Below are 144,179 nucleotides of genomic sequence, written 5' to 3'. Positions count from 1 at the left end.
GCCATTCTGAAAAGCAGCCTGGTGTTTCTTAGGCCAATTAAGGACACACATGCTAGAAACCAACAATTCTGTTTCTGGATATTTATTTGAAAAATCTCACACAGGTCTATGAGGGCACATGACAAGGATGATGGGACGTTAGAAACAATATGGGCATTAGTACTGGGAGAGTGGATGGAGAAAGTGCGGTGGATTTGCTCCATGGAGGACTGCAGCAGGAGGAAACACATAGGAAGGACATATAAGAAGGACAGATCTTTGGGGCTCAGTTGGTTGAGTGTCCAACTCTTGATTTTGGCTCAGATCATGATCCCTCCATTGTGAGACAGAGTCTTGCATCGGGCTCCACACTCAGTGTGGAGTCTGCTTTAGATTCTCTCTGTCCCTCTGCTCCTCTCCCCTGCTCACACACTCTCTCTTTCTCTAATTAAAAAAGGAAAAGGGACAGGTCTTAAAAACATAGTTCTAAGGGAAATAAGATAATACATGGAATTTGATTTATGGGGTGCCTGAGTGGCTCAGTCGGTTAAGCGTCCGACTTTGGCTCAGGTCATTATCTCATGGTTCAGTGGTTCAAGCCCTGTGTTGGGCTCTGTGCTGACAGCTCAGAGCCTGGAGCCTGCTTTGGATTCTGTGTCTCCCTCTCTCTCTGCCCCTCCCCCGTGCATGCTGTGTCTTTCAAAGATAAATAAAACATTAAAAAAATAATAAAAATAAATGGAATTTGACTTAAAACAATACTATTTATGTAAATTAAAAATACATTAGGGGCACCTGGGTGGCTCCATTGGTTAAGCAGCTGACTCTTGATTTCCTCTCAGGTCAGGATCTCATGATTTGTGAATTCGAGCTCTGCGTTGACAATGCAGATGCCTACTTGGAATTCTCTCTCCCTCTTTCTCTGCCCCTCCCACCTCCCAAGTTAATAAATAAACTTAAAAAAATACATTAATATATTTTTCAGTCATACATAGAAACAAAAAGAAACTTTAAACAGTAGTTTTCTCTGTGGAGTGAAGGGATGTTCAGGAAATGAGGATAAAAGAGAACAAGGGAGGGAAAGTTTTGATATTTTTGAATGTAGAAGATTGCCTGGGCCTGGATGGGGGAACGGACAGAAGGAGGTTGTTGTGGCAAAAAGTAATCAAAGATATCTCGAGACCGTCCTGCCTGAGTGACTATTGGAGGACCCTGCCATCTTCACAGGAACAGGCAGCCGGGGGCAGGGGTGGGGGTGGGGGTGCTGCTGAGGGGTTCACGTCAAGCCAAGCTGGGTCAGAGCTGTCACCAGGCAGTGGCAAGTGGCTGTGTCCTTCAGGCAGCTGGGAATGTAGATCTGGAGGTAGGTCTAGAGACCCAGCTGGATTCTCTCATCTGCCCTTAGGAGCTAGAGAAACACTTGGGAGTTCCTGGGAAGAGCTTCCAAAGAGATGGCCCGAAGGACAGGCCTCTTAGGAACATCTATACCAATGAGGGATCTGGTAGGAAATGGAAGCTGGCATAAAGTTTTGTCTCGAAACCAGAGGAAAAATATAATGAGAAAATTAGACCAGATGAGGTCCTTTCCATCATCCACATGGAATGGTTTCATTAAATGAATATGGCAAATGTATTCAAAGATCCTATTATTTGCGATTTGAAAATTTTAAACAAATATTTTAGTAAGATTCAGGAGCACCAGAATGTATCAGAGAATGCCAAGTTATTCAAGCAGCTTAAACATCAGTTTCTTGCTTTGAAAAATAAAGGTATTATTGACTTTGTGGGGTTGTTCTGAAGATTTGAAATGGTACATAGTAGGTATTCAATAGATGGGAACTATTATGCATTCTTTTATTTAAAAATTCAAATCAGGGGCGCCTGGGTGGCTCAGTCGGTTAAGCATCTGACTTCATCTCAGGTCATGATCTCAAGACTCATGAGTTCGAGTCCCGCGTCGGGCTCTGTGTGGACAGCTCGGAGCCTGGAGCCTGTTTCGAATTGTGTGTCTCCCACTCTCTGCTCCTCCCCCACTCACAATCTGTCTTTCTTAACTTCGAAAATAAACAAACATGAAAAAAAAAAGGTTTTTTAATTCAAATCAAACAGAAGTATCTCAATTTAACCCAAATGCCCACGTCAAATTTAAGGGAACCAGGGGCTTCTGTGCCTCTTGTTCTCACCATCTCTTTTTCCGATCTTCCCCAGTCCTGCTGCCACCATTCTTGGCCAGTGTCTCCATAGCTTACAACAGCCTCCTAACTGGTTTCAGTTTCTCATTCTCTGCTCCCTGCAATCCAGCTTACACCCAAGAGTTCACCCTCAACTGCTCAGAATCAACACAGATCTGCAAGCTTTATTCCATTGGGTCTAATCTCTGCCTGGTCTCAAGGTTCTCCAAGAGTCAGCTCTTTAGGGTATGCTTAGTTGTGGTATTGTGATGTATAATAAAAAATATATATTTGGTCTTTGTCCCAATTAATCTCTCTCTTTCTTTCTATATTATATATATATATATATATATATATATATATACTCCTGTATCAATCTGCCTCATTTTTATTAAAGGATGCACAGTTTTTCATTTAATGGATGTTTCTTTAAGTGTATTTTTTTTTTTTTTTTTAGAGAGAGCACCAGCAGGGGAGAGGGGCAGAAAGTGAGTGAGAGAGAGTATCCCAAGTAGGCTCCGCACTGATGAGGGGCTCGATCCCATAAACCGTGAGATCATGACCTGAGTGGAAATCAAGAGTCACTTAACCGACTGAGCCACCCAGGTGCCCCCATTTAATGGATGCTTTTTAATTTATTTACTCGGACTCATGTTAATGGATATTTAGGTGTTTTCCAGATTTTTACCACCAGAAACACAACTGCAATTTATTATCCTTGTGCATATAACTTGGGGGTACATTTTTCAGTAATTTTGATGGCTATTGCTAAATTGTCTTCCAAAAGTTTTGGTACAGCCGGCTTCGGACATCAGCAAACTTAAATTTGGCCAGGTTGTTATTTGGGTCTGACTCTCATAGTCCTTCTCAAACATCAGGATGAGAACAAAGTTAGATGCTTCCTGATCTTGCAAACTTTCTTTCTTAAAGTAGCAGGTCCTCTCCAGCCCACCAGGGCTAACCTGTGAACTTATGAGTAAGTTTTCCTCGGCCAGGTTTTGATTTTGGGTTTCTGTTTCTTTCGTTGAGAATCTTTTTCCTTTCTGCTCTTTCTTTGCTACTTTGTTTTTGTGTCTAATGTTTGAGACGTTATTACTATATTTGGTCTTATTGCATTGTGAAGCAGTGGAAAATGAAGGATGTCAACAGGATGTCCTCCTCGGCCCTTTCTCACCCCATTCCAGGTGGGTCCTTGGCTCTGTAGGCTCAGAAATTTCATTTTCTTGTTAGCCTGGGTAGGTGGGCTCTGAGGACCTAGATCCCACTGACAAGACTCTCAAGGGACAAATGCATAAACCCTAATAATAATTATTAATAGGTAGTAGCATTTATTGAGTCAAAGTGCTGCTTTATAAATATGAATACATGTTATCCACATAAAACCCTCACACAGTAGGTGTTCTTTTCCTCTTAAATGCTACCGAGAAAGAAAATGAGCTTCAGAGATTAAGGGATTTCCCACGGTTTCACTGTTAGTAAATGGTGAAGTTCAGATCCTACCCTGAATTGTCTGGCTCTGGAAATCATGCTCTTAATCTCCAACAAGAAACATGATTCATTCCTTAGCTCCCTGCAGGCAAACCTATACCAAAACCCAAACTACGGCCAAGAAGTTGGGGAAGATCGTGGAGACAGATGAGCTCAGTGGCTGCCATTACTCAGCCAGGATACTGTCTCACTGTAAAGGCTGCCTTGTTGCAGGAACTGGATGGATATGCTCGCTAGAGTCAGGTTACCACCTGCCCTGGAGGGTACCTGGATGGTCCCAACCCCACGGTTGTGTCTCCTCCCACCCCCCTTGTTTCCAATCTGCCTCCAATCAGCCCTTTTCCGTAATATAGTTGTGGTAAGAAATTGCTTTGCCATAATCATGGCTTCCTACTCTACTACCAGACAAGCAATCCCAGAGGTCACTGAACAGAAAGCCTCATAGGCCAAATGAAGACAAATATATCAAACCACACAGACAATTGAAACTAACAGATAAAACGAGGGGGAAAGTGATGGAGGAGGTTAACACGCTTAGAAGAGGGTGCAGTGATGGCGGAAACACCACTTGGCGTCCAACCCGGGACTTACACAATCTTCTGTCGTGCCTCTGTCTGCAGCACCAGCCTTCTGTACTGGGGCTACACTTAAAAGGTTGACAGCTGAGGACGGGCAAGGAGGCTTACCGGATGGAAGGTGCCTGAAGCTAATTTATGCTCCCAAGATCAGTGAGATAAGGGGCAAGTATGCCTGGCCATAGTTGTGATTCACCAATAACCTGCAGAATAGCTATGGATTTCTCTGTGTGTATGCATGCAGAGGACACATTGGGCCATATCAGGTATTACCAACAGATGGCTGATTTAAGGTTTGAATACTGGGTACCTCATGTACCTCATGAATATTCAACATGGTGTGTATTAGGTCCTTCTACTCCTTCCTATATCTATGTTTACCACACATGCTCTACTTATGTATTTAGTGAAAGATAAAATGGGAACAAGGATCACTATTAAAATCACTGTAAAGAAGGTGCGTAGTTAACAGGTAAAGGATACCTTAGAGAAACTTAAGAAAAAAACATCCATTGGTTACAAAATTCAGTGTTAAAAACGCAAACCAATAATATTTAGGAAAACAAGCTGACTAGTTTTCGTTCATATATCTTCTATGTTTGCCTCAAATGCTTTGAAGAAATAAGCTGGTTTACTTTTTTCCTCCTGTAATATTTTGTACTACAGAAAATTTGCTAGGCTCATTCACCTAGTGTTTTTCTTTTCCCCTTCAAAGAAAGCAAAATGTAACATTTTGGGAAACAATTTAATTAGGGCCATATCTACTCAGATTTAAATACTTTAGTTTCATTTAAAGAAACTATGTTATGTAGACCAATGGTTCTCAAACTATCATACTCACCTGAAGGATTTGTTAAAACACAAATTGCTATATCTTACCCCCTAGAATTTTTCACTGAATAGATCTGGGGTGGATCCAAGATTTTGCATTTCTAACAAGAAAAAGACACACCTGAATTAACTGTTTCTTGAAGACTTGCTTCCATGATGTTATGGTTTGATCAGCTTTTGTAGAAGCTGACATCTGTATTTTTGCAATGTTTTCACTGAAAGACAGTTGTCTTCCCCCATCCTTGACTCAAACTGTCCCTTGAATATAGCATTGAAAAAAAAGTACCCTCAGCAGATAATACGCCAAACTTGCTTTTAGAAACTGCAGTAGTGATCTCATCTGTTCTAATAACCTGGATTTCTCTTGATTTTAAGTGCTCTTGCACCTTTTGAAGTGAGAATTCAGACTACAAAACATCGTCCGTTGCGAAGAGGGCCCTTCAGCCATCTAGCCCACACCCTCTTGTAGAGGTAGGAAGTGAAACCCAAAATAGAGAATTGAGACTCAACACCACCGGGGGGCCCAACGGACACCTCTAGATTGCAAACCATTGGGCTGCCCGCTCTCCCACTTCTCCGAAGCAAATGTGAGCTAGATAGCTAGTTCTTACCTTCCGCAGCCCAGCCCACCGATCACAATACAGCGCACCCAAAAGCAAACAGAAACATTGCTTAGATCTGGAGTACAAGACCTTTTAAAATGAATCAAAAAACGGAGCAAGCACACGAAAGGCAGTTTTTGGTGAACGACTTGGGTTTTTAAATTTTTTTTTAACGTTTATTCATTTTTGAGACAGAGAGAGACAGAGCATGAACGGGGGAGGGGCAGAGAGAGAAAGAGACACAGAATTTGAAACAGGGTCCAGGCTCCGAGCTGTCAGCACAGGGCTCGATGCGGGGCTCGAACTCACAGACCGCGAGATCATGATCTGAGCCGAAGTCGGCCGCCCAACCGACTGAGCCACCCAGGCGCCCCATGACTTGGGTTTTCAGGGCTGTTAACACTTTAGGAATGCCTACCTCTCACGAACTTCCCAAAACCCGACTCTAGCCCAACTCCCAAAAACAAAGTCACCAAAGTTCTACCCGAGTGCCCAGCTCTTCCGAAGACCAGATGGTTGGCCCTAAAAAGGGCCGTTGGCAGGATGGATGCAGAAATGAAGCTGCAGCTTAGCCTCCGAAACCATACAGGGTGCGTCCCTGGCGCTTCAGGGCATACACTACGTCCATAGCCGTGACCGTCTTGCGCTTGGCGTGCTCAGTGTAGGTGACTGCATCCCGAATGACGTTTTCCAGGAAAACCTTCAGCACGCCCCGGGTCTCCTCGTAGATGAGGCCGGAGATCCGCTTGACTCCTCCACGCCGGGCAAGGCGCCGAATTGCCGGCTTGGTGATGCCTTGGATGTTGTCTCTCAAAACTTTGCGGTGGCGCTTGGCACCCCCCTTGCCCAAGCCTTTGCCGCCCTTTCCTCTCCCAGACATGGCGAGAATCAAGCTGGAGACACAACTTTCGGGGAGAGTAGGGCGGCTTTACCCCCTAATATAACAGAGCACCGGACCAGATTGAGAACAGAAGGCGAGAGGCGGGAAGCCCGCCCTAAATTGTCCCCGCCCCCTCCGCATTGCGTCATTTCTTCTCTGCTAATTTCCTATCCGTCCTTCTGCCCGCTGCACGGCTCCCTCTAATGGCAAGTGGACTCTTAGTTTTTAAAAAAATCTCCCGGCCATAGTCCTTGGGAGAATACAGATCCATCCAACGTGAGGCGTCCGGATGCCGCAGCCGTTTTCGCTTCTCCCTCCGTTTGTGGATTCCCCCAGGGCGTAAAATTTAGGCTAAGGGGAAAGGTCTTTCTGGCGTGAGAAGACCAGAGAAAGACCAAATGGAGTCCAGAGACGGGAAGGAGAAGACGGCGCCAGCGCCTGGTCTAATCCCGACTAGAGGGTCACAGGCTTGTGAGGCATGGTTACATAAAACAGCAACAAAAGCAGTTCCGATCATTTGGCGCACCTGGAAGGTGATGTCAAGAGCAGCCGCTCCTGGGCTGTATGTGGAGGGGGGAAGAGGGAGATCGCCGTAATTTCGGAGTCTAGTCTGTTTTGTTGATACGGGGCATGGAATTTCACCTCACCCAGGTCAGATCCTAGGAGAATCGGTCTTAGAACACTTGCAAGCCTTCTCAAGGAAGTCAGTGAGTGCAACGCACTGTCATTCAAAGCTCTGGCGAAAGAAGCAATATATACAGAAAGAAGACTCCGTTTCCACAGATCGTCTGAAATCAACCCTTGCTTTCAGCCAGAAATCAGTGACCCAACTGTGTCCCTCTTGAGGAGCCAGCAAAGTTGGCCGAATTGGTTTTCTCAAGGGGAAATCTCCTTTTTGAAAGTCCTTACCAGAAACTGCCCTATGAAATTGACAGGGGTCCTTTACTGAAGGCATGTTCGTTACTTTACCAGGGCCTTCTTTTGGAGAATCTATCAGAAGATGTGGTTTCTGCATCAGAAAGAACTGTCTTTTTTTTTCTAAAGGATGTTTATTATCTTAAGAAGTGTTTATTTTTTTCAGTTTATTTTGAGAGAGGGAGTGCGCAAGCGCCAGCGGTGCACGGGCAGAGAGAGGGAGAGGGAGAATCCCAAACGGGCTTAGCATTGTCAGCGCAGAGCTGGAAGGGGTATTCCATCTCATCAATCTGGAGATCATGACCTGAGCCAAGATGACTGAGCCACCCAGGCACCCCTATCTTAGGAAATCTTATATATATGCCCCTTTTTCTCTCTCTTCTGGCTCCAACTACCTTCTACATGCTAATGAATCCCGGTACTGTATCTTTATCAGACTTCTAGGCCCAAGGCATATAGATCCTCCTGGTTGTTCTTTAGTCATTTAAACTCAGAAATCTCAAAATGATTAAACTTCAAAGCTCAAAGGTGTGACTCTAATGCGGACTGAGGGAATTCATTCTCCTTCTTCTCCAGCCATACACTTTGTTCTCTGCTCATTGAATGGGTTCACCAGGCATCGCTTGTCTAAACCAACACCCTGGGATTCACAATAGATGTTGGTTACAAAAATGAAAGGAATGTTGAGAAAGAAGATACATTTTTAAAATAGCCTTTTTTTCTTTATTTTTTTACAGACAGGCTGTATATTAGTTGAGTTGTGAGCATTCAATTCTAATTTTCCCCATAAATCAAGGATAGCGTCATGCTAACATCTGCAGCCTGAACATTAAAAAGAAACAAAACAGGGGCGCTTGGGTGGCTCAGTGGATTAACCGTCCGACTTCGGCTCAGGTCATGATCCCGTGCATAGTTCGTGAGTTTGAGCCCGACATCAGGCTCTGTGCTGACATCTCAGAGCCTGGAGCCTGCTTCGGATTCTGTATCTACCTCTTTCTGCCCCTCCCTTGCTCGTGCTGTCTTTCTCTCAAACATAAAATAAAACATTAAAAAAGTTTTTTTAAAAATAAAAACAAAACAAGTCATTTCTGTTGAAAATAAATAAATATAACCTTTAAAATTCTTGCACTATGTAGCTTAAATCTCATGAGACTGGTTAATGGAATAAAAATACTTTTCATCTGTATAGCTTTAGAATACTGTGAACATTCCTTGAATCTACTGCATTCCATTGGGATGTGTTGCATTGGAAAAACCAGACATGGTATAAACTTCCTTCTCCCTCTTAGAGTCTGTGGCTGGACTAGGAATTAAGCTCATGTAAGACTGACCAAAAAGGAAAAAAAAGCATACGGATTTTAATATTTTTATGTGTACACAGGAGTCTTCAGAAGGAAAATGAAGACCCAAAAAGGCTGTGAGGCCCAGAAGGTTATACATGCTTCTAAAAACAAGGAACAATAAAATCTGGGAATATGACCAGACAGAGGGGCTTGGGCTACAGATAGTAAGTTGTGGGACAGTGACTGGGAAATATATGGCAGAAACTAATGGTATCTTCTGAACCGCTTCAAACTGAAATCTGCTGTAGAGGAGGCAAAATTTACCTCTTCCCTCTTAGAGTTTTTGGCTGGGCCTGATGATTGACGGAAGACAGATTAACAGGAGAAAAGCATACAAACATATTTACTGTAAGTTTTACTTGACATGGGAGCTCTCATGAGGAAATGAAGATCCAAAGAAGCAGTTAGAGTTGACTGCTTGTATATTGAATTGGACAGAGAGTAGTAAATCATGAAAATGTCACAAGGTGAAAGCGCTTTGGCTAGGGCAGTTCATGGAGGAAAAAGAACGAGGAAGATCAGGGTTAGTTTAACAAGGTTTGTTTGTGCAGATTTCTCTTGGCTTCAACTCCCTGTCCTTGGTGAAAACAATGTTGTTTTCCTCCTGGTGTATGGAAGACCTCGTCCATGGGGGCGGTGGGGGGTGGGGTGGGGGGAATCTCCTGTTTTCAGGAAGGAAATGGAGGTCAGAGGACTTCTTGCACCTGCTGTTTTTCAAGTGCCTTCAGCTCAAAATAATCCTCATGCCAAAGTGACATAATTTAGGGGTGGCATATTCTGTCGCTGATGGGGTTCGGGACATGCTGCCCCAAAACATGGCACATTAATATTGAATATTTTAAGTCAGAGAAATTTTGAGAAAAGGACATAAGCAGGAAGGTCACTCTGACCCTTCCCCAAAGCCTTCTTCCCTAAAACAGGTCATAAAAGCCTCTTGTGTCTTCTCTATATGATTAGAGGGATAGATAAGGAAGAAAGGAGCATCTTTATCTCTAAAGACAAAGGGACATACAGAAGAATCTTAACAAACAGGCCTTGCTGCTTCCCCTGGTGTATTAAACTTATCTCACACTCTGTAACCTACTGTATTTCTACATGAGTGCCCACAGTTCATCACACCTAGCATAAAAATATTCAGGTCTGTTTCTTTGGGTCTTCATTTCCTTATGTAGTTTCCTGTGTCACATAAAACCTACGTTAAATAAAACTGTGTGTTCTTCTCCTGTTATTCTGTATTTGTTGGTTTGACTTTCAGACTCAGCCAGGGACCCTAAGAGGACAAGGAAAACTTTTTCCTCCCCTATGCTACCCTTCACTGTATAGTATAAGCAGTAGTATTAAGGTAAAAAGGGGAAGTGATATTTTTTTCATGTTTATTTTTTTTAATTTTTAAAAAATGTTTATATATTTTTGAGATAGAGACAGAGTATGAGCGGGGAGGGGCAGAGAGAGAGGGAGACACAGAATCGGAAGCAGGCTCCAGGCTCCAGGCTCCAGGCTCCAAGCTGTCAGCACAGTGCCCGACGAGGGGCTGAACTCATGGACAATGAGATCATGACCTGAGCCAAAAAGTCAGATGCTCAACCAACTGAGCCACCCAGGCGCCCCAAAAAAGGGTGGGGGGAGTTTTTATCCAATGAGCAAGATGTTGAAGGAATGAGTTTATCTCAGAATGGGATAAGGAAAGAAGCTCAAAATCCCGTGGCTTCTGAATTTGGTCCAGGGCTACTGACCTCTTAAGATGAAAGAAAATCATTTCACTCATATGTGGAATTTAAAAAACAAGCAAACGTACAAAGAGGGGCACCTGGGTGGCTCAGTCGGGTAAGCGCCGACTCTTGGTTTCAGCTCAGGTCATGATCTCACTGTTCATGGGTTTGAGCCTCAAACCAGGCTCCACGCTGCTGGTGTGGGGCCTGCTTGTGATTCTCCCTCTCCCTCTCTCTCTCTGCCCCTTGCCTGCTCTCATGCGCACGCGAGCACACACACACCACTCACTCTCTCTCAGAATAAACTTTAAAAAAAGATGTACAAAGAGAAAAAAAACAGACAAACCAAAAACAGACCCCTACCTATTTCCTGGAAATCAGAACATACTGTTGGTTTCCAGAGAGGAGGTGGGTGAGGGGTGGGTGATAGGTGAGAGGGATTGAGTACATTTGTCTTGATAAGCACTGAGTAATATATGGAATTGTTGAATCACTATATTGTGTACCTGAAGCTAATATAACATTGTATGTTAAGTACACTGGACTTAAAATTAAAAACTAAAAATCAGGGGCGCCTGGGTGGCTCAGTCAGTTGAGCGTCTAACTTCTGCTCAGGTGGTGATCTGGCGGTTTGTGGGTTTGAGCTCTCCACTGTCAGCCTGTCAGCACAGAGCCTGCTTTGGGTCCTCTGTCCCCCTCTCTCTCTGCCCCTCCCCCACTTGTGCTTGCTTTCAAATTAAATAAATAAAATAAAATAAAAAATTGTTAAAAAGATGAAAGGAAATCAGGCACATGGCCTACCCAACCCACAAACCAAAGATTCAGTCTCATCTTGGGGGTATTTGAACCCGTGGGGGTACTTGTAGTCAAAGACTAAACACAAACTGTCTTCCCAGAACATGTAGTTAAAAATTTTTTTTAAATGTTTCTTTATTTTTGAGAGAGAAACAGAGCTCAAGCAGGGGAGGGGCAGAGAGAGAGGGAGACACAGAATCAGAAGCAGGTTCCAGGCTCTGAGCTGTGAGCACAGAGCCCGATGCGAGTCTGGAACTCAGGAACAGTGAGATCATGACCTGAGCCGAAGTTGGACACTTAACTGACTGAGCCACCCAGACGCCCCAGGAACGTGTATTTTAATTTAGTCCATTACTTTTGTACTAAAAACAAACACATGCACACACAAAACGTTACATTTTTCTTTTACATGTTTATTTCCTGTGGCAAATTTTAGGCTTCTTATGCTATTTCCCTTCTCTCAGTACTACATAATGAAACTTCAGGGCTCAATCTGGAAACTGCAGATTCTTATTATTTCTAGTGAAAGAAACTTCAGAGATATCAGTAGGAGAAAAAGAATCCCCATTTCCCCACAGCTGCAGCAAAGCCCGGGTTCTTCTGGCTCGTCAATTTACTTCTGATACAGTAGTGTGTTGAGAACACTCACAGCAATCACCCCTGCAAGGTACTTCTACCCAGACCTACCTTCTACTCTGACATGAGACAGATTAACAGAGAAAATAAAATTTAATTTGGTATGTACAGGGAAGTCACGCAGACCATCTATGATGGTAGCTCTCATCCTGAAGCAGGCCTTCCATCTAAATTCTCAGGGGCATCTGCGTGGCTCAGGCAGTTAAGCCTCCAGACTTCAGCTCAGGTCATGATCTCAGGGTTTGTGAGTTTGAGCCCCACGTCAGGGAGAGCCTGCTTGGGGTTCTCTCTCTTTCTCTCTCTCTGCCCTGCCCCCCCCCCCCACCCTCTGCCACTTCCCCTTCTCCCTCTCAAAACTAAGCACTTTTTTAATTAAAAAAAAAATTGTTTTAAAGAAATTCTTTTCAGGTAAACAGTTTTTCCTGAAAATGCTGGGTTTTGATCACTTTTTAACTTGAAATAATCTTCATGCCAAAGTGGCCCATCTTGGAGTGGTCTGCCTTTGGCATCTGTAAATAACAGATTGTTCTATTCTGAGAAAACGCCAGAGGAAGAGGTTTGGAATTTTCTGATTCTCTGTATTATAAAGAGAAAATACACCCCATGACTATTGGATTCTATATGAATATACATTGTAGGGGAGCAAAATTTTGCTACCTCCAAATATGTTTCTTTGGTATGTGGATTATTTTAGGCCGATTATTTTTAAGAAGCAGAAGACTCAAGAAGTTTTTCTTTTTGCCTCCCTCCTAACTGCATAAGAGAATTTAGATAGAGGACCTGCTCTAGGAGGGGAACTATCACCATAGAGAACTACTGTATAATACGAACGAGGTGTGACAGACAGGGAGGAATTTAGCAAAGCCTAGTTGCTAAAATCCCTTTCTATGCTCCATTGTTTCTATCTGGCCCAGCAAACATTTGTTTACCAAACTTTTACTCATGTTCATCTTCTTGTAATTGTCTTCCTTCTGTTTGCAGTCCCAGACCTCAACCCCTTTGTTAGCTATCGATGGCACATAAGCCTGAACTGCCTGGGGGGCCTCATATTCTTCTATAGTTTTCTCCTGTTAATCGGTCTCATGTCAATTTAATTCTTAGACCAGCCAAAAAACCTTGAGGGGTAGGGCAAAGTTTTTCCTCCCTAACAACAGCTTGAGAATCTTTTTCTTATTTAAATGAACACCAGGGCCAAGAGTACATAGATTGAAAAAGAACACTGCAAAGAAATGTTGACACTTGTGTAGGCTGCTTTGGGCTGTCATCCAAGACTCCCCCCCCCCCCTCCCCCCTTGGTAGTTTCCTCTTCTGATGGGAATAGTTCAGTGGAGAAGTTTGAGAAACATTGAGTCATTTGATTGCATGATGGGAAAATTCTTCATTGCTTTAAAATGTACCCCAAGGCTGATGAAACTGGAAATCCACTATAATTCCATTCTTTTCCTTTAGAATATTATGCAGGCCTTGTTACTTGTCCAGGACAAGCCATAATTTCTCTGAGACTCAGTTTCCTTATCTGTAAAATGAGGAAAGTAACATTTACTCCACAGAGTTGGGATTAAATGAAGCAGTGTATGCAGAAGAATTTTTAAGTACCAAGTAGTGCTCTCTCTGTGTTAGTCATTATCACAAACTGGCCACAGGAAGGGGTAACAGTTGTTCACATCAGTTAACACTTTTGCAAGACATCTTAGGTCTCGCTAGAGCAGATTGTGCTGCTGATGGGAACTCTTGTAGATACAAAGTTTCTAAGTTATTTAGTGTTCAGGAAATCGCCTCAAAATCACTTGCCCCTAGCAGGAAGATGGTAATTCATATTGACACCATAAAGTAAGTTTTAAGCTTCTTGGGCTTGATTTTGTTCACAGGTGTGAGTTACTAAAGGTTTGGATGCAAGGCTTTTTCAATAGAATAAACATACGATTAAAATTTTTATGTTAAGTATTCACCAATTTAAGCATTGGTAACCTTACATCACTTGTTTCATGACATGCAGTTTTCCAAGCAATGCTACAAAGCATATGAAACAACTGAAAAGCAGAGGATCTTCGATTTCTCTATAGAGAATAAAAAAGATGAAACTTTCAGGTGAAACTTTTAGATGAAACTACTTAATTGAAGAAAATATGCTGGTAATTCCGTAATCAACAAGTAATTTGTTTACTTTGAAACTTTATTTTAGCTTTTAATCTGACCGACCAGCAAATTGACTATTTAGAAACTATTCACCATTATAAAGGAGAAAATAACGTTTCTCGTCTTACATTCCCTGATTTAGACGCGTTTCGTCTCTTGGACCTAATTGGCCATTGAGGGGAGGGAGGCGCGTTCCAAGGTGAAAAGGTAAAGAAAGGGGGAAGGCTCAAGGCTCTACACTGCAAGTCGGTGGTGATCAGCACAGGGCTTCGGCGTAGTTCCGAAGTTGGGTAAAGGTAAATTCAGTGTTTGGTTCTTTCAACTGCATATTGTTTTGTTGAGTCCCAGTCATACTGTAATGCAACTAACGCGCTTAGCAGAGGGTGAGGCGCAAAATGTTAGCTGTGGTATTGGAGTTACAGTAACTCAACTAGAAATGTAGACTGAAACCTAGTTCATGGGAAGGCACGCTTTTATTTCGAAGGAACCTGAATCCCAAGCTTGCAAAAACACTTTCAAAACTGCTCTTACAAAAGTGACATCAATTTAAAGGAAAGGCCTAAAAAAAAAAAAAATCTGTGACCGATAAAATTACAGAAAAGTACAGAAAGATGAAGTAATAAGGGAAAGAGATTAGCATTATAATCTACCCGAGTAAAAAAAGGATTGAAATCTAGCCAATGAGATCACAAGTCTGAAAGTTCTTAACCGTTCTGGTCCAATCAAGAGGAGGCTACGTCTATAAATATGACTGCCTAGTACTTCTTGAATAAAGCCAGTAAGGCATCATGGCCCGTACAAAGCAGACCGCCCGCAAGTCGACCGGCGGCAAGGCCCCGCGGAAGCAGCTGGCCACCAAGGCGGCCCGCAAGAGCGCGCCCGCCACGGGCGGCGTGAAGAAGCCGCACCGCTACCGGCCGGGCACCGTGGCCCTGCGGGAGATCCGGCGCTACCAGAAGTCCACCGAGCTGCTGATCCGCAAGCTGCCGTTCCAGCGGCTGGTGCGCGAGATCGCGCAGGACTTCAAGACGGACCTGCGCTTCCAGAGCTCGGCCGTGATGGCGCTGCAGGAGGCGAGCGAGGCCTACCTGGTGGGGCTGTTCGAGGACACGAACCTGTGCGCTATCCACGCCAAGCGCGTCACTATCATGCCCAAGGACATCCAGCTGGCTCGCCGTATCCGCGGGGAGCGGGCTTAAGGCCTGTGCTTTTAAGTGGACCACCTAACGGCTCTTTTCAGAGCCACCCATGTTTTCACGAGGAGTAGCTGTGTCGCCTATCTCACCTGGCGTGGGTGTACTGTTGTGCACTGGTGCTCTGGGTAAAGGGATGAGGGGAAACTCGCACATGGTGGGTAGGAAGATCACAATGTCTGAACTTTGGTCGGCTGACAGGCACTAGAGGGAACAGCTGAAGCTGGGCTTAGATCGCTTTTGCCTAAGCTTTTACATATGTTGAGTTACAGTCTACAGCGTCAGCCTTACTAGTTTGAGGAAAAACTTGCAAGGGGGTGGACTCTGCTCTACTAGTCGTTTGTAACGTTAACACGCTACTCGTACAAAGCGTTAGCACGAATCGATATAGAAACGAAGCGGGAAGGAGGTCGTGTGGGTTTGTGATAACTGCCGGGTTGGGGATTTGGGTTTTCAACTAGATTTTACGGTTAAGACTAAGCTGGATGTAAATCCTGGTTTGCAAATGGGAGCCTTTTTCCTGGTTTATGTGCCTTAAGAGTTGTATGGATCTAATATCTAATACCCTATTGCATAAGACAGGCAGCGCAAACACGAATAGGAATTTGAGGGAAATTCCTGATGGGTTGGGTTTGTTTTTTTTGTTTTGTTTTTTTTTTTGAGATGTTTGTTACTGCTCCGAAACCCAAAGGCAAAACAAACTTCCACAAAGTGTAGGAAGTAAAGTGATGCAAAAATAGAAATGGGCACTTCGGATCTTTTCCGTATGCAAGTACAACTGAAAAGTAATAACCATCCCCAAACACCCCAAACAGGTGAACTATACTTTTACGTAACTTATTGGTTGGTCTGAAACGGAACATTTCAATTGGCTAAGAAGACGTTTGCTCTGATAGCCATTAAGGAAGCGCTAGCAGAAGCTATTATTTGCATAGACTCCACCCCTGTATGACGACCTTGTTGGAAATTAACCAATAAAAATGCAGTCCTATGCGAGCCTTCATTTGCATACGGGCTCTATAAGTAGCGCGTAACGAAGCCGCTTGAATGTAGTCCGGATCCTTTCGGCTGTGTGGCGTTTCTTCTAGCAAAAATGCCTGATCCAGCGAAGTCGGCTCCCGCTCCCAAGAAGGGCTCTAAGAAAGCTGTTACGAAAGTGCAGAAGAAGGACGGCAAGAAGCGCAAGCGTAGTCGTAAGGAGAGCTATTCCGTCTATGTGTATAAGGTGTTGAAACAGGTTCACCCGGACACCGGCATCTCGTCCAAGGCCATGGGCATCATGAACTCGTTCGTCAACGACATCTTCGAGCGCATCGCCGGTGAAGCCTCTCGCCTGGCGCATTACAACAAGCGCTCGACCATCACGTCCCGGGAGATCCAGACGGCCGTGCGTCTGCTGCTGCCCGGCGAGCTGGCCAAGCATGCCGTGTCCGAGGGCACCAAGGCTGTCACCAAATACACCAGCTCGAAGTAAGGGCGTGCAAAGGACGCAATAGAACAGCTACTTTTACCCCAACGGCTCTTCTCAGAGCCACTTAACTTGTCACAGGAAGCGGCTGTCCACACTTGTTAAACGCTTGGGTGGCTTTTAGGTTGGGTGGATTGTGGTCTCAAATATTTGGGCATCGGGTTAGGTTACGACTGATCAAGCTTGCCCTGGTTAAGACCTGGAATCTCCTATAGTGCGGTGGTGTCCCCCTAGTGGCACGACTCTTTCTGGTAACAAAACTCGTCCTCAAGATGGTCTCTGCCTACTTCTAGAGGAAACTGAGGTACAGGTAACAGTAAGCAAAGTTGATGCAGTTCTGGGTTTTTTGATTTCTGGCGGTGGGGTGCTGTTCTACTTTATTAACGCTGTATGTCAACACGAAACTTAGGCCAGCTGACGTTTGTTTTCCTTAGTATACAGACAGCTCTCTGTTCCCACTGTTTCTTAATGTTCCAATCTGTAACAAACGCTTCTAGGCGTTTGTCACAAATGGTTTCCAATAAAGTCTGCTTTAGTCTGTTGCCCTTTGTAGTTCTGATCTAGCAATCCTCCCCTCGTTTCCTTCTAGCCCCATACCTCAATCAGGTACAAATTTTTGCCCCCATCCTGTGGGATATGGGATATTTTGTAATACCTACAGACAAATCCTCTCTTGGGAGGAATGCTAACGCATTTAGTGGGTAAGGGCCAGGGATGCCGGGAAACCTAACCTAATGTACAGGACTGTGCCTACAGCCAAGACTTCGCCTGGCCTGTAACCTCAGTCCTCCTGTGGTATTTGGTAGACCAAGCGCCCAGACTTCCCTTCCATCAGGATTTAATTCTCATTTGGGTCAAACCTTCCCTCAGCCCCACCACCTAGCGCATGTTCTTGCTCTTGGTGAAAGCTGAGAAGAACACAGATTTGCTGTGGTTGCTTACACTCCTCTACAGGAAAACAATCTTCTCCAGGGCAAGGACCTCGTCTTCTGTAACAATTTCCTAGCTATAAAAGCCACTTTGCTGCTTGCTAAGCCCTCCCAGGTGCCTCTCCTTGAATTTCCTGATAGGTTGGAGGTGGGAACTTGGGGAAGTGGTTTTTGGTGTTCTCAGGTGCATTTATTTAAAAAAAAAAAATGCATGATGTGCAAATGGCCACAGTTAGCATATAAAATGGCTTTCTAAAGATCCTTTAGTTCAAAACTTGCATAACCTGGCCAATCTGGCCAGGCTGGTGAATGTTTGCCCAGTAAAACCTACCCTAAGGGAAAAATCTTAGTTTCAGATTCATTTGTCAAGATTTGAAATTAGGCCATTATTGATAAACTTTAAGGAATTGACAAGTTTGCACTTAAAATGAATTTTATAATGTAAGAGTTCAAATTTACATCCCATTAAAGTTACATAAAATGGGCTATATAGGATTTCTTTCTTTCACTGGGAAATGAAGATTTTCTGAGTCATTTTCCCTGGCGAGAGGAATGACTCACTGAGAATTATAATTTCCCAGTGAAAGAAAGGAAATCATTATGCAGCACATTTTATGGTAGGAAAAGTTAAATGAAAAGGCCAGGGTGGTGTGCCTTCTACTCAAACCATCAGAGACCCTATCTGGTCTCCTCCCCTAGGATCCTGAAGTCCCAGAGGACTAGTGACCATGTTTTTCATAGTCTTTTGAAGTTGTTAAAGCATTATCAGTTGGCTCACCTGATCAGAAGCTATCATGAGTCACTCAGGACTAAAGGATTAAGCCCCAACTCCTTATTCTGAAACTAAAGGCTTTCTGCCATCTGGCCCAAACTTCCCTTCTTCAGCTGTTCATTTTCCTCAGCTTTCTAGCATAGCCCAAATGCTGTACGCACTGTCCTATAGTGCCTCTTAAGGTCCTCTTTGTGCTTTTGTTATGTGGTCCTTCTAAACTGTGGTACTCCGTTGCCCTCTCAACTACTCAAAGCCTGTCAACCTGGCAGTTCTTTAAACTTTTTAATTTTTAAAAGTATTTTTGAGAGAGTGTGTGTGTGAATCCCCACTCATACACAGGGAAACACAGAATCGGAAGCAGGTTCCAGGCTCTGAGCTGTCAGCACAGAACCCGACGTGGGGCTCGAACCCACGGAACGCAAGATCATGGCCTGAGCTGAAGTCAGATGCTTAACTAACTGAACCACCCAGGTTTTCCACAGTTCTTTAAAATCTTCCTCAAATCTCACTCCTTGAAGCTTTTCCATCCCATTATAGCTCACAGGAAGTCTTTCTCCTTTCAGTGCTTAAGGCTTTATTCCTTGCACAATGAATTTGCAATTAACTGTAACTTTGTGAACTGTGGAGCCCTGTTCCTTACTTTCTTTTTCGTTGTTTTTACATTTTCTTGTGTTTGTCTTCTATGAGAAGACAGGGTCTACTTTCTTTAAAAAGTCCTTCTTGGGATCTTTGACAAAAGCTGTTCCAGTGCCCATTATAAAATAGCATCTTGATGAACATTTGTTGACTGATTGCTCAGACCACAGAACACCAGAAAATGGACCTGAAGGTGGTAAGTTCATGTACTCCAATAAGGGGCATAAAGTGGGAGTTATCAAAGAATGTCAATCTTTTTTTTTTTTTTAACCTTTACACCCCACGTGGGGCTCAAACTCACGAGATCAAGAGTCTTATGCTCTTCTGAGCCAGCCAGACATCTCCAAAGAATGTCAATCTTTAGCAAGGAAGGAACAAGACTGGGGAATTACTAGATATTATTGAAGATTGTTTCCACATTTCGTAACTATTGTTGAGCCACTATATGATTTGGCAAAAATAGAAAACTTGGTAAAATATCCTAGAGCCCATACTGTCAACATCAACAAACTTCTGAAAAGTAAAAGCAGGGTCGTGTTTTCTTTTTGTGTGTGATCAAATCTCCATATCGAACATCTCAGCAAAGCAGTGAGATGGGTAACAAGATGTAAATACATCTGCTAGAGGGAATTACACTAGTATACAGATAATTATATATTGCTTCTCGGCCTTTTGGCTAAGATCAAGTGTAGTATCTCTTCTTATCAGTATACAGATAATTATAATTCAAGGCAAAATGTGTTTTTCCCAAAAGAGGGGGAAGAAGGTAATGTTCTCAGTTAAGGAGAATGATAGGTTGCATCTGACTGGAGGGCTCAGGAAAGCTCCATGAGGATCATTTCCATCACCTGTGTAGGTGATGGGGCTCTATAGGTGCCCTCCTTCCCAAGTACATGAGGTTCAGCTGGAATATTGTTTGCAACCAATATATTAAGTATCCTCTGGGATTTTTTTTTTAAGTTTCAGCTTTATTCAATTTTCACTGCAACCTCTTTCAATTAATCGTCTGATTTTGGTAGATGAAATTCTCCATCATTCTATATTCTGTGACTAGAGGTCATTAATTGTGCACCTCTCATCCAGGTTGTAACATTTTCCTTTCACCTTTAATGTATCTCTTAAATTTTTTTTTTTTATTTTCACAGACTATTTTATGTCCTTATATTGAAAAGTTCTGGCTTCTCCTCCTGCTTACAAAACCTTTCAAGTCACATTGTTCTTGGCTCCTAACCCTTCAAGCCTGCTGAAGCTTTGTTCACCACAGTGTGGCTTGAGAGAAATTTGACTTTCTTGTTCCCTGTGAGATTAATTTTCTCTTTCTGGGGGTGATGATAATAGGGTGAGTGAATAACAAACCTTTTCTCAATCACCCATGATTTATCATAAAATATCGTTAACTCAAAATGTGTCAAGTCTCCAACCACACCTCGACACTTGTGCCACTGCCCCATGCCCTAAGCCACCGCCACCTCCCCAGGTGCCCAGGGTGGTTGCAACAGCCTTCTGCCTAGTCTCCTTGCTTTTGCCATCTACCCTCTCTGTTTTCCACAAAACAGCCGGTGTAAACTTCTTGAAACGTGAATTAGATCCTGTTACTCCCACGCTCTCCTCCCCATCTGAACACCACCCCCTACCACCCTCCCCACCACCCCCTGCACCAACCATGGCTTCGGAGTGAAGGTGGCATCCTTATGATGGCCCACCTACCATGTCTTCCTGCTCTCCCTTTTGTCTGCTCCACTGCACTCCCTGGTCTCTTTGTTCTTACTTGAATACACCCAGGCCGCCTATCTCCGGGCCCTTCACTTGCCATTTCCTCTTCTGGGAAGGCTGTCCCCCCCCAGATACTTAGGCGACTGGCTTCCTCATGTCTTTTGGGTTTCTTCTCAAAGGGTCCCTTACCGTCTTACCAGTGAGGACTTCCTTGACCAGCTTATGTAAGATAAACCCACCTCCTCCTCCAACTTCATAATACTCTCTATTCCCCTACCTTGCTTAATTTTCCTCTATGTCTCATCTGAATAATGTGTTTGTTTATTACTGACTCAGAGTCTACTACTCATAAAAACTGTTCTTTGCTTTTTAAAATGTTTATATTTTGGGAGAGCACAAGCAGGGGAGGGGGGTAAGAGAGAGGAGGACAGAGGATCTAAAACAGGCTGTGTGCTGACAGGCTGACAGCAGTAAGCCCGACGTGTGGCTCAAACTCACAGACTGCAAGGCCATGACCTGAGCCAAAGTCAGATGCTCAACCAACTGAGCCACCCAGGTGCTCCCTTCATAAAAACTATTCTTACCTGCTTACTGTAACTCCGTGCTTTCTGAGTGCATGGCTTCTCAGTTAAAGGTTAATTTACCAGCTTCTCTTGTATCTAGGTTTGTCCATAAGACAACGTTCTGGGCCAATGAGGGGTGAACGGGCACTCCTGTTCTATATTATTTCAAGTTTGTGCCCTAAGAAGGAATAGGTATGTGCCGCCCTTACCTTTTTTCCCTCTCCTCTGGCTTGGTTGCAAAGATGACGGCAGGCACTGTGACAACCACCTTGGACCCTGAAACAGAAATCTTGTGATAAGGATGACTGAACTACGCTACTAGCTCTGGACTATGACATGAGAGATGAACTTGTATCTTCTTTAAGCCACTGTTTTTGTTTTTGTTTTTTAAAGATTTGTTACAGTAATTTAGGCTGTGCTCTGACCCATTGTCTGACTCTCCTCTTACCTTCCTAGAGTAAGTCCTACGAAGGCAGGTCTTTTTCTTTCTTTCCCTATCCCCATCACTTAGAACTGTATCTGGAATATAGTGGGTGCTCGGTAAATATTTATGGGATGAGCGGATTGATGAGAGAGAAGGGTTGAAAGGGATGGCAGAGCTCCCAGCCTTGGATGTAACAAAAAATGAGTTTGAAATTTTTTCTCTCTGAATCGGGAACAGCACAACACAGAGTGAAGGTCTAGGGGAGGTTGTTAACAACCATGGTCCACAAAGCAGTTTAGAAGTTTCCCAGTGTAAATTGTTGGTTATTTATACTAACCTATACTAGTTCAGAAGCAGTAAGAGGGTGGAAGAAAACTTCCATTTCCTCTACTCTCAATACTTTTGGCCCCCAAATGTGTGGGTTTTCCACACCAAGCAATTCTACCTGGATTTAGCACAGATACCACAGATTATGGGCTCAGTCCCATAAGGCTGCCCCCCACTTCAGACACCAATCACAGTAGTGGGTTCCCAGGTTACTCACACTTCTGTCAGTTTTGGTTACAAATCAGGCGTTCCCACCCCCTCATCACATTTGATAAGTTGTTGCAATGACTCTCAGAACTCGGGGAAACATATTTACCAGTTTATTGTAAGGGATCTAGGAAAGGATACAGATGATCAGCTAGATGAAGACAGGGCAAGATCTAGAAGGGTCCCGAGTGCCAGAGTGTCTGTGGAGTTGTGTCCACTCTCTTGAAATGTGGTTTCTGAACCCTACAGTTTAGGGATTTTTACGGAGGCTTTATCAAGTAGACACGATGGGATCATCAGCTCAATCTCCACACCTTCCTCCCCTCGAGGATGGGGGGTGGGGGAGGCTAAACGTTCCCAGCTTCTAATCAAAGTTTAGCCTTTCTGGTGACCAGCCTCCATCCTGAAGCTACCTAGGAGCCCACCAAAAACCATCTCATGAGACAAAAGACACTCCCCATTACCTAGGAAATGCCAAGAGATTTAGGAGCTCTGTGTCAAGAACCCGGGTCAAAGACCAAATACAAGAAAAGATGTTCTTGACACCCTTATTACCCAGAAAATTACAAGAGTTTTAGGAGCTCTGTATCAGGAATCCTGTCACAGTCCACTCTCTTGTCTCTAGCCATGGACCCCTTACAGCAAACGGATTATAATAAAGTCAAAGATACTAGCTGAAAAGGCAGCTTCCTGTAGTGATGAGCATTAGCAGTGAGTCCCAGTCCCCCCCTCCCCCCAAGAACTATATGACCTTGGGAAAGTTTCTTTCCTCCTCTGAACCTCAACTTCTTCCTCTGGGAAATGAGAAAAATAATGGAACCTACCTTCTAGGCTTGTCATGAAGACTGAATGAGATTATGTATTGTATGCACTTAGTAAGGGGGCTGGAACATGGTGAATATTTGATCAGTGTTTCCCTCACTGTGAGTATGGGTAGGAAGGCACTTCCTGCATAAGTACCATTGTACCCCCAAAGCACATTTCCCTTCCTAACAAGCACCACTTTAAGAGATTCCTAGGGATTTGAGAGTCCCTTCCCTAAGGATCTTGCATTGGAGCAATAAGAACTTCTTTTTCTTTCTTTCTTTCTTTCTTTCTTTTTTTTTTTTTTAAAGTTTACTTCTTTATTTTGAGAGAGAGAGGGAGAGAATCCCAAGCAGTGAGATCATGACCTTAGCCAAAACCAAGAGTTGGATACTTAACCAACTGAGCCACCCAGGAGCCCCAAGAACTCCTTTTTCTAGGAGTTCTAAACCATTACCCAAGAAGGCAATTCAACAATTTACTTGTTGGGCCTTTGATTCTGTAGAACCTTCAAGTGTCTGCTGTGTCCTGATAGGAAAAAAAAAGCATGCATTAGAAAACAAAAGACCTTATTTATAGTGTCTGTTACTAGTGCTCTATAAAGACCTAAGTTATCTGACAAATATCTTTTTTTTTTTTTAATCAGATGATGTTTACAATACCTCCCCTCAATGCTCTCAGGAAAAATGGAATACTTTCATTAAATACTCCCTTGCTATTTCTGATTTCTGAGTTGAAACCTTTGGATTTTGAGAATTTAACATAGGAGTAAGCCAAGTGAATAAAAATGATGTAGGGTACACTATTAGGTAGCACAGAGAAGGACACACCTTATAAACAGAAAGGAGAATTGCAAATATTTGGGAAAATTTTTTAATGTTTTTATTTAGTTTTGAGGGGATGAGGGGCAGAGAGAGGGAGACACAGAATCTGAAGCAGGCTCCGGGCTGTCAGCACAGAGACCAATGCGGGGCTTGAACTCCCGAACCACAAGATCATGACCTGAGCCAAAGCTGGGCGCTCAACCAACTGAGTCACCCAGGCGCCCCAGGAAAAGTTTAAGTTAGAAATTTTAAAATGAGCTTGTGGAACCAGGTTGATGACTTAGGAGTTGATCATTTCTGCTTGTTTAAAGTATTTCACATTTTTCCTCTCAGTATTTTCAAGACGAAACTCTTGTTTTTGCCACCTATTCAGGAACCAAAGTTTTCCCAAGAATATAAGGAAGACTTTCTTATTTTTATTTTAGAGAGAGAGCATGGGTGGGGAGGGGCAGAAGGAGAGAGAGAATCTTAAGCAGGCTCCATGCCCAGTGAGAAGCCGGCCACGGGGGTTCCTGGGATCCGATGACCCTGGGATCATGACCTGAACTGAAATCAAGAGTCAGACACTCAACCTACAGAGCTACCCAGGTGCCACGGAAGACTGTCCTACTTAACTACAGTCCAAGAAATAGTGAACAAGGCAGATGATAGTTCTGAGATCTCAAGGTTTCTTTTCTTTGGCCAACAACACATTATGTAATAGGTGATTTATTTCAGATGATTGTACTAAAATGAGGTACAAGAATCTAGAGAGAATCTCACTATCAACCAATCCAAGGAACTTTGCTTAGATGGCCAAAGCCAGAAACAGAGAGCAGAGGAGGGAACTAATAGGGCTGAAGCGGTTCTCCAGTACTTGACTTTTGAGGATGAAACTTAGATGCTGGCCCACTGTCTCAAGGTAGTAAAGAGGTAGTGGCTTGGGATTGGTCGAGTATTTTGAGAGAGAGATGGAGAGAGTTGGAGATTATCTTGGGACTTGAACAGTCCCAGGCCTCCAGAAGAAGGAATCTTGTGGCAAAAAATGGAGAATGCAAATTAGTGAAATGAAGTAAAATAAGGAGCAAATTATCTCTGTTACTTCACATGATCAAGTGCAGTAATCATAAACTACCAGAAGGTGATTATGGGGGAAATCCATATCGCTCTTTTGACATCCAGGTTTTTAACATTCAGGAGAACAGAATATACCTAAAGACATCCGCTTCATTTTTGTTTTGTTGAAGGCAATGATGTTTGAGCATTGTGTAAGTCTTAGTTTCTAGCTGGTGAAATTCTAATTTTTTTTAATGTTTATTTATTTTTGAGACAGAGACAGAGCGTGAGCAGAGGAGGCGCAGAGAGACAGAGAGGGAGACACAGAATCTGAAGCAGGCTCCAGGCTCCGAGCTGTCAGCACAGAGCCCAACGTGGGGCTAGAACTCACGGGCTGCCGAGATCATGACCTGAGCTGAAGTTGGACACTGAACCGACTAAGCCACCCAGGCACCCCTCCTCTGATATCTTTTTAAGTGTTTGAATTATCTTGTTCAAAATTTTCTTCACATTACTGTCAAGAGGCTGGGCAATAGAAATTATTCCTAAATGAATATCTTTTTTTCAGAAACAGCAAGTATGTGTAGAGAACACAGTTGTGGGATTAGCAGGAAAGTTAACCGAGGTAACATTTGAATTTCAATTCTTGGCCTAGAGAAAAAAAGGTAAGAAAACTTTTTATTTTCTGAGGAAAATAAATGTCTTTCATGGTATCATGACCGGGGGGTGTATTTAGGCGGGAAAGGGGCATAACAGATAAATCTTTGGACTAATATATGCAAATCATTTATAATGGGAAAAAGCAGTCTCCAGAATTGGCATATCAAGTGGGCTAAAACTTGTTGAGGATATAGAGGATTTGAAGAACATGATTAACACAATTAGTCAGGGCTATACTTACACCCACCCCATCTTGTACCCAAAGTAGAAAATGTACATTTTGAAGCCACATAAATACTGATAAAAACTGACCACATGTGAGAAGACATAACCTTAATGAGTGTTGAAAAAGTTGAAACCATAGGGGACACATACACTAATCATTTGCAAAGATATAACTAAAAATATTCTCCTTGATCTATACTTTTGGGAAAAGCACATGGGCTAAGGAGGATATAAAAATAAAAATGATATAATTTTTAGCATCCAATTATAATAACAAAGAGAGCACGCTATATTAAAACCTATAACAAGAGGACAGAGGAAAATTCAGAGCTTTAAAATGCATTTATGAGAAAAGGAGCACTATTAGAAATAACAAAGCAAGATTTTACCTTAAAAGCTAATAAAGGGACAACAAAAGTTGAGTAGGGGAATAAGTTAGGCTCAAAGCAGAAATGAGCAGGGGCACCTGGGTGGCTCAGTTGGTTGAGCAGATGCCTGGTGTGGTCTTGTTGTTCCTGAGTTTGAGTCCTGTGTCAGGCTGTGTGATGACAGCTCAGAACCTGGAGCCTGTTTCAGATTCTGAGTCTGCCCCTCTCCCACTCATGCTCTGTTTTTCTCTCTCTCTCAAAAACAGAAAAAAACATTAAAAAAATTTTTTTAAGTAGCAGAAATGAATCGAATCAACCATACTTCCTCACTCCCCAAAATAGGATTCATCAATAAAACCAAAATCTGGTTCTTTGAAGGAAAATTAAAGGGTTAACCCTTTGATAATTTAACATTGAAAGAGAAAAAGTACACCAATATGTCAGCAACATTAGATGCAGAAGATATTCTAAGTGCTATGTGTATTTTGATACATATATTTGCAGATGCAGACAAAATATTAGATTTTTAATACAAGTGATCAAAGTTGCCCTAAGAAAGGTAGAATGACTGAATAAAAATAGCTGTAGGAGAAACGGAAAAGAGGGGCAACGATGTACTCTTAAAAACAACTCCAGGTCCAGAGAGTTTTACCAGACCCTGAGGGAAGAGACGATATTTATGCAAATTGATCAAGATAATGGAAAAAAATGAAAAGCCAGCTGCTAATATTATGAGGCAGTGACGGAAACAGATACTATTAAGATTAAGTGAAATAACCTGTACAAAGCAAATTTTAAAAAAAGAGTATTTGGTAAATAAAGTTAACCCATAAAAGTTAGATACTATGAGGCCACAATATAGATTTCACAGTGGAATGAAACGTAATTGGGATAAGAAATTGCAGTTCAAGGAGCTAACCTTGCAGGGTTAAGATTTGAATTCTAGTTTATCAGGCCCAAAGCATGTGAAATGTCAAGATGTGATTGAATTCAAGTTAGGAAATGATTATTTTCTAAAATAAATACGGAACCTATAAACCCATTGCCAATAAAGCCATTTCTTCCCTTTCAGAAGAAATGGTCTTCAGTCACAGCCAGACCCCAGGGCTGTTTCACTGGAGATTATGCCACAGCTTCCTCAAGAGGATATTCTCAGAACCACATTTGGGGAGCTTATTTCTCTGGAATGTATAGACCGATTGGCCTTCCTTAGAGATTTTCTGTCTCCATTAACTCACTTAGGTTTGGGAAACTCTCCCTTTAACACATGCTCCCTGTCCACAATTTCTTCTTCTTCTTTTTTTTTTTTTAATTTTTTAATGTTTATTTATTTTTGACAGAGAGAGAGAGAGAGAGAGAGAGAGAGAGAGAGACTCTCTCTGATTGGGGGAGGAGAAGAGAGAGAGGGAGACACAGAATCCGAAGCAGGCTCCAGGCTCCAAGCTGTCAGCACAGAGCCCGACTTGGGGCTTGAACTCAAGAACTGTGAGATCATGACCTGAGCCAAAACCGAGTCAGAAGCTTAACCAGCTGAGCCACCCAGGCACCCTGGTAAAGTCAGTATTGTAATGATGCCAGTATCTCTCCCTCACCCTCACTCCCCAAATCTACATATTTATTGCAATCCCACTCCAAATCCGATAATAGTCTTAGGAGAATTTGACATAGTTTAACACTCTTTCTTTCTTGAGACACTTTCTTCTCTGTTTTCCTCTTATCTCATTAGCTATTCCTTGTCAATATCCTCTGCTGCCAAGCCTTCTACATGTTTAAGATTTGGTACATCCCAGGGTTCAGCCTTAGACTCTTTTCTATCTGTACTTTCTGCTTACATTGTCTTTTCTAATCCCATGACTCCAAATACAACATATATATGATGATTCTCAAATTTTTAGCTCTATCCCAGGATTGTTCTCTGAGCACCATTCATATTCCATTGGTTTTTCAAGTTACACTTAAATGTCAAACAGGAATATTAATATGTCCAATACAAAACTTTTGCTTCTTGCTACTCCTCTCTCCTCTATTACAACTTGCTGTTTCCCAGTTAATGGAATCAGTTTATTGCTCAGGCCCAAATCTAGTTTTTCTGACTCCTCTTTTTCCCCACATTCCCCACATTTAATCAATCATAAAGCTGTGGGTGGGGGGCACTTCCTACAAAATATATTCCAAATGTGACCACTTCTCAACACCTCCACTGCTCCCTGTAAATCCAAACTACCATTATCTCCCACCTAAATTCCTAACTGGTTTCCTTGCTTCCACTATTGTGCCGTCCTTACTGTCCCTGGGGTCTGTGTCTAACTGGCCTGGTGGCATTCAGGACTATTGAACACCTTCCAGCCAATTGCCAGCTGTGACTCCATTCCATCTGGTTTTCGGGCAGGTCTGGCTACCTTGGACTTCTGGGATGAAGGTTGGGGAGATTCCTAAATCCAGAAGGCTCTAGGGTTTCTCCCCAGTGTGGTAGCAAGTGATGTGGAAGTGTTGGGGTTCAGAGCAAAAGGTCAAGAAAGAATTCTTGAGACATCTTCAGTGCCAAAAGATAGTTTTATTAAAGCACAGGGACAGGACCCATGTGCATAAAAAGCCGTGCTTGGGGTTGTGAAGATTATACACTCTCAAGTTGGGAGAGGGCTAGGGATAGCATAAGTCTTAAGGAATTTTGGAAGCAAGGATTCCAGGACCTATGGTTAGGAAAAGGCCATTTATTACTTTCAATAAAATCTTAGTCATGAGCCCCTTCAGATGTAGATCAGGGGGCCATATGCTTTGAGGATGATTGCTAACATATATCTGGGTGGGGGTGGCGTGGGGGCAGAGATACAGGGAGTTTCTGAAGGAATTTTTATATGTTAAGGTAGACCTGCAGGATCCTGGAGGGTGGGATAATGTTAGGCCAAGATTGCCTTTTGCTCTTAGCAAAGTATTAACATAGAGGCAGTTGAGTTCCTAGAGGAAGGTCACTCTGCCTGTCTCAAGGACTTGCCAATGGACTGTAAGTTATATGGAAATTTTCTTCTTTTGCCTCTGTTTCTCACATCAGCCAGGAAAGACATAGAATGGCCCCAACTGTTCCTGTTTTACCTCAAACCAGTCGTCCACTTTAGGGATTCCTCTCAAGCTAGGAACACTGAGTGTTCTGGAATGGGCCTGAACTCCTGTAGAAGCTCAAATAAGTTTAGGGCTTTCCTTATGGAACCTGGAAGATGAAAAACGACCTCCAACTGACCCACCCTCCTCACAACCAGTTAGTTGCCTGCTCTGCTCCATAACTGTCTCCTCTGGGGTGTCCTACTTAGCTCTGTAAACCCCGGGGATCATAGGATGTGCCCCAGAGTTTCTTGGATGGAAGACTTGGAAGGTCCAGCAGACCCTTGGGTATTGTCCCTGGTGAGTCTGAGATGGATGAAAGAACACCTTCCCTCCCTTCCCCAACACCTGCCACCCTCCTCCCTGCCGGCTGCATCAATCTCCTCCAGTGTTCTCCGTCCTGGAAGCTCTAGTGATCCAGGACAGAAAAGGCCTTTGGGTGAAGCCCCGTGGTTGCCGAATGCATTTCAGAGGAGCCCTTGAAGAACCTGGGGGCTCACTGCCCACCGCCCAGCGGGTTCTGCCAGCCCAGGCCCCCTTCCTGGCTCTGCTGGGAAAGTCATCTGTGTTTGACTGAAGGGCGGTCATTCATTGGCTCCCCACCTGCTCCTTCCCGGTAGCCATCTGCTCCAGCCACCTGGATTCTTGGGTCTCCGGGCAGGTCAACGCCCGCCCCTTCCCGCGGTCTCCCAAGTCCTCCTGTCCGCGGGGTGGCGCCACGCCAAGTCCGTGAGCGGGCGGGTCGCCGCGGCCCCGGAGGAATTTTTCAGCTACGCAGTTCCAGGAAGCCGCCCCGCAACCCCCGCCGTCTGGTGTGCCGCCGTACTTCCTGCCGCTGACGACCGGGCCCAGGCGGGAATCCGGTTCTTGCAGGTACCAGCCCAGAGCAAACAAGTACTTGGCCTTTGGGGGACCGCCCACGAGTTGGGTGCTCTTCTGGGTACCGGGACGAATCGGACACGCGCGACTCCGTGCTCTCCGCCACCTGTTCGCCGCCGCTGCCGCCGACCCACTCGAGAGCTCATTTCTTGCCCCTGTCGGCTCTGGGGAAGCCTTGAGGTCTCTTACCAGGTCTGGCAGGTTGTGGAAAGCGAACGACGAGCCAAAGTAGCAATGTGCACAGGCGGCCACAGGGTGGAGCGAGCGGCCCATACCGCAACTACTGCCTTGGTCTGTCCATTCAGGAACCGGTTCTAGCCATTAACTGAATGTAGAGCTTTAAGTAGTATATTCGTGGGGCGCCTGAGTGGTTCAGCTGGTTAAGCCTCCCACTTCGGCTCAGGTCGTGATCTCACAGTTTGTGAATTCGAGCACCCCCCCCCCCCCCCCCCCCCCCCCCCCCCCCCCCCCCCCCCCCCCCCCCCCCCCCCCCCCCCCCCCCCCCCCCCCCCCCGTGAGGCTTTGTGCTGACAGCTCAGAGCCTGGAGCCTGCTTCAGATTCTGTGTCGTCCTCTCTCTCTGCCCCTCCCCTGCTCATGCTCTGTGTCTCTCTCTCCATCAAAAGTAAACACTTAAAAAAAAAAAAAGTGTATTCGGGACCTTTAAGATGCTGCTTTACAGTAGAATCTACTAACACATGCCAGTTAGGAACAGGAAATGACTGATGAGTGACAGAAGCAGGTTTGCAACCGAGTGAAAATGTGAACACAGATATACAGTGTGCAGTACTTTTTTTTTTTTTTGTAAAAATTAACGAAAAAAAATTCTAAATTGTTCAAGAAAATGTAAAACCAACTTTCTAGGAGCTGTAATGTGATGGGTTAGAGGTAAAAGGTTTCAGCTCTTTTGAAATCAGGCAGAATATGAAACAGAAACACTAAATTGGGTGAATGAACTATTCCCCCTCTCCCTTTACTTAGAATACTGAAAATGCAGGGGGACTGCTCTTTAAAGCTGGTTGACAATTCCCAGAGTGTTTTTATGTATCTTAACTCTATGCGCTAGCGTCTGTGCTGTTTGCACAGTATTTCCAGCTTCTGTAGAATTTTACATCCTCTTTGTGGTTGAATGGAGCTGAGTAACTAGTGCTGACCAGTGAGGTGGAAGTGTCTGAGTCACTTCTGGGCTGGAGCATTGCATTCCTGGTTTGGGATGCTCCATGCTCTCAGCTTCCACACAACTGCTGACAGTGTTCCTGCGAGCCACCTCCCCCCCCCCCCCCTCCCATCAGCCTCCTGGTTTGACCTTGGTGTGGCATGAATAAATGACCAAACCCTGTTGGCTTCAGGTGCTCAGATTAAGGAATTGTTACCTGAACGTCTGCCAGCCTATTACACAGCCTGATGCACAGATGAGTAAATCAGGTATAGGGCTGCGCATGAGTTTGTTGCCTAGATGACATAAGGTGCACTATTTCCTACACTCTTTGCCTTGCTCTCAGGACTCTCCTTCCAGAGCTAAACCTTTTTTTTTTTTTTAATATATGAAATTTATTGTCAAATTGGTTTCCATACAACACCCAGTGCTCATTCCAAAAGATGCCCTCTTCAATGCCCATCACCTACCCTTCCCTCCCTCCCACCCCCCATCAACCCTCAGTTCTCAGTTTTTAAGAGTCTCTTATGCTTTGGCTCTCTCCCACTCTAACCTCTTTTTTTTTTTTTCTTCCCCTCCCCCATGGGTTTCTGTTAAGTTTCTCAGGATCCACATAAGAGTGAAAACATATGGTATCTGTCTTTCTCTGTATGGCTTATTTCACTTAGCATCACACTCCAGTTCCATCCACGTTGCTACAAAAGGTCATATTTCATTCTTTCCCATTGCCACATAGTACTCCATTGTGTATATAAACCACAATTTCTTTATCCATTCATCAGTTGATGGACATTTAGGCTCTTTCCACAATTTGGCTATTGTTGAGAGTGCTGCTATAAACATTGGGGTACAAGTGCCCCTATGCATCAGTACTCCTGTATCCCTTGGGTAAATTCCTAGTAGTGCTACGGCTGAGTCATAGGGTAGGTCTATTTTTAATTTTTTGAGGAACCTCCACACTGTTTTCCAGAGTGGCTGTACCAGTTTGCATTCCCACCAACAGTGCAACAGGGTTCCCATTTCTCCACATCCTCTCCAGCATCTATAGTCTCCTGATTTGTTCGTTTTGGCCACTCTGACTGGCACGAGGTGATATCTGAGTGTGGTTTTGATTTGTATTTCCCTGATGAGGAGCGACATTGAGCATCTTTTCATGTGCCTGTTGGCCATCTGGATGTCTTCTTTAGAGAAGTGTCTATTCGTGTTTTCTGCCCATTTCTTCACTGGATTATTTGTTTTTTGGGGTGTGGAGTTTGGTGAGCTCTTTATAGATTTTGGGTACTAGCCCTTTGTCCGATATGTCATTTGCAAATATCTTTTCCCATTCCGTTGGTTGCCTTTTAGTTTTGTTGATTGTTTCCTTTGCTGTGCAGAAGCTTTTTATCTTGATAAGGTCCCAGTAGTTCATTTTTGCTTTTAATTCCCTTGCCTTTGGGGATGTGTCAAGTAAGAAATTGCTGTGGCTGAGGTCAGAGAGGTCTTTTCCTGCTTTCTTCTCTAGTGTTTTGATGGTTTCCTGTCTCACATTCAGGTCCTTTATCCATTTTATTTTTGTGAATGGTGTAAGAAAGTGGTCTAGTTTCATTTTTCTGTTTTTTTTTTTTTTTAATAATAAAGAAGAGGCAAGGTCTTTGCGTGAAAAGTGTCATCAATTCTGCTTTACCTCTTACGATACACCAAGATTCAGAACATCTCAACATGGGCCAACATATTTATCTCTAATACCTAGCTTTGTCCTTAATACTCATAAGTATAAGAGAGACACAAAAACCTACCACTGGTCTATAGTGCCTCTGTCTCTGGTAAAGAGTTTTTTTTTTTTTTTTTTATCCCCAAGGCAATGAATCGTGATTTGGGATGGGTGTGAAAGATACCTTTCTTTTGCAAACTGGGTGAAGGATGTGTGGGAAAGAGTATGTGGAAAAGCAGAAGTAGCTTCACACACTTACAGAGGGCATGTCCTTAGGCAGCACAATACAATGGAAGCCCCTGCGTGGAAGTTGACAGTTGGGAGCTTGATTCCCTTAAAGCTGTCATCGCCAACGTACCTGCGAGAACACCAGCTATCCCCGTGGGTGCACACACTCCAGAAAGGCGCTGGTCAGTGAGTAAAGCAATCCATATGTAGGACAGTAGGGGGTGGTGGAGACTCTAGAACAAAGTGCTGCGTGTTTCTTGTTTCATCATTATTGAGTAAAATTCTATTGACCCATTTATTTATTTATTTGTTTGTTTGTTTTTTTACATTTATTTATTTTTTGAGAGACAGCCTGAGCAGGGGAGGGGCAGAAAGACAGGGAGACACAGAATCTGAAGCAGGCTCCAGGCTCTGAGCTGTCAGCACAGAGCCTGATGCGGGGCTCAAACTCAGGAGCTGCGAGATCATGACCTGAGCGGAAGTTGGACACTCAACTGACTGAGTCACCCAGATGCCCCTCTATGGATCCATTTCTTGATTTCTGCAACTACAATTTTTAGCAGGCTTGTGTTTTGCTTCTAATGTGAACTAGTGAAATTCCAAAGCCTGACCTTAAAATGGAAGTCTTCATTATTCATAAAAGTACATCTAGAATCACTGAAGATGTTCCCTCTCCTTTACAGGTAGAGGGAGAGAGAACATTTTGCATCATAAACAGCTCAGTTTGATACGGTGTTAAAGGACATTCGCAGGAATATCAAGCTCGTTCTCTTGTCAAAATGGAGACGTGTGCATATTTTTACTGTTACCAACTTGTTTTGTTCTCCATTAACTATGTCCCAAGGGTGCCTGGGTAGCTTAGTTGGTTAAGTGTCTAGCTCTTGATTTCTGCTCAGGTCATGATCTCAAGGTTCATGAGTTTGAGTCCCACATCAGGCTCCACGCTGACAGCGAGAAGCCTGCTTGAGATTCTCTCTCTCCCTGTCTCTCTGCCCCTCCCCTGCTTGTACTCATAAATAAATAAGTAAATACATACATACATACATACATACATAGTCCTTAGAAGTGTTATTGGGACAAATGGGTCTTTTAAGACTCCAAAGACTATAAATTTTGCAATGGCATACAAAATACTCAGACTGGACTCTGGGAACAGATGCTGGACAGAGTTTGGGGTGCAAGATGTTTATTAAGGATGAGCTCCTGTGAAAGGAAGAATGAAGCGGCAGGACTGGGCAGAGGAAGAAATCAGACTGCAATGAAAGCTTGATAGAGCCTAGACCAACCCACTGAGGAGCTCTGGAATAAGTACTGCTCACAAGCCTGTCCTGCTTTGGGCTGAAATGGCCTGTTTTGTTCAGGCAGGAGATGCTGGATGTTCCAGGAAGGGTAGGACTTTGGGGGGGGTCTCAATAGGGGACAATTTGCCTTCTGCTGGGTTTTACATTCATTTCCCTTCTCTGCCTTTGGGCCCCTCTCCCCAGTTGGATCCAATATTTTCTGTGTGTTTCCAGCACTGGATGGAATAAAAATAGAGTGAGCCCCTAGATAGGGGCAAGTGCTAGGGTCAGGGCACCCAACCCCCATAGGGAAATTGGAGACCTGGGCACCCACCTGGAGAAAGTATTGGGTGGTATCAGGCCTTGACCAGACCCAGCACTATGGCTTGGGGAACAGACAGGTAGGTGTCAATTTGGAGCACCCCAAGAACTATTCCTGTCATAGCTATTGACCAGAAATAAGGATAGACTGAAGTGCAAATTGTTCAAATGTTAGACTAGGCAGTTAGGTTCTAACAGGATACCTGGAGGCCAGCAAAGAGGAAGTCATGGTCAGCGTTTGGGAAGGCCAGAGGCCTGTCCTCACAGCACTCCTTAAGAAGCCAGATTAAACCAGACAGGCCCAACAAGGCAGGTGCCAAGACAGGAAACCCCTGGCCAAATAAGGAAGAAGAGAGAAAACCTACCAATTCCACTCCAAATAATGAATAAACCACACCCTTGTTAATAGCTGTTGATAAAAATAGAAACCTGAACCGTGGGAAGTTCTCTCTCTCCCTCCCACTCTCACCTCAAGAGTCTACTTTTGTTCAGGTTTAGGAGTGAATGGTCAAAGAATCCTTGAGACATCTTTGGTGCATAAAGGTGGTTTTATTATGGTACAGGGACAGGGCCCATGGCAGAAAGAGCTGCACTGGGGTCGTGAGGAGTTGCTTTCAAGTTGGGAGAGGGTTAGGGATAGCATAAATCTCTGAGGAATTTGGAAGCAAAGTTTCCAGGACCTTAAGGGCTAGCTGCTGTTAAGAAAAGGTCATTTATTACTGTCTAGTAAAAACTCAGTCATGAGACCCTTCAGATGTGTATCAGGGAGCCATATGCTTGGAGGATGATTGCTAACATATGTCTTGGGGGGCGGGGGGCAGAGAGAAAGGAAATTTCCAAAGGAATTTTTATAGGACCCTGGAGGTCGGACTAACATCAGGCTAAGGTTGCCCTTTGTCTCTAGCAAAGTATTAACATCAAGGCAGCTAAGCTCCTTGAGGAAGGTCACTCTGCCTGTCTCAAGTACTTGTCAATGAGCTGTAAGTTGCAAGAAAGTTTAATTTTTTTTTCTTTTGCCTTGTTCTCTACATCACTTTTACTTTAATAAACTTTCCTGCTTGTATTGCTCATTCACTGTGATGTGTCTGTCCTCGAATTCTTTCTTGAGACAACCTTTGGTGACATCTTTGGGAGAGGCTGGGTCAAGGCCTCAGGATCCAGGGTTCTCCCCAGCTCACCCAGCAACACAAGAAATTAACTTAATCAAACCAATTATTTAAGCAGTACAAGCGATTAAAAATTGTGACAAAGACACAAGCATGGAAAAATCTGGAGAGGAAGCACAAAAGAGGAGAGTGGGGAAGGACAAGGCTCTTCGTGATGCTTTACTAATGACTATCCCCATTCCAACTTCACCCCAGGCCTTAGCGTCTTTCTGCCATCTTCTTCCCCTAGGGAGCTCTTTCCCTGAAGTTCTATCCACCCTGTGAGGGCTGGCAGAGAGCTCTCTCTGTGAATGTCACTTCTACTTCACTTCCCAATTCCTGAGGCTAGAGTGTCCTACAGGTGGTCCCAGAGGGTCTTTGGGTCTCTTCCCTATGGGATCATTTCCTCGTTTCTGTTTTCTCAGTCCAAGACACCAAATGATATGTGCAAACTCCTACTGTTATATATGACCATTTCTTTTAATACAAACGTTGGGAGTTGTTGCACATCTATTGAGATGATCATTATCATACCTTGTTCTGAAAGGGAAAACCTTCTCATTGTCCACAGACTAGGGAAGCAGTGGGCTAAGGTGCTCTTCTGTCTAGTCTACTTCATGTGCTGAATTGCAGAAGAGTGCTTCTGAGGTTGTGGCTGGTAAAGGTGAGCCCTGCCTTGTTGAGCCAGGACAGAGGCTAGGCAGGGGTGTGTCCTTGTCTGGCAGATAAACTACATTAAAAACAAAAACAAAAAAATCTAGGATTTGTTGCTAGGTTTGTTTATAGCCCTTTCGTTTTTTTTCAAACCTTTAGTAAAGTCTTTTCACATGTTCTAGCTTTATTTCAGAGTAGTGGGAAAATATTTTGCCTCCAAACGAGAGCCCGAGTGGGAGAGTAGCATATCTTGAAGCTAGGTAGTAATCAGCCAGAAAATCAGAAGGGGAGAGTACAACTCTGGCAGAGAGAGCTGGGCCTTTCCAATGTCAGCGCCCCTCCCCACCTGCAGCCCCTCCTTGCAGTGCCTAGCTGGGAGGTCTGGTTGAATTTATTAAGGAAAGCCTCTGTTAACAGTTCTTCTGTCTTCCTGTGGGGTGGGGACTGGGACAGGCAGGCAGGGCCCCGGTGTCTCTGGGCAGAGAGGTTATGAGAAAGCCTCATAGGAAAGGACAAAAATAATGTACCCATCTCTCCTGGGGAGGAACGGCCCTGTGGCTCTGCCAGCTGTGTGGGTGCGTCCCCTGCTAGTGTGCTGAAGAGAAAAGCCACCAAACAACCACGCTGATTCCAGGGAGGTGTGAGCGCTCCTGCCATAGTCTCTCAGGATCCATCTGTGAGTTATATTCCCTTCTTTGAGATCTATGCCCTTTTCTCTTCCTGAGATCCATTCTCTCTTTTTCTGCCTCCTTCTCCCTCTCATTCTGTCTTTCTCTGTCTTAATCTCTTGTATACATGTACACACCTTTTCACCCTGTCCCTAGAAATATATTATTGCTCAAGCCAGCTAGTAGGATAAGCAGGTTAGACTGCATTTGCAAGTTTTTCAGGATTTCTTTAGAGTAGGGTTCACCTCAAATCATCCCTGATTACCCAGATTCCAAGTTAATTTCCACTGAAGTCCATTCATTTGTTTGCTTTATTTGAGTGAGTCAGATTACCATGGGACTCACAGTTCAGTGTCTAAAGTTCCAGCTGTTTGTGCCCCAGTGCTTGCCCGGATAAGAAGAGGGAGGAGCTGTCTAGATCCGTGGGCACCCACTGGGCCGCTACTGCTGCCCTCCCGCTAGGGACTTCTGGTGTATCCTTTTTTGCAGCTGTTCTGGTTCCTGACATTTCAGCTCTAAATGTCTTCTAAGTATCTATCTTCTTGAAGGTAGGAAGTTACATTTTTCTTAGGACCAGAGCCCAAAGAGATTTCTAAATTCCACTGTTTCTGTTTTTGAAGTTCCTTATGTATAATCATACAGAGAATGGTGTCCACCAAAAATACCATTCCCACTGACAGATAGAAAAGGACGTGAAACCAAACAGGAGTTGGTGTCTGGAGGCCTGAAAAAGAAAATGACAAAGAGAAGAAATGCTACTTAGAACCCAGAGGAATCTGGCTGAGAGTTCTGCTTGGGGGAGAAAGCTAGCTGACACCTGATATACCTGTCCCCAGTGGAGGACTGGTCATTTCAGGGGGCAGAGAGGTGCTCTACCTGGGTTATGTGGTGTAACAGACCGTGGGCAGCCTCCTCATTACAGCTTAACTGCTAGGGCCCTGTCAGTGGACTTCCTAGTTTCTGACATAAATGCTATTTCTATGCCATTTAATGCTTGAAATAAATTTGGGTTGAAGATAAACTTTTTTCCCCAGAGTCTTTGTTTTGGAGCTCACAGTTTCTGCACCCCAGCCAGATAGAGACACTTGGGCAAGTATTATGTGCAATCCACAAAATCCCCATCTCTCCAATTTACTATGTGAGCTCCTGGAAATAAGAATTGCACCCCAGTGTCTTCATATCCCCATACCATGACAATAGATGGGAAGAACTCAATATATTGCTGATCAGACTTTTGGGGTTGAGGGCAGGAATGAGGGGGAAGGAAGGAGAGAGGAGAGAAAATAGAAAATAAAGAAGGAAAGAAGGAAATAAGTGAAGAAAGGAAAGGAAAAGAAATGAAGTTTATGAGAATAGGGAAGTTATGAATCAAGAGTGGAGGGGTGCCTGGGTGGCTCAATCAGTTAAGTGTCTGACTTCGGCTCAGGGCATGATCTCACAGTCTGTGAGTTCGAGCCCCACCTCAGGCTCTGTGCTCACAGCTCAGAGCCTGGAGTCTGCTTCGGATTCTGTGTCTTCCTCTCTCTCTGCCTGTCCCCTGCTCACACTCTGTCTCTCAAAAATAAACAAACGTTAAAAAGAGAGAGAGAGAGAGTGGAAAGGCCTGTTCATGGATTTTTCTTGAGTGGGCCATGAAATCCCTTTAAACAGACCTCAGCCCCAAAGGAGAAAAGGGCACATCTTCCTCTGTGCCTAGAAATTCCCCTTATTCTCACTCACCAAGCACTTGAAGTTCCAACTCAGGGCTGCGCTTGACAATATTGCCATCTTCTGTGGTAGCCTCACACCAGTATAGCCCTGAATCTTCTCTTTTCGCAGTTAGTATCTGGTATCCAGAGGATGTGTTCCTGCTCATCAGGGTCTTGCTGCCCGTGTAGAAGGAGAAGTAAAGTTGCAAACCAGGTCTCTGTAGGAGCAACTTTGTTTCACAGCTCAGGTTGACCAGATGCCCCTCCAGGAGTGGTAATGACAAGGATGCTTTTAGCACTGGGGCCAGAAATAGCTCTAAAGAAAAAGTTGATGAGGACAGGGTTGCCTGCTTCAGTGTCAAGGTTCTTTTTACAGAAGGTATACCCCCTTTCTTCTCAGGAACCCTGCTCCTGGAGAACGCATCCATGGACAATTTGTCCCACTTCCAGCAGAAAGGCATTCTTGGGGCTTCCTCATAGATATACTTACAGTTACCAGCTTCCTCATTTCCTACTGGGGAGAATACTGTCACACGGTCCATGCTTCCCTGAATAGCCGTGTTACTGATTATATGACCGTGCCCTTTTGGTAATGGTTGCCCAGGAGTGGACACTGACCCCCACACTAGCCAGTTCAGTGACTCGTTGCTTGTGTTACTGCCTCAAAAGATAATCTGGGAAAATCCTCTCTTTCCCATAGGAATGAATTATTTTTCAGACAGAAAACAGTTGCTAGTAGTTAAATGTACTAACATGAAAGAGTTACCATGAAGGCCATGTGCAAGCTGGAACAGAGGAAACTGCTTAGTTAGCAGATAGATGTTCAGAGAGAAGTAAAACCAGAGAGGCTTCAGTGCCCCTGCCAGATAGAAAATGTAATCAAGTCCTAATGTCTTCATGGCTTCCATTTCTTTTTTTTTTTTTTTTTAACGTTCCTTTGTTTTTGACAGAGAGACAGAGCATGAGCAGGGGAGGGGCAGAGAGAGAGGGGGACACAGAATCCGAAGGAGGCTCCAGGCTCTAAGCTGTCAGCACAGAGCCGGACGTGGGGTTCAAACTCACAGACCGCAAGATCATGACCTGAGCTGAAGTCGGACGCTCAACCGACTGAGCCACCCAGGCGCCCCATTCATGGCTTCCATTTCTTTTTTCTTTTTTTTTTTTTTTTTTAACATTTATTTATTTTTGATACAGAGAGAGACAGAGCATGAACAGGGGAGGGTCGGAGAGAGGGAGACACAGAATCTGAAACAGGCTCCAGGCTCTGAGCTGTCAGCACAGAGCCCGACACGGGGCTCGAACTCACAGACCGTGAGATCATGACCTGAGCCGAAGTCGGACACTTAACCGACTGAGCCACCCAGGCGCCCCATCATGGCTTCCATTTCTATGGAGATTTTGTGAGATTGCTTTGAGTTATTTTCTAATAACTCTCCCACCCATCTGGAGTGAGTCTCTATTCCTTGCACCTGAAACAAAATTGATGAAATAGATCCTTACTATGCCCTGGCCTTCACTTTAGCTCCTGGGATTATGGATGGGGCGCTGTGGTTTACTGGAAAGAGCAACACACAGACCTAGGAGACTTCAGTTCTGGTCCCGGCCCAGCCACTGGTCATTGCATGGCCTTCAGCGAGGCAGTTGCCTCTCTGGAACTTAGTCTCTTCACTCACAAACTGAAGTGATGATTTATGATGGCCCTTAAAACTACAGCTCTATGACTATTCAGACACATACCTTTCACAGTGATAGAGACTCCTGGTGATGTGTAGCGATGCCTTCCCATGCCTGAGCAGTGATAGATGCCATTGTGACTCAGGCTGGTTTTCAGAATGGTGAATTCAGAATTCTGAGGAGAAAACTTAAAGGCCTTGTCATTTTGGTAGAAAACCACATTGTATACCAGCTTATTCTTCCATCCATGACACCTTAAGGTCAGAGGTTCCCCTTCTGTGAAGACTCTGCTTTGGACCTGGAGTAGTAGCCAATCTGGAAAGTGTAGACCCAAAATGTATGTATACAGTGGCAGAGGTACAAGGAGGCTTTCTTATCTTTTTCTCTTTATAACATTCCAACCTTGTAACTCTGTTGAATTTGAGGCCTGTTGCCCATTCCTCAACTATCTTTAGCTTTGCTGGGAAGAAAAGTCTTTTCCAGCAGTTGTGCACACAGCCCCTTTTATATTCCCTTTCCAGATTTCATAAGTTGGTTGGGACAAAAATAACTTACTCTATGTGGTAAGCAGAATTCTAAGATGAGTCTTAGGATGAGTCATACTCTTGTGTAACTCCCTTGAGTGTGGATAGAACCTGTGACTTTCAACAGAACATAACAAAGGTTGTGGGGAGTCTCTTCCATGATGATGTTGCATTTTATGACTCTGTCTTAGCTGACTGGACCGAGAAGGTCTCCCACTGGCCTTAAAGAAGAGAGCTGCCATGTTGGGAGAGGGCCATAAGGGCAGGGGCCTGCCTCCAGAGCTGAGATCGGCCTCCACCTGACAGCCAGCAAAAAGATGGGGACATCATGTCTACCACATAAGGAACTGAATTCTGCCAATGACCATGTGAGCTTGGAAGAGTTGCAGGAAGGAACACCCCAGTCAATACCCTGACTGCAGCCTCTGCAGACCACCCAACCAAGCTGTGCTGGGAGCCCTGACCCATGGAAAGATAATAAATGTATGCTGTTTTAAGCTGCTGTGTTTGCGGTAATTTGTTACACAGCAATGAAAAACTAATACACTCCAAGTCCTGAGCAAGTTATTAATGGGATCCCAGGTGCTAAGACAAACACACAGAACAGCAAACATATCCAGATGAATATATGCTTCTAAACTGATAGAGGACACATACATCTGTGCAGATCAGTGATAGAGCCGGTAAAAACAAGCCCCACATCCAAGGAGCCTTCCCTTGTGATGCACACCTCTACACACAACTAAAGATGCTTCCTTTTTCTTTCCCTGGGGTAGGTGGTGTGGCTAAATGAGGATGAGGTTCTTAAAGGACAAAAGAGAAGGGACAGTAGTGCTTTTTCCCCCTCCAGAACTTACCTAAGAATGAAAGGCAAACACTCCAGTGCTATATGTAGCATGTTTTTATAGTTTTGGATGCTGCCACAGGGTTTCTAAATATAATCAATACTCTTCCCTCCCTTATTCCCGTTCCCGGCAAAATGGTGCTCAAAGACTATACTGCCCAAACACACCGACCCTTTTGCTTTATACAGATTTTAATATACCTCCATCAGAAACGACCCTTTTGCTTTATACAGATTTTAATATACCTCCATCAGAAACTGTCAAAAATACTAGTAATGATATAAAATATTCGAATGACACAATTAATAGAGTTGACTTTGTGGATTTATATAGAATGCTATAGCTTAGAGAAAATTCATGTACTTTCCAAACACACATGCAACAGGTGCAAGCATGGACCACATATTAGGCCACAAGCAACTTTCAACAAATACTAAATACCTGATATCATATTTAACATAAATTCTAACCAAAATGCCATAAAGTTAGAAAACGATAACAGAAGCCACCCCCCTAAAACACTTGTAAATAATTCATAAAGAAAAAGAAAAAAGAATACATGCATACTAATGAAAATTAAAAATATTTAGCCTTAAATGATCATGGGAATATTATATATCAAAATTTGTAGGATGCAGCTTTTGGCAGACATTACCAATTTCCTACTCAGAAGACATTCTCTCCATCCTCATCGCCTTGGAGCAGGTTGGGGACACTCATTCTAAGCCATAGAATTAGGATGTAGGTCCTCGGCCAGCTGTATTTTTGTGATCTCACACACAGATTTAAATGAAGTGACTGCGAGCTAGGGTGACTGCAGTTGAGTCCTCCACTGCTGATTAACTGTGGCAAAACATTTTTTTAATGTTTATTATTTAAAATTTTTTTTTTCAACGTTTATTTATTTTTGGGACAGAGAGAGACAGAGCATGAACGGGGGAGGGGCAGAGAGAGAGGGAGACACAGAATCGGAAACAGGCTCCAGGCTCTGAGCCATAAGCCCAGAGCCCGATGCAGGGCTCAAACTCACGGACCGCGAGATCGTGACCTGGCTGAAGTCAGACGCTTAACCGACTGCGCCACCCAGGCGCCCCTTTAATGTTAATTATTTATTTTTGAGAAAGAGGGACAGAGCGGGCACGAGTGGGGGAGGGGCAGAGAGAGGGAGACAGAGAATCCCAAGCAGGCTCCACGCTGCCAGCTGGAACCCAGGAACCATAAGGTCCAGACCTGAGCCGAAATTAAGAGCCGGATGCTTAACCGACTGAGCCACCCAGGTGCCCCTGTGGCAAAACATTTTTAAATAGGGTGTAGTGAGCACTAACCCAAAACCCTGATGTATTGTACTACAGGAAATGTAAGAACTTTTTTCACTGAAAAAAGAAAACAACATAGATAGTGAAAGGACAAGCCATAGAGTGGAAGATATTTGCAACACTTGAAAAAGGATTCATATCCAAAATACAGAGCTCCTACAAGTCCATAAGGAAAGACAACAATAAGGAAAAACTGGCAAAAAACCTTGACAGGTACTTTACAAAAGAGGACATCCAAACAGGCAATAAACATGAAGAATGCTCAGTATCATGAGTCATTAGTTTTAATGCAAATTAAAACTATGTGGTAACTGCTGCACATGCAATAGAATGGCTAAAATACACTGAATGTTGATGAGGAGGAGGAGCAACCAGAACTCTCATGCACTGGTGGGGGTGTAATATGCTATAACCACTTTTGAATACTAAAGCTGAATGAATATATGCACATTTTGTGACCTAGCAATTCCACATACGTGTACATATGTGCACCAAAAAACATGCATAAAAATGTTCACAGTGAAGGCATCTGGCTGGCTCAGTCAGTGGAGAGTGCAACTCTTGACCTCAGGGTTGTACGTTTGAGCCTCATGTTGATGTAGAGATTACTTAAAAAAATAAATAAAATCTTTACTCCAAAAATGCCCACGGTGGTACTATTTATAAGAAGCCCAAACTGGAAACAACCCAAGAATGCATCAATAGCATGAATTAATATGGAATATTGAATAGTAATGAGAACAAATGAATTGCAACTTTACAACATGTATGAATCTCACAATGAACATGAGAAAAAGCAGCCAAACACAAGAGTACATACCCTACCATATCGTTTTCATTTATACGAAGAAGTTAAAGGACAGGCGAAAACCTATGGTGTTAGAAGTCATCATTGGGGGTAGTGACTAGAAATGGGCAAGAGGGGGTCTTGGGCTCAGTAGGTTAGGCGACCAACTTCAGCTCAGGTCATGATCTCGCAGCTCCTGAGTTTGAGCCCCGCATCGGGCTCTGTGCTGACAGCTCAGAGCCTGGAGCCTGCTTCAGATTCTGTGTCTCCCTCTCTCTGACCCTCCCCCGTTCATGCGCCGTCTCTGTCTCAAAAATAAACACTAAAAAAAATTTTAAAGAAATGGGCAAGAGGGAGTTTCTATGATTTTGGAAATGTTTTATTGTTCTGTGTGCTGTTTATTTGGTGAAAAGTCACTGAGGCGTACACTTAAGGTTTGTCGTAGGTGTGTTATACTTCAATAAAAATTTACATTAAAATGTAAGAGATCCATAATATAATAATATATAATACAATGTTAAAAATGTAAAAGCTATTATTCTCAAGAAGTCACCAATGCTGGGGTTTCTGGAGTCTGTGCAGAGGTAAAGAAAAATGGCCTCTTCCCAGCCCTGCTTCATTTTTTGTCACTTGAACCACGAAACACCACTGCTTCTGCTTGAACTACACACAAAGTCTCTTGCTAAAACAGTTCTGTCGGCTTGCCTCACACCTGTAGCCTGGGATCTGATTCCCAGAGTCCAAAAAGACTCATGAGGAACACCTAGCATTTCCTCTCACATTCCCAGTATTTTAAAACACATTTCCTCCAAAGGCAACCTAGTCCACATTAATCTAATTCTGCCCCCAGCATAAAGTTTTACATTATCAATTACACAGAAGTTTTACCCTAATGGCTTTGATTAACGAAAAAACACATTTGAATGATCTGTATTGACAATGAAACATTTTGCCCTAGACAGTATTGCGGTTTCCATTTCTTAACAAATAGAAACCTTTTACAGATTTAAGTGGGTAGTGGGGGTTTTTTTCTCCCTTCTTCTATCCATCGTTGTTTAAAATGCTTCAAGTCTTGCAGTAATTTCATGCCCAGAATAATATCTTACAGATATTCTATGAAATGTGTCCCAGACTATATGTATAGAGATGTGTATTGCAACATTGCTTGTAAAAACAAAAAACTGTAAACACAGAAGTTTAGTAAAATGGAGAATGGCTAAATCAGTTACAGCACAGCCATACTGGCAGACATTTGAAAGTTCGTGGCAGATTTCTATTGATTTAAACAGACCTCCAAGGTATTTTAAGTGATGAAAGCAAGTGATAGGACAGTATATAGAGTAGTCTACCAACCACTTTTTTTTAAGTTTATATATATTAACAGTTTTGTTTCTACAGAAGGTGACTGTGGGAATAGGAGTTTGGGATGGGAAAGAGACTTCACTGTTCATCATTGTTCATTTCTCTGAATTCTTATTTACTATGTGCAGGCATAACTTTTTCAACAAAGTTACATAATTTTAAATAATAAAACCTTACAGTCTAGGTTTTACTGGAGACACCCTGCTCACAGCTGTCCCAGTTAGTGTGCTGTTGGGGCACAGTTTAAGGACCCTAATGTGATTTTCTGATGTCTTGACTTAATTTCACCTGGTGGGCGCATAGACCTGAGACTCATACATACTCCAATAAATCAAACACATACATGTGGCATCCAGAAAGAAGAAAACACAAAGGAAGACCTTGTGATTTCCAGCTCTCCTGCTCCATGCCATACTTACCTCTGTGGATTTCCAGCCGTACTGGGTCACTTGGCACTGAGAGACCTGTCTGGCACCTGTATTCACCAGTGTCACTGACACTGGCAGCAGCGATTCTGTATCTGGGGGTCAAGGTCTGAAAGGCTGTGCCATTGAGAAACCACCGTGTAGAGCTGTTCCCAGGCAAATGGGGTCCCTCACACCATAAGGTTATGTTTTCCTCTTGAAATACACTGACCCATGGAGGCTGCAAGGTGACCACTGCCTTTGTAAGGTCTGCTTGGGGATAAACAACAACAACAACAAACAAGTGGAACAAAAGGAAAGTCTGAACAAGTGGTAAGGTTTTATGGATAGCACAAGGACAAAATATGTATTTAGATGAGATGGAAAAATAAGCAAGTGGGATCCTATAAAAGCCAGCCATTGCAAGTGTCCAGACCCCATGCAGAGAGCTCTGTTCATGTTATTAAATCTGCATCTGGCTGTTGGAGATTTGGGGTTCCTGAGAAATAAATGACTAATTTATTAGTAAACTAAGGCAAGCTGATTGGGGCTGGTTCTCTTATACTCTGGGCTATACTGTCTCTGAGGGTTAATCTCAGGCCTTAATTAGCATCTGCATCAGAAACCAAGGCTCAAACTCCTCATTTCAAAGTCATTGGTACCTGTTTGGTTCTCTCTGAGAAGAAACCAAGCACTCAGCTTTTTCCTAAAAGGGACTGGTTTGGGAAAAACCCAGCAGAGCTACTTCTATGTTTTTGCAATTCTGGCCTTTTCCTGTTATTATGTACACACGTAGGCAATTCAGTTCAGAGGTCAAAGCTTTTGCAGAAAATCGTAGAAACCTTAAAACCCAGCATTTTATCAAAATCATACCCTAAATATAGGGGATTTTACATAATTTGTAATTCCCTCTTCTTTCTATCCTCTCCTGATACTCTCTTCTTCAGGATAACAAAACCCATGTGCAGGGATGTGGCAGAGGAAGAGACATTGATTTTAAGATTACTCACCCACTTGTGCACCAGCTGGAACTGTAAGAGACCAAAGAACAGGGACATAAATTGGTCAGCGGGAGATGACAAGGAAGGGAGAATCAAGGAGACAAAACTAACGTAGACTCTGAGGGGCCAGGTTAAGTCTCTTGAGTCTTTCTCTATTCCCTTTCCCCAAATCAGGTGCTAGTGGCATTGAACAGCCTATAGATGGTTATTAATGAGGCTTTATTTTGACATGATGCTTCCAGGCCTAATGTTACCTCAAAGTCTCTCTTCCCATCCTTTTGATATAATAAGTATGAATAAACCATGGAAGCACAAATACGCTTGTCCCCATACTTATGAGTTCTAGCCTATGATACCAAAGGAAGACAAAAAGTCTTGAGTCCCCAAAGCCAGAGCCAGTACCCTTCTAGCTATCCCCTGTAAGCCCAACTTACCCCAAAGAAGCAGAGCCGTCAAGAGCCACATGTTATTTCCAAGCTGATGGGAACAGTGAAGTCTGTAACATGCAAGACATTGAAGAGTTTCTGCTGGAGGCTCTGAAGCCAAGATTAGAAAAGAGGAAGGAAACTGCTTCTTCTGACCACTTTCATCACACTCCTTTTCTGGGAAATACATCTTTAATTCTTGAGTCATTCTCTCCTTGTTCTCAAACTTCTTAGCCTATCTCCCTTAGTTTGAAACTCTGGGTTTGGGGTTTATGAAACTCTCGGAATTCAAGGGAAAGACTAAAGTTTTTATTTATTGATATTCTATTTTGATATTTTATTTATTGATATTCTATTCTGACTGTATTCTCCCTTTACTGAGTCTAAAATATGGCAAATCCTCATTTCTATTTTTATAAATCTTTATTTTTGAGAGAGAGAGAGAGAGAGAGAGAGGCAGAGTGCGATCAGGGGAGGGTCAGAGAGAGAGGGAGACACAGAATCCCAAGCAGGCTCCAGGCTCTGAGCTGTCAGCACAGAGCCCAATGCAGGGCCCAAACTCAAGAACCATGAGATCAAGACCTGAGCCGAAGTCAGATGCTCAACCGACTGAGCCATCCAGGCACCCCAGCAAACCCTCATTTCTAAAATTGCTCCAAAGACTGGCCAGTGCCTCTAAAACTTTATCATTTGAATCCAGATTATTCTATATCGACCTGTATGTGACCCGTGATGAGTAACTCATTTATTTATAAGAGCTCCCCTACTACAATCCAGCCTCTATTCCTCTGGGAATACGTGCAGGATCAATGTCCCATTTTTATTTTTTTAAAGCCACTCCCTGAGAGACATTATGAATTTGGAGTGTTTATCTTGGCTACATCAAAGAAAATTAACTGTTTAATGTAAATGCTGTAGAGAAGAAAAATAACTCACATACATGAATGCAAATGTCCCTAACAGGGGAGCTTCAGAGTATGGGGAGAAGCTCTATGCTATCAAAATGAGTTGGTTCCTAAGGCAGAGTTGTTTAGATATAGAGGGATTTTTAGGTATTCTATTCAGAAAGAAAGAAAACTAAACAGAAACTAGAATGCGTCCAATGAGTGCAAACACGGACTTGGGTAGCAATCTCACCAACAGAGAATTAAAATGATGACAAATAATGCTGTAGATTCAATTACTGGCCCCAATTTCTCCCCCTTCCTCAATCAGCACTGCCTCCACAGCCCCATGAGAGGCTAAGGATACTTCTTTGACCTTTGACTTTGGCTCATCCACATGACTTTCGGTGCCTAATGAAATGTGGATAGAAACAGCATTGTGCTCATTCTGAAACCCCCTGTGCTTCTGTGATTGTCACAACGAGAACACATTCTGACTAGCCAGCTATGTTGTGAGGCAGAGCCGTCCTGGCCATCATAGCCTGAAGTAGAGTTGCCCAAACTGGCCTGCAAACTTTGAAAAATAAAGGCATACTATTATTTGCCACTGATTTTTTGAGATTATTATAGAGCAATAGCTGACTGACACAATTAAAAGCAAGGAAGAAAGGTCTAGGAAGGACTCAGGGGGTCCCAGTTCACTGAAACTTACATCCAAAGCCTATATTCATAATTATTACACTATTTTATCTCCAGTTTTCCACTGTGTAGATGTTTCATAATTTCACCACCTCTCTTAATGGGCATGGAGGTTATTTCCAATGTTTTACTGTTATCACCAGCACTGCAATGAATAGTCTAGTACCTATCTTTTATTATTTTCAGAGGACACATTCCTAGAACCAACATTGCTCAGTCCAAAGAAAAGTACATTTTTTTCTTTAGATAGATGTTGTCTGATTATCTGCTATCATTATCATCATCATTGCATATATTTATACTGTTTATTATGTGCCAGCCAAATATGCTTGCTATATCTTTTCTTATTTAGCCCTCACAATAAACTATGAGTAGATACTCTCATCTCCATTTTGCAAGTGAGGAAACTAGGGGTACTTGGGTGGCTCTGTCAGTTAAGCCTCTGACTCTGGCTCAGGTCCTGATCTCACAGCTCATGAGCCAAAGCCCCATGTTGGGCTCTGTGCTGACAACTCAGAGCCTGGAGCCGGCTTCAGATTCTGTGTCTCTCTTTCTGTTCCTCCTCTACTCACACGGTCTCTTTATTAAAATATATCTCAAAATAAATAAACATTTTTTTAATGAGGAAACTAATCAAATTCTTTTGTGTCTTTTTTATAGATATTCATATGATCTTCTAATGTTTATTTCTTCCTTTCTGATCCTTATATGGTTATGTTTCCATAGGATTTGAGTATATATATATTTTTCATGAAATAATGCTTTATTTCTTAGTTTGCTAAATCACAAATGGATGTTAAATTTTATTGAATGCTTTTACTCTATAAATTGAGATAATGTGCTTTTTCTCCTTAAATTTGCTAATGTGGCTAATTATATTTATAGATTTACTATTGTTAAAAATACTCTTATATTCCTGGAATGCCTGGGTGGCTCAGTTGGTTGAGCTTCTGACTTTGGCTCAGGTCATAATCTCATGGCTGGTGGGTTTGAGCCCCCTGTCGGGCTCTGTGCCGACAGCTCGGAGCCTGGAGCCTGCCTTGAATTCTGTGTCTCCCTCTCTCTCTGCCCCACCACCCACTTGCACTCTGTCTCTGTCTCTCAAAAATAAATAAACGTTAAAAAAATACTCTTACATTCCTGAGTAAATCTATTCAGCATGATTTATTCTATATTTTTAGATATTAATGAATTTGGTTGCCAGTGATTTGTACTTGAGATTTCTGCATTTACATTCATCATAAATTGCACCAGAAGTTTGTCAACACTATTAGTCTTTTCAAAGAACCAACTTGAGATTTTGTAAATTTACTTATTGTATCTTGATTTTTCTATTTTAATTATTTTTCATTTGTTTGTTTGTTTATTTATTTATTTATTTATTTTTGAGAGAGAGAGAGAGAGAGAGAGAGAGAGAGAGAGAGAATGTGCATGTGTGCGCAAGTGGGAGCAGGGGAGTAACAGAGAGAGAGGAAGAGAGAATCTCAAGCAGGCCCCATGCCCAGTATGGACCCAACACAGGGCTTGGCTCAGTCTCAGGGCTGTGAGATCATGACCTGAGCTGAAACCAAGAGGCAGGCTTAACTGACTGAGCCACCCAGGCACCCCTGCTCTTATCTTTATTATCTTCTTTCTCCTCCTTTCTTTGGGTTTATTTTGTCCTTTTACTAATTTTAAGTCTCATGCTAAAGCTATTAATTTCAGCCCTCACTTTTTTTATAATTTATTTTTTAATTTTACATCCAAGTTAGTTAGCATATAGTGCAACAATGATTTTAGGAGCAGATTCCTTAATGCCCCTTACCCATTTAGCCCATCCCCCCTTCCCACAACCCCTCCAGTAACCCTCTGTTTGTTCTTTATATTTAAGAGTCTGTTTTAGTCCCCCTCCCTGTGTTTATATTATTTTTGTTTCCCTTACCTTATATTCATCTGTTTTGTTTCTTAAAGTCCTTATATGAGTGAAGCCATATGATATTTGTCTTTCTCTAATTTTGCTTAGCATAATACCCTCTAGTTCCATCCATGTAGTTGCAAAAGGCAAGATTTCATTCTTTTTGACTGCCAAAATATATATACCACATTGTATATATATACCACATCTTCTTTATCCATTCATCCATCGATGGACATTTGGGCTCTTTCCATACTTTGGCTATTGTTGATAGTGCTGCTACAAACATTGGGGTGCATGCGTCCCTTTGAAACAGTATGCCTGCATCCCTTGGATAAATACCTAGTAGTGCAATTGCTGGGTTGTAGGGTAGTTCTGTTTTTTAACTTTTTGAGGAACCTCCATACTGTTTTCCAGAGTGGCTGCACCAGTTTGCATTCCCACCAGCAGTGCAAAAGAGATCCTCTTTCTCTGCATCCTCGCCAACATCTGTTGTTGCATGAACTGTTCATTTTAGCCATTCTGACAGGTATGAAGTGGTATCTCAGTGTGGTTTTAATTTGTATTTCCCTGATGATGAGTGATGTGGAGAATTTTTTCATGGGTCAGTTGGCCATCTAGATGTCTTCTTTGGAGAAGTGTCTATTCATGTCTTTTGCCCATTTCTTCACTGGATTATTTGTTTTCTGGGTGTTGAGTTTGATAAGTTCTTTATAGATTTTGGATGCTAACCCTTTATCTGATATGTCATTTGCAAATATCTTCTCCCATTCTGTCGGTTGCCTTTTAGTTTTGCTGATTGTTTCCTTTGCTGTGCAGAAGCTTTTATTTTGATGAGGTCCCAATAGTTCATTTTTGCTTTCATTTCCCTTGCCTCTGGAGACATGTTGAGTAAGAAGCTGTTGCAGCTGAGGTCAAAGAGATTTTTGCCTGCTTTCTCCTCGAGGATTTTGATGGCTTCCTGTCTTACATTTAGGTCTTTCATCCATTTTGAGTTTGTTTTTGTGTATGGTATAAGAAAGTGGTCCAGGTTCATTTTTCTGCACATCTCTGTCCAGTTTCCCAACACCATTTGCTGAAGAGACTATCTTTATTTCATTGGATATTCTTTCCTGCTTTGTCAAAGATTAGTTGGCCATACATTTTTGGGTCCATCTGTGGGTTCTCTACTCTGTTCCATTGATCTGAGTGTCTGCTTTTGTGCCAGTACCATACTGTCTTGATGATTACAACTTTGTAATACAGCTTGAAGTCTGGGATTGTGATGCCTCCAGCTTTGGTTTTCTTTTTAAGATTGCTTTGGCTATTCAGGGTCTTTTCTGGTTCCATGAAAATTTTAGGGTTGTTTGTTCTAGCTCTGTGAAGAATGCTGGAGTTAGTTTGATAGGGATTGCTAGCCTCACACTTAATATAAGAGTTTCTTTTTATTGTAATTACTGCTATTTTTGCTGCATTTCATAAGTTTGGACTCATGATATTTTCATTACCAATTGCTGATAAATTTTAAAATTTCCTTGACTTTTTATATGGAGTTTTTTCTTCTATATGCCGTTTTTCTTTTTCCATTTCCCTCTTCTCATGGTTTAGAATTTTTACATGCTATTTCTATTCTTTACTGATTCTCCTAAAAGTATATCATGCATATTTTATATAAGAAATTATAAAGATCATCACCAGGATGAAAACTTAAAGAAAAATCCTTTCACCAACTTCATGCTCTAGGCAGTAGCAAAAACATATTACCAAAACTCATTGTTATGGAATTCTAATGTATAGAACGTTTCCTATAGAAGCTTCCTATAGGAGCTTCCTATAGGAGCTTTATTGTATCACTTTTTCCCTCAGACTATTTCAACTTAATGCAAATCTAAGATGTTATCTGCATACTATCAAAACTTTCAACATTCTATGCAAAAGAAATGACCTCCTTAATGACAACAGAATCCAGAATTTCTCAGAACTTTACTATTGGTGATACTATTGGTGGTGGTGATTCCTTAATATTCTGAGGAATTAGTGATGAATGACGGTGATATTTTCCTTGCAGTAAGTAACCTATGAGAGGAGACAGACTGGAGTAGTGGTAAGGAACTACAAGTGAAATTGATGTCTGAAGATCATTTTATGATGCAATACTACTTCAGCTATGCTTTGAGCCAGAGCAAATTTATGTTTCATTTTGGTAGCTCTATTGCTGGAGGCTCTCTGCGGTCTATGGGTCAAGTAAGGCAAGAATTTCCCTCCTACACAGGACATGAGGGGTGAATGGCATAATTTCAGTTGTTCTATCAATTTCTCTATCTCCTAAGAGAACAATCCTCCTTTCCTGATTCCCAATCCATATACTTAATTGTGTCTGATGTCTCTGGAGACTACTTTCCACCTAAATATTGAGACTACAATCCTAAAGTCAGCTAGATATAGATATAGATACCTATATATAGATCTATCTATATAGATAGGTAGATATCTATAGATATAGATATATATAGATACAGATACATAGATATATATCTATAGACAGATATATAGATAGATATCTATACAGATACAGATATATATTTGGGGGATATCATTTTTGAAGCAGGAAATGAGATGACCATTCAAATAGGAAAGAATGGTAATGACCATTCCCAGATTCAACATTAAATCATGGACAGACCTGTTATATGGGCTTTGTCATGGTCAGGAGTGCCAGAAATTAGGTTTCTTGGGTCCTCTCAGTCTAATATATTCTTACAGTTGGAAAGGATCCCAGGATTATCCTGCTGTAGGGTCATCACCAAAAGCATCTCTAGGATAAAAACCAGTGGAGAATTTTTCTGTTGCTTGCCTGAAATCCTAAGTCGATCCTATACTTTTATAGTCATTTGAAAGCAAAACCACTTTCTTGTACTGATTCAGCTTCTGTTTATTTAAATCTTTACTCCTGTCACTTGTAGGCACTTGATGGAACAAGTGCTATGACATGGGGAAGCTGTAGATAGGTGGGAAAGGGGGTCCTATATAGTTGGTTAGGAGGGCATATTTGGCTTTCTCTGGTTGGTCTCATTGGAAGCATGAACAAAAACTAGGGAAGCTGTCTTATTAATCAAATCTCACAATTGGGGCCAATTGTTACCGGGGTTATTGTTTGACTTCTTGAACTGTTTGCTGGAGACAACATTTTGACTTTCTACAACTATGACTTGTAGACTGACTATGACTTGTAGGTTGACTTCCTGGGCTAGTTAGTATAAATAACAGATTGGTCTCCAGGGCTGGCTGTTGCAGATTGTGGCTCAGAATTCTATTTTTATATATGGTCTGGCCATTGTCCCACTTACATATTCAGTCTCTCATCTAGCATTTACTATAATCATACCTTTCTTCCCATCACTTTCCTGAAACTGCTCTTGTCAAGGCTGCCAAAAATTAATTTTGCTAAACCCAATGGTCAACTCTGACCCTCATTTAATCTAATCTATCAACATTTTACAGTTGATCCTTTCCCTTCCTGGAAACATTTTCTTCCCTTGGCAAGGGAAAAAAAGAAATTCTGAAATGAAATAAAAATAGCTAAAATTAAGAACTCAGTTGAAGAGTTCACAGCTGAAGAGAGAAATCACAGCTGAGGAGAAAATTAGTAAGGCAGAATACGGGGAAGGAGAAAAATTCAAAATGTAGGGCAAGAAAAAAAATGTAACATTAAACACACAAACAAAAAATAGGAAAAACAGAGTGAGAAAGTATACCTTGAATTTTGGTTAGAGCCTTGGAAGGAGAAGAGACAGAAAACAAGGCAAAGGCAATATTTGAAGAAGCAATGTTTGAGAGTTTTCCAGACAATGTGAAAGACACAAATCAGCAGATTCCAGAAGGCCAACCAATCCCATGCAAGGTGAGTAAAGGGACACCAGTACTAGAGAAATCAAAGTAAAACTGAAGAAAATTTTTAAAAAGACAAAAATTGTTTTATATATATATACATATATATATATACATATATATATATATAAATATAAATATATAGATAGATAGAGATACACACACACACACACACACACACACACATTACATTCAAAACAGCAGAAGTCAGACCATTGACTGACTTCTGAAAAACAAAAATCAAATGCAAATATCCTTTATGTTCTGAAAGACAGTTAACTGCCTTCTAGACTTACATACTTAATAAAAATAGTCTTCAGTAATTAAAGTAAAATAAACACAGAAGAAAAAAAAACCTGAAATAGTTCTTCACAAGCAGACTAACACAAAAGAAATTTCTAAATGATGTTTCTCAGGCAGAAGAAAAATTATTCCACATGGAAAGACACACACAGAAAGAAACAAAGAGAAAGGGTAGCCATAAATACATGGATAAATCTAACACTAATTGTATAAAAATGTGTAAATTGTCTTCGGGACTTAATACTCAGAACTATAATAAAGGATAACAGCATATATGTAGATGAGACTAAATAGAATAAAAGTTTATATACTGTTCAGGATGAGGGAAATGGAATAATTATTATTATGCTTGATAAATTAAGGACTAAAATTAACCAAAAAGAAAAAGAATTAAAGATTAAGATTGTAATTTCTAAATTAATCACTGAAAGAATAGAAGCAAAGTGAAATACAATGAAAAACAGAAGGAAAAATGGAAGTAAAGTATATAAAACAATAAAAAAGTTATAATAGTTTAAAAGATAACTAATCCAGAGAGAGAGAGAGAGAAAGAAAAACATGAACAAGGAGGACAAATAGAACAAATAAAGATAGGTTTAAAATTAATTATATCAGCAATTATGTTAAAGGTAAGTAGACCAAATTATTCAGTAAAAAATAAATATTGCTAGACTTAATTAAAAAAAAAAACTATAAATATGCTGTATTCAAGAGACATGCCAAAACCATAATGTGATAGGTTGAAAACAAAAGGAGAGAAAAGGAGCGTTACTAAATACATTAACCAAAAGATAGCTACATTAATAGACTTAAAGGCCAAAAGCATGACTTCAGTAAATATCTCTAGTGGATATAACTATCCATTTTTAACTGCTTTTTACGCTATTTGGTTATCATGGGTAACGATATGTAGATTAATCTCCAAGAGCCATTCTGTTAGACAAACAGCTTTGATATTTTCTTCTTCACCCTCCAACTGTAAAGGTACAATAAACTAATAAACCTTTAAAAATACCTTATCTTTCAATTTGTGTGTGATTACTGTCATGTTTTAATTTAGGAAAATTCCCTGGCACTGAAGTCAGAACTGCTTCATAGGTGAATCCTCGGTTACTAACTGCCTGGCGTCAAGGGAGACCGCAAGAAAGAACCCAGGATGACACTGCCTCTGGCGTGGGGATGGATAGATGGTGGTGCCAAATTCCTTGCCCGCCTTGCCCAGTTTTCTGCTGCTCTTTTGTCTCTGCCTCCCACAGTGTATCAAATGCTCATCTATGTGGCTCCTCTGATGCCAACTGCTTCCCTCATCACTGGGCCAACAGCAGGAGGTATTTGGTCTGGAACAGTCTTCCACCACCCCATCAAACTTCCAACATTGTCCCCCAACCTCCACCCCCTTAGTTTTGTCTTTTCAGAACACCAAAACTGGGGATGGCCATTTCTGTCCTACTTGTTTTGGTATCCCCGAAATTACTGTGTTTCCTATGAATGTAGCAAAGAAACAGAGGTTTGATACGGTCCTGCACTTTCAGCCTTCTGGAGCTGCCATTTTGGACAGAGTAGAGATAAGCTGGACATGCTTCTGCTTTGGCAATTATCCACATTATCACTTGATGTGATTTCATTTGTGAAGAGTGGTCAATCAGGGTGTTCAGCTGTTAACTGAGTGGTCAGCTGTTAAAGTTGGATTGGCTCTAGCATTTCCTAGCACTTCGCCCAATCTTCAGTTTCTCTCTCGTTCTGAACAGTTTTTATTCTGCATTCGCTGTGCCCACCTAAGGCAGAAAGTGAATACTCATCTATGTGTAAAGTAACTGCAGCTGTCTGATAAGCAGTTAGAAAAGGCAAATAATTAGCATTCAAAAGGAACAACTGACTTCTCAGATACTAGATTCCTGAAGTTAACTTAATGTATGATTTTGACCATTCATGATGTAGTAACTTTTAGAGAGAAATTTCTTTATTGCCCAATTTCTCAACTTTCTGGTCCAATGTAATATATAGGGAGTTCAAGAAAAGTTTATGGAATGGCAATCTAAAGGAGAGAGTAAGACATTCTTTATGTTCCTCAAGTCTCCTCCTACGGATACATTTACATGTATCACGACAACAGAAAATCAGAATACAGGCACGACAAGGAAGGGAAATCTTCTGGCTTTGTTCCAAAACCAATTTCCAAAGAGAGAAACACCGAAGTTATTCTTCATATTCTAGGAGGTGATGTCATGATATCAGAAGTTCTGCACACAATTGTGGCAAGGATATTAGTTCCCAATGATGCATGTCCCAGCAACACACCAGAACTTACTCCATACCCTAGAGGAACAGTTGTGCACCTCATGCTAAGCACTGATCCTTCCATGATCACATTCCTGTCTCAGTCCCAAGGTGGCATGTCACTGTGTAGACACACTTTTTAATAGTTTTTTGTTCCCCAAACGCTGCCCATTTTATTCTTTTTCTCCCTTTCCTCAAATGACTGCAGTGAGTTGGATCCCTGTCTGTTGGATCCTTGCATAGACCAGATTTGCCTTTGAAGTAAAGATTCAAGTAGAGGTGAATGAATTACTGTGGTGGAGAAAAAAAGAAAAGAAAAACAGTTATATGTATTGGCCTGCAACCAAAGTTGGCACACTCAGGTGGAAGATGAGAGGCTGGCTGTTGAAGCACCCACATTCTTCAGCTTGTAACACATCCAACATGCGTCCAACACTGGATGAGGTTTCTTCTCTCACAACCCATGACAGGTCCTTAGACTTCATCTCCTGGGCTTTACAGAAATGGAGCTACCTGTCCATACCTGGACTCGGTGAACACACGGTCCCTGTTACACTAAGCAGCCCATTCTGGAGTTTGATCTGGGATGGATGAGAACCTCAGGTGGGACCTGCTCCTTCTAAAGGATACAAATTCTCAGCTGAAGAATACAAAATTGTCCCTGTGTGGAGACCCCTGTGCTCCTCGGACACCTCTGAAGCTTGACTGCTAAGAATTTCCAGAAGACCAAGTTTCAGAATGTTTCCTGCAGGGAACTTCCTACAGGGGCCTTTTGGTGGCCTTTAACCCAGCTGTCTGGAAACTGACTTGGTGAAATTGCAAAGTCAGAAAGCCAGGTTTACCAGCACAGTGATGCATTTTGTTCTTGCTTCCTTATTTCCAATCTCTGCCAGAGATTTGTGCTTCTGCAACATGTACATGTGTTTCAAAGCCATTACAAGTCCAGAACCCACTAACTCCAGGGGCTGACCACTACAGCTCTTTACCAACGCTTCCTCTGGTCTCCAGGGCTCCAATGACCAAGAGAGGGAGGATTGCTGTTGGTTAGCTACTGTGGTGGGTGATGTGGATTTAGGCTACAGGTATGTCCAGCTTTACATCATGGAGTGATCAGAATGCAATGTGGCAAATGGATTGGAGTAGAGTAGACTGGCTGTAGGAGGGCCAATTATTTTTAACCTACTTATATGAAGGAAGGAAGAGGTGATAGATGGAAGAGTTTAGTAATGAAGTGGCAGTGAGCCTACAGAAAGCCAAAAAATTTTAGCACTATTTATTAATTATACTAGGAACAAATTTCTGTGTTGGAAGGATGAAGAGTTTATCCAAAAAGAATAGCAAGATCTGATTTGGGCAATAGGATGGTTGGGGTGAGGGTAAATGTACTATGCAGGGGCAGGAACAGATTTGGCTGTTGTTTTGATGATTGACTAAAACATTCGAGATAATGCACTACTACATTTTGGGACACACTGTGCCTGGGTCTGATCTTAGAGGTACAGAGGGTGGTGTGTGATGCTGACAGGGAACTCCCTGGTGCCTTGAGTTTTAGCACTTGTGACTCTGAGATGCATATGAGGCAGTGACTTGTAAATCAGGAGTTGTGAGTTGGAGGTGCAGATCTGTAGTTTCAAAAGAGATGTGGGGATAAATGTACCCCTGGTTGATGCAGGTGGTAGTTGAAAGCGTGTTGGCCAGAGCCGGTGTGTGTCCTGAGCGTTGGGCAGAGGGCACAGGGAGCCAAAGCTCTTCAAGGTCGAGGTGATGGTTGTTTTCCTTGTTGAGCTCAAGTTTATGACTCGGCCTCCACCTAGCTTGCCTTCTTCTAGCAAGAGAGGCATCATTGCACCTCTGTGCTCCTGTCCTTCAAAAAGTCATAATGATTCCTAGTCCCAACGTGTGGAGGAGCTCTCCAGGTTCCTCGCTTCAGTTTAATTTCCCCAGGGAAATTTGAAGAAAGAAATCTCTCCGTTATTTGAACTTCAACAAAAGACCACTATATTAATATTTCAACATAAAGTATTTCTTTAAAATAGTCTACTCCTGGGGCACCTGGGTGGCTCAGTCGGTTAAGCGTCCAACTTCAGCTCAGGTCACGATCTCGCGGTCCGTGAGTTTGAGCCCCGAAACCAGGCTCTAGGCTGATGGCTCAGAGCCTGGAGCCTGCTTCAGGTTCTGTGCCTCTCTCTCTGCCCCTCCCCCGTTCATGCTCTGTCTCTGTCTCAAAAAAAAACTTAAAAAAAAAAAGCTGCTGAGGATTCAACTCAGTTTAAAAAAATAAAATAAAATAGTCTACTCCTCATACAGCTAGTAAATCAAAGCCTATTAACTTGAGAAAGCGGATTCTCCCAACATTAAATGCAAACTTAATGCTACTAATCTTTTCATATTATATATCCATGCTAAGGTTTTATACATCTTAAAAAGCAGACACATTATAATGATTATAAGACTGATCATTACTCTTTTACAAAAAAAAAAAAGCTACAAAGAATTAACTACATGGACTAAAATTTATTTCTGCATTATATCTATCTTGATTCTGTCCTTTTCTCTCTTTTTGGTTACTAATTCTGGTTCTGATTCTTATTTCTTTCCTGGATTGGAATTTTACTTACCTCACCTACAAGTTAGGTTACCTTCCCAAGTAACCAGGTTACCTTCAGGAACCACTAAGACAACAGTTTGAGGTTAATAACTGAAGATTTAGGAACAGAAACAAGGAACCTGGATGAATTTATGTTTTTCTATTGGAGTCTGTTATGCAGTTTGAAAGAGTCTTTTTCAGAGTTAAGAATTTGCACAGACAAATCAGATATTTTGATAGTTTTGTCTAGTATAAGTTGCCTGTAAAAACCCATAGCTAATAGCTAACAGCTATTAGCCAGCACTTGAAAAAAACCTCTTACAACTATTGCTAAGTCTTTCTGGACACGCCACCTAAACTTCACGTGCACAGTACGGGAAAGCATTGGTGGTTCAATGGTAGAATTCTCGCCTCCCACGCGGGAGACCCGGGTTCGATTCCCGGCCAATGCAGGAATTTCCTTTATAGTTTATCCCACAAAATTACACCGCACAGGCAAATACGGTCTTTTAGAGTTCTGGGTTGTTACTGCTCCAGTGCTTGGCATTCAGCAATCATTTAGTGAGTCTGACTTTGAAAGTGGGAGTGTCTGGGCGGGGCGGGGGGAAAGGGTTTGCGATTTGGACCTAAGACCACAGTTACTTTCAGCCTTTCCCTTGGAGGCCCCGCAGAACCCAAAAAGCTACCAGGTCACCGATGCCCGTGCTGGGCCTTGGGTTGGCCGCTGGGCCACGTGGCAGAGCGCGGCAGAGCGAGGATCGAGACACCAAAGTCCCGGGAGGACAATAGCCACGGGACCCCGCAGACACCCCTGAGCATGAATAAAGGTGGAGGCTGGTGAGGAGGAACTCGTGTGGACCCGAGGGGAGCTGCTGTAAACGCGTAGGTTCACGTCATCAGCCGCCGCCACCTGCGCGCCTCCCGCGGGCGCGTGGCTGTTCCGGCGAGGATGCCGCGTGCCTGGCAGTGCGCCCCAACAGGTGTTAGCCCGAAAAGTAGACTTTTAATAAGGGAAAAAGAACTGAAGACTCTGGGAACGGTTGATCCGGGTTTGTTTTCTACCTCTTGGACGCTCCTTCAAAGGATTCCCATTTGAGGGCACTAAGTGCGTGACTGCGTTGGAGACTGCGGGTGATTCATTTTCATCTAAGAATAGCTTAAAATTTAAGTTTTTAAAATCTATTTTCAAACCAGCAACATTTCACTCTTTAAAAATAAATTTATTCATGTTCAAGGGTTTCCTTATTCTGATATTATTGTTGCATCCACACGACTCCTGAAACAACAATGCTATGGGCACCAGTGGCAATCACAACAAAGTTTACTACATTAAGAGGCAAAGCCAACCGATTGGGACCAACACTCTTGATAAGAGTGCGGCCTCGAACAGCCGGGGTACAGAGTTTTTAAAGCCGATCACATCATTTTATCATTACCTGGGAACAGAACAGAGAAACAGTTCCCAGATGAGTTAGAAACAGTTGCTGAATGAGGTGATTATTTTAGACTTTCTGCCTAAATTGCAACCAGTGGATCTCCTTGACCTTGCCTCTGATGCTCTTTTCTTTGAGCTTTTGTTTTCCTTCATTGGTAAAGCCTGATTTACAAGAGTATGAAGCGTGATTTACAAGTGTAAAGCAAGGCTGTTATCTCTTGACCTTCAGTGTCAGAACAGCTGTTACTTTTCAAGCTACGTTAGCGCTACACTACAATTTAACCCTTACATTATGTCTTTGTACGTTTGTTGTAAACTGATGGTGATATTTTAAAGTCCTTTCTTGGCAATACTGTGTTGAAATCATCAGGATGGTTTTACTATTTTGTTTTAACTTGTCTGAGAATCTTTGTCTTTGTCCAATAAACATTGTAATGTGATACATAATTTCTTGTTTTTAAGATTTTTCTCTAAACAGGAATCAGGCCTAGGAGACTTGATTTTATTATAAAAAGGAAAATGATGCATTGCTTATGTGACAAGGCACACAGAAAGGGCTCATCAGGTACCAGGGATTGACCATGGATGATCAACTTCAAAACAACACCACGGTAAAACTACTAGACTTTAAAAATAAAGAAAACATCCTCAGGTGCTCTAGGCAAAACTATGAAATAAGTTACAAAAGCAACAGAATTAGATAAGCACTAACATAGAAAGCAAGGCAACAGTGGAGCAGCATTTTCAAGAAACTTCGGTAAAGAAGGGCAAATCACAGATATCCTATCCAGCCAACCTCCTTTTCAGTGCTCGAGGTATAGGAGAATGGCTCTTTTATGGCACTCTGGTGACCCTGTACTTCTCCACATGGGCCACATAGGCAAGGTTCAATGTTGTTTGACCCAAATCTTGGCTGAATATCCCCTTGGAACATGGAAAGATAGGCAGTCTTGTGAGGTGCTACTGTATGGCTATTTCTCACTGATCTCTTGTAGTAGGTTGCCTGTCCTGGGGCAAACTATAAGCAGGCAGTTTCACCTGTCCCTGGTTCTGGTGAGACCCGGAAATTTCCACCTTGCCTCCACCCCTCTAGGATGCAACTACAAGCTATCAAACTGCTTGACAGCAATATGGAATTAGCTCCTTCATGACAGAGTGAGCCACCACTTGTGTTTTCTTGTCATTTGATCTCTCCAGTATGGTGTCCTGGTATGGGATTATAGATGTGGGGAGCTGACAACATACTACACTTGCTTATGCTGTGTGTCTAAGTAGTAGCTACCTCAGTTCATTTAAGATTGTTGTCTCCTTACTGGTCAATTCTACAGAAGTGTGACAAACACAATCTACTACTGCCTAGGGACTGCTAGACTGCATGATAAATTTGGTGCTCAGTGCAGAGGCAGTAAAGTCCCAGTACTTTCTCAGTGAAAAGACAGAAGGGGGTGCATGGGGATATGAGAAGGCTCCCCAGGATGATCTCCCCTAAGTGGTAATTATGAAAAGGAGAGTAAGGACCTTTTGATAGTCCCCATATGTTGACAGACAATTGGAGGTTGAGCAGTGACAAGGAAGGATGCTAAATGGTGCTTTAGCTATTACTAAGTTTGTTGAGACTGAGTGGATAACCTCTTAAAACCAAAAGCAAGTAAACAGGCTGTGCTTACTTTAGTGGGACTGCTCCCCCATGGCCCCCACTCCATCCCTCTCTACCCCTCACCCTTGACCTCAGGCAGTAAGAAGCCTCCTCACTGCTCCAATGGGCCTCACAGACTAGTCACACCTCCTCACTCTCCCTGAGCTCCTTGTCAAGGAGATAAAATGGTCTCCAGGCTGCTGTGTAACCGGTCAAGTGCAAGTATTCAACTCCTTGGTCTGTGTTCCTATAAGACCGAGTGTGAATTCAACTGACAGAGTTTGGGTAAAACTTCTAAGAAAAAGAAAAAGAAATCACAGTTAAGAGTATGGCTTCCATACCAAATCAATGTACAGTTGTGCAAATGTTTAATGGAAATCAATGAGTTGCATGATTATACTATGAATGCTCTTAAAGTATTAATGGGGATTCTTCTGTCCAGGGCACTGTCATGTATTAAATAAAGTGCTAATGGGACAAACTCCCATTGCAGCAAATGTAGCAAATGGTGACATTTGGCACCAGAGGATGGCTCAAAATTTAGCATGAGTAGCTAAACCCGCTGATGTCCAAAGTTTCACTGTATAAATAATGTCATACTGACTGGCAAGTCAAGAATTTTACTCTCAATGGCTCTGACTGCAGTGTTATCAGATCTCTGCCAGGAAGAGTGACTGATATACCCCACCAATTTTCAGTAGCTTGCTTGCCAAGTGAGGTTTCTTGGGACTATAGAGATAAGTCCTTCTGACAATACTTAATCCCTCTGGCAGCCAAAAGGAAAAACAGCAAAACAAAAAAACTGCTTTTTCGCACAAAGTAAGGAACTCTTTCTATACAGAAGCCACCACTGTAAAGCTAAACTTGTAAGTCCTAACAAAGTTTGGCCTGTTTGTTTTACGGTAAAAATTGTTCTTCCACTGTCTTCTGTCCTCCATACTTTTTGATGAAAAATCTGTAATATGGATAAAATTTGAAAAGTACAGAAAGAACATTAAAGCAATAATTTCCATTGCCCCCAAACTAAACTCTCCAAAATAAACAGTATTTAATTTATGGTGAGTATAATTTCAAAAGTGATGGAATTAGAGCACTTACTAGTAGTGTTTGGCCAGAGGACCAAAGAATTCCCAAATCTCATTCTGCAATGACCTAGGTTCCCTGGTGGGTGTGGGGGTTCCTGAGGGAGATATGTATACAATGAAAAGCGGCAACATGTATATAATCACAATTTGTTATTGGTAGGGTTTATGCCCCAGTAGAGGGAATCCCAGTAAACTGGTCAATTCAAGGTCTTAGAAGATTTTCCTGCTAAGCACAAAACAACCTTAACCAAACTTCCCCAAATGAATCTGATGCTACAAGTCCTCTGAGAGGAGAGAGCCAGAAAAAAGACAAATAGATGCAGGGTTGGAGGCTCTCCTTGACACCAGCCAGGCGGCAGGTTTTGATGCTCAGATAGAAAAGGGGCAGCAGTAGCCACACCCCTTTGTATAATATTTTAATATAGTGTGTCCTCAACCATCAGACAAGGAAGCTCAGGGGTGCCTGGGTGGCTCAGTCGGTTGAGTGTCCGGCTTCGGCCAGGTCATGATCTCGTGGTTCATGATCTAGCAGTTTGTGGGTTCGAACCCCACGTCAGGCTCTGTGCTGACAGCTCAGAGCCTGGAGCCTGCTTTGGATTCTGTATCTCCCTCTTTCTCTCCCCTCCCCTGCTCATGCTGTCTCTCTCTGTCTCTCAAAAATAAATAAACGTTAAAAAAGTTAAAAAAAAAAAAAAAAGGAAGCTCAGTATGTATCCTAATACGTGAAGAATCAGAGTATTTGCTCCCCCATTGGGTATTAAGGGTTGGGAAAGAGGGAAAAGCAGACAATTTTCCTTTTCCATATGAACCTTCCCTTTACTTTTCTGATGTCATTCCAATAAGAGAGATATATTAGGTAAGGCCTTCAAAAGGCCATTTTCCCCCTATGGTCACTCCTGTATATCATGCTGGGTCAGGAAACGGGCAACCACTGGCTCTAAGGTATGTCATTTTACTATAGCATAGTCTTCTAAAGTATGTGAGAGCATGGTATAAATTCAGTTGATCTCAGGACTATACTAAGAGATCACAACACCTTCCCATTTTACCTCCTTTTTTGAATTATAAATAGCTGCATTATGGTATGTACTACCACCTAGTTGAACATAACTCATCAGGTAATGTTATACAGTGTGCAATACATGACCAGTATAGGCCAACTATATCAATGTGAATAATGTAAGATGTGTAATTTTATTATTAAATCTTATTAATCTTTTTATTATAATTTATATTAACTTATTATCATTAAATTTCCTTTAGAGAAATAAAAATATAGAAAAATTACTGATCCAATAAAGCAATTTCCCTCCACTAATGTCCTCATAAAACAGATAAAATGGGGGTGCCTGGTTGGCTCAGTTGGAGGAGCAAGAGACTCTTGATCTCAGGATCATCAGTTTGAGCCCACATTTGGGTGTACAAATTACTAAAAATAACAAAATAGACTTTAAAAAATAAGTAAATAAAGATAAAATAAGTCTTATCTTCCTTCAAAAAAAATAAAGTGGCCATCAAAATGAAAATTAAATTATTGAAACAACTCTCTGATTTTTAAAAATCTGTTCTGCTTCCAACCACTTTTAGGTCTTCACAAGTTGAAGTGCTCATTTATGTCTGCCAACACTTCCAAAGATGGATTTAGGGACCCTCCTGTGCACAACTTTTCCAAAGTTCCTAAAGGTGAAATGTGCCCATGAAACTATCCAAGCAACAGCTCCATACCCACAGAATTTAGAACTGGTGAGACCACGGTAAGCAAAAAGGCAGACTTACATTTTTACTGCGACTAATCTTACCTGGAAGAAAAGGTAAATACCAGAACAGATCAATTTGAGATTCAATTCAAGATATCTGAAATACTCCCGATTCAAGATTTCTGAAATACTTCCAGTTTGTCTCTTGTGGACTTAAAGCCCATGGGGGAAATTGACTATGAAGAGGTTGCTTGATGGTAAGTAAAGTTTGAAATTATGTCTAAGAGATTGATAATTTCTAGTGTTAATTTTAAACGTGGGGGGGGGGATGAAGCGTCATACAGGTGGGGGCTTATAATTGGTGCTTATAGGTTCGTGGGTAGTGTCATTGATAGTTTGAAATTCACACTCCATTTCACCTAGTAGTTCTGCTTTCTGGCATGTATCCTCAATGAACAGTTAACTCCATTTTCCCGCCAATTTGGGGGAAAATCACAGCAAAACTCACTGCTCCCGGTGAGGGGGGGGGGGGGGGAAGCCCAGTAAGAAGAATCCCATTCCCTGACCGGGAATCGAACCCGGGCCGCGGCGGTGAAAGCGCCGAATCCTAGCCACTAGACCACCAGGGAGCTGCCAGCAGGCTCTTTTTAAGAAACACAAGTACTCTCCGCGTTAAGCGGTGGCTATTTCCCGTCTGCTCGCTCTGGGTGACTCGCGCCCTCTCAGCAATTATCCCCTAAGGCCGTTCCCTCTATAAAAGGTGCCCCACAACAAAGACCTTACACTGTGTGGGACAGCGGTCGCGCCCCGGGGCCCCGCCAGGTCCAGAAGTCGCCCCGTCCCGGTCGCACCCATGGCCGCGTGTGGACACAAGGTCGCCGCGAAGAGGCGGGAGGGGAGGCGCCCGGACTGAGACCCCGCAGTCCCCAACATCCCCCCAAAGTTTGGGACGCAGCGACAGAGGCGGCGCGGACCGAGACGGCTTTCGAGGCAGGCTCGGCGGCCCTGGACTGGACTTGCCCCCCCCCCCCCCCCCCCCCCCCGCCCCCAGCCCGCCGCGCCTGCGCTTTCCACCTACTTCGGCTGCTGCTCAGCACGCTCAGGGCCCACACAGAGTGCTCTTCGACGCCGGCCTTCCCCTCGCGCCACACGCCCGCTTTGTCCGAAAATCCTGCTGCTGCTTTTGTTAATTTTCGTCTCGGAGCCACACAACCGGCTTGCTGATTCGGGCAACCGACTCTCCCGACACAGGCGGGGAGAATGACGCCACTCGCGACCCCCGCTCCACTAGGACTTCGGGGTTTGGGGCCTTTACCCTCAGGACCCGGGGCTGGGCCGCCGTTGAGACTTTCTGGGCTCTTCCCGTCAAACTAGCCTCTTCCGGGCCCGGCCTCCAGGGTCAGGAGCAAGGCCGGGGCCCCTCGGCGCGCCGCGCCCTCTCCCTCCGTCTGCCGCGCCCCGCACCCTTGCGTGCGGCCTGCGGATGAGCCCCCCGACGGCGGCGTCGATTCAGTGTGTCCCGCGCGGGCGTCGCGCAGCTGCGCGGTGCACGCGGAGGCACGCGGCGAACTTGCGACCCCGCCCTCGCTGCCCTCGCGGCCCCGCGGGCGTCACCCGCGGGCCGTAACGTTCCGGCCCGGCTGAGCTGCCCTGACGCCCCGGAGGGAGGGACCCGGAGGAGAAGGGCAGCCTCCCCTTTCAGCCCTGTCCAGTGTTAGGCTCCCGAACCGTCGTGGAGGAGACAGAAACGGAGAGGTGGAAACAGAGCCCAGGGGAGGGAGGAACTCCACGCGACTTTCCTCCTCTGCAAACAGCCCGAAGATGAAATCGGCGTCCCGTAGCTGGTGAAGGTGAGTTCCGTCGGGGGGGGGGGGGGGGGGGGGGGAGAGGAGCCAAAGCCTTGGCCCGGCTCCCAGTGAGTTCCTTTTGGCCCTTGAACGTCTGTCCCTGGGTTTCTTGTGGATTCCAAGGATGCACCTGGCAGGTTTATTTTTAAAGCACGTACTTTAAGATTACTTTAAAATCTTTTGGCGAAGGAAGCAGTGTCTGATGAGTTTTGGATGAGGACTTTCAGGTGTGGGGAAAACTAGCGAAAGCAACTGTGGTTGAGAATCTCACACACTCAGGAACGGCACTTCAGCCAGGTAAGTGTGTCTCTTAGGTTCTGCCCATTTTATTTTAAATGCACTGTTGGTCGAATTTCAGATGAATTTAGGACTTTCATGATAAATATTTTAATGTTAGTAGTTTTTAATTTAAATACACATTTTTAAAGTTACATAAAAAACCCATGAAGCCCGCCATTTTTACAAAAATGAGAAAGAAAGACGATGTATATAAATGAGAAAGCCTCAGAGAAATGAGGCCTTTAAGTATTGGTTGTTTCCACTAAAGTTTTTTTGTTGTTTGTTTTAGTGGAAAGTTCCTCTTTCCTCAAATCTGACAATTACTACCATACCCCAAATTCCTCTTTCTACAAAATCTGACAATCACTGCAAGACCCAAAATTCACCTTTCTAGTTCCAACCTACTCTTCCCTACACCTTTCCTCAGCATCCCCCTCATCTTTTCTAACACAATAAAAGTCAATTCCAAAGTCAGCCTTCAACTTTAACCAACTTTAAAGTTTAACCAACTTTAACACTCAACTATCAGTCCAGTAAGTTAGAGGCCTTCCCTGGGACTTTATCTCCCTACAAAGAACAGAAAATTGCAAACCATTGTATTCGTGGTCATAAATAATAGTCATTGGCCTGGAAAATGAACTTTTTTCGCCCCAAGAAAAATCTATATTCATGGTTAAGTGTTACAGACATTTTTTTTTTTTTTCATCAGCTCTAAAGGTAACTGGAGATTTCTTTTTCCTGGGGGCTGTAATAGAGGATCTTTGGCTAAGGGATCAGCCACAATCTGTAAGGGCATATGTCCTACAATGAAAGGAGACAACTTAAGCAGCCACAGATCTTAATTTGCGTGGTGGCTACTTTGGTATGTATACATTTCAAAATTTATTGAGCTGTGTGAAGTCAAACCTGGAAGACTTTAAGACTTACTATTAAGCTGTTTATTACTATAAACAAGATAGTATGGGAGTGGCAGAAGGACACATTATATATAGAAATGGAACTGAATTGAAACACCTAAAATAGACCCACCCTAAAACAGACCCACCCTCTCTGGCCAAATTATTTTCCAAGAACAGATACTAAAGCAATTCAGTGGGGAAAGGAGGATCATTCCGACAAATAGTACTGAAACAACTAGAGATCTACATAGTGAAAAACCCTGCATTCCCTACCTCCCAGTATGCACAAAAGCTAATTTAAATTGGATCATAGACCAAAACATACACACTAAACTGTAAAGTTTTAGAAGAAAGTACATGAGAATCTCCTTATGACCTGGTGGTAAGCAAAGATTTCCTAAATATTACACAAAAAGATAAGTAAAAAAGAAAAATGACAAATTAGACTTTAATAGTATTGAGTATTAAAATGATAAATTAGACTTTTAAAATATTAAAGTAATATTAGACTAGAGGCTCCTAGGTGGCTCAGTCGATTAAGTGACCTACTCTTGATGTTGGCTCAGGTCATGATCTCACAGTTCATAAGATCAAGCCCTGCATCTGGTTCTGTGCTGACAGAGTAGAGCCTGCTTGGTATTCTCTCTCTCTCTACCCCCCACCCACTCTCTCCTTCTCTAAAAATAGATAAACTTTAAAAATAAACTAACATTAGTCTAATTAAATATTAAATCAGACTTTAACATTAATATTAAAATATTGAATATTAAATTATAAAATAATTAAAATAATAATGTCTTCTCATTAAAAGATAACCATTAAGTGAAAATAAATCGCAGACTAGGAAAAAGTATTCACAAAACATATCTGACAAAGACCTTGTTCCAGAATATAAAATGACCTCCTATAATCAATATTAAAAGCTGGAGCACCCATTTTTAAAAATGGGCAAAAGCTTAAATAGACACTTCAGAGAGGAAGATATACTAATGGCGAGGAGCATATTAAAGAGTACTCAATATCATTAATTGCCAGGGAAATATATATTAAAACTTCATTGAGATACTTCACCCAGTAGCATGGCTAAAATTATAAAGTCTGAAAACATCCAATCTTGGTGAAGATTTTTAGTGGGAATATGTCATAACCATTTTGGTTTGACAGTTTCTTATACATTTCAACATAAATTTACATAAATATCCCTTTATTCATGTAAATTCTTCACCTAGATATTCTTCCAAGGGAATTGAAAACATATGTCCATACCAAAAAAAAAAAAAAAAGTATCAAGAATGTTCATAAGTGTTTTTTGTTCACAAGAATCCAAACTAGAAACCACTCAAATGTCCATTATCAGGAACTGGTAAACAAATCATAGTATACTCATATAGTGGAACACTATTCAGCAATAAAAAGGCATGAACTTTTGATATAAAAAACAGACAGAGGCGCTTGGGTGGCTCAGTTGGTTAAGTGTCTGACTTCAGCTCAGGTCATGATCTCAGGGCTCATGGGTTTGAGCCCTGTATCAGGCCCTGTGCTGACAACTCAGAGCCTGGAGCCTGCTGCAGATTCTGTGTCCCTCTCTTGCTCTGCCCCTCCCCCGATCATGCTCTGTCTCTCTCAAGAATAAACATTAAAAAAAAAAATTTCACAGACATCATGCAGAACACAGCAGCATGAGTACTCCATGATTTAATTAAGGTGAAAAATATCAGAATGATGATTTTTGAAAATAGTGCAGAGGATAATGACAATGAGGATGATGATTCTACTAGATAATGACATTATTGATTGAGTAGCTGCTAAATCCAGTCACAGCCAACAATGACAGAATGAAGTAGATTACTCTTATTAGCCCCATTTTACAGCAGGAAGAATTCAGGCACATAAAGTTTAAGTTACTTTACTTAAGCTTTTCCAAGGCCACACAAGGGCTGAATCAGATTTACAAACCAGTGTCTGTGCTCTTAAGCACAGATTGATCAGATCTTTCTTCTCGGCTTTAGGTATTTCTGGTTTTCTCAGATGTAGGGAGAAGAGAGAAGGAAAGAGAGGCAAAAGAAGGAATAAGGGATAGAAACACAAAGATATGTAGTCAGTGAAGAGCAGAGCAGGAAACTATTATGAATATTTTTACATCAAAGGTTATAAAATTTTCTGGGAGGTTGGTGATCTGCAAACAAGCCAAAGATTCTTAAGCCAAAGTGATTAAATGTTGGGCTGAGGTCAGGAAATGAATCATAGATTCTAGAGCTGAAAACTAAAATATTAAAGCATCTAGGAGAAAATGTAGGAAAATATATTCACAGTCTTGGGTAGGAGAGATGTCTTAGAGTAAGATACCTTAACAGTAAAAGAAAAATAAAGAAATTAAATTTCATCAAAATTAAAAGCTTCTGCTCATCAAAAATCACCACTAGAAAATAAAAAGGCAAGGCCTTTCTCTTTCCGCCATCTTGGAACCTTTGGAGGCCTGCTGGGAACAGGACTCCTGAAATGACAAATATGTCGGGAAGACTGTGGTCCAAAAGCCATTTTTGCTGGCTATAAGCAGGGTCTCCAGAACCAGAGGGAGCATACAGCTCTTCTTAAAACTGAAGGTGTTTATGCTCAGAATGAAACTGAATTCTATCTAGGCAAGAGATGTGCTTATATGTACAAAGCAAAGAACAACACAGTGACTCCTGGTGGCAAACTGAATAAAACCAGAGCAATCTGGGGAAAAGTAACTTGTGCTCATGGAAACAATGGCATGGTTCGTGCCAAATTCCTAAGCAACCTTCCTGCTAAAGCCATTGGCCACAGAATCCGTGTGATACTGTACCCCTCAAGGATTTAAACTAACTGAAAAGTAAATAAATAAAGGTGTAGATTTGTAAAAAATAAAAAATGAAAGAAAGAAAGAAAGAAAGAAAGAAAGAAAGAAAAAAAGAAAGAAAAGAAAGAGAAAGAAAGTAAAGAGGCAATCCACAGAGTGGGAGAAGATGTTTGCAATATTCTTCTCTGAACACGACTCAGATATTGAATGGGTAGAGAACTTCTAGAAATCAATAATAAAAGCCAAAACATTTAAAAATTAGCAAAACACCAGAATAGTCTTTCTTCACAATATGGACCATAATTTCTAAATAGGCAAAAGAGATAAGAATCTTGTGGCGCCTGGGTGGCTCAGTCAGTTAAGCATCTGACTCTTGGTTTCAGCTCAGGTCACAGTCTCACAGTTCATGGGATTGAGCCCTGCCTCAGGCTCTGCACTGACAGTTGGGGAGCCTGCTTGGGATCCTCTCTCTCCCTGTCTCTCTGCCCCTCCCCAGTGCGCTCTCTCTCTCTCAAAATAAATAAATAATAAAAACGTTTAAAAAAGAAGCCAATATCATTATGTATTAGGGAAGCACAAATTAAAACCACAGTGAGATCCTCACAAGAGTATGCACTCACAAGAATTAGTAAACTTTTAAAATGGGAGAACATCAACCGCTGACAATGTACAGTAACTATATCTTGTTGCTGTTGAAAAAGTAAAATCTCACAGTCATTCCGGAAAACTGGCAGTTTTTAATAAAGTTGAATTTACATCTATCCCATGACCCAGCAATACCACTATGAAATATATACTCAGAAAATGAATGCACAAGTATATGTATAACAGCTTTGTTCACAATAGCCAAAACTAGAAATTATCCAAGTATCCATCAATGGCAGTATGGTCACACAGGAATAACACTCATCAAGAACACCATAATAATATATTCAATAGCATGTATAGATCTCAAAAAATGTTATTATCCTGCATGAAAACAAAAAAAATAGACACACAAAAAAAGTATATTGTGTGAATTTTAAAAATAGTCAACACAAAACTACAGAAATCAGAACCAGAACCGTTTATATCTACTTAATTTTGTTTTTGTTGAACCATTTAAAAAAATTTTTTAACGTTTATTTATTGTTGAGAGACAGAGCATTAGCAGGGGAGGGGCAGAAAGAGAGATACGCAGAATCTGAAGCAGGCTCCAGGCTCTGAGCTGTCAGCACAGAGCCCAACACGGGGCTCAAACTCACAAACCATGAGATCATGACCTGAGCCGAAGTTGGACACTTAACCAACTGAGCCACCCAGGTGCCCCATTTTGCTGAACCATTTTAAAGTTAAGTTATATATATATATATATATATATATATATATATATATATATATATATATATATATGGGGTGCCTGGGTGGCGCAGTCGGTTAAGCGTCCGACTTCAGCCAGGTCACGATCTCGCGGTCCGTGAGTTCGAGCCCCGCGTCAGGCTCTGGGCTGATGGCTCAGAGCCTGGAGCCTGTTTCCGATTCTGTGTCTCCCTCTCTCTCTGCCCCTCCCCCATTCATGCTCTGTCTCTCTCTGTCCCAAAAATAAATAAACGTTGAAAAAAAAATTAAAAAAAAAAATTAAGTTATATCATGATCATTGCACCTAAATATTTCAGTATGCAAATTACTTCATTGACTCTGATATTTCTTTTTTTTTTTTAATATATGAAATTTATTGACAGATTGGTTTCCATACAACACCCAGTGCTCATCCCAAAAGGTGCCCTCCTCAATACCCATTACCCACCCTCTCCTTCCTCCCACCCCCCATCAACCCTCAGTTTGTTCTCAGTTTTTAACAGTCTCTTATGCTTTGGCTCTCTCCCACTCTAACCTCTTTTTTTTTTTTTTTCCTTCCCCTCCCCCATGGGTTCCTGTTAAGTTTCTCAGGATCCACATAAGAGTGAAAACATATGGTATCTGTCTTTCTCTGTATGGCTTATTTCACTTAGCATCACACTCTCCAGTTCCATCCACGTTGCTACAAAAGGCCATATTTCATTTTTTCTCATTGCCACGTAGTATTCCATTGTGTATATAAACCACATTTTCTTTATCCATTCATCAGTTGATGGACATTTAGGCTCTTTCCATAATTTGGCTATTGTTGAGAGTGCTGCTATGAACATTGGGGTACAAGTGGCCCTATGCATCAGTACTCCTGTATCCCTTGGATAAATTCCTAGCAGTGCTATTGCTGGGTCATAGGGTAGGTCTATTTTTAATTTTCTGAGGAACCTCCACACTGCTTTCCAGAGCGGCTGCACCACTTTGCATTCCCACCAACAGTGCAAGAGGGTTCCCGTTTCTCCACATCCTCTCCAGCATCTATAGTCTCCTGATTTGTTCATTTTGGCCACTCTGACTGGCGTGAGGTGATACCTGAGTGTGGTTTTGATTTGTATTTGACTCCGATATTTCTTAATCCAGTCTTTCAGTCCACTTGAGTGGGGTCAGCAAACTTTTTTGTAAAGTGCCTGATAGTAAATATTTTAGGCTTTGCTGACCATATGGTCTCTTTTGCAATTGCTCAACTCTACCGTTGTAACACAAAAGCAGCCACAGATAATACATAAATGAGTAAGTATGGTCGTATTCCAATAAAACTTTGTTTACTAAACAAGTTCTGAATGGGATTTGGCCAGCAGGCCATAGTTTAATGACCCCTGCACAAAGATCACAGTTGTTTTTCATGCTCAGAGTATCACAGCTCATGCCAGTGGGAATTCCTTCAAGCTGGCTGTGTCTTTTGTTGTGTTTTTTTAAGATCATAATAGATTGTTAGTGAATCACTGGTTTCTGATCCAAGCTTTCCCATGCTTACCCTGTAATTCCCCAACACCATTCCTGGAAGAGGTAATTTCTTTAAGAAATTTTGATTCATTTTTGTAGGGAATGGTATTAAAGATAAAAACCTGGACACTATTAATAACCATGGAACTGTGGGTGATTTGCTTTTAAATCAATTCAGTTCTAAAGTAAATTGTAACTGAATGTATATATTTTACATATAGAAAATGTTCATTTAAAAATAATCGTGATTTGGGGCACCTGGCTGTTTCAGTTGGTGGAGCATCTGACTCTGATCTGGGGTTCGTAAGTTCAAGCTCCACATTGGATATAGAGATAAAACCTTTAAAAATAACAATGATTATGCCTGTTTTGGGCCTTGTAATTCTTCTCGCTGGATCTCAAAATCTTGATTGCCATTTAACAAAGTTGCTTATCTAACTTGTGGCTAAGATGTAAATAAAGTCCTTTCAAAACAACAAAAAGAAATCAGAAAGATTTGCTTAAGTGAAGGGAAAGTAGGTGGGGATCTTTTGGAAAGGGCTGTGCTGATGTTTCTGGGCTGAGGGAAATTTTGTATAGCTCTTATCTAGGTGTGGATGTGTTTACATCAAAAATACTAAAGGACACACACACCAATTGCCAGCAGGTTTGCGCTGCGCAGTGATCCGCATAAAGGCTAGTGCTCTGCCTTGTGGCCGCAGCAATCTGGGCTGCAGTCCCAGTCACGGTAGTGTCAGGCGTTTGTCAAAATTCATTGGGCTGTGCGTTTAAGATTTGTGCGTTTTATTCTTTGTGAATTGTACTTCAATATGTACTATTAGCATAAAAATTGGGTGGGGAATGCCGAGAATGGCATTGAATCTAGGTTTTGTTTATTAGATTTTATTGTAAAATACCTTATCGAATATAAACTGATAAAAAGCTCATTTGTCACAGTGTCTAAAAAGGCCCCATCAACATTTGAAATATTTTAACCAGAAAAACGGTTATGACTACACCGTTACATAAGCGGACGCTACCAACCGCGCTTTACCTTTTGGGATAGTTCTGCGCAAGCTCAGATATGGGGCATGGTTCTGGAAAACCGAATACCCGACCGCCCTTTCTCCTGCCTGCAAAGTGCTGGAGAGCCACAGCAAACCCCGATCTTAGGCCACAAATAGTGGTGAGGGAATTAAAAGAGAGGCTGGAAGATGTACCAAATTTTGTCAAGGAAAAAAAGGGACACCACATAATGCCGTGACTCGGATTCGAACCGAGGTTGCTGCGGCCACAACGCAGAGTACTAACCACTATACGATCACGGCGCGCCATAAACCTGTGCCTTCTGAAGTGAAATAAAAAATTCTCATGTCTCAGGATCTGGCCAGTGCATCTCCACAGGTCTCTTGGGGGGGGGGGGGGGTCTCCTTGTGTTCCACAACGCCTCGCCTGCTTCTTTCCCTTCTCCTAAAATTTCCTTTTTGGCCCCGACCCGTTTCCTGCTCCCTCCCCCTGACCCCATCGGCCCCACTAAAGTTGGAACACAGTTGATTTGAGCGCTTGGAGCTCCAGCGGCACAGATGGTGCACTGTAGGCCCCTCCATTGCCCAGCCCATGGGATGTTGCAGGCTTCGAAATCAATTGACCAAACTAAAACCTTTTGAAAAGAATTTCCCCTTTTTAAAAACACTTCTATTTCTGCTCTCAGAGTTCCTCAAAGGACGAAAAGCTTAAAGGCGACAATGTATGGGAATAAACGATGACCAAATGAGAAAAGCAAAAGGCTATTTATACGCCTTGCAAGGGCGTCAGCCATGGTCACTTGCGTTTTAAAAGAAACGAAGGCAGCGGGAGCAGTGGGAAAGGTTTATAGTAGAACGGGGGAGACTTAAGGTGTGCCATCTTTGGAAGCTGTTGACGTGGAAAACTAGGCGGTTAACTAGAAGCTGAACATCCTGAATAACTGGATATTCAGACTCTCCAATGCATTATTAATTCAACAAGTCCTAATTGAGTGTCCTGGGCATTCAGCTTCCCTTGGGATTCGCTCGACTCAGGCTGGGGGTAGAAGAATAGAGGAGGGGTCGCAGTCCCGGGGGTCTCTGGAGGTTCTGGATTCTGTGATTGGTGAGGGGACAGGGCGGGGCTAAGCCATTTGGGTGTGCTAGTTTCAGAATCACTCAATGTACCGGTTTCAAACATGACGAACGACTCGATTTTTCACTCTAATCTTCAGTTTTTCGAGGCTTTGGAGCCTGCCCAATCTCTTGAGTAAGAGATCACTCTATTTTAATGATACCAAAGTGTAGTGTCTCTGTGGCGCAATCAGTTAGCGCTTTCAGTTGTTAACCAGGAGGTTGGTGGTTCAAGCCCACCCAGGGACGTAATGGATATTTTTACAGCAGCAATTTGGTTCTCTCAGATTCACTCTGGCAAAGGACAAGATACTTGCTTTCCCTTCCTTTCAAGTGACATAATGGCCCCTTCCCGCGCTTCCATGACCTCCCAGAAAATCTGCCTGGAAGAGACACTGCATTTCTAAAAACAGGGAACAAGAGAGGCCTGATGCAATCTCTCCTCAAGAGGGTGTGTTCTGGGATGAAGTCATGTTTCTTTGGGCTAGTAGCAAATTTTACATACTTCAATTTTTCAAATGTGTACTAGTGTCTTGCAGGATATGTGTGGGTTTAATAATTGCTCAATTAATAATGCTAGAGTCATTGGCACAAGCACAGACACTCAGATCAATGGAACAGAATAGAGAACCCAGAAATGGACCCACAAACGTATGGCCAACTAATCTTTGACAAAGCAGGAAAGAATATCCAATGGAATAAAGACAGCCTCTTCTAGTGGTGCTGGGAAAACTGGACAGCGACATGCAGAAGAATGAACCTGGACCACTTTCTTACACCATACACAAAAACAAACTCAAAATGGATGAAAGACCTCAATGTAAGACAGGAAGCCATCAACATCCTCGAGAAAGCAAGCAAAAAACCTCTTTGATCTTGGCCGCAGCAACTTCTTACTCAACACACCTCCAGAGGCAAGGGAAACAAAAGCAAAAATGAACTATTGGGACCTCATCAAAATAAAAAGCTTCTGCACAGCAAAGGAAACAATCAGCAAAACTAAAAGGCAACCAACAGAATAGGAGAAGATATTTGCAAATGACATATCAGATAAACGGTTTGTATCCAAAATCTACAAAGAACTTATCAAACTCAACACCCAAAAACCAAATAATCCAGTGAAGAAATGGGCAAAAGACATAAATAGACACTTCTCCAAAGAAGACATCCAGATGGCCAACCAACACATGAAAAAATGCTCAACCTCACTCATCATCAGGGAAATACAAATCAAAACCACAATGAGATACCACCTCACACCTGTCAGCATGGCTAACATTAACAATTCAGGCAACAACAGATGTTGGCGAGGATGCAGAGAAAGAAGATCTCTTCTGCATTGTTGGTGGGAATGCAAACTGGTGCAGCCACTCTGGAAAACAGTATGGAGCTTCCTCAAAAAACTAAAAACAGAACTACCCTACGACTCAGCAATTGCCCTACTAGGCATTTATCCAAGGGATACAGGTGTGCTGTTTCAAAGGGACACATGCACCCCCATGTTTATAGCAGCACTATCAACAATAGCCAAAGTATGGAAAGAGCCCAAATGTCCATCGATGGATGAATGGATAAAGAAGATGTGGTATATATATATATACAATGGAGTATTACTCAGCAATCAAAAAGAATGAAATCTTGCCATTTACGACTACATGGATGGAACTAGAGGGTATTATGCTAAGTGAAATTAGAGAAAGACAAAACTCATATGACTTCACTCGTATGAGGACTTTAAGAAACAAAACAGGTGAACATAAGGGAAGAAAAACAAAAATAATATAAAAACAGGGAGGGGGACAAAACAGAAGAGACTCATAAATATGGAGAACAAACTGAGGGTTGCTGGAGGGGTTGTGGGAGGGGGGATGGGCTGAATGGGTAAGGGGCACTAAGGAATCTACTCCTGAAATCATTGTTGCACTATATTCTAACTAATTTGGATGTAAATTTTAAAAAATAAAAAATAAAACAAGTTAAAAAAGTGCTAGAGTCATGATCATTATTATTTCCTGCATTATTTTTAATGAAGGCATTTCTTCCTTTGTACCAATTACTTAGCCTTTTACATGCTGTTTTTTCAAGTAAATTGGTCTCGTGATAATCTAATAATTCTGCAGTCATCATCCTTGTACTCATATTTTTTGCCACTTGTACAAGTATTTCTATAGGATAGAGTCCTGTAAATGCAATTGCTCTATCATAGTGGTTACAATATATATGTTTCTTAATGTAAATCATAAATCCTGTAAATTTGCCTTCCACTGGAGTGGTACCAATTTATCGTTCATTTTATTTTTCTAACTAGGAGAATTCTTTTCCTCATACTCTTGCTAGCACAACAAATTTCCATGAATGTATCCATTATAATCTAATAAGGGGAGTGTTGTCCTCTGACTTAACTAAGGCGGAGGTACAAAGATGACATGATGGGCATTAAGCAGTAGGATATCTGCACCTGCTCCTCGACTACACTGCCAAGACATTTTTGTAAAACTGTAATTGATTTCTGTGGTGACCTCGTCAACCAGAGCCAGAGAAGACTGGCCAAGGTGGAGAAAAAACTCACTGGTCCCAAATATTTGTTCCTCTTCCCCTTTCTCTAGAAATAACAAGGGTGAAAGAGTAGGTTGTCTATATTAGTCAGGATTCTCCAGATAAAATGAATCAATATAGAACTAATATAGACAACATACTAATTCATCCTTGGCCCTTCAGATAGATAGACAGGTAAGTGAGACTCATTTTAAGGAACTGGATCACAGGACTATGGAGGCTTTACCCTTGCAAAGTAGGATGGCAGGCTGGAAACCCACAAAAGGCTACAGTTTGGCTCCAAAGGCTTTCTGCAGACAAAATTTTCTCTTCTTTCAGAAATATTAGTCTTTTTCTACTAAGGCCTTGAACTGATTGGATGAAGCCCACTCACATTATGGAGGGCAATCTGCTTTAGTCAAAGTCTACCGATTTACCTGTTAATCTCATCTGAAAACACCTTTACAGGAACATCAAGAATATTGTTTGGCCAAATATCTAGGTGCTGAGACCTAGCTAAATTGACATAAAAAATTAACCATCACCTCTGCTATATTTTTCCTTAATAGTTTTTGGCACCTATTTCCACAAAAATTCACACACCTGAGACACATCATTGTAGCCAGGAGAATCCTGCACCTGACCGGGGCACCTTGTGTTAGAGGTTGATTTTTCTGTCGAATCTCAGGAGCAGAAATTGAGCTCTATGACTTTTATATACTACTACATGTAATTCTTGGACAAGTCTTTTTCTCTAGCATTTGTACATTTTCAATCATTTTCTCCCGCCGGTGGTATCAAAGTGGAATTCTGGTTTTGCTTTTATAAAATAAACATCCAAAGATGATCTCTGTTGGGTGGTGGTTCACAAGGATCCACTCTCTGTTAGACAGTAAATGACAGATAATCTAACCTGCAAGTCTTTTTTGATTGGCTATTTGTCCTGAGGGTTTTGGTATTTCCTGGTGTGTGAGTCTGCAGTGCTGAGAATTTGTTCACACCTTATCTAACACTAGATAAAATTCTTTGGACCCCAAAGTCAATACTATATATAACAAGAATTATCTCCATACACAGTAATTCTCCCCTAAGAACTCTTAACTTTAATAAATTGCTCTACATAATGGACATCTTAGAAAAGAAAGTTAACTGAATTTCTGGTATCTGTTAGTCTGTTTTCTTAGTACATACTGAACTTACTAAATGGTAGAATAATTTCACAACTATTTAAATCAGGCTAGAAAAAGGAGGGAAAAGACATTTATGTCATTACAATTAGACAATTAAATGAACAAATAGGGCTTCTGACAACTATATAAAGCAAGATTTAATAATTTCTAGAACTGTTAACTAGTTCATTCTTTTATTAAGAGAGAGAGAGAAAATCCTTTTACAATGGATTTTTAAAAAATGGATAAAATTCAGTGACCACAATGCAAAAGATTCTGAGAGGGTCCTGCTGAACTGAAAAGGGTATCATAAAATTACTAAGATTTTCAGCAATGAGTCTTCTCCAAACACAATTATTTCCTTTTATTTTCCTTGCAAACAATTATTTCCTTTTATTTTCCTCACTGATAAGCATTTTTAATAAATATCATTGCCCCTTTTTCTTTAAATAGTGTTATTGCTTTCTGTAATTAGTTCTTTTAGAATACCCAGTAGTTGTAGGAGTTTTTTCCATTATACAAATATAAACTGCTTTCTAAGAAAACAAATTGGTATAATTTGTTTTCTTCTGGAGGATATAGACAAATTAGGTCTCTAGCAATTTGAAGGACTGCCCAGAATGGTTTATATAACTTATATGAATTGAAATAATAACTTATATGAATTGAAAATAAGAGAAATTAAGTATTTCAACCAAAAAAAATTTTACGGTTCTTAAATTTTCAGAGAGTACTGGGCTCCTTTCAATTTTCACAGGCAACTGTTTTGTGCTTTTTCTATGTGATTCCCTGACATTATTCTTTTTAAGTAATCAAATGACTTTCCCCTGCTCACCACATCAAAATGCTACCTGGACCATGGTCATGTGGCCATTCTTACTATTATTACTACTACTACAAAACTTTTTTTTAAAAAAAGGCAGTCTCTCATATTTTATTAAGAACCTAACATGCTAAGGATCTGATCCAAGATTCTGAATTTCACCAGTTTGTAATGTATGAGAATTTCTATTCTGGCTTGTTGTTCTTAAACTAGAAACATGTGGTGTATAACTTACCACCGACTTTCGTTCAAATAACAAAACAGCTCAAGTTTTAGATACTCCACAGATTAGCAAAAATGTGCTACCTAGAGTAGATCAGAGTAGTTAAGTAGTTAGTGTTTACTGGCCAGCCATACAAAAGCTGATTTAAGATTTTGAAGTGAGGATTTTTAAAAAGTTCACCTGTTAGCTAAGATTGACCAAAGTGATTCTTGAGCCTTATTATCCTATTTAGGCCAAGGCTGACTATAAAATTGGGTATGAAGTGGATTCCATACTTCTTATGATCTCATACTTTTTCTGGTCTTCTTCCACTAATATTCATGTGTTTAAATGTTGGTACAGAACCATTATCCTGTGGTAATATCCAATTGGTGTATCAAAAAGAGCCTGAGGCTCTCATGGTCAAATTGGCTCCATTTGAAACAGAATTTTGACCAAATGGTAGCTCAAAAATTCTGAAAAGGAAAAGATTCAAATCTGGTTTCAAATACAGAGGTTCCAACAGATGGACACTGGCAGAGATAACTTGTCATGTACAGTTTTTAACTAAACTTTCAATGCTATCCAGAAAACCTCCACATCACTGAAATCGGTTTCCTTCATAACCCAGTGAAATTGCTCCCAGGGCAGATTGCTTAACCTGTCCTTTTAGAGATTCCAGAATATCAGCTTATGAAAAGCAAAAGAAAGAAAAAAAGTAAAAAGAGAGAGATCCATTATTCCCTGATTGTGTTTCTTTTCTCTCCTCGTACCTATTTTGTTTTAATATAATTTTCTGGAGGGAGGCTTTACTTAAAGATCAACAGTTCCCTGTCATATGTAAGGGTGAATTATGTACTGATAATTGTCTTGTTCACTTCAGGTGGGAGTGTAATTTGGCACAACAGCTTTGGAAAATTATTTGGCAGTGTCTACTAAAGGCAACTGCAGATATAAGCATAGAAATGGATATAAATATAGATAGGAAAATAGGCATATATGTATATATTCTATGAACCAACAATGCCAATTTTAGCTAAATAGCCTAGAACCATGCTGCTAACCTGGTAAACACTAGCTGCATAGAGCTGTTGACCACTATGGCTAGTGCCATATGTTGACATGGTAATATTTTGGATTATATTAAGCTAAATTATATTGTTAAAATCATTTCACCTATTTCTTTTTACTTTTTTAATGTGGCTACTAGAAAATGTAAAATTACATTTGTGGCTAGCATTAAACTTCTTTTATATGTATATTTTTAAATTTACATCCAAGTTAGCATATAATGCAACAGTGACTTCAGGGGTAGATTCCTTAGTGCCCCTTACCCATTTAGCCCATCCCCCCTCCCACAGCCCCTCCAGTAACCCTGTTTGTTCTCCATATTTAAGAATCTCTTATGTTTTGTCCCCCTCCCTGTTTTTATGTTATTTTTGCTTCCCTTTCCTTGTGTTCATCTGTTCTGTGTCTTAAAGTCCATATATGAGTGAAGTCATATGATTTTTGTCTTTCTCTGACTAATTTCACTTAGCATAATACCCTCTAGTTCCATCCACGTAGTTGCAAATGGTAGCATTAAATTTCTATGGGACAACACTGCTTTAGAGAGAGGTGTGCATATGTTCACCAAAAGACATGTAAATAATGTTTATAATTGCTTTATTCTAAATGACTCTAATCTGGAAACAACTCAAATGTCCAACAACGGCAGACTAAATATATTGTAATGTAGTTATATGATGGAACACACACAGCAGTAAAAACTTATGAAAAAACATGGATGTATGTTAACTAGAATTTAAATTTTTAAAAAATGGATGTATCTATACCATAGTTTACAGTGAACAAATCAGATTATCCCCGCCCCATGAAAAAGGCCCTGGAGTATTTGTTTCTGATTGCATTTACATGAAAGCAAAGAATAAGGAAAACTATGGTGATAGACATTTAAAGAAGGCTAACCCTGTGGAATGTTGCCTGAGAAGAGGCACGAGGAAGATTTCCACAGTCTGAAAATATAATGTACCTTAGTCTGGGTAGTGGTTTACTCAGGTGGGTTTACTTTAATTAATAAAGTAACTTTTAACTGCACACTTAGTGTACTTTACATTTGTTCTAAGTAAAAATAAGTAAAAGGCTGCTTGATTAGCTAAGGTTTGCCAAACTGATACTGAAATTTATTCTCCTAGGTAAGCCTAGGCTAGGATGCAAATTAGGTTCACCTTAGGAAACTAGAAAAAGAACAAATTAAATTGTAGGTAGGCAAAAGAAAAATAATAAACATCAGAGCAGAAGTCAATGAAATTGAAAACAGGAAGACAGAGAAAAGCAACAAAGCTAAAAGCTGGCTCTTTGAAAAGATCAATAAAATTGATAAACCTCCAACCAAGCTACTAACTGATAAAAACAAAAAAGAGAGAGAAAAGGTACAAATTATTACTATAAGAAATGAAAGATATGGGGAGTCTGGGTGGCTCAGTCAACTAAGCATCCAACTTCGGATCAGGTCATGATCTTGAGGTTAGTGGTTTGGACCCCCACATTGGACTCTGGGCTGACAGCTCATAGCCTGGAGCCTGCTTCAGATTCTTTTGTCTTCCTCTCTCTCTGCCCCTCCCCCACTTGTGTGTTGTTTTTTTCTCTCTCACTCAAGAATAAAAAAATAAACATTTAAAAATTAAAAAATGAAATGAAAGAGGCCATCAGTACTGATCCCATGGATGTTAAAAGGGTAATAAAGGAATATTATAAAAAACTCTGTGCCTACAAATGTGATCACTTAGGTGAACTGGACCAATTCCTTGAAAGACACAACCTACCAAACTCACACAAGGATAAATAGATAATCTGAACAGACATACATCTATTAAGGAAATTGAATCAACAATTAATAACCTCCCAGAACACAAAGTAGGTTCAAAGTATTCCCTGTGACATTTTGGGTGCTCTCATACTTTTGGCTTTCTACTTATTTGACAACATTTTGATGATGGTCTCCCTTTTTTGAGGAAACATGAGATTCACAGTCCCTTATTTACTACTAATATTTAAATATTTTTATATTAATCTCTGTACATCATATTCTAAGATTGACACACACTTCCATGGAAAATTCAGCCCCTGAGCCACTGGAAGACAGGTACAATTTAGTCTTTAAAGTCAGTTCCCAGTGTATGGTTAATAAACCTGTTTTAATTCTGTGTCTAAACCTCTGCTTCTGCATTCTCCTCCTTGTGCTTCACCTCCCACTTCTGAGAGGTCTTGGAGATCCATTTTGCTTTTGTTTTGCTCCGGGATACCCTTTTGCTCTCAGGACGTAACTTGGGGCATGAAGGGGGGAGATAGCATGTAGAGTCAAAGCCAGAGCTTTTCTGGGCTTAGCCATTTGGCTCCTGTTAAAGGTTGAGGCCTCTCTATCACCATTCAGGTCCTACCACAAAACTTCATCCTTCTGTGTCCTCTAAGGACATTGTTTCTGTGACTTCCATTCTTATACTGCAATCTCATCTGTGCAATAGAGAAATTAGCTTTGCAAAATTCAGTAATTTGATCACCCCAGCGTGTCTCTAGGCTCCTCTGATGGCTGTCTCTGCACACTCCTCGAGGGAGTGCTTGTGGAGGCTCCTGGGCTCTGCTTCAATGCTAACCCCTCGGCCTCCCCAGAAAAGACCCCTTTCGGGTCCTGACCAGAGACTGATGGAAAATGTTCTCTCTTCTTCCTCTCTAACTGTGAACACTCATTTCAATGTTGTCATACACTGTAATTCAACATCCATTTTAAATCTCAGAGGACATGAATTTGGGGGCTTTGGCATCTGATGGTTTGGTTTGATCTTGCCACTTCCACTAGCTCTGGCCTGTCAGTCAAATTTTGAGTTTTTACATTCCAGCTTCCTCCTCTGTAACAACAGAGATAACATTTACGTTGAATTGCTGCTACGAGAATTAAATTGCCTATTATACTTTATGCCAATTTACTTTTACTATTTAACTTGCATTTTTAACTATTTTAATATTATTTTACTATAATCACACTGTTCTGTTTCCTTTGTCTTTATTTTTTCAGTTACATCCTGCTTAAGACAATTGATTCATTCTGGTATTTCAGCTATGGTAGTGACAAAATTAATTTTAAAAAGAATCTTTCCTTAATAAAAAAAAAAGGTGACTCAATATAAAGAAGACATTAGGTTATCATGGATATGGCCAAATATTAAAGTGTTATTCCATGAAGTTTGAAAAACATGATTTGGGCTCATTTTTATGGGATATCCTCCCTCCCTCTTGTCACTCCAGGCGCACTCCTTCTTGCCCTAAGTCAGGAAGGTGGGAATTGGCTCAGTTGTCTCCTACATACAGTCACTTTTTCCTTTGTGCCCCTCAAGGGAACTCTCTGTTCAGACCATAGGAAATATCAAGGTCCCTAAATACTTCCAGTTGGGAGATGTGATTCCTTCATCCCTAGAGCCATGGAGTCTGTTTCTGGGGAGGACTAAATCGTTTTGTTCTTTCTCTTCTTCATTTCATCCATTAGTTGCCAGTGTTAAAAGTAGGCCTTCCTTTTAACCTTCTTTCTTTTCAACATCAGGGAGGCTGAGCCAGGAGGGGACGGCAAATCTTGGTGAAGGCTTCTCAGTGCGTGCTGGCAGGCTAGCCAAACACGAGGGCTCTGGAGGCAAACTGCCTGGCCCTGAGTGCTGGCCCTCCCTGTCACAGGGCTGGGCCCCTTGGAAAGTCAGACCAGCCTTTCAGTGCCTGAGTGTCCTCACCTGCAAGCAGGGGTGCTGATAACCTACACCGTCTCGGGGTTGTTATGGGGACTATATCAGTTATGCTCAGTACAGCACCAAGGAACTGCATGCTGCTCACACGGTGACGCTCACTCGGAGAAAACTGCCAGTATCATTGTAACTAAGACTTCCGTTTTCACTTCTAACTGCACCACTGCTGACTTTCAGCATTCCCCAGAATAAATGAGGAGTGTTAAATGGTTCACTTGGGCTCTTCTCTTCCGTATTAGTGACCAACACCTGGAAAACTGGTTGCTTGATAATTTCCATGGTGAGTTAACTGATGAGACAGCACAGCAGGTAAATGGATCCAACTTGATCAAATTCTCGGACCTTGGACAGGCGTGATGAGTGTTCAGCTCATGGTAGACAATCTTTTGCACCTGCTTCTAGCAAGAGCTTTTAATAGCCAGTCAGACTTATCCCAAATATAATAAGAAAAGTCCCAATTATGTACTGGTAACCTATTCCTTTTGTTGTTGTTGCTTTTAAGAAATTAAAGTAGGAAAATTTAATTTACCTGGAATTTGTAGATTTCCTCTTTCAGTTATGATGGCATATCTACAGTAAACCAGCACAGACACTGAAAACAGTAGATCAAATCTGGTTTAAAGGAATTGTTTGAAGTCTTTGGAAGGCTACCAATGCAACTAGGACACACAGAGCCAGCTCAAGAGAGAGAAAGGGAGAGAGAGAGAAGCTCATTGGAATGAAACTAATTTTCTGCCTTTTCCCCTCAGGCATTGGCCAGTTCTTGGCATAGGACCCAGAGACTGAGAAGCTGGGGAGAAGGCAGCTACTAAGAATCAGAAAAAATAGCAGCACTTTAAATAATCCATGAGGAGGGTAAAAGGGAGCCATAGAGGGGGCTGGAGAGATTTGTGGGGCTGTCCAGGTATTCAGACTTGAATCAAGATCCTGGAGTGCACTGGGATGTGAACCAGATAATCGGAAAGGGTTTGCCCTTGTTAACCTTAAAAATAAAACTGCCAGTTATTTTACCAGCAAAAAACGTGTTTTTTCAAGAACAGTAGAGAATTGCAATAGGTAAGCTATAGCAAAACCATAGGCAAGTCCACTCAACAAAGGAGAAGGGTCTTTTATAAAGTGAAAGGGGAAGTTAGGTAGGTGTTACAAACAAAAAATCTATTGGAGTAAACTGGGGGTTCAAAGTATAGTGGCTTTTCATTGGCTGAGTTGTGACTGTTTCTCATTAGCTGGGCTACTGCTGGGGGAGGAGGAAAGCCTTTCTTCTTCCTGCTGGAATAGTAAAGTAATATCCACTTTCAAGGTCTGTCTCATCCTTTTGGTATGGCAATTTGTGACAGCTCCCCCTACCAAATCTCCCATCTTCACCTTAGACAGGTTTCAAGTTACTAATTTTCACACCCTCAAGGCATTTGCAAATTCTGCTATAGACAGTCAAGAAGCTATGAAGGCAAGCAGAGTACCGCTGAAAGAAGAGCAGTTTTCAGTGGTACATGGTGGAAAGGAGATAGATATGAATTGAAGTTCAGGTCTCCCCAAAGAGAAGGTACTGCTCAGATGGCAGCCCTAAAGATCTACCACCTAGGAATGTAGACAAAACCAGATATAGGCTGAGACTTCCAAGCAGTGCAAACTGTCAAATAGCTTAATTATGGAATGGATTGAGGTGATCTGCCTCTCTATAATCTCTCCCCAAAAGTAACATTATCCAAAGACTCCGTGGTTCTTCATACATCAGGACCATCACTCAATCACATTTTTCAGGCATACAAAGAGATGAACAAGAGGGGGACGGCAGGAAAGCAAACAATAGAGACTGATTCACAACATGATTGAGCTATTGGACTTACCAGATAGGAACACTCAAATATATATGTTTTAGGCATTCAAGGATGTAGATGACAAAATGGAAACTTACATTAGAGATTAGGAATCTATTGAAAACTCAAATGGAAATCCTAGAACAAAAATATGTGATAACTAATTTTAAAAAGCAACATATGGTTGGGGCAGCTGGGTGGCTCAGTTGGTTAAGTGTCCAACTCTTGATTTTGGCTCAGGTCATGATCTCCCAGTTTGTGGAGTTGAGCCCCACAGCAGGCCCTGCATGGGGCTTCTCACTAAGAGTATGGAGCCTGCCTGGGATTCTCTCTCACCTTCTGTCTCTGCCCCTTATCTGCTCTCTCTCTCTCTCTCTCTCAAAATAAATAGATAAAAACTAAAAAAAAAAAAAAAAGTAACATAGTTTTAACAGCAGTTTGGACCCAGTTGAAATATATTAGTAATTGAAATAATAAGTATAAAATACCTAGTTGAAGTATAAAGAGCTAAAAGGAAAGGAACTTGAGAGCTTCAGAGGGGAGAGTTTTTAAAAAGTGTAAGTCATGTTTTTAAAGGGCTAACGTATCTGTATTTGAAGTTTCACGTTAAAGGAGATTGAAATTGGGTTGAAATCAATTTTGTAAAATGTAATGGCCAATTAAAAAATAACTGATGAACTATCAAGCCAAATGTACAAGAAATTCTGTCAACTCCAAACAAAATTAAAGACAAGAGAACTGTATCCAGGCATGTGATTGTAAAACTACTGAAAATCAAAGGCAAACAAAATCTAGAAACACCTGGAAGAAAACAACTCATGTTATATTCATTATTAAAGTGCTAAAATACTATAATTTTCAATCTGCATTTAATCCCTGGCAAAATATCTTGCAAGTGAAGGTGAAATAAAGGCTTTTCCAGATAAGCAGAATACCTTCAGTAAAGGAAATTCAGAAGATCATTCTTCAGGCAGAAATGATCCCAAGGGAACATGGAAAATGAAAGAAGGAATGAAAAGCAATGGATATGTAAAATATGTGATTAAATCAAATAAATATAACTGTCCCAAGCAAAAATAATGACTGTGTGATTTGAACATATTTTGAAATATAATGAATGATAAAAACTCAAAAGGCAGGAGAGTACATGGAATTAGTATTAGTAAAGCCCTACTGTTGCCCACTGAACTGGGGAGACCCAGGGCCCTGGGGCCCTGTCCCAGCCAGTCCCAAAGGTGTCGCTGAAGGTTCTTGGTCTTGTCTCAAGAAAGAATTTAAGAACAGACATGCAACACAGCAGATGTGCAACACAAGTGGTAATGATTATTAAAGCGAAAAATGCACTCTCAAGATATGAGATATGAGAGCAGGTGAGCTAAAGAAGGAGGGAGGGAGAGGGGTTGTGTTTCTATTTTTTATTGACAGTTGTTAACTAGGGGATGGACTATTGTTGGGGCAGGGATTTCTTAGAAGCAGAGTTTCTCACCTTTTCTTCCTTATTTGGTCAGAGGTTTCCCATCCTGGCACCCACCATCTGGGGCCTGTCTGGTTTGATCTGGCTTCTTGTGGAGTGGCGCCAGGCGCGACAGGCCTAGCTGACCAGGACTTCCTCTTTGCTGGCTTCCAGGTCAGAGCCTAACTTAACTGCCTGCTCTAACACTAGCATAGTTTAGAAAGTACAGAAGTTCTAATTTATATTAGAGTCTTTCATTTAGATTTTACAGAACACATAAAAGTAAAATAATGTGTATCAGAATGAAACTAAACGCTGAACAATTATTTTTATGTAATTCCAACAGTTTAAAAAATATACATAATCTTGTTTTTATGCTAACAATATGTTATTGTGATACAATTTACAAACAACGCACATATATAAAGTGTACAGTTTAATGAATCTCGACAAATGTATACACCCTTGTAACCATTAGCCAGACCAAACTTTATAGAACATTAGCTCAAGAAGTTTCCCTCATGTAAGCTTCCAATCAAAATACCCCAGAGAAGCTACAACTCTTCTGATTCCTATGACTACAACTTAGTTTTGTCTGTTCTGCCTTTTCTGGGACTTCTTGTAACTGGAATCATACATGAGTAACACACAGGAACACTAAAATAGCTATGTTTTAGATATTTAAAAACATCCTTTTGCAGAGGCATCTTTTGCTGAACATACTGTTTCCATGTTATCCATGTTATTGTGAGCATTTGTCATTTGGTCATTTGTATTGCTGAGTAGTGATCCAGAGAATATAAAAGTTTATCAGTTCTGGGATGCCTGGGTGGCTCAGTCAGTTAAGCTCAGGTCACGATCTCATACTTTGTGAGTTCAAGCCCTACTTTGGGCTCTGTGCTGACAGCTCAGAACCTGGGGCCTGCTTTGGGTTCTGTGTCTCCCACTGTCTCTGCCCCTTCCCTGCTAGTGCTCTGTCTCTCTCTCACTCTCAAAAAAATGAATAAAACACTAAAAAAAATTTTTTTTAAGTTTATCAGTTCCCCTGTTGGTAGACAGTTGGGTTGTTTTTAGTTTTTGCCTAGTATGAATAATACTGCAATAATCATTTTCTGGAATCTTTTTGGATGCATACATTCATTTCTCTTGGGAAATAAATAGGAGTACTATTATTGCTGGATCATAGGGTTAAGTGTATGTTTAACTTTATGAACTCCCCAAAAGCTTTCCAAAGTGGTTGTGCTAGTTTACAGTCCAACTAACACCATACAGCAGTATCATTACACAGTCTACAAGGAGTTGGGGGAGGATTGGGCAACAATAACAACTTTCAAAATTAGTCTTTCCAGACGACCTTTCTTCATATTCTTCCAAATCCTTTGAAGGATGTGTAGAGATGGCCATGGTCACACCAACAGGTTTTGCTACCAGCCTATCTAAGCCTGACAGCAGAGCCATAGAAACAGTAACCAAGACAACCCAAGTATTAGGCTCTTAAACCCTCGATGGGAATCTGTCAGTAGTATGGTGCAGCCAACAAGCACCAGCTCTCAAGGTAGCTGTTAAATTCACAGGATTTTGTCATCATTAAAAATTAAAGTATAGGGACACCTGGGTGGCTCAGTTGGTTAAGTGTCCAACTTCAGCTCAGGTCATGATCTTGCAGTTTGTAGTTTTGAGCCCCACATCAGGCTCTGTGCTGACAGCTCAGAGCCTGGAGCTTGCTTCAGATTCTGTGTCTCCCTGTCTCTGCCCCTCCCCCACTTGCACTCTGTCTCTCTCTCAAATATAAATAAACATTAAAAAAAATAGGGGCGCCTGGGTGGCTCAGTCGGTTGAGCGTCCGACTTCAGCTCAGGTCACAATCTCACGTTCGTGAGTTCGAGCCCCGCGTCGGGCTCTGGGCTGATGGCTCAGAGCCTGGAGCCTGCTTCTGATTCTGTGTCTCCCTCTCTCTCTGACCCTCCCCCATTCATGCTCTGTCTCTCTCTGTCTCAAAAATAAATAAACATTAAAAAAAATTTAAGAAAAATAATGAAGTGTTTTAACTTACAATTAAATAAATTATAACAAAAACAAAGTAATAAATATCCAGAACACATCACTTCCTAATTATTTCACAACATTTTACTATTATCTATGCTCTTGGGGTTCTTTATGTGTATTATATTTTTTAGTTAAATTAATTAAATTAATTTTTTAAATTTAACATAAAATTTGCCATCTTAAAAAAACTTGCCATCTTCATCATTTTTAAGTGTACAGTTCAGTGGCATTACGTGTGTTCACATTATTATGCTACCATCACCACCATCCATCCATAGAACTTTTTTCCTCTTTTAGCAAACCTAAATTCTGTCGCTAGTAAACAATGACTCCCCATTTCCCCCTGCCCAGCCGAATAAACAACATTCTTTTTTTTAATTTAATTTAATTTTTAAATTTACATCCAAGTTAGTTAGAATATAGTGCGACAATGATTTCAAGAGTAGATTCCTTAATGCCCCTTACCCATTTAGCCCATACCCCCTCCAGTAACCCTCTGTTTGTTCTCCATATTTAAGAGTCTCTTATGTTTTGTCCCCCTCCCTGTGTCTATATTATTTTTGCTTTGCTTCCCTTATGTTCATCTGTTTTGTCTCTTAAAGTCCTCATACAAGTGAAGTCATATATTTGTATTTCTCTGACTGACTAATTTAGCTTAATCCCCTCTAGTTCCATCCACATAGTTGCCAATGGCAAGATTTCATTCTTTTTGATTGCCGAGTAATACTCCATTGTGTATATATACCACATCTTTATCCACTCATCCATCGATGGACATTTGGGCTCTTTCCATACTTTGGCTATTGTTGATAGTGCTGCTGTAAACATGGGGGTGCATGTGTCCCTTTGAAACATCACACTTGTATCCCTTGGATAAATACCTCGTAGTGCAATTGCTGGGTCATAGTTGTATTGCTGGGTAGTTCTGTTTTTAATTTCGATAAATAAAAAATTTTAATTTCAAAAAATAAAAATAAATTCTGTCTCTATGAATTTGAATATTCTATGTTCCCATGTAAGTGGGATCATATGGCATTTATCCTTTCATGACTGGCTTATATCACTTAGTATATTGTCTTCAGGGTTCCTCCATGTTGTAACATGTGTTAGAATTTTCTTCCTTTTTAAAGCTGAATGATATTCCATTGTATGTATATACCACATTTTGTTTATCCAGTCCTCTGTTGATAGACACTTGGGTTGTTTCCACCTTTTGGTTTCAGTAAATAATGTTGCTATGAACATGGGCATACAAATATCTCCTTTCAGTTCTTTTGGGTAGAATTTCTGGATTATATGGTAATTTTATTTTTAATTTTTTGAGGAACTGCCATACAGTTTTCCAGAGGGGCTGCACCTTTTTACATTCCCCAAAGTGCACAAGTGTTCTAATTTCTCCACATTCTTGACAACACTTGTTATTTTGTTATTCTGGGTTTTTTAAAAATAGTAACTATCCTAATAGTTATGATATGAAGTGGTATATCTATCATATTTATATGGTGGAAAGATTATATCATATATAAATACTATATCATATCCCAACTCTATATTCAGTGATGTCTTATTGATAGCTTAAAATTGGCCATGGTGATAGTATTTACTCCACAGACATAGCCAAATGCTACAAATCAGGATTTTATCCCTTGGAGTACTTGTCATTAAACACTTACCAGCACACCATTGAAACGGAGGCCTAGAGAAGGAAGGAAGGAAGGAAGGAAAGAAAGAAAGAAAGAAAGAAAGAAAGAAAGAAAGAAAGAAAGAAAGAAAAGAAAAGAAGGAAAGAAAGAAAGAAGGAAAGAAAGAAAGAAAGAAAGAAAGAAAGAAAGAAAGAAAGAAAGAAAGAAAGAAAGGAAGAAAGAAGGAAGGAAGGAAAGGGAAGAAAGAAAGAAAGAAAGAAAGAAAGAAAGAAAGAAAGAAAGAAAGAAAAGAAAAGAAAAGAAAAGAAAGAGAATAATGGAGGCCTTGGAAGGAAGTGGAAAAAACAAGGTCAGGTGACCTTTTATATTTGTGATTCTCTTGACAGTCTCAGCTGCGGTGACCAAACTGTTGCTTGTACTTGCCACCCATTCCCTCCATTCCATCAGCTAGATTTTACTGGGCTCTGCCACAGACCATTTTCAATGGCTTTTTGGCATCCCAGGCAACTGTCAAAGATGAGTGAAAGAATAAATAAATCTACTAGATTTATAAATGAACACCACATTAAGTATCCATATTCAAGGAGATAAAGTGTTTTGAGGACTTTGACGAAGTAGAAAGTAACTTATAGAGCCAGAATGAAAAACAGACATAGCAGAGTATAATGTTAATAGAGATTTTTTTAAAGCAATGCAAAAACAGTCATCTATAAGTTAAGTGAAGTTGGGAGTTTGGAAGTTTAAAATTACTTCCTGTTAGGTGTGCCTGGGTGGCTCAGTTGGTTAAGCGTCCAACTTTGGCTCAGGTCATGATCTCACAGTTCCTAAGTTTGAGCCCCACATCCGGCTCCATGCTGACAGCTCAGGGCCTAGAGTCTGCTTCAGATTCTGTGTCTCCCTTTCTCTGTCTCTCCCCTACTTACACTCTGTCTCTCTCTCTCTGTCTCAAACATAAATAAACATTAAAAAAATCTTTTTTAATTACTTCCTGTTAAATAAAACCCCCACATGTTCTCCTACTGCAAGTGAAAGAAATTTAACATTGCACTAAGATATATTAATTTTTATGGGGTTAAAAAGTAAGACATCATTATTCTAAATTTATTAGTTATACTTAGTTTTTGGTCACTATTCCCTTGAAAGGATCTAGGGGGTAAAATTTTGACAGTTCCCAAAGAGGAACAGTAAAAATCACTAGAGGCTTTTAAAAATTCATGCATGAAGAGCCACAGAATTGTTTTTATTGAAAGTATCTTCAAGAAAATAAGGGTGTTGGAGTGCCTGGGTGGCTCAGTCGAATGAGCGTCCGACTTCGGCTCAGGTCATGATCTCATAGTCCGTGAGTTCGAGCCCCGCGTCGGGCTCTGTGCTGACAGCTCAGAGCCTGGAGTCTGCTTCCGATTCTGTGTCTCCCTCTCTCTCTGACCCTCCCCCATTCATGCTCTGTCTCTCTCTGTCTCAAAAATAAATAAACATTTAAAAAAAAATTTTTTTTTAAAGAAAATAAGGGTGTTGAAAAAAAGATTGTTGTTTGAGGTTTTCTGTGCAAAAGCAAGATTGAACAAAGAGAACATGCTTAGATTTTTCTTTATAAATTGACTGGCTGGGGTGCCTGACTGTCTCAGTTGGTGGAGCGTGCTACCCTTGATCTTGGGGTTGAGTTTGAGCTCCATGTTGGGTGTAGAGATTACTTTAAAAAAATTGGTAGTATCAGTAAAAGAGTACCCAGATATTAAAACTGGTTGGTGAGAGAGGTGGTCTCCATTGATAGAGACATCCAGGGAGAAACAAGCAGTTTTGTGTTGAGTATGGCAGGCCTTTAGAAGACAGGGCTTTCTCAGGTTCTGTGGCTACCAACACATTCTAATTCTCTGATTACAATTTGAGACCGGAACCAAGAGTCCTTCCCATGGCACTATTGTTGATGTCCCAGTGACCGGATTTGAGCTCTGGCATTTCAAACTTTGTTTCTGCCTTCATAACTCTCAAAACTTGTGGGTGACAAAAAGGCCTTCTGATTTCTAAAGGAACACTCCCAGGAAACTTTATCTCAACTGTAAGAATCAAAAATACTCAACTCTTACTCCAGTTTAAAGCCCCTTTCAGGCGCCTGGGTGGCTCAGTTGGTTGAGCGTGTGACTTCGGCTCAGGTCATGATTTCACAGTTTGTGGGTTCAAGCCCCGCGTCGGGCTCTGTGCTGACTGCTTGCTCAGAGCCTGGAGCCTGCTTCAGATTCTGTGTCTCCTTCCCTCTCTGCCCCTCCCCTGCTCACGCTTTGTCTCACTCTCTTTCTCAAAAATAAATAAAATGTAAAAAAAAAAAAATTTTTTTTTTTAAAAAGCCCATTTGATTTCATTTGTTTATTTCATTATTTGCTTGTTGGTTGGTTTGTTTGCTTTTTAAAAAAATTTTTTTTAATGTTTATTTATTTTGGAGAGAGACAGAGACAGAATGTGAGTGGGTTAGGGGCAGAGAGAGAGAGAGACACAGAATCTGAAGCAGCTCCAGGCTCCGAGGTGCCAGCACAGAGCCTGACATGGGGCTCGAACTCAGGAGCTATGAGATCATGACCTGAGCTGAAGTCAGATGCTCAAACAACTCAGCCACCCAGGTGCCCCAGGTTTGTTTGCTTTTCTAAAATACCTCTGGGTCCTGCTCTTCTCCCTCATGGCACCATCTCCCCCTACTTGCTATATCTTTCCTCCAACCCATGGTCACCAAGGTCCTCATGGCTGAGGGGGAACTCTTCACAGGAGCACATCATAGGTTTCATTATTTACCTCCTGGCAGGTTCCCCACTCCCTTTCTCTGTGCTCATATGGGATCCTCTTTAATGATCCAGCTCTATAAACTATCATTTTGTTTTGATTACTCTAGGCAGCTTTGGAAGAAAGCCTGGTCATTGTGGAGACCCAGACACATTTCTCTTCCATCTTTCCTTTTAAAGGAGGCAGTAAGAGGATTCTTCATGAGAAAATGCTGCAACTGAAAGCTGGAATGCAGCAGCCCCTAGAGAAGGGACCTGCTGAGAGGAGAGTGGGTGAGCAGCAGACTCAGCCAGAGGAGACAGGGTCCTCCGCTATGTCCCATAGCAGGTAAGAGACTCTTTGTTTAGACACTCCACCGTCAGAATTAAATCATTGCCCTTACGGCAGCTTTCAGGTCTGCATCCAGACTCTGTAGCTTAATTATAGGGCTGTCTCTTAAGACCTTCCTGAAAAGTCTTTACAGAAAAGCCTATATGGCTTTTAGTATCAATTACTTTATATTATTCAGAGAAATTTGGTTTTATTCTAAATAACAATGCATGTATTCACCAAATATATCACCTTCAAGGATGTTTGGGATTTCATGGAATTCTTCCAGTCATGTGAGTAGCGTCTCTTTTCTGCATTGACAGGGACACCTAAGAATCTCCTGTTCTGTCAGGAGATTTCAGGACAATCAGATTGTCCCTGGTTTCTGGTCTGGCAATTTTGATAAGTTCAATTCTTTTTTTTTTTTTATTTTTTTTAACGTTTTATTTATTTTTGAGACAGAGAGAGACAGAGCATGAACAGGGGAGGGTCAGCGAGAGGGAGACACAGAATCTGAAACAGGCTCCAGGCTCCAAGCTGTCAGCACAGAGCCCGACACGGGGCTTGAATTCACTGACCATGAGATCATGACCTGAGCCGAAGTCGGCCGCTTAACCGACTAAGCCACCCAGGCGCCCCGATAAGTTCAATTCTTAAAATAAGCTTACAAAATTGTCAAATAATGGCTGGTTGGCTTGACTTGTCAGCGTTTTTAATGGCTGTATGTTTATAGCTTTTCAAAGGCATTAAAATGATATGGAGTTAATGCATTATACATTTACCTGTGAACACCAGTTACTGACATACTACATCATAACTAACTTGCTTAGTGGTTGGAGCACAGATTTAAAGGTGATAAAATTCAGCTTCATGCTCCATTGGGTACTGTCAATATGTACCACTTAAATTTCCCTGACCCAGAGAAGAATGTTAGAGCTAAAATAACCTTAGAGTCACTTAGTCTCATTTCCTCATTTCAGACCTGAGAACATTCAGGCCCAAAGATATGGTTGCTTGATCAAAGTTGCACAATAGCCTTTTTTGCAGAAATAATATTAAAATCTTGGACTCTTAATTCACAAAGCCTATACCTACTTTGTGAAATACATTTAAAAAATCATATTCTCATGATTATTTTCATAAAGTCTTTATTTTTAGAGCAGTTTTAAGTTCAGAGCAAAACTGAGTGGAAAGTACAAAGAATTTCCATATATACCCCGTCCCTGCACATGCATAGCCTCCACCCCCACTATCAACATCCTGCACCAAAGTAGTATATTTGTTACAATCCATGAACCTACATCGACACATCATTATCACTGAGAGTCATAGTAGTTTACATTAGGGTTCATTCTTGGTGGTGTACATTCTTCGGGTTTTGACAAAAGTATAATGATGTGTATTCACCATTATAGAAACATATAGAATGACTGTTTATTGCCCTAAAAATACTCTGTGCTCTGCCTATTCATTCCTTCCTCCTTCCTAATCCCTGGCAGCCACTGATCTTTTTACTGTTTCCATAGTTTTGCCTTTTCCAGAATGTCATAGAGTTGCAAGCATACACCATGTAGCTTTTTCAGATTGGCTTCTTTCATTTAATAATATACAAATTTTGGTTCCTTCATGTCTTTTCATAGTTTGATTGCTCCTTTCTCATTAGTGTTAATAATACTACATTTTTTTCTGGATGTGCCAGTTTATTTATAAATTCACCTACTAAAAGATAAATATCTTGGTTGCTTCCAAGTTTTGGCAATTATGAATAAAGCTGCTATAAGCATTGTGTGCAGATTTTTATGTGGACATAAGTTTTCAACTCATTTGAGTAAATAGTGAGGATACAGTTTCTAGATCATATGGTAATGGTATGTTTAGTTTTGTAAGAAACCACAAAACCATCTTCCAAAGTGGCTGTAGCATACTCAGTCACCAGTGAGTGAGAGGATCTGCTGCTCCACATCCTCACTAGTATTTGGTGTTACCAATGCTCGAGATTTTTACCATTCTAACATGTAGTAGTGTCTCATTGTTATTTTAATTTGCAATTCCATAATGACATAAGATGCTGAGGATTTTTCTTTTACTTATTTGCCATCTGTATATCTTCTTTGATGTCTGTTTGGGTCTTTTGCCCATTATTTGATTGGATTGTTCATTTTCTTGTTGTTGAGTTTGGGGAGTTCTTTGTATAATTTTGACAACAGTCCTTTATCAGATAGGTCGTTTGCAAATATTTTATCCATGTCTGTGATTTGTCTTCTTATTCTCTTGACCATGCATTTTGCAGAGTGAAAGTTTTAAATTATAATCAAGTCCAGATTATTAATTATTTATTTTATGGATTGTGCCTTTTGATATTTGTGTTTAAAGAGTCATCACCAAACTCAAGATCAGTTAGACTTTCTGCTTTGTTATCTTCTAGGAGGTTTATATTTTGTGTTTTACATTTAGACCTATATGTATTTTGAGCTAATTTTTGTAAAGAATGTAAAGTCCTGTCTAGGTTCAATTTTTTGCATGTAGGTGTCCAATTGTCTAGCACCATTTGTTGAAGGACTATCTTTTCTTCATTGTTCTGCCTTTGTTCCTTTGTCAAAGATCAGTCAACTGTATTTTTGTGGGTCTGTTTCTGGGATGTTTTGTTCCACTGATTTGTTTATTCTTTCACCAATGTCACACTTTCTGGATTACTTGTACCTTGATCATAAGTCTTGCAGTCGTGGTGTCAGTCCTCTGACTTTGTTCTTCAATATTATGTTGGGTGTTCTGCTTCTTTTGCCTCTCCATGTAAATCTTAGAATTGGTTTGTCAATAGCCACAGAATAACTTGCTGGGATTTTGATTTGAATCTTTGGATGAAGTTGGGAAGAACTGACATCTTGACAATGTTGAGTCTTCTTATCCATACACATGGAATATCTTTACATTCATTTAGTGCTTGTTTGATTTCCTTTTATCAGAGCTTTGTTATTTTCCTTATATAGATAGATCTTGTACATATTCTGTTAGAGTTTTACAAAAGTATGTCATTTGGGGGTGCTAAGGTAAATGGTATTGTGTTTTCAATTTCAAACTCTACTTGTTAATTGCTGGTATATAGGAAAGCAACTGATTTTTGTATATTAACCTTGTATTCTGCAACCTGACTTTAATCACTTTCTAGTTCCAAGAGGTTTTTTTTGTCAATCCTTTCAGATTTTCTACATCAACAATTGTGTCACTTGCAAACAAAGACAGTTTTATTTCTTCCTTTCCAATCTGTAAACCTTTTATTTGCTTTTGTTTGTTTCATTGCATTATCCAATATGATGTTTAAAAGGAGTGGTGAGAGGGGACCCCTAACCTTATTTCTGATCCGAGTGGAAAAGCTTCTACTTTCTTACCACTAAGTATGATGCTGGCTGTTTGTTTTTTGTAAATATTCTTTATCGAGCTGAGGAAATTGTTCCTTCTATTCTTAGTTTGCCAAAATTTTTTTTTCTCATTTCATCATGAATGGGTGTTGTATTTTGTCAAATGTTTTTTCTGCATCTATTAATATGATCATATGATTTTTCTTCATTAGCCTGAATTACAGCAATTGATTTTCAGATGTTGAAGTCAGCTCTCCATCTGGAATACATCTCACTTGGTGTGTTACATAATTCATCAAATACATTGCTGTATTCAATTTACTAATGTTTTGCTGGAGATTTTTGTACCGGTGTTCATGAGAGATATTGTTCTGTAAGGTGTTTTTTTTTTTTCTTATAATGTCATTGTCTGGTTTTGATAATAGGGTAATGTTAACCTCATACAATGAGTTAGAAAATATCTCCTCTGGTTCTATCTCCTATAGAAAGCCTGTAGAGAATTGGTATAATTGTTTCCTTACATGTTTGGTAGAATTCACTGTGAGCTCATCTGGGCCCAGTGCTTTCTGTTTTGGAAGGTTATTAATTATTGATTCAATGTGTCTCATATACATAGGTCTATTCATATTGTTTATTATTCTTGTGTGAACTTTGGCAGATTGTGCTTTTCAAGGAATTGGACCATTTCATCTAGGTTATCAAATTTGTGGCCATAGAGTTGTTCATAGCATTTCTTAATTATCCTTTCAGTGTGCATCAGCTCTAGAGTGATCCTCTCCTTTATTTCTGGTATTAGTAATTTGTGATCTTCTCTCTCTTTTTCCTTTTCTCTAGCCTGCCTAGAGCCTCATTGAGTTTACTGATCTTTTCGAATAACCATATTTTTTTTAAATTACCTAAATAAATTTTAATTGTCATTGTAATAAGTATTATTTATTATTGAGAAACTGGATGGGAATAAATAATAAACCTATAGAATCCAGAATAATAAGTGTATTCCAGAAAAAAGGCCTTGCCTTAAAAGTGGAATAGCCTTGTTTATCTCAGAGACCCCTAAAACTCAGAGCAAGAGGATGCATGGTACTGATAAAGAACACTAGAGTGAGAGTTTGGAACCAAAATTTGTAATAATGATCCTTCCACCAACTAATGATGGAAGCTCAGGTGTATTTCTCCCCACTCCAACTTTACTGAGATATTATCAACATATATCAGGTACATTTCTTACACTTTGTGAGTCTCAATGTCTTCATCTATAAAATAAGATGAGGCCTTTTCCTGCACTAGTGTTGTCCACATCTTGAACTGGGATGTTAAAGGGTTTATTGGGGGGCCTGGGTGGCGCAGTCGGTTAAGCGTCCGACTTCATCCAGGTCACGATCTCGCGGTCCGGGAATTTGAGCCCCGCGTCAGGCTCTGGGCTGATGGCTCGGAGCCTGGAGCCTGTTTCCGATTCTGTGTCTCCCTCTCTCTCTGCCCCTCCCCCATTCATGCTCTGTCTCTCTCTGTCCCAAAAATAAATAAACATTGAAAAAAAAAATTTTTTTAAAGGGTTTATTAACTTAGTAATTGCAATCAGGACCAAGTCTTAGCCCCTTGTGCACGTCTGTATCTGGGTATGTGTGTGTGCACATGTGTGTGTGTGGTTTTTTTTTTTAAGCTTATTTATTTATTTTGAGAAAGAGAGAGAGAGGAGGGGCATAAAGAGAGGGAGAGAGAGAATCCCAAGCAAGCTCCATGCTGTCAGCGCAGAGCCTGATGCGGGCTTGAACTCATGAACTGTGAGATCATGACCTGAGCCAAAACCAAGAGTCAGATGCTTAACCAACTGAGCCACCCAGGCCTCCCCACGTGTGTGTTTTTTGCAAGAGAACACTATGTCAATATTATATCCTGAGGTCTCAGAGCTGAAAGAACAGATGGGAGGAGCATCTTCTTGGTTAGAAAAAGAGTAATGAGAGGTGATGAGGGGACTTGGGTAGCCAAAGTTGATATAAATGAGAAAGTTAGAGGGAGTTGAATGTCAAAAATCTAGAAATAGCAAGATTGAAACCACTAGATCACTAAAATATTAGTTAGAGTTTATTGTGCACATAAAAGTAGTTTGCCACTGGGAGCTCTCAAACCAACAGTGGAATGAGGCTCAAAGGTATATTGTTATAAGACACCTTATATAGTGAGAATGCATAGGTTATTTATTATTTCCAATGATTGGTTACATCATTAGAGTTTTCCTAATGATTGAGGATTGGTTAAAAGTGACCACCTCATGCCAATTTGGGGGAACAGCTTGAATTTCATCTGTGATTTTCAGAGGCATGTGCAAGAAGTGGCCCAAGGTAATTTTCGCTTGTTTTGCAGAATAAGCTAGGTTTGGATTCAGTAATTTTCCTAATAGCATGACAAAAATATCACGGTCATTATCTATTTTAAAATCTGTACTGTTGTATATGGAAGTCTAATCTCCATTGTCTGAGTCAAGCCAAAGTGTGTGATTATAGAGTGAGTCTAGAACATGCCCTAAATTACGTCCAGTACCATGAAGGCTTGCTGTGCATAGACAGATTGCCAACAATGAAGTTTGCAATGATTATGGGCCATCCTTTGGCTTCCAAAGTTCCTCCCAGTACCAGATTAACTGGCTGTAAGTATTAATTGAATGGCCAAGGCATGGATACCAAACCTTTTTGTAAAGCCATTTTCCGGTCATCCAAGCATGTATAGGAGTTGGTTCTAACACTGAGAGTCTTCCTGAGCATTTAAGTATCTACATAACCAACAATCATTTTGATTAGTAAAGGAAGGTATGCATTGAATGGTAGGCCTTAGTGGGTAGAGAAAATCCCTAACAGGAAAAGGAACATGGGTGTGAATGTTCTGTATTAATTTGTAAAGCAGTAATATCACAGTAATTGTTATAAAAATGAGTCCTGGAAAAAGATAGGGGATCTAACAGAATCTTGTTCTGTGTTCTTTGCCTTGTCTGCTTCAAGGGAAATTTTTTTTTCCTGGAAATCCTTAATGTTAAGTTAGCCGTAGGTTGACAAGTCCAAGAGTTGAGGCGGGGGGGGGGGGGGGGGGATTCTCTTGGATTGAGAGACATGGACCCAAGGTTTAATACCCAGTAATTTAACTAGTGTATGAAAAAACAGAACCTGGTAGAGCCCTTTTCATAGAGGTTCAAGTGTTGTTTTTCATTTATATCTGTTTCAGAATACCCAGTCTCCAGGTTCCAGTGTATGAAGTATAAATTTTTCACCAGGCACAGAAGGTCTCTAAAAACCTCCTTGACCTGTTGAATATAAGTTTTTGAATATTGTATCAGTACTTTAAAGTCATATTAGAATTTACAAGGGCAAGATGTGCATGGGGCTTTATCATTAAAGGCATGGATTCATAAGGTGTTAATTTATGTTTCCCAAAAGGTGTTGATCTCACTGTCATAAGGCCTAAGGGTAACACTTTAGGCTAAGGTGTTCCTGTGGTTTCAGTCAATTTTACCAGTTTTACTCTTAGGATATCATTGGTACATTGAACCTTCCCTAAAGACTGAGGGTGATAGAGACAATGATAGTGTCATAACGTTTGAATAACCTTGTTTAGTTGTTTTATAACCTATCCAGGTAAAAACTGAGTCCTTTATCACTTGAAATTTCATCTGAGATTCCCCACAGTGGAAAAGGATTTTCTAATAATTTCCTTGCGACTGTGGTGATCAAAATAGATATACCATTACAAGTACATAGTGATAGCCCACAGAAGGAGAATTTTGAAAAAGTATCAAATGAAAATGTTCAAATGGTCCAGACAGTGGGGGAGCAACCCCTGGAATTAGGTTAAATGGTTTCTCCCAGGTTATATGATTGACAGGTTAATCATTGAATATAAACCCATCGTGCGAATTTAGAACAATCACCCCACTAATATTTTTTCAGAATTCAAGACATTTGGTCAATTCCATGGTGGGTAGTCACATGAAGCACTTGCAAGAGTGGTGATGGAGGGATTCAGGAGGCACCAGCCAGCCATGTGTACCCTCCCCAAATCCTCTTTTTATGATAAATCTGTATCCTTCTTGGTGCCACTTTTGGTTTTCAGCATCAGATACCATTTTTTGTCTATTACACAGTTGTCTTAAGTAATCTGATGTGGATCTACAGTGGAGTATAGGTTATGGAAATTCAGGAGAATGGCTTTACCAAAAGGTTTAGTATCTGTCCCTTGGCCATTTTATGGCGTTTATTTAAAGTTCTGGTACCTTAGGAATCTCTTGAGTAGGAACCTTAGCATGAAAGTCAGCCATTTGTTTTGGGGGACACCTGTCTGGCTCAGTCGGTGGAACACGTGACTCTTGATCTCAGGGTTGTGAGTGTGACCCCCACACTGGGTGTAGAGACTACTTGGGAGGGAAAAAAAAAGTTTTTGTTTCCAGAGCATACCACAGTGATGAACTACTCTGAAGATATACCTGCTATTTGTGTAAATATTTGCAGTTTTTTCGTTTGTCAATTCACAGGCTCCAGTGAGAGCCAAACAACTCTGCAGGTACGGCTGAATTAAATAAAGGAAGGGCTCCTCTTTCTAGTAATTCATGTTGCGTAGTGACAGCATATTTGTCCTGATATTTTCCTTCAGAGTTTTTGGCATAGAGTACTAAATCCAGACAGGCCAATAGGGTTTCTTGTAAATCTAATCTAGGAGTTTGATTTGAGGAGACCAATTCAACAGTTATGAGTCTTTCCTTTGTTTGATAAGGGTAGGAAGGTAGCAAGATTTGAGGAGACGCAGGAAAGAACACTCAGGAGACAGGAGGAGGATCTCACAAGATGTTGTCTACTAGCTGAGAAATGGTATGTATGCTCAGTGTTTGGCAAACTTTCTACAGCATGAGGAACCTATAGATTTATTTCATTTCCTGAACAAGTTTCAAGGAGAATTCCATAATTTTAGCAGATGCAGCTACGCCCTTTAAACAATTTGGGTATGCCCTGGCCTTTGGATGCAATTGTAAGCTATAATAGGCTATAGGCCTATTTTTTCCTTCATTTCTTGAGTAAGGGCTCCCAAAACTGATTGTTACATTCTTGAACAAACAACGTAAAAGGTTTAGTGTAGTGAGGAAGTCCCAATGAAGGAAGATTCGGTAATGCCCATTTAATTTCAGTAAAGGCTTCCTCACGTTTGTTTTCCAAAGAAGAGGTTCTTGAGCATTAATCTTAGTTCATAGAGTAGAGAAGCTAACTAGGAAAGGTTAGGGACCCAGGACTGACAATATTCTGCAAGTCTGAGGGCATTGATATTTCACAGAGCTCCCCAAGTGAGGACAGGATCTTTCTTAGGGGCAAGGGTTTTTTGCATCAGTGGAAAATGCATACGATCCCTGAAAGGACATTTAGGACAGAAACACAGTGAGAGATGAGTGGAGGTTTGTAAGAACTTCTCTTTTCCAGAATTGGAAAAATGTTTACTGAGAGCCTCCTTTGTGTTCGGCTGTGTCCATAAGATGACCAAAATACTCCAGGCTCTGAAAGAGCTCTTAGTCTAGGAACCAGCATCTGCCTAATGATGTGAGAAATGTTGGTCAGAAATGTGAATAAAGTATAGCATCATTTAGAAGGTTCAAATAGAGTTTGATGCTTCCTGGGGGTGACCTGTCCTGATCGCCATCCTGGCTCTTTCCAGTGCCTGGATTAATGTACTAAACCAGTGACTCTGGGCTTCAGGAAAATTTCACCTCCTCAGGAAATAACTAGCACCCATGCTCCCTATTAGCACAATACAGATTACACTGCCAAGGTCTCCAAGAGAAACTGGTGAAATCAGAAGCCATTGATTCTGCTCTGGCACACCTGCGGAAACCGAGGGGACGTCAGGTTGGTCTGATAAACTCACCATTACCAAAGTAATGATAATATGTCTTTGATAAGTTAAATGCTTTACTGGGATTGCTGTCCTCATCCCAACATTTAAAATAAAGTTTGGGGCGCCTTGGTGACTCAGTCAGTTAAACATCCGACTCTTGATTTCAGCTCGGATCATGATCTCACTGTTAGTTTGAGCCTCACAGTGGGCTGTGCGCTGATGGTGTGGAGCCTGCTTGGGATTCTGTCTCCCTTTCTCTCTGTCCTTCCCTGCTTGCTATCTCTCTCAAAATAAATGAAAATTAACTTAAAGTCAATCCTGACCATATTTCTAAAAAGGCGAAATAGTCCTTTTGCCCTCATTTGCAGATGATGAAACCGAGGCACAAAGTAGTAAAGTGACTTTCCAAGTTTGCAGTGGGAGCATAGAGCATACTGAGGCTACAGTCTAGGCCTGCTGCTTCCTGCTTCATCCATCCAGCTGTGTTGCCTCCCTTAGGAACAAGATGAACTAAAACCTCCTCTTCTACTCTCCTCTATGACAAATAGTAGTCGTGTTGGGCAGGATATTATGGGATACTAAATTGGTTCAGATCATTTCTTGGAGATCATTTTTCAGATCACTCTTTTGAACCCTACAAGCAAAACACTGCACTAATTAGTTACACCAGAGCATACAGACATGGTAGAATACAGTGGGTAGACTAAAGGAGCTTGAAGATGTGCTAGCAATGGAGCCTTAGCTATTTATAGGAAAAACATAGATAGGTCCATCCTGGTGAGAGAACAAGTGGTCTCTTCTCACATGATGGTTTTCCTTTCGACTTTCCAATTAAAGCCTGACTTTTTTTTACTGTACTGAAATGGTTTATTAAACTGAAGAGATGGATTGGGAACAGATTTTAAAGCAGAACTAGGGAAGAAAAGCTGATTCCATTTTCAGAAGTACAGGCCTGGGGAAAGACACTTTTAGAAGGAGGCTTTCAAACAGAAGAAGGCTTTGTTTTCCTTTCTTCATTCCCTTTGCCACATTCAGGTCCCTAAACACGTGCTAATTCAGTGTAGGGGTTTTGGGGGTGAAATTCTCTAAGTGTCTTCTGCTGAAGTACCACAACCTGTCAGTCACCTCTTTCCTCACTTACTGTTTCTTCCCCTCTTTAGGAAATGCCATTCCTTGATCCAGGATCAGGCTCGAGAGTTGACCCACCTGCGGCAGAAGATGAGAGTGGGGAGAACTTTCTCTTCCCTTCTCATTCAACATGTCAGGAACACAGTGAAAACCTTTGAGGAGCTCCTCAGCAGCAATAAAATTGACCACTGCATGGAGCAGCGCTTCCGTGAGCAGCTGGCCAAGGGGAGCCAGCTGGCAGAGAGCCTTGCCAGCAAATTCAGCACAGGTAAGCCGGCCCCAGGGCTCAGGAAGACTTTCAGTCCCTCCCAAGGACCAAGGCTCAGACCAGCCCATATCCATCGACAAGTGACTTTTCAATCTGATGTCCTGCTCTGTAGTCACCACCTTGGAAGCATGGTGGAGTCAGGACTGGCTGGTGAGGAGCACTGAGGAGAAGCACACCGGATTGAGGATGCCCAGATGAGGGCCACAGCCCTGCCATCTCTCATGGGATATGGCCACTCGGGCAAAAGGCATCTCTGGCAGGTGATAGCATTTATCTGAAACTAACTGGCAGAAAGGGAGGTAGAACAGGGGCAGCTGGGTGCTGTGAACAGAGCCCCAAACCAGGATCTGAAGACCCTGGCTCTAGCCTGTATGTGTTCATTGCCAGCTCCGGACACGTTCATATTTCTCTTGATTTCTGTTTCCTCACAAAAAAAGTTAGGTCAAATAATACCAGCGTGATTGTCCCAGGGATCAGATCAGCAATATTAATCAGTGCACTTCAAAAACATGATCAAACAACCATGCTGATTTGGGCATAGTTTAGACACTGTATAGACTGGTACCTGGTTGTGGGAACATTAGTTCAGGTGCCTTTTTCATAGAATAGTCCCTGGAGCACCAAGGACGCATAGGCTTGAGGCCACTGTGTGGGCTCCTGGTGGCAGATGCAGAGGTGGGACAGGGATGTCTGTCACCTCTACAGAGATAGGAGTAGGTTCTGCGTGAAAACTGTGGCCGAGCACACAGAGGCAGGACTGGGAACCAGCTCTGTGGCAGAACTGGGAGACTCTGGTTGGAGTGGTCCAGAGCCACCAGACAAGTAGCTCAAGACCTGTAGGAAAAGAGACATTTAGCTTTTGACTCTGATCCAGGGCAGAGCAAGTAAAGATAATGGCCTTTGTGGTGGGCTCAGGAAAGCCCACCAGACAAGTTCTCCAAAGTCTCGAGCCAATGTCTCCTGAGAAGATTCAGAGTATCTTGAACTGGAGCATCAAATAGTCACGTCTCATCCCAGAGAAAATTCAGAGTTTGTCTGTAATCTGGGAAATAAGACCTGCTTAAATTATGACTGGTCCTTTTTGAATCTGGTTTTCAGATGACTGCATAAGTGAGAAGAATCAAACAGGACACATGCTGCGGACCCTCAGGTAACTCTAGGTTCTCAGGGGCTGTGAAACATAATCTGGTGAAGGATTTATAAGCAGGAGCTCTCACATCCCATAAAAAAACAGATGGCTGATTATGATTATGTCTCCTTGGTGATGAAGTGGTCTCGTTTCTTTTTTTTTTTTAATTTATTGTTATTTTGGTCCCATTCTCATATTCAATCACCAATTTAGCAATACAGCAATTTAGCAATACCAATTTAGCAACCTTAGGAGTCTCCTGTACCCCCGGGGATCAGCTCTGATTTCTCTCAGATCTTTAAAGACCAGAGTGAGGGGCGCCTGGGTGGCTCAGTCGGTTGAGCATCCGACTTTGGCTCAGGTCATGATCTCGCGGTCCGTGAGTTCGAGCCCCATGTCGAGCTCTGTGCTGACAGCTCAGAGCCTGGAGCCTGTTTTAGATTCTGTGTCTCCCTCTCTCTCTGACCCTCCCCTGTTCATGCTCTGTCTCTCCCTGTCTCAGAAATAAATAAACGTTAAGAGAAAAAAAAATAATTAATTAATTTTAAAAAAAGATATTAAAAAAAAAAAAAGTAAAGACCAGAGTGAGATTATATCTGGTTTCTTTAAGGGTGACCCAAGAGGTACTGGCACATGATAAATAACTACAAGTTTTTCTTGCAAAAAAAGAGATTTATACTCCATGACCATACTTAGGGAAGGAAGTCTAGAAAGTACAAGACACCTAGGAAGCCGCATTGCCTTGGGAAGCAGTTTTAAACAGGCCACTGCAAATACTACTGAACACATCGTGTTCACAGAGTGTGAACCTCTGGTTGTCTTATGAAGGAACCATGAGTATTATTTAAGGGGCCTAATGGGTCTTCTCTCTTCCTCAGGATGTTTGTGGCCAAGGCACTGGGCAACTGTTGTCCTCCCCTGTCCCCCACTCTCCACCCCCAAACAAATGGTTTGCCTTCTCCTCTGAAGGAACAGTCTCCTTGACTTCTGGGGCTTCTCCCATGGGCTGCCAGATTGCTATAGCTATGTCATTCAGGTGACCTTTATTTTCCCTCTGTCTTTCTTACCCCGCCAGTATCTTAAGGGAGATGCATGCAAAGGGTAAAGTGCCAGAAGCTCTAAAGACCAAACAGCAGGCCCAGCCCCAGACTCTGCCCCAGATCCAGTCCAGCAGCCATGTCCAGTCTGCTGCCCATCACTCCTCCAGCAGCACCTCCCTGCTTCATGAAGAGCAAGAAGTACACCCTGCAGTGGCTGTGGCCAGTGAGTACCCAGACAGCATCCTGTTGCTAGGTGCTTGCTCCTTTGTCTACACCAAGAGTAGGTATCTTTGCAGCCAGGCCCTACAGATCCCCTGTGATGTACCTGGTGGGGCACAGGTCTGGGACTCGGTGCCAAGCACAGGCCCCAAGGGTGTCAGGCAGCTCTTCTCCATTCCTAACCCCACACGTCATCAGCCACTAGACCTCCTCTGACACATACACGGTCTTGGACTTGAGGGGAGGGGTCATGAGTTGGGAAGGGAAAGGGGCAAATGCTCCCTTATCACTGCAATCCCATCATATCATGTTTCAGGCCATGGGCATGAACATCACTAATATTGGGTCTCTGATCTTGGAATCTCTGGGGTAAACAGTCACAGTTCTTATTTTCTGTTTATTACTAAACATTCTTTATTATTTGTGGATTTATAGATCCCATCCATCATTCTAATAATTCAGCTGTAATGTCCTCTGAACCCTCAGTATCTGGGACGTGTCTCAGGTTCAGGCTGAACCCATCGCCAACTTGCCTCTCCCCAGAATTCCCCAAGGAGGGCACTTGGGTCGCCTCGGTGCGGAGGAGGAGCAGCATACATTTAAAATCAAACCTTCATTTTCTCCTGCTCAGCTTTCTCTTTAATTTTCCTCCTGAGAAAAGCATTTCTGTTTTTAGGGAACTGTATCAATCAAATTCTGGTGTAAATAATACTAAGAAACCAACCTTAGTCTGATTTTTTTTTCCTGAATTGACTGTTTTAAGCAATGAATGAGCCATATTGGGATTTGACCTGATACTATTCCTGTTTCTCATTTTACCCTGAGGATCAGAGCAGCATAATGTTTCCCCCGGGATTATAGCAACCAAGGAAAGAAAGGAAATTCACATTTATTGAACATCTGGTGTGCTTACATTACTAACTACGCATCTTGCCTTTAATTTAATCAGCATAACCATCCCCTCAAGTAGTTGGTGGTGTCCCAGTTTTACAAGGCTGAGGACACTGAGGCTCAGTGAAGTCAGGACACTTACTGAAGAGTGGCCAGCTTGGGATGGCATTCACCGTGAGCCTGACTCAACAGCTCAGACCGTCCACCACACAGCAGCCAGAGCAGTCAGGGACCAAGCAGGGAGGGCGTCACCTCTTCGCACATATCTTTTGCTGGGTTTCTGGAGCCGGTGTTTTCCCCACTCCACTCTTTCTGACAATGGTGTAGCCTCTGCAGATGAGACAAGTCCCTATGGACATTGCACTTTCGTCCACGGATTTATGAATGAATGAGCTGTCCTTGATGTGTATGTGACATCTTCCAAGGGGCCCAGGGGAGTTTTACCTACATCCTTGAATTCAGTTGCCCAGAGTCACTTGACCCGAACTCAGGGCCACCCTGGGAGACAGCAGAAGGGCAAACACACCTTCCCCCTCACCGACAATTCCCGCCACAACTGGTAGGGAAGGCCACATCTCAAGTGGCCTCATTGCATTGCATCACCCCTATTTTCTGCTACCTTCTTCTCTGAGGGAGATTGAAACCCTTCTTTGTTCCATCTGAAGTCATTATCCTCTCAGAAGGGCATTGGCTTATCACTGCTCCTCCTCTGTTTTTTGGACCAAACTTTGTAGAACAGTTAACAAGCAGTGTGACTGGTGGGGCAGCTTCCCGGTGAGGTGAAACCCTTCTCACTAGAGGCTGCTCCCTGTTGCTTTCTGCGTACAGCATAGGGCATGTTTTCTGTGCATGTGGCGAGGGGAGACTGGGACGTGAAATGCTGATCACTGTCACCGATGGACCTGGGACTCCTGTGGCCGTGGTTGAGTGTCAGCTGGTTTTCTAGGGAGGGGATAAAGGAGGTTTGAAAGGGGGTGGGAAAAGAAAAAGAAAAAAGAAACAATAAATTTAGTTTACATTAAACAAAGAGAAGAAAGGGGTTGGGAATCACCTTTTGATTGAGTTCCTACATTGTTGGGCATTGTGTTAAAGACTTAATGGTAGGCTACCTTACGCTTTTTTTTCACAGTGAGGCTAATTATAACTGGTTTTATGTAAGACCATACATAATGGAAGGAGAAGACCTACTGGATATTGATTCAAGTGCATAGTTCCTTAGAGGAACTTGACTTGGTTGGAAAACAAGGACTTCACTCCTATCTGCTTAGAGGATAAACTTGCCAGACAATTTAAGCTATATTTAAGAATTATTTTTACAGTCTTGTGAGCCATTCTGGGTGAGATCCAAATCACCACTTGCCTTCCTGAGAGACCCCCTCAGCCTCAGTAGGCATCCAGAGGAGGAGGCAGGAGGAGTGGGAGCCACCAGGAGCGTCACCCTGTCTCAGTTCTCTGCACAACGGCCATAACCGGAGGCCATTTTCCCTTTCTCTTCCTCCTCCAACAACCCCCAATCGAGAACAGTCTCAGAAAGGATTAGCCACTGTGTCACTGGCAAGGGCATAGACTTTCCAGTGAATATATTACCTGTTCACAGACTAGCAAAATGCTCATCTCCTTAACCTTGTGATTTGTAAGATCTGCAGTGATTTCTGCTACAGAAGGAGACATTTCTGAAGTGCCTCCATAGAGAGAGGCAGGAGAGTGGCCCCTGTACTTTTCCTGTGCATATATTGTGACCCTCAGATAGTACATCTAACCACCACTTCTTTGTTTTTCCTTTTTTTAAATTCAAGTATAGTTAGCATACAGCGTTATATGAGTTTCAAGTGTACAATATAGTGATTCAAGAATTCAATACATTTCTCAGTGCCAATCATGGTAATTTACTCTTAATCTCATCTATGCCACCATCCTTCACCCACCTCCTCTCTATATTTAAGAGTCTGCTTTTTGTTTATTTCTCTTTTTTGTTCATTTGTTTTGTTTCTTAAATTTCACATATGAGTGAAATTATATGATATTTGTCTGCTCTGACTGACTTCTTTCACTTAGCATTATATCCTGTAACTCCATCCATGTTGTTGCAATGGCAAGACTTTGCAACAAAAGGCTGAGTAATATCCCATTATATATAAATACCACATCTTCAAGGCACCTGGGTAGCTCAGTTGGTTAACTGTCTGACTTCAGCTCAGGTCAAGATCTCAGGGTTCGTGGGTTTGAGCCCTGCATCAGGCTCTGTGCTAACAGAGCCTGGAGCCTGCTTCAGATTCTGTGTCTCTCTTTCTCTCTCTACCCCTTCCCCCGCTCATGGGTGGACACTTGGGCTGCTTCCATAATTTGGCTGTTGTAAATAATGCAGCAGTAAACATAGGGGTGCATGTATCTTTTCAAGTTAGTGTTTTTGTTTTCTTAGTGTAAATACCAGGTAGTGAAATTATGGGATCATATTGGTAGTTCTACTTTTAATTTTTTGAGGAACCTCCATACTCTTTTCCACAGTGGTTACACCAGCTTGCATTCCCATGAACAGTGCACAAGAGTTCCTTTTTCTCCACATCCTCACTCGCCAACACTTATTTCTTATGTTTTTTGTTTTAACCATTCTGATGAGTGTGAGGTGGTACCTCATTGTGGTTTTGATTTGCATTTCCCTGATAATGAATGATGTTGAGCATCTTTTCATGGGTCTATTGGCCATCTGTATGTCTTTGGGAAAATGTCTATTCATGTTGTCTGTCCATTTTTTATTGGATTGCTTGGGGGGTTTGGGGGTTGAGTTATGTAAGTTTTTTATATATTTTGGATATTAATAACCTCTTATCGGATACATCACTTGCAAAACATTCTCATTCAGTATGTTGTCTTTTTGTTTTGTTGATGGTTTCCTTCACTACACAAAAGCTTTAAATTTTGGGGTAGTCCCAATAGTTTAATCTTGCTTTTGTTTCCCTTCCTTATCATGAAAAATGTTGCTATGGCTGATGTTAGAGAAATGACTGCCTGTGCTTGGGGTGTCTCTCACATCTGCTCTGGTCTGAATTCCATGGATTACTGTATTAGTTTTCTAAGGCTGCTATAACAAAGTATCACAAACTGCGTGTTTTAAAACAACAGACATTTGTTTTGCCCATGTTCTAAAGGCTAGAAGTCTGAAATCAAGGTGTCAGCAGGGCCATGCTCCATTTTCCTTACTTCTTCCTAGTTTCTGGTGGTTGCTGGGAGCTTCCCTTGGCTTGTAGAAACATCTCTCTGGTGTCTGCTTCCTGACTCCCTTGTCGTGTGGTTTTCTCCCCCCGTGTGACTCTATCCGTGTCTCCTCTCCTGTCCGTGTAAGGACATCAGTCATATTGAATGTAGGTCCATGCTAATCCAATATCATCTTGTCCTAAATCATTTCATCTGCGGCAACTCCATTTTCGGATACAGTCACATTCTGTGGTTCCAGGTATGGACATGACTTTGGAGGACACTATTCAACCCAGTATAATTATTTTTAAAACGCTTTATTTCTGACTTCCCATCCATTTCTTCCTCACATTCCTTTCTGGACAGATGTCAGCGCAGCCACTCCTGCTGATTCAGCATCATTGCTCAGCGACCATTCAGATGCCAGATCCACCCAGCCCTCCTATCCTCTGAGTGGCACCACACAACTGAGTGGGACACCAGAACCTGGGTACCATGGCAGCAGTGGCCCATGGGATGAGACGAGGCCTCAGAAAATGAACGCGTCTGGGTGCCTCTCCTCCTTCTCCTCATTGTACCGGCCCAACTCCAAGCCTTCTGGTAAACACAAAAGAGTATATGGTGACAATGGAGCCTATGGATGGGGGCGAACACATTCTTCCTGGGCCCAAGGATTCTTATTCCCCTGTTAGATCCTGGCTCACAGAAGTGGGTGAGATGAAGGGACAGTATCCTGTGGCTCAGCCAGAGAACAAGATTCCAGCCCAGTGCTGGTCCTTTCTAAGTGCGTCTCCCATTCCCCTTACCCAGAGATTCACGCTGAGCAGGAGAACCCAGGAAGTCAGGGGCATTCTGAGGTGCTCTACAGACAGGATGAGTTGCCTCGTATTCATATGCTCCCTTTGCCCTGTGCTACAATCTTCTGCGGCCTACATGTAGACTGTTCTTGGAGTTCCTAGCTCAAGCTACCCTGGGGAAGATCTTCCTTTGGTCAAGAGCTATTTATTGTAGGATGGGAGACTATTTCTACAGTTATACACACATGCCCTTTGTATGCAATTACTGAGTCAGTCTTGCCTCTCAAATTTTGCTAGTAGTTTAGAGCCAGGTATCCTGGCACCAGTGACCCAGGGTGCGCCCATGGAGAAGAATGGCTTGAAGGAGCTCAGTGTAACAATAAGACATTTGAAATTCTCAGAAAAACCTGACCCTAAGCAAGATGTCCTAGTGGATGAAGCCTATTCTTGGCCTCTTTTTCCTTCCCTTTGTGCATCCTCTGACTTCTTCAGAGGTGCTCCTTTCTCTCCTATTCCTCCTTCAGGTCCTGATACCTCCCCAGGCCCTTCCTTGTCACTCTTCACCAAAAGTGGTTAAAGGAAAATACTCAGCATCCCTTATTATTCATTGCCTGATTTAATTTCATATGCATTTACTCTAGCCTTTCTATTAGTGGATGGGTGGTAAAGGTTTTCAGTCAGGGATCATCAGGTAGGATAGGTATGAGGTAGAGAGGAGGCCTCTGGACTGTGACCAAAGGAGGTAGACCAACTGGCCAGTCCTGCCTGGAGACCTGTAGCAGTTTCCACCCTTGTTTTCCAGCCCAGGATCCATCTCCCTCAGATGTACTCAGCCTTCATCTGGGAGAAGGCCCTGTGGAGTTTCCTTCCAGAGGGCCATCTTGTGTTTGAAAGCCCAGGAGCTCTTTAAACAAAGCTGCCTGGTGCTTCCTGGTGCCCAGGTGAGAGAAGGAAGTTGACAGGAGTACAGGGATGGGCAGGGATCTTGCAGAGAAGTCCTGGGCAGGCTCCATAGCTGCCTGTGAGCAAGTGGCCTTCCTCACCTCCTACCTCTCCCATGTCTTGGTGGGATGCAACAGGGGCTGACCTACTGGAAAAGAACCTTGTTGAGATCCAGAACCTGCGCCAGCGCCTGGAGGAGTCCGTCTACATCAACGACCGCCTGCAGCAGAGGCTGGGACACGTGCTCAGCAGTGCCGACCGAGGAAAAAGTAGGAAAGGCCAAAACTGGTTCCGTCCACATCTAGAGTCTCACAAGGGCATTTAGGTTTGCAGTTAAAAAGCACATCAGTGTGCTGTACCCTAGTCTTCCTCACAGTCCACCAGAGAGGGAAGCAGGGCAGGCGCCATTGTCCCTACTCTATAAATGAAGACACTGTCTTGCCCGAGGCAGGGCTGTGTCTCACGCCCAGCACTGTCTGACATGATGCCCATTCTTGTGACTCCCTGTACATCCTGGTGCCACACCTGGCTTCTGGCCTGACTGGCAAGTGGTGGAACCAAGACTTGCCATGATGCCCACGTCAGCTGAGGGTGGACCACATCCCACCTTCACGCCACCACCACAGGTTCTGGGTACCACCTGCCACTTCCCATATGCAAATGGCCCATGTTCCTGTGCTTTCCACATGATGCTCTCACTTGGAGACTGGTACTTCCACATCCCTTCTCCCTTGCCAAGCTCAGAAGAATGGCGACCAGGGCCCCTACAACCTCACAGCGGCAGCTGAGTGGTGGGCAAGTCCGTCCCGCAACTGCAGCCACTGTGCATGAGTGTTTGGTCCAGTGTGGTGTGACTCAGCCACATCACAACCGTTTCCCAGTTCAGGCAGCCCCCAGGTTTTCTGCATGGCTGAGCCTGTAACTTTGGTGTATACAGGAAAGTACATCTTTGAGAGCATCTGTTTCCCAGATGTATGACTTTTTTGTTGTTTTTTGTTTTTTTACTCCCTGTGACAGTATCCACCTCTGGCTTCCATGGGTAGAACCCAGAGTCTGTGCCTCAGCTCTGCAACTAGAAAAGGGCCTTTGGGAAAGCAAACTGGAGCCTTCGGGCTGACAGAGGGCAAACCCCAAACTTGGTCACTTTCATGTTCCACCTTTCCACAGCAGTACCTAGTTGCAGAAGCAAGCAGAAGAGGCTGGAGAGTAAAAAAATTGCCCAGCCCCACACGGGCCAAAATTGTAAGTTATTTTCAATTTGGATAAGGCTGCTTCTTATAAGGGCCTGTCTACACATTCCTGGACTCTAAACTCTAGGAGTCACTAGCTCTGGGAAATTCACATTTCATGTATTTGTCCCTTGCTCTGTGCAATAACCAGGGAGTCACTGGCTGCAAACTGGATACCAGCTTGGTGTCTCCCTCCCTCCCTTTCCACTTCCAGCTGAGTGTGAATAAGGAAGGAAAGGGATGTCAGTTTCTGTTTGGAGCAGTCAGTGTAGAGAGTTCCCTGAGCGCTTCCTGATGTCATTGCAGCTCTGTCTCTCCTTCCGTAGGCAGTGCCCAGTCAGCTCCAGAGGTCTCCCCAGCCACCCCTCACACATGCGCTCAGAGTCACTCTTGCTGCTCTGCTCAGGACACCTTGTGACGTGATGTCTGGAGGGTCCGGAAGAAGGTTCTCCAGAACTTACCCAGCCCTATCAACAGCATTCTTGGGTGTGAACTTGGAGGCATCGACATCACCTTTAAATGAATGGATCAAATTAATAAATTCTTATTTAAAAATTATTGTTTACATATATTTATTGAATTCCTATAAAGAGTAAAATTTGTGAGGAAAGAATACAACCCATAATGGCCAGAAGTTCATAGAAAAGGTTAAAGAAAAAATGAGATTTCGCTATTAGTTACTTAATTTTTTTGCAGAGCACTTCTTTATTATGACAATATATAAAACAAACATAACTTTAAATGTTTATAACTACAACTGTACATTACTAGGACTGCTAGTATTGTTCAGCTTGCTCAAATTTAGGGGAATAGCTTATATGTAATTCTTGAAATTCACTGACCTTCATAAAAATGTGGGATTGAAATGCATGTATACATTTTTCATGTATATAAATTTCACTCTCCTGACTTTATTCCCAGTCTCAGCATTTTCATACATCTTTGGGGAGTTAACCAAACTCAAGGCCTTTTGTTCCTAAGAGAACTGGCAAGATTATGTTTGCCAATGGCAACATCCTTAAAAGTTAATAATAATCACTGATCACCAATAGATTTTTTACCTCGTTCCTTCTTTCTTTAGGGCAAACGAGCTTTTACCTGGGCATTCAGTCCAACCCCCAAAGACTGAATATCCTTCAAACACCTCCCTGAAAAGCACTGTAGGGGCATGTGGGTGGCTCAGTTGGTTGAGCGTCTGACTTCAGCTCAGGTCATGATCTCATGGGTTGGTGAGTTCAAGCCCCACATCACTTCGGATCCTCTGTCCGCACCCCCCCCCCCCAATGCCTCTCCCATGCTCACGTTCTCTCTCTCAAAAATAAACATTAAAAAAAAAAAATTAGGGGCGCCTGGGTGGCGCAGTCGGTTAAGTGTCCGACTTCAGCCAGGTCACGATCTCGCGGTCCATGAGTTCGAGCCCCGCGTCGGGCTCTGGGCTGATGGCTCAGAGCCTGGAGCCTGTTTCCGATTCTGTGTCTCCCTCTCTCTCTGCCCCTCCCCCGTTCATGCTCTGTCTCTCTCTGTCCCAAAAATAAATAAATGTTGAAAAAAAAAAAATTAAAGCACTTTAACCATTTCCTTTTTTTTTTTTTTTTTTTACTTTATTTTTTAAATTTACATCCAAGTTAGCATATAGTGCAACAATGATTTCAGGAGTAGATTCCTTAGTGCCCCTTACCCATTTAGCCTCTCCCCCCTCCCACAACCCCTCCAGTAACCCTCTGTTTGTTCTCTATATTTAAGAGTCTTTTATGTTTTGTCTCCCTCCCTGTTTTTATATTATTTTTGCTTCCCTTCCCTTATGTTCATCTGTTTTGTCTCTTAAAGTCCTCATATGAGTGAAGTCATATTTGTCTTTCTCTGACTAATTTCACTTAGCATAATACCCTCTAGCTCCATCCACATAGTTGCAAATGGCAAAATTTCATTCTTTTTGATTGGATACACACTCCATTGTGTATATGTACCACATCTTTTTTGTCCATTCATCCATCGATGGACATTTGGGCTCTTTCCATACTTTGGCTATTGTCAATAGTGCTGCTATGAACATTGGGGTGCATGTGCATGTGCCCCTCTGAAACAACACCTGTATCCCTTGGATAAATGCCTAGTAGTGCAATTGCTGGGTTGTAGAGTAGTTCTATTTTTAGCTTTTTGAGGAACCTCCATACTGTTTTACAGAGTGGCTGCACCAGTTTGCATTCCCACCAGCAGTGCGAAAGAGATCCTCTTTCTCTGCATCCTCACCAACATCTGTTGTTGCCTGAGTTGTTAATGTTAGCCGTGCTGATAGGTGTGAGGTGGTATCTCATTATGGTTTTGATTTGTATTTCCCTGATGATGAGTGATGTTGAGCATTTTTTCATGTGTTGGTTGGCCATCTGGATGTCTTCTTTGGAGACGTGTCTATTCATGTCTTTTGCCCGTTTCTTCACTGGATTATTTGGTTTTTGGGTGTTGCATCTGATAGTTCTTTGGATAGTAAATCCTTTATCTGGTATGTCATTTGCAGATATCTTATCCCATTCTGTCAGTTGCCTTTTAGTTTTGCTGATTGTTTACATTGCTGTGCAGAAGATTTTTATTTTGATGAGGTCCCACTAGTTCATTTTTGCTTTTGTTTCCCTTGCCTCTGGAGGTGTGTTGAGTAAGAAGTTGCTGCAGCCAAGGTCAAAGAGGTGTTTGCCTGCTTTCTCCTCTAGGATTTTGATGGCTTCCTGTCTTATGTTTAGGTCTTTCATCCATCTTGAGTTTATTTTTGTGTATGGTATAAAAAAGGGGTCCAGGTTCATTCTTCTGCATGTCGCTGTCCAGTTTTCCCAGCACCATTTGCTGAAGAGACTGTCTTTATTCCATTGGATATTCTTTCCTGCTTTGTCAAAGATTAATTGGCTGTTTGTGGGTCCATTTCTGGGTTCTCTATTTTGTTCCATTGATCTGAGTGTCTGTTTTTGTGCTATAGCCATTTCCATTTTTATAGTAAGGTGAGGATTGTACCCCTCAATCTGAAAGTCTTTAACCTTGAAGTCATCAATTGTCTCAACTTTTCAAAGGATCTTAAGCTTCGGGAAAGGCCCTGGTTCTCACTGAAGCTGCATTTTCAGCAGCTCAACATGACTCAGGTAAATATGTGCATCTCCCAAAGTATGTATGAAGTCATTGGGCTTCAGGCCTGTGATGTGTACCATCCTGTAGGTGAGCAGGGCATAGCTGGTGACACTGGAGGGCACAACCAGGCCCATGTCTCCTGAGCTCCGGTACAGCTGACAGGACAGCTCACCATTTTCCAGGTAGAACTGGCAAAGAGAATGGCAGAGAAGAGCCATTAAAGGAAGATCTTTTGGATTCCACCCACACAGGATGATTCTTCTGTCATTATAGTTGGTTTTGATTGTGTCAATCACCTTTTGCAGTTGGTCTACTCCTTGACCAGAATAATCTGAATTCTTATCTTTGTATTTTCCACTGAAAGTTATAAACTGGGCCTAAGTCCCCTTCTTCTCTGTTGCAGAATACCAGCTGTCCAAGAGGTCTCAGGACCCATTTGAGTCCCAAATTTTCACTCCCTTGGAAGACAGTTCCCAAGCGTTTGTGGATCCCTTGATAAACCACAGCAACTCGTCCAAAACACCCTTCTAGGATACAGGTTTGATTGTCAGCAGAGGAAATTCATCCCATGGCCTGGAGTGCACCTGCATACCCAGCACCAGCAGCATGCTGGTACCTGTGTGGTCATCCTTCTGGAGCCCACAGTGCAGGATGTGCTCCGTCTGCCCCAAGTACCACAGCACCCTGTTTGGTGGTGGCCAGAGATCCTTCCCCACTTCCACACAGGCGGGCTGAGACCTTGAGCGCTGCCGGTGGGAGCTGGGGGCCAGTGTGGTGCTGGCACAGCTGCAGGGCCCGGATGGGACCCCAGCGGGGGGCGGTGAGCAAGGTAGTGCGGGCCCTTCCACACCTCTTTTCCCACTGTGTCTGCCGTGACCTCTCTTAGCTATTTCTGTTTCAGACAACTAGACTACAAAGGCTCAGGGAGTGTTAGAGCTATTGAGGGTGGGACTGTGGGACTCCTTGACCCCATCACGTGCTTAGAAAGAACAGAAAAACTATCACACATCAAAAGGTAGTAGGACAAAATTTGAAAGTGTTAATGGAGACCATTTGCCAGACCCAGGTGAACTCCAAGAGAACGATGGAGTCATTCAAAGTCATGAAGATCACAAGAGTTGCCTCAAGCCTGGAAAATAGCAATTGTCAAATTTTCAGAATGATGGAAATAATATATTTTAATATCTATAGAAGAGTGAGTTTTGTTTTGATCTTTTGCAAACCAGGAACAAAATGATATTAACTCGATGGTATGTGAGCACATAGAAAAGATGGTCACTGATAACACAAATGGGTTCACCAAGGTAAGCCACGTGACTAAATTAGCAAGTCAGAAGAATTGGCCTCAGAGAGCTGAGCCAGGGAGAAAAATTAGGCCCATGTGCTCTACAATGGTCATGGCCTAACTTGATTTTATTATTCTTTAATGCTTGTTTATTTTTGAGAGAGAGAGCATAGGATGGGGTGCAGAGAGAGGAAGAGAGAGGATCCCAAGCAGGCTCCGCACTGTCAGTGCAGAGCCTGATATGGGGCTCGATCTCATGAACTAAATTTAACATTTGATTATTCACATGACCTGAGCCAAAATCAAGAGTCAGAGGCTTAACCAACTGAGCCAGCCAGGCACCCCAAGGATACTACCTTTATCAGGAGTTTATCACAAGGGCACCCGCACTACTTCAGCAGCTCCCTGCAACCTCACCAATCTCCTACAAACGTACCTGGCACATCCCCTGATGCCTGCATACTAAATTCAGTTTCCTGGAACTCAGCTTTCACTCTTATTTCACTGAACCCAGATAAGTGCAGGGTGACTAGGGGCCATTATATGTCCCTAGTGAGCAGCTCCACCTCAGATACCAATAGTGATCCTCCCTCCACCTTTTCCTTAGATCTTTTTTTTTTAAGTTTATTTATTTTGAGAGAGCAAGAGCGAGTAGGGGAGGGGCAAAGAGAGAGGGAGAGAAAGAATCCCAAGCAGGCTCCATTCTGTCAGTGCAAAGCCCCACACAGAGCTTGAACCCACGAACCACGAGACCATGCCCTGAGCAGATGGGTCCGACACTTAATAAATAGCCACCCAGGTGCCCCAGCTTTGCCTTAGATCTTAATGTCAGTGTGGGCGGTGACTGGGCTCACCTTCTTGCTGACAGTTCCCAAGTGCTAAGAAGCCAAATTCTCCTCTTCTTTATCCCCTTCCCAATCTGGGCTCATCAGAGCACTCCGAGGAATTCTGAGAAGGCTCTCAGATCCTCTCAATCCCAGCTTCAAAAGCTCAGACTGAAGGTAGAACAAAAGGAGTGACAGTAGTTTTTATAGAACCGGAAAGAGAAGTGACAGAAGAGCTTGCATTTCCAGGAAGATTGTCCTTTCAGATAAAGCCTCCAAATAAAGTGGCCCTCATTTCATGAGCTGCAAATGACTAGGGCAAGACAAATGGTACCTACATTTAGAGACTCCAGTATACCTGATCATAGGATACAATCCCAGTCCTCACTGGAGGGGTTATAGAATATAAAGACTGTACTCTGTATTACTTTCCTTAAAAAAATAACAAATCCTGACATCTTAAAAACATCTGGCCCCAAAGATTCAAATCAGATTTCATGGGTCTTCACTGTATTACTTATAGCTGATTGTCTCCACCATCTGTGGTAGGGTCTGGATTGCCACTATTATTTTGTGTTTTGCTTGAGGCAAACAATGTGGGCTCTCAGGTATTTAAGCCAGTCTCAAATTCTTCATCTCCTAACACCCTAATAATAAAATCTGTCTCATCTGGTGGTTGAAAGCATTGTGATAGTCTACAGAAAAATCACCAAATTAATAATGGCAATGCATCTCATACTTGAGATCTCTTGTGTTTGGCAGTGTTTTAAAATTGCAAAATGCTTTTACATGCATTACTGTTCCACTTGATATGCATCAGTTTTTTGCCTTCTCCAATCACTGTGGACTAAATCTTTACTTTCTCGGGAGGGATTTCTCAGACCTTATCCTCTCAGCGTTCCTTCTCAATCCAATCTCCCCTGTCTTCACAAGGATGTGGACATTGCCCTCAGCAACCCAATCTCCTTATGTGGTTAGCTTCTGTTTTGTTTTAATGGAGGGATGTTTGGTTAGGTCTTCCCCTCTCCCGTCTTCTCTCTTTCTCTACTGCAGTGTGAGCCAGCCCTTTGTCTTAGTTACTATTGGGCACACTCACCTACCATCAAGGTGTGAGCAAGAAACCAAGCCATACTTATCAGAAAAAGGATCATTTTAATCAAGATGCTGTTGACAAGATGGCTTTTCTCACGAGGTCAGCCCAGGGCACAGAGGTGATCACATCTGTGGCTCTTGGGTCCACTTCTTCCTTATTGCCACATGGAGCTCAAAGTGGAGGTTGAGCAAAAGAAATTGGAGTGACAGTAGCTTTCATATTAATGAAACCTTCCGGTTAGAAGGAGACACAACAGTTTTACCATTATTCTTTTTTCTATCCCACATATTTGTCAATCACTAATGCTTTTGTGAGGTCTTACTTCAGGGTTTGGCCATGAGAATTTGCCTTGCAGACCTTCTTAATACATGGAGCTTAATTGACCAAGGGCCCCCGTTGCTAGGCTTTAAAATGGTCTCTGAGGCCACACCTCCCATGCACTGCTCCCTGCCAATAGCTGGGCGCAGTGGGGATGCTAAGACAGCCCCATTCCTTGGGCAACACAGGACTCTTTGTTGGCTGACTTTGGCTCATTGACTCAGTGATGAATTTATAAATCGTGGCTGAGTCTTGGGCCCCTCCCCCCAGCCTTCTCTCCTTTTCTCTTGTATTCAGATTTGCTTTGTGGCCTGAAGGCCTTGCCATCCTCCCTGAGTATGTTCCTATTTTCTTTCACACAGGTGTTTTCCCTAATAAAGCCCTTGCACATTTAATCCTAGTCAGCATTTGCTTCCTGGAGAATCTAGAATAGGCAGAGCTGGCATCCTGTCAGCCTCTTCCATCTCTGTGTGCTGTGTGCACTTTGAGCTCTGTTTTGTTTCAGATGTAACTGTACTGTTACTTCTCTCTCCTCACCCTGCCTCAGAGCCACAGGAGAGTCTGTTATTAGTAGCACATTTATTACGCCCGTAAACACATAAGATGCTGTGTTGATCACCCTTTATTAGCTTATAGTCACCAGGCATACACCCGTGAGCACAGGACATTCAGAGAGAGAACAAAACCAGTAAATCAGAACAAAGTGAAGGTATTTCCATCCTTATGAGTCACACAAATGGGAAGGTTTACAGGTTTGGCAGCCATGTGGTTTCCAGACTGAGTGGGGATAAGGCTAGCAGTTGCCACTGCTCTAATCAATCTTAGTGATTGAGTGAAATCAGGCTCTGAATGCTGGACGGGGAGAGCCACTGAAGTGTCATGGATGAGTAAAGGAGAGCCTCTGCCTTCAGGAAGTCCTCACACCAGTGGTAACATGACTTCAAAAACCAAGGAAGCACTGTAAGCATAGTGACAAAAATTGTCTAGGGTACAGTGAGGGCACAAAGGCAGATGGGGTCATTTCTTAGGAAAATAGGAAATATTTCAGAAAGTGGCTAAGTTTGAAAGCTGCAGGGTTCTCTTGACTCATTCCACATTAGCGCCACAGTTTATTCGGCATGGTTGAAGCATGAGGTGCAATGTGTTGATGGGCAAAGGGGGAGCCATTGCAAACTATAAGGACTTTGCGCTTGAGAACTCTGTGCAATGGAAAGCTTAAAGGTGCAGGGTGGGAAGAAGTGAGACAGTCTCCTGGGACTGGGCCAACTCTGAGGCACAACAAATTCCAGAGTTCCCCTGAGTATCACACCAACCTACTGTCAATGAGACTCTGCCTGAAATCTTTCTTGGTTTCCTCCCTTTGCTTTCCTGCTTCCCTCACTCTATTCCAGATGCTCAGGGAGGACTGTCTTAATAAATCACGTGCATGTAAATCCTCACCTCAGGGTCTGCTTTTACTAAACCTGCCCTCAGACACCCCCAATTCCTGACATGTTCATCTGATTCACAAGTGCTCTAACTGAAAGTAAGAGCCCCCATATCTAGGCCTAAAGAGGAACTGTTGGTCAGAGTTCATGGCAATCCTGACCTGGAGTTAGGTTTCTCCTTAGCATTAGGTTCTAGACCTGTGCTGTCATAGGTCTTCCACGTGCTCCATAGCTGCATCTGATGGCCTCATTGGAAGCTGTTGTCACCTGGAGGACTTGAGAGTGTGTACTGGAGGGAAGTCAGTCCAGAAATAGATGGAGAGGGCAGGGTTTCAAGACCTGGAGCATCAGATGTCTTAAGTGTCCTTACCTCTGATAGTCTGTCCCTCTTTCCCAGGGAGAGCCAATGAGGGCTTTAACTCTGGGGCTTCAGGGAGAATTATACACACAGGAGAGTTCCCTCCAAGAACGATGGGCAACTGAAGACCAATATTCAAGAGGAGAGCCTCAAGAGGTTCATTCTCAACCACCCAGTGCCAAGAAAATGGAAAAGGGAAGAGGTGGGCTTCCAACACTCCACCTGGGCTCCTATAGGTTCAGCAACTTTTGAGGTCAGAGGGGGCAATGACAGGGAGAAAACTATCTCAGGTGTGCCTGAACCGCCTGTTAAGATGGGTAATTGTGGATTCAGGGAGAGGAGAGCAATGGAGGAAACAAGAAACAACAGAAGAATGAATGAATGAGAATTGCTTTGGAAAACACATTCCATATCAAATTTGGGACCAAACTGCAATTCTTCTTAGTTGTACTATTACAATGACCAGGTCACATGCTATTTTGAAGAAGTCAAGGATTGAGACCAGTCCACCATCATCACATCAGCCTACTCCCCACCCGCTACATATCCAGGGAACCATAAAGTATTTATTGCTTTGCAACCTGCTTCTTTAGCTCATCATAACACTTTTGAAATCCATCCATGTTGTTGAACTATCAGTTAGTAGTTCCTTTTTTATGGTTGAGTACTGTTCTATTATATGAACATCCCACAATTTGCTCACACTCCGGTTTGTGTCCTTCCACTGTCCATCTCTACCCCCACTTGTCCCCCTCTTTGTCTCCTTACTGCTTGCTCTGTGTACCCTCCTACTGTCATTCTCTTGTACTTTGCCTTTGTTATGTCAAGTTTTCAATACAGCAAAATGCAACTCACTTGAATCTTGAAGGCGTGAAAGAGGACTTAGGTACGATTTAGCTTTGGATAAAGGAAGTCCATGGGCCAGTTTTATAAACATGCACAGAGATGCAGGAAGGTGAAACAAGAATTGTTAAGACAGCCATGGCCCTAAGGGAGAGAATAATTTGTTGTCAGAGGCAGAGCATTATCTTCGTGCTATCGTGGGAAAGACAGAAGGCGAAGCCAAGGAAAGGGTGAGGTTAAGGAATTTATGTTCTCAATCTTGGCTGCAACTTATATTCCCCTGAGGGGTTTTAAAAATGGATATCAAAACTTATCATTAGAAATTCAGATTTATTTGATCTGGGATGGGGCTTGGCATAGAGTTCTAAATTCTCCACAGATGCTTTTAAACAAACAGCCAGGAATAAGACTTGCCTAGCATTGCAGATAAGCCAGCTACAAACCACCCCGCAGTGTGCATCTCATTCACAGCAGAGACTGAAAATCAGGCCCTTTATGCAGTTTGCATTCGCCTCTCAGGGGTGATGGTGAGAGAGCCTGGAACAAGGATCAGTGGAAAAGCAACAGATGAACCATGTCAATAGTGTTTCCTGTGCAGATATCCTTCTTCTAGAAGCATGCTCCTTACATTTGCTTGACCACAACTCACAATAAGAAACACATATTACACTGTGATTCAGTTCATACATGTAAATAGTTAAAATTTTGCAAAATTATACGTACCCTTACCATGTGCAATGAACTTTCATAGTTTTGTACTAAGTTGATTTCCTAATCCACCCATGAATTGAGAACATAGCTTGAAAAACATGGATTTAAAATGTTTTCTTAAAAGAAAGAAAGAAAGAAAGAAATAAAGAAAGAAAGAGAAAGAAAGAAAGAAAGAAAGAAAGAAAGAAAGAAAGAAAAAGAAAGAAAGAAAAAGTTTTCTTTAGGCATATTTTAAAAGAGAACTATGAGGACTTACTTGCCTCAACAATTCTCTAAATAGGAATTGAAACATATGAAAGCATTTTTATCTCTATGCTGTCCTTTATCATGCCATAAGAAACTTAAGAAGAAACCACTGTCTGATGAATAATCCAGAGGATGACAGGAGAGAGAGATGGCTTAAAATGCAACAGCTGAAGTTTTTCATGCTATTCTTAGAATGTTCCTATAGTGTAATGAGATCTAAAGTCCCATTGGAGAATATTGATCTCTGGGTAAAAATTTGGTAGACATGGTTTAGGCTAATCCTTTTGCCAATTCTTTTTTGCTTTCTCTGATGATTCCTTTCTCTCCTGAACCTCTCCAAAAGAACACAAGACTTCTGTGAAGGCTTACTCCTTGTCCCCACAAAGGTGACCCAGTGCCTCTCATGACTGTTGGCTCCTTCCAGACTGGAGCCTTTCATGTCTCTTCTACCAGACTCTCGTTTCTCACCAAATGGTTGTGTGTCCTTAGCTACTCCCTCAGCCTCCTCCAACCACTGTCCCCTAATCTGTGGATGATGGAACTGGACTTATTTGATCTCTAAAGGCCAACTAAGCGTTTACATTCTTGGGCTCTTTTTTGATGCTTTCCCTTCTCTTTAAATAGAAAGGAAAATCTAATGAAGAGGTGTGTTCTCTGTAAAATGTAACAGGCTGTTTGTAAATGTGCATATTCAAGATTAAGCACCTCTCTTCCTCCTGCCAAAGGGAGAAGGCCATCACTTTCTTTAGAAAAGAAGGATCTGGAGGGGAACCTGGGTGGCTCAGTCGGTTAAGCGTCTGACTCTTGATTTCGGCTCAGGTCATGATCTCAGGGTCATGGGATTGAGCCCCACATTGGGTTCGGTGCTGAATGTGGAGCCTGCTTAGGATTCTCTGTCTCCTTCTGCCCCTCTACTCCTCCCCCACTCTCTAAAGTTAAAAAATATAAATAAAAAAAGGGTCTGGAGAGCAAACTGGCAGCTGAGGAAAGAGTGGTAGGGATTTGGCTACCCAGTCTGCAGAAGCTGTGAGCAGGATATCACCAACTCCTGGCAGTGAACATGGAGTCCTGCATCACAGGAGGGAACTTATCCTCGAATTCACCGGTAATGCTTCCCCCTTCCAGGCTGCTGCTCACCACTCAGCCTGTCTTCTACAGCCTCTCACTGTGTTCTTGGTCTTGGTCTTTAGGACTGCATGGCTCTCACTCCAGCCATCAGTAGGATAAAGACTAAAAGACTCTCATTGAGGTTTCTTCCATTTTCTGTCTGCAGATCAAACCTCAGTGGATGCTGCCAGATACTCTAGTCCTGTGAACTGAGACTTCTGGAAGCCAGGCAACAAACAAACACAATCTTACCCTCAAAAGCTTCAGGAAGTAGCAGCCTGGTTAGTCTCTCAACTCTGAGGGCTACCTGTCTCATGAGCAGAATCTGGGCCCTGTCTTTGCAAACCTACGGAGCAGCCCAGAAAAAGTCAGTTATGTCCTGTTGGGGTCTGTGGAAAGTTAGGAAGCCATTTCCACTTCTGGATTATCATTAACCAATGCTAAGCAAAATGCACTTAGTCTGCACACATAATTTGTGATCCTGCTTTTTAATGAGGCTTAGGTAAACTTGCACTGGCTGTAGCACAAGCTTTTTACTTTAGCTCCTGTGCTCAAATAATCAACTCAAGGTAAAGAAAACCCTGCCCCTATGACAAATCAGGCAGCCCCTAAATGGGCCCACTGCATTGCTGTCTGGATCCCCTCCAGTACTAGTATGAGAACACTATTGTGTGGTGTTGGAATGCTGGCTAGATGGTGGGAAAACTGGCACAGGGTCAGTGAACACTGCTTTTAGCCTTCACCTGACCCTGGGGCCGCTCATTTAGGTCATTGTCAAGATGGGCTTTGTCTAGACCACCGTAGCCAAGGAAGACTTCAAAGAATGTAAGAGATATACCAAAATACCACAGAAGGGGCGCCTGGGTGGCTCAGTCGGGTGAGCGTCCGACTTCAGCTCAGGTCATGATCTCGTGGTCTGTGGGTTCGAGCCCCACGTCAGGCTCTGTGCTGACAGCGCAGAGCCTGGAGCCTGCTTCAGATTCTGTCTCCCTCTCTCTCTGCCCCTCCCCCACTCATGCTCTCTCTCTCTCTCTCTCTCTCTCTGTCAAAAATAAATAAACATTAAAGAAAAAAAATACCACAGAAGACCTAGAAGGGGCCTCCAATGGAAAATCATACTATTTCATCAGATGACATTTAGTAGAATAGTCATAGTGTCACAGTGGGTTAAGGTAAAAAATTAGAAGCTACATGAGGGCCCATCAATAGGACAAAGGAGAAATAAATCACGGCATATTCCAGCAGTGGGTCCTATAGAGCAATGATGAATGGATGAACCACGCTTGTCATCTGGAGCAGAGTGCTGAAGGTTATGCCTTTGAATGACTACAACCAACCTTGAAGATGAAGGAGGACAGGTCAGAGGAGGAAACAAGGAAAACCTTGAGCTGCTCTACCTGAGTCCTGACGACACCTGGAGCACAGGGACTTCCCAGAGGAGGAGTGCTAGAGAGAGATCATTGGTCCATGGCAGGCCTGGGTCCCAACAGTGGACGTGGTAAAGGGGGCAGGGCTGGTCATAAAATAGTTCCTTTAGTTTGTTCTTGGAAATCCAAGATGAAGTCAGGGACACTTTGAGCACTTGGTGGTGGGAAATAAAGGAGTCATGTATGGACCCACTTAACAGCAGAGGAAGTTGAGACTACAAAGAAAATGGTGGCAGGGCTGAGAATAAATTGAGGCCTTCTGAACCCAGCTGAGAGGGGTGACAGCTCACAGTCCCCAACAGGCAGCTCCATGGGTACAGCGAGAAGGCCAGTCCTGGAATCGGGCTGTAGGACAGTGAGACCGTGTAGGCAAACCAGGGAGGCTCTGTCTTCCCTGTTGTCCCTGTAGCCTGGGGGAGCACAAGTGGGGAAAGGAAGAAAGTAGAGTTGGACAGCAAAAGAGATGTGTGTTTAGAAGCTGCCTGGAAACCATCCTGAAGGGAGTCACTTTGCTCCTCTGCACTTAGCCTCTAGACACAGCTGCAGGCAAAGACAGAGGATGGCAGAACAGAGCCAAACCACAGTAGTTCGCAGGAGGCTGCACACAACAGACACAAGCAAGAAAGTGCCAGACCCAGGTCCTGGGCCTCTCGGATGGGGAAGCCATACTGCTCTTCTGATGGTCTCATATGGACCTTGACAGCAGAAAATGCCATTTGGATCTGAAAAGAGGCGACACTGTATTTAAAAGCATCCCAACCCCTGCTCCAACTCCTTTCCTCTGTTTCCTTCTCTAACTCATCTTCTGCTCTCACACTCCTGTTCTTTGCTCTCTTCTGCCCACCTTTTCCCTTTTTACCCTTTGCAGCTACAGTTTTAGGAGCATTTGCACACTGGACATGAAAATGGCTAGTTCTCCTTGTCTCTCTCTCTCTCTCTCCCTTTTTTTTTTTTCTTTTTTTCTCCTTGTCTCTTCAATGAAATGCCAAAAGAAAGATGGAATCCTCAGAATCCTTGATGGGTTGGTCGGGAAGTGGAACTCCAAGGGGACCTGAGTGCCATCACAAGAGAGCTATTTCTCCGCAGAAGTTCCTATGTTAAAGGATGGGGGCTGGGAGGGAGTGGGAGTCTGACCAACCACTGCCCCAAAGCTGGGGTGTGAGCATTTATGGGCCAGCAGATGTAACATTAAGAGCAAGCCCTTGTCGAATCTCAGAATTTGGCAGCCTAGATGGACACACTCTCACCCATCACCAAAGAGGGCCTGCTGGCTTACCTTTCCAGCTTAGGGTCAATGCCCCAGCCCTGAGAGCTCAAGTCAAGGACAGTGATCCTGGAGCACTCACAGAAGCACCCAGACCCAGGGAGGGCACACAGGCATCCCCACTCACCCAGTGCTGTATAATAGTCACTTCGAGACTGACCACACATGTAGTACTCTGGACTGTCAAAAATAGAACATGGATTGTCATTGTCTGTTCTCCTGCAGAAATAGCATGGTTTTGTTCTCCCCCAGTGATAGCTATCTTGGAAAACCATGTGGTGGATGAGGTTTCCTGAGGATGCTCCTTTTCCTACGTAAGAAAATAGGAGATAGCTAAACGATCCGATGGGAGGAGCTCAGGTGATCATTCTTCAAGTTGCACAGCTTTGGCCCAGGCATTGACTACTGAGATGAGCAGCTCTCTGGGAAACAGAAACCACATGGAATGAATTCAACAGATATTGGAGGCTCAACATTCAAAAAGCCAACACCAAATTAACATAGCTAGAAAGAGCAGGAAATAGCTTCCATACCTAGGGCCAGAAAACCAGAAAGAATATATATAAGGGGATTGTAAAGTCTGGACGCTTGGAAGAGAGGCCCCGTGAAGCTGGAACCTGGAGCTGTGAGGTGAAGCTGCTGTCTAGCCATTGCTGTTACCTCAGGCAATCAGAGGGGACAAAGCCCCCAGAATCAGGACCCAAACCTTTGGGAGGAGGCTCAGTACCTGGCTGATGCTGGCTCCTCAGGAATTCGAAGGAGGGACCCTGCAAAGCTCGCAGCTGAGGAGAAGGGGAAGCCCACCTTTGGTAGAACCTCCAGAGTCTAAACAAGACCCTTGCAGCACTGAGATCCAGAGGGGACATTGCCACACTGCTGCAAGAGCTCTGAAGAGGCACCTGTTTGCCACCAGGACTCAGAACAGGAGGCACAGGGCTGCTGACGCAGATATCTCTGAAGGAGCACACTGAAAATCCTTCTGGGAATAGGAGGAAAACACTAGAATCTGGGGCCAACTGTAACTACTGGAAACAACTGCCAAGATGAAGCACTATTGCTGAAGTGATGTAGAAAAGGAACAGTGAGCAAACAGGAAGAAGCAAATCCTTCTCATTTTCCTGCCTTCTAGTGCTCCCATTAGTAGACTCAAATGGGAGAGAGCTGGTTTGTAGGTACTCAGGAAATCAGTGTTTGAAGCTGACATACAGTAACTTCAAATTCATTGTATGTTTATTTACTTTTGAGAGAGAGAGAGAGAAAGAGAGTATGTGAGCAGGGGAGGGGCAGAGAGAGGGAGATACAGAATCTGAAGCAGGCTCCGGTCTCCGAGTTGTCAGCGCAGAGCCCGACACTGGGCTCAAACTTATGAATCCTGAGATCATGACCTGAGCTGAAGTCAGATGAGCCAACAGCCACCCAGGCGCCCCAACAGACAGTAGCTTCAAAACCAACACATCTCACATCCTCAACACAGGCTCTCTCCTTTCTTCCCAGAAGTCTTTTCTCTTCTCAAGATCCATAGCTAGCATCTGGTCCTCCCCTAAATTCCTGCATGAACATCACTTCTTATGTTTGAAAAGCTTTGTTTTAAGTCCTCCTCACTGAAGTTTGTTACCCTAACTAGGCCTATTTCTGCCCTTGTGAATAGGTCTCTCTGTTCCTTTTCCTCTGGTTTCAGTGACAATCTTGAGCGAGAGAGGGACTCAAAGGATGAACAAATGCCGATTCTAAAACACAGCCATTTGGGATGTGGCCTGGTCACTAATGGCTGTTGTCGCTAGGATAGGAGTAACTCCAGCATAAGTGACGAAGAGACAAAGTATCAGGGAGCCGGGCTCTGAGTCTCTCTGTCTAAATACCCTCGTAATGCGACCACCACCCACTGGCTCTGAGCCTTAAGCAAACTGACTCATAAAGTCACCTCATCATCAGGGGGATCAGCTGAGCTTAGAGCTGGCAATACTATTTGTAATCGAACATTAAATACAAATGTTAAACGACCGTATGTGATTGCTGATCATCTACTATGCTACTTTTATAATCAAGAATTTCTAATATATTATCCAAAAAAACCCCATTATTTGCCACCGGAAAAAAAAAATCAGACCTATATTCTTTCATCTTAAAATGGGAGAGTTTGTGAAGATGGTTTTGGTGTAATTCCGGTATTAATATTCTATCAGATTAAATATAAATAATATTTTAAAAATCCGAATCTACTTTCAGTTGATAGAATTCAATAGCATGTATACAAAGAGTACTTAAAAAATTGGCAGTCATCATTAAAGGAAGACATTATCTTCTGGGCAGGGGATGTTCCTTAGTATTTAGAGGTAAGTAGTCTGGGTGCAATTTCCTGTGGCACCCTCAAAACCTGAGCACCTGAGCAAATACATTATTTGGCCTCCGTAATCTTCAGCTTCTTTTCTGATAAACTAGATGCAATAATAACACTTCCTCAAAGTTAGTAGGAGGTTTAACTGAGTTAATGTTTAGGGGCACCTGGGTGGCTCAGTCGGTTGAGCATCTGACTTTGGCTCGGGTCATGATCTCATTGTTCACAAGTTCAAGCCCCCCACCAGGCTTGCTACTATCAGCTCAGATCCTCTATATTTCAGATCCTCTATCCCTCTCCCTCTCTCTCTCTGCCCCTCCCCTGCTCATACTCTCTCTCTCAAAAATGAATAAACATTAAAAAAAAAAGTCTTTTTCCAACACAATGGCAGGTCCCATTGTTACTGGAGAAGAGAGTTCAGAAATGTGTTTGAGACATTTCACAATGCAATAGCACGGCATAGCTAGATGTGGAGCAGGGTAGAGTAAGGCACAACTTTCAAAAGTGATTTTCCCTCATCTTTCTGCCTTCGCTTTTTAAAAATCATTTTGCTGCACGTGTGGAGGCACTCAGGATCAAACATGTGGTACCAACAGTCTAGCAGCAGAGCCACAGAGACAGATGGTTACTCCAGGACATCCTCCTCAGTCTCAGGCTTCAACCTCAGTTAGAACGGAGAGACAAGGTGGGTCAGATAAGTCCTTCCCCTGCCACACTCGAGCATCTCTTGACAAGCTCAGTGGCAACATCACTAAACGCCACTCACATGCAGATCATGGGTTACGCCCCAAATACCCAAGGGCCAGATTTTACCATGCTCTATAGAAAGGTCACATTCTTGGACCACATCCAGGGGCTTTGTGGCAACCTCCCTCCAGCAAATCAGTCAAGATTCCTCCTGAGCCCTGTCACGTTCGGTGTATTGGTGACCTGAATAAAAGAATAAAAGAGTGTCATCAGATGTGCAGGTCGTCATCAAAATGGGTGACCGCCACTATCTTAAAGGAGATTAATTGTAAAGTGACCTTAGACAGCCAAAATGAAATGTAAAACCAACAAGTATAAGAATAACATCCATGCGGGGCGCCTGGGTGGCGCAGTCGGTTGAGCGTCCGACTTCAGCCAGGTCACGATCTCGCGGTCCGTGAGTTCGAGCCCCGCGTCAGGCTCTGGGCTGATGGCTCAGAGCCTGGAGCCTGTTTCCGATTGTGTCTCCCTCTCTCTCTGCCCCTCCCCCGTTCATGCTCTGTCTCTCTCTGTCCCAAAAATAAATAAAAAACGTTGAAAAAAAATTAAAAAAAAAAAAAGAATAACATCCATGCAAACAAAAAAAACAAACACAAAAGCATCCCACAGGCAGAAGTGGTAGTGGGAAGTGAGACATTAGAAGGTCAAAACTGACCTCAATTTAAATGAAACATCAATATAGCCCACTGTGAGGAAAAGGACAATGGTATTGGAGTATATCAAGAAGAATATCAAAAGTCAGGGGGATAAAACCTTTTACTGGATTAATTAGTCATCATTAAGTAGAATATTACATTTATGTTTTAGTATTTTTTTGAAGAGTGTGAAAATTTAAAAACTGGAGAGGACTCAAAGAAGAAGAAGAAATATCTAAAACTCTCTAATTTTTTATCGGAGGAAAAAGCCATAAAATCTGTTTTGGTTAAGAGAGACTGAGGGATGACTTTACATCAGTCCTCGAAAATGGAGGGGAGGAGGTGAAAGATATTGTACTTGTATATAGAGGATTGAACAAGCAGTAGTATTGTAGATTTTTTAAGGTGGTTGGTTGGCAGTTTGGGCAGAAAGGTACCAGAAGACTGCAGATGGCTATTAAAATAAGCAAAGCCCAGAGTGTACACTTTTTGAGCTGTTGCACTGGGTGTTGGCTTGGCTAGACAGCCAAAGGAAAGAACCTCCCTGGATAGGAAGCTCTCCTTATATTCTACTTCTGTGCTTGTAACGCCAATTAACTGGCAATTTTGTTGGAGCTTGGACTGCAAGCAGTGCCTCAGGCTCTAAGCTCTGGCTGTTGAGGCCCCTGCTCCATAATCAAGCCCTCTTAATTGTCCTGGGTGCTAATGAAGCTTCTGACTACAGATAGGATTCTCCAGAGACTCTATCTCAACAGTAAATATCCTCCTCCCCACCCAATTAAAAACCCATTTGTTTCTATCTTCATTTAATCCATTTTTTCTTTGGTCTCACACTCCTCTGGATGGTCCTCATCCTCCTCTCACAGCATCCTCTGCATAGTTAGTTGATAAGTCCTCCCCATCTGAATAGATCTGACATTAACCATGCCATTGTTCTATCTCCCATGAGGGGTTGCTCTAACGATCTCATGTTCCTCTGGGATCCTCTTTTTTGACCTGACTTTTATCCATCATGATTTCTTTCAGCCCAGCAAGGTGGCTTAGCAAAAAGCCTAGAACTATGGAGATCCAGACTAATCTCTGTTCTCTCTTTCACCAAGAGAAGACAATAACAGAAGACTTCATGAAGAAATGATCCATATGAGAGCTGAGATCACCTAACAGAGCAGAAGGAAAAAAAATGGAATGGAAGGAGCCAAAGACCCATACTAGGGAAGCAGTGTTTTCCTTTGTTGCCCAAATCAGGTGGAACGCTCTTTCCTACAAACAGGGACACTACCATTGAAAGACCACCACGAACAAAGGACTTGCCTGCTTCAGCTGAGTCACTCTTACTGCAGTTAGGGCTTTGGGGGTCATCACCTCAAGTTGTTTGCTTAATGGTGGGGTTTTTCCTTTGCATGAAAATCTGGGGAATTTGTCTCAAATGTGGTTTCTCAGGCTCTATACCCAGCTATTTTTTTTAATTCAGGTATAATTAAAGTACAGTATTATGTTAATTTCAGGTGTACGATATAATGATTCAACAATTCTATACATTTCTCAGTGCTCATCACGATAAGTGTACTCTCAATCCCCTTTACCTACTTGACCCATCCCCCCACCCACCATCCCTCTAGCAATTGCCAGTTTGTTCTCTATAGTTAAGAATCTGGGTTTTTGGGGGGTGCCTGGGTGGTTCAGTCAGTTAAGCATCTGACTTTAGCTCAGGTCATGATCTCACAGTCTGTGAGTTTAAGCCCTGCGTCGGGCTCTGTGCTAACAGCTCAGAGCCTGGAGCCTGCTTCAGATTCTATGTCTCCCGCTCTCTCTGCCCCTCCGTGCTTGTGATCTATCTCTCTAAAAAATAAATAAAAAATTAAAGAATTTTTTTAAAAAAAGAGTCTTCCTTTTTCTGTTTGTTTTGTTTCCTAAATTCCACATATGAGTGAAATCATATGGTATTTGTCTTCCTCTGATTTATTGCACTTAGCATTATATCCTGTAGCTCCATCCCATGTTTTTGCAAATGGCAAGATTTTGTTCTTTTTAAGGCTGAGTAATATTCCATTGTATATATATATACACCATATCTTTTTTTTTTTTTTTTTTGAGAGAGACAGACAGAGAGAGAGAGAGAGAAAGTGCAATAGTCAGGGAGAGGGGTAGAGGCAGAGAATCCTAAGCAGGCTCCACATTCAGTGCTCAGCACAGAGCCACACACAGGGCTCAATCCCATGACCCTGAGATTATGACCTGAGCCGAAAGCAAGAGTCAAATGTTCAACCGATGAACCACCCAGGCACCCCTGTACCACATCTTCTTTCTCCATTCCTCTGTGGATGGACACCTGGGCTGCTTCCATAATTTGGCTATTATAAATAGTACTGCAATAAACATAGGGGTGCATATCTTTTCAAATCAGTGCTTTTGTTTTCTTTGAGTAAATACCCAGTAGTGGAATTATTAGATCATATTGGTAGTTCTATTTTTAAATTTTGAGGAATTTCCATGCTGTTTTCCACAGTAGCTGTACCAGCTTACATTTCCATCAACCACACACTAGGGTTCCTTTTTCTCCACATCCTCCCTCGCCAACGCTTGTTAGTTCTTGTGTTTTTCATTTTAGCCATTCTGATGAGTGTGAGGTGATACCTCATTTTGATTTTGATTTGCATTTCCCTGATAGTGAATGATGTTGAGTATCTTTTCATGTGTCTGTTGGCCATCTTTGGAAAAATGACTATTCATATCCTCTGCCTTTTTTAATTTGATTATTTGGCTTTTTGGTGTTGAGTTGTATAAGTTCTTTATATATTATCAATATTATGCTCCTTATTGGATACATAATTTGCAAAATATTTTCTCCCATTCAGTAGATTGTCATTTTGTTTTGTTGATGATTTCCTTCACTGCGTAAAAGCTTTTTATTTTGGTGTAGTCCCAATAGTTTAATTTTGCTTTTGTTTCCCTTGCTAAAGGAGACATACCTAGGAAAATATTTCTACATCTGATGTCAAAGGGGTCACTGCCTATGTTTTCTTCTAGGAATTTTATGGTTTCAAGTCTCACACTTAGGCCTTTAATCCATTTTGAGTTTATTTTTGTACATGGTATAAGAAAGTGGTCCAGTTTCATTCTTTTGCATGTAACTGTCCAATTTTCCCAGCACCATTTATTGAAGAGACTGTTTTTTTTCCCTTGTATATTCTTGCCTTCTTTGTTGTAGATTACTTGACAATAAGTAAAGCATAAGTTTATTTGTAGACTCTCTATCCTGTTATATTGCTCTATGTGTCTATTTTTATTCCAGTACCATACTATTTTGGTTACTATAGCTTTGTAGTATATCTTGAAATCTGGGATTGCAATACCTCCAATTTTATTCTTTTTCAAAATTGCTTTGGGTATTTGGGGTCTTTTGGGTTCCATAAAAATTTTAGGATTATTCGTTCTAGTTCTGTGAAAAATGTTGTTGGTGTTTTGATAAGGATTACATTAAATCTGTAGATTTCTCTGAGTACTAGAGACATTTTAACAATATTTGTTCTTCCAATCCATGAGCATGGAATTTTTTCCCATTTATTTGTGTCATCTTCAACTTCTTCCATCAACATTTTATAGTTTTTGGAGTACAGGTCTTTTACCTCCTTGGTTAAGTTTATTCCTAGGTATTTTTTATTCTTTTTGGTGCAACTGTAAATAGAATTTTTTTTCTTCCAAGATTTTATTTAAATTCAAGTTAGTTAACATATAAAATGTATATATATACCACATCTTCTTTATACATTCATCAGTTGATGGAAATTTGGGCTCTTTCCATAATTTGGCTCTTGTTGATAGTGCTGCTATAAACACTGGAGTACATGTGCCCCTTAGAATCAGTATTTTTGTTTCCTTTGGATAAATACCTAGTAGTGCAGTTGCTGGGTCATAGGGTAGCTCTATCTTTAACTTTCTGAGGAAGCTTCCACACTATTTTCCAGTGTCGTTGCCCAAGTTGTATTCCCACCAACAGTGTAAGAGGAATTGTTTTCTTAATTTCTCTTTCTGCTGCGTCACTATTAGTGTATAGAAATGCAACAGATTGCTGTATATTAATTTTGTATCCTATAACTTTACTGAATTCATTTATGAATTCTGATGGGTTTTTGGTGGAATCTTTAGGGATTTCTATATATAGTATCATGTAATCTGCAAATAGTGAAAATTTTACTCCTTTCTGACCAATTTGGATGGGTTTTATGTCTTTTTCTTGTCTGATTGCTGTGGCTATGACTTCCAGGACTGTGTCGAGTAAAAGCGGTAATAGGGGCGCCTGCGTGGCTCACTCGATTGAACATCTGACTCTTGATTTCAGCTCAGGTTGTGATCCCAGGGTCATAGGATCAAGCCCCACATTGGGCTGCATGCTGAGTGTGGGGCCTGCTTAAGATTCTCTCTCTCTCTCTCTCTCTCTCTCTCTCTCTCTCTCCCTCTCTCAAAAAAAAAAAAAAAAGGTGATAAGACTGGACATCCTTGTCTTGTTCCTGATCTTAGAGGAAAAGCTCTCAGTTTTCACCAATGAGTATAATGTTAGCTGTGAGTTTTTCACATATTCCCCCAGATATTTTTTAATAAGCACACCAATGACTATGATGCTGGGATTGGGAGCTTTCTTTACTGACGTTAATTTGAACATCCAGAAACTCTCCTGGTTAATGCTTCCTTCTATTTTATTTTTATTTAATTAAATTTATTTATTTATTTTTCCTTCTCTATTCTTTCTCTATTCCTTCCTGCTCTATGTAAGCAGAATAAGCTCAAAGAGGATAGTGAAGGGGCACCTGGGTGGCTCAGTCGGTTTAATATCCGACTTCAGCTCAGGTCATGGTCTCAGCTCAGCTTAGGTTCATGAGTTTGAGCCCTGTGTCGGACTCTGTGCAGACAGCTCAGAGCCTGGAGCCTGCCTCAGATTCTGTGTGTGTCTCTCTCTTCCCTTCCCCTGCTCACACTCTGTTTCTCTCTCTCTTTCTCTCTCAAAAATAATAAAACCATTTAAAAAAAAGAGGATAGTGAAATCATCCACTAAAGTGTTGCATCCACACGACTCCTGAAACAGAATGCTACAGGTACCAGTGACAGTCACAACAAAGTTTATTACAACGAGAGGCAAGGCCGACTGACCGGGACCAACACTCTTGATAAGAGTGTGGCTCCGAACAGCCGGGGTACAGAGTTTTTAAAGCCGATCACATCGTTTTATCATTATCTGGGAACAGAACAGAGAAACAGTTCCCAGATGAGTTAGAAACAGTTGCCAGATGAGTCAGAAACAGTTATTGAATGAGGTGATTATTTTAGACTTTCTGCCGCTAAGTTGTAACCAGTGGATCTCCTTGACCTTGTCTCTGATGCTCTTTTTTTGAGCTTTTGTTTCCTTTATTGGTAAAGCCTGATTCACAAGAGTATGAAGTATGATTTACAAGAGTAAAAGCAAGGCTGTTATCTTTTGGCCTTCAGTGTCAGAACAAAGTTGTTATTTTTCAAGCTAAGCGTTAGCCTTACACTACAATTTAACCCTTACAAAAGCATATGCGATATGTGATGAAGCTGGTATTCACATCTTAGACTGCTTTTCCCAAGGCTGTGCTTTTATTTCTTCAGCACAGACCCAGGATGGGATTTGTGGACAATATCCGTAAGAGTTAGTTATTCCTGGTAACTGTTACTTATACATTCAACAACTATTTACAACAATGTTTTATCTGGCAGTTTCTTGTGGAGGCACTGGGGAGATTGGATGAACAAGGCAGACAGAGTGCCTGCTCTCAGGAAGATGGTTTCCTGGCACGGGAGCCCAGTATTTTATAGATAATCACATCAATACATTTTAATTATGACTGTGATAAGTTTTACTTAATACTTGTGTTCCTTCATCCCATTGTGTCAGCCACAACTGAAAATTGACGGAGTATAAATAATAGGACATTAGAAGTGTGATTTTAAAAATGCCCCAGGAGGGGCCCCTGGGTGGCTCAGTTGGTTAAGTGTCCAACTTTGGCTCAGGTCGTGATCTTGCGGTGTGTGAGTTTGAGCCCTGCATCAGGCTCTGTGCTGACAGCTCAGAGCCTGGATCCTGCTCTGGATTCTGTCTCCCTTTCTCTCCGCCCCTTCCCCATTCACACTGTGTCTCTGTCTCTCTCAAAAATAAACATTTTAAAATATGTCCCAGGAAAGGCTCTTTGTTTTAACAGTGGAAATACCTATGTTTGTTCCAAGGTCCCCTGAAATTTAGATGTGGGTTCCTGGGGGGTGTGTTATATCGTTTGGACAGAGAAGCTTGAGGCCAAGGTTTGTGTGGTGATTCTGATGCCATTTAGTGGGGGGGGGGGGGGGGGGGGGGGGGGAGTTTGGGAAGATCTCTTAGTCTCTGGGCCTGTTTCCTTGTCAGTAAATAAGGTTATTGTTCTAGCTCTTCGAGGTCTTCTCCCACTCAGTTTTCTCTGAGTCCGTGGGGAACTGTAATGTGTATTAAACATGCCCTGGGAACTGCTGCTGGGACCTGACCTGGGCCCTACGGTGTGTGTTTCCTCTAATAGCCTGAGCTGAGCCAATGCCCTGAGAATCCAGAGCTGAGAGAGAAAATGGAAGAAAGTCAGCAAATTTGGAGGATGAAAAGTATCTGAAGAAAGCCAAGATAATGGCAGAGCATGTGGTAGCCAACATGACAAGAATAAAGATGGTCTTCAGGCTGGGTTCAAAAAAATCAGGGAACCCTAAGGAATGCCTGTAGCATCATCGGACTCCTCAAAGAACATCCTAAGTGAAGCAGTGAGAGTTAGGAGAGTAACTTACCCAAAGTGAACTTGTTGTAAAGGAAAAACATCCCTGGTGTGTCTCCTCTAGCCTCAGTATTACAACGCTAATTTATTTCTGACACCAGATACATGAGTTTTCCACACGTCAGTAATTCTGCAACACCAGTTGGGTGTCTTACAATTTAACTCAATTCGGACACTGACTAATGGAGTTAGTGTCCGATCCCACAAGAGTTCAGTCCCTTCAGATTGTCTCTTTCCCATTTCAGATACCAATCACCAGTCCAGGTTATTAATCACGGCTCTGACCCACCAGCTACAACCCAGAGGTTCCCAGAATCCCTTCCTTGGGTTAAGTTAGTTTGCTAGAGTGTCTAACAGAACTTAGGAAAACAGTTTACTTACTAGGTTACTTGTTTATTATTTCAAAATATAACTCAGGAACAACCAGATGGAAGAGATGCATAGGGCAAGGTATATGAAAAGGGGCGCAGAGCTTCCACACGCTCTCTGGGGTTGCCACTCTCCTAACACCTCCCTGTGTTCGCCAGCCTGGAAGCTCTTAGAGCCCTATGGTTCTGGGATTTTTGATGGAGGCTTCATTACTGGGATTTTTGATGGAGGCTTCATTACATAGGCATGATTGAGTAAATTATGGGTTATTGGTGATTGAGGCAATTTCCAGGCCCTCTCCCCTCCCTAAGGGTAGGAGGGTAGGACTGAAAGTTCCAACCTTCTAATCACAGTTAGTTCCACTGGCAACCAGTCCTCATCCTTAGGGGCTTTCCAAAAGTCCCTCCATTAACATAAATTCAGGTGTGGTTGAAAGAGGCTTGTTGTGAATAACAAAAAACACCTTGGAAAACTTAGAAGTATTGGGCTAATTCTTCAAAAAACACAAGCTAGCAAAACTGAACCAAGATGAAATAGACAATCTGAAAATCCTATAAAGATTGAAGAATTGAATTTGTTTGTTTTCTTTTTTTAAGTAGGCTCCACACCCAGCACAGAGCCCAACATGAGGCTTGAACTCATGACATGATGCTGAGATCAAGGCCAAAGCCAAAATCAAGAACTGGATGCTTAACCAAATGAGCCACCCAGGCATCCCTGAAGAATTGAATTTGTAATTAAATAACTCCCCATAAGCAAGTCTCCCAGCCCAGATGGTTTCACCAGAAAAGTCTATGAAACATTTAAAGAAGAAGTAACATGAATTTTGATGAGGGGGCGTGAAGCAAACCAAGGACAAAGCAGAAGCTAACACCCCCCACGCACACTCCCCCTCCCCCGCCACACACTAGGTGGGACAGGTATGATATTCCTTGGACTCTCCTGGCTATCCAAAAACAGGAAATGACAAAAAACTGGTAAGAGTCTCCACCAGTTTACCAGAAAAAGGCAATCCCATCAATAGCCTAAGGTCCAGGAACTCCCTACAGTCTTAATGTTAATGCTTTGCTAGAGGGAAAAACAACCTTAGCTTGACAACAGCAAGGCCTCCAATAAGTCTTTAGCATGTGAAAGTATCTCTTGAAACCCCCTCTTGACTTCATCTCCCCACACTCCATAAAAGGGTCGCCCCCATACTTATAGCGCAGCTCTGCCTGCCCAAGGGTGCTGACCCCATGCTTTAATAAATCACCTTTTTGCACCAAAGGTGTCTTCAAGAATTATTTCTTGGCCGTCAGCTCTGAATTCCACGAACCCCCCATCGCCCCAAAACTTCATCAATTTTACACAATCTAATCTGAAATATACAAGAGGAAGGAACAGTTTTCAACTCATTTTATGAGTCTACCATTACCCTGATACCTAAACCAGGCAAAGATAGTACAAAAGAATACTATAAACCAATAGCCCTCATGAACTTAAATGCAAAAATTATCAGCAAAATATTAGCAGATTGAATCTGGCAATGTATAAAAAAAAGTATACACCATGACAAAGTGGGATTTATTCCAAGTGTGCAAGGTTGGCTTAACACTAAAAAATTAATTGATATAGTTTATGGTGTCTGTCTTTCAATCGGATAGGGGCTCCCAAGTGTGGGGTGACCATCAGGTGGTGTGGTAGAGCCCCTCCCTAAGGAATGTGGTGGAGGCCTTCTCAAAACAAAGGAAGGCAACAAGCAACTTGGCCCAATGAACTCCTATACACATATGCATAACTCTAACAGACTCTGCAACTTGGACTGTGTCCAGTCAGACTCTATGTGTCATCATATACAGGAGACAAAGGAGTCGAAATTGCATAAAAGCCCCACTGCACTTGAGGCTCTGCTTTTTTGGGGTCTTAGCCCACTGAGCCTGTGGTGGCATGAATAAAACTGCTTCCTGGAAAGAAGAGCCTCCATGTCCCATCTCTGTGGAAAATCCTGCTACAGTGGAAGCTGGTGGCTTGAGCGGTGAAAAGATTCACCCAAGGCAGAGAGAAGGAGAGAAGTTTATTGAATACACCATAAGGGGGCTACAGACAGGTCAGCAGAGCAGAGTGTCTGCAATGAGGCAGTGGGTGGGGGCTGTGTTTAAATGTGGAAGGTGAGGAGTATGAGTAAGTAAGGCATTTCCTCTTTTTTTTTTGAACTGTGCCTGGTTGTAAGTAGCCCATTGGTTAGTCAGGGCCTATGGATATGTTGAGATGAGTTGCCCGGTGGTGGGCCTGTCTGTATTCAGCCAGAGAGTCACTGAGGGCTCTTTCTACATTCCATTGCTCACGCACACCTGTTGTCTAAAAGCGGCTTCTACATATTTCACTATATCAACAGGCTAAAGAAGACACAACATACTATTACACCAACTGATGCAGAAAGAGTATGCAACAGAATCCAATATCCATTCATGAATAAAACTCTCAGATAAATAGGACAAGAGAGGCAGTTCCTCAATTTAATAAAAACTATTTACAAAAAACCTACAGCTAACATTATACTTGGTGGTGAAAGACTGAATGCTTTTCCCCAAAGATTAGGAACAAGAAAATGATGTCTATTCTCATGACTTTAATCAATATCATACTGCAAGTTCTGGCCACTGCAGTAAGGCAAGAATAAAGAAATAAAAGGCATACAGATTAGTAAGGAAGAAATAAAACTAACCCTATTTGCAGATGACATTACTGTCTATGTAGACAATTCCAAGGAAAAAAAAGAAACCCAGAACTAATAAATGAGGTCAGCAAGATTGCAGGATACAAGATCAACATACAAAAATCAACTGAATTTCTATACACTAACAATGAGTACTTGGGAATTATTTAATTGAATTTAATTGAAGTTGAAAAACAATATAATTTACAATTGCTCCAAAGAAAATGAATTACTAAGGTATAAATCTAACAAAGCAAACAAAGGATTTGTGTGCTTAAAATGACAAGATACTGATGAAAGAAATAAAAAAGACCTAAATAAATGGAGAGATATACTCTGTCCATGTTTGGACATCTCAAGATATTAAAGATGTCAACTCTCCCCAAACTGACCTATAGGTTTAGTGCAATTCCTATCAAAATCCCAGCAAAAATTTTTGGAGACATAGATAAGTAAGTAACATAGA

The 144,179-nt window shown here is 42.1% G+C and overlaps 4 protein-coding genes, 1 long non-coding RNA gene, 3 other non-coding genes and 3 pseudogenes across 14 annotated transcripts; 6 read left to right on the top strand and 5 right to left on the bottom strand.

Annotated features, from left to right (window-relative positions):
• Positions 1-6,159: 6,159 nt before the first annotated feature.
• Positions 6,160-6,597, bottom strand: LOC122481096 (histone H4). The gene has a single exon (XM_043576101.1). It carries the CDS (start codon positions 6,524-6,526, stop codon positions 6,215-6,217), a length of 312 nt encoding a protein of 103 aa, XP_043432036.1. The 5' UTR covers positions 6,527-6,597; the 3' UTR covers positions 6,160-6,214.
• Positions 6,598-15,301: 8,704 nt separating this feature from the next.
• LOC122481095 (histone H2B type 2-F) lies at positions 15,302-17,263 on the top strand. Its single transcript, XM_043576099.1, has one exon. It carries the CDS (start codon positions 16,347-16,349, stop codon positions 16,725-16,727), a length of 381 nt encoding a protein of 126 aa, XP_043432034.1. The 5' UTR covers positions 15,302-16,346; the 3' UTR covers positions 16,728-17,263.
• A 2,451-nt stretch (positions 17,264-19,714) lies between these two features.
• Positions 19,715-19,833, top strand: LOC122482412 (annotated as a pseudogene).
• A 17,784-nt stretch (positions 19,834-37,617) lies between these two features.
• Positions 37,618-67,214, bottom strand: FCGR1A (Fc fragment of IgG receptor Ia). Its single transcript, XM_043576088.1, is given in 8 exon segments — positions 37,618-37,843; positions 37,846-38,048; positions 39,044-39,328; positions 40,750-41,001; positions 45,940-46,194; positions 46,935-46,955; positions 47,360-47,421; positions 66,793-67,214. Coding segments are annotated over 7 exon segments (1,125 nt in total). The 5' UTR covers positions 47,391-47,421; positions 66,793-67,214; the 3' UTR covers positions 37,618-37,765.
• On the top strand, positions 40,907-41,707 carry LOC122481086. Its single transcript, XR_006296748.1, has 2 exons — positions 40,907-41,023; positions 41,402-41,707. It is a non-coding gene; the product is annotated as an uncharacterized LOC122481086 (long non-coding RNA).
• TRNAG-CCC lies at positions 60,243-60,313 on the top strand. Its single transcript has one exon. It is a non-coding gene; the product is annotated as a tRNA-Gly (tRNA).
• On the bottom strand, positions 66,272-66,343 carry TRNAE-UUC. The gene has a single exon. It is a non-coding gene; the product is annotated as a tRNA-Glu (tRNA).
• A 104-nt stretch (positions 67,215-67,318) lies between the features above and the next one.
• Positions 67,319-116,673, top strand: LOC122481081 (myomegalin). Of its 7 annotated transcripts, none has more exons than XM_043576083.1 (10): positions 67,319-67,564; positions 95,933-96,080; positions 104,179-104,268; positions 106,441-106,676; positions 107,775-107,826; positions 108,881-109,068; positions 113,514-113,747; positions 115,024-115,155; positions 116,057-116,128; positions 116,442-116,673. In XM_043576083.1, the coding sequence occupies exons 2-10, from the start codon at positions 95,962-95,964 to the stop codon at positions 116,531-116,533; spliced, it is 1,215 nt and encodes a 404-aa protein (XP_043432018.1). In that variant the 5' UTR covers positions 67,319-67,564; positions 95,933-95,961; the 3' UTR covers positions 116,534-116,673. The 7 variants fall into 7 exon arrangements, with proteins under 7 accessions (XP_043432018.1, XP_043432016.1, XP_043432017.1 ...); XM_043576081.1 differs by having other exon boundaries at positions 116,054-116,128; XM_043576082.1 differs by having other exon boundaries at positions 95,863-96,080; positions 116,054-116,128.
• LOC122481085 lies at positions 71,215-71,617 on the top strand (annotated as a pseudogene).
• On the bottom strand, positions 75,628-75,699 carry TRNAH-GUG. The gene has a single exon. It is a non-coding gene; the product is annotated as a tRNA-His (tRNA).
• LOC122479451 lies at positions 116,573-120,956 on the bottom strand (annotated as a pseudogene).
• Positions 120,957-144,179: the final 23,223 nt, after the last annotated feature.

The sequence above is a fragment of the Prionailurus bengalensis genome, chromosome C1 (assembly GCF_016509475.1).
Source record: "Prionailurus bengalensis isolate Pbe53 chromosome C1, Fcat_Pben_1.1_paternal_pri, whole genome shotgun sequence".
NCBI lineage: Eukaryota > Metazoa > Chordata > Mammalia > Carnivora > Felidae > Prionailurus > Prionailurus bengalensis.
Note: the sequence above shows the minus strand (reverse complement) of the source record. Positions and strands in the feature narration are given on the sequence as shown.

What these genes read in the sequence shown, in the direction of transcription:
- LOC122481096 (XM_043576101.1), bottom strand. Translation starts at nt 6,526, where the DNA reads ATGTCTGGGAGAGGAAAGGGCGGCAAAGGCTTGGGCAAGGGGGGTGCC.
- LOC122481081 (XM_043576081.1), top strand. Translation starts at nt 95,962, where the DNA reads ATGCTGCAACTGAAAGCTGGAATGCAGCAGCCCCTAGAGAAGGGACCT. An exon ending in CCCTGCAGTGGCTGTGGCCA is followed by an intron (nt 109,069 to 113,513) that starts GTGAGTACCCAG and finishes CTTTCTGGACAG; the next exon opens with ATGTCAGCGCAGCCACTCCT. An exon ending in CAGTGCCGACCGAGGAAAAA is followed by an intron (nt 115,156 to 116,053) that starts GTAGGAAAGGCC and finishes ACCTTTCCACAG; the next exon opens with CAGTACCTAGTTGCAGAAGC.
- LOC122481095 (XM_043576099.1), top strand. Translation starts at nt 16,347, where the DNA reads ATGCCTGATCCAGCGAAGTCGGCTCCCGCTCCCAAGAAGGGCTCTAAG.